This window comes from Marmota flaviventris, chromosome 10, assembly GCF_047511675.1.
Source record: "Marmota flaviventris isolate mMarFla1 chromosome 10, mMarFla1.hap1, whole genome shotgun sequence".
Taxonomy (NCBI): Eukaryota; Metazoa; Chordata; class Mammalia; order Rodentia; family Sciuridae; genus Marmota; species Marmota flaviventris.
This window is the reverse complement of record NC_092507.1, coordinates 1,218,181-1,322,500: the sequence shown is the minus strand read 5'-3', so window position 1 is coordinate 1,322,500 and position 104,320 is coordinate 1,218,181. Positions and strand designations below refer to the sequence as shown.

Genomic DNA, 104,320 nt, shown 5'->3' with positions numbered 1-104,320 from the left:
GAGGGTCACCCTTGTTTGTTCTGGTCAGACTTCAACTGACTGCACGTGGCCCGCCCATATTACAGAGACTGCTTTATTCAGTGCATGGATTCCAACATCCATCTCATCCATGAATGCCTGACAGAGTAACCTTTGAAAAAAAATGTCCACTACCCTGTGGTCCAGACAAGTGGACATAAAATCAACCCTCACATTAGCAAAAGGCATTCTGCAGATGGGTTACCAGAAGGATCTTGAGACAGACATCATTGTGGGCTATCTGGGTGAGCACAAGACCTCAAGAGAGGGAGGCAGGGAGGCCAGTGCGGGGAGGGAGCATGAGGAAGGAGGGGATGGGGGAGGGCGTGAGCAAGAATGCTGGGGAGTGGGGGAAGGGACCCCCAGCCCTGTCCACATAGGGTCTGGGATTCTGATGTCCAGAATTCCAGGGCTGCACATGGACTCTCAGAGGGCAAGCCCAGCCCAAAGAGGCTAGTGTCCCTCCTGCACTCCTGCCACCCCGTTCATGTGATCCTGTGAGACCAGGTCCAGGCCCACCCCCAGGCCCTGCGTGGTGGCCTTCGTGTGGCCACAGCCTCCACCCAGATCTTCCCTGATGCACGCTTGGGGAGGGAGCTGTGGCCAGCTCAAGGAAGGTCGGCGCATGGAGCATGGCCTCCCTCTGCTGGTGAATCTGCGTCATGACATGGAGGACCTGTGAGGCCAACCAGACCCAGAAGGCAACCCTCTGTCTGGCCTTGACCTCTACCTGGGTCTACAGAACGCTCACTGTGAACTGGACTGGCCCCAAGTGACCCTAGAGGGAGCCTAGCCCCACTCCCCACGCCTCAGGGGAGCCTCCATAGCCTCAGTTTATCACGAAGGACACCGAGGCATGGAGGACAGACGCTTCGGCAGGGAGTCTCAGCCCACGTGCCCACCTAGGGTGAGGAGACCACCTCTCAGTCCACCATGCTGGCCTCCTGTCCCCCTGGCCCCCAGCCCCTCATCCCCTGGTCCTGAAGCCCTGACTCTGTTCTCCAAGTACTGTGAGCCCCTGGGCTCCCAGCCCCCATTCTCTGGCCCTCTGACCCCCAGGCCTTCAGATCACTGGCCCCCCTGGGAAGTCCCCAGTCTACTACTCTCCCACCCCCAAGCTCCCTGGCCTGACATTTTGGCCCTGCCTTTGGGACATGGTCAGACAGGAGAAACTTTGGTGGCACTGGCCAGCCTCCTGTAACGCCTGGCTCAGCCTCCACTGCCCAGGGTCCCGCAGCCTGCAGCTCCTGCAACGCTGCAGAGGGAGGGGTCAGAAAAGTGACCCTGGCCACGCTGGTGCCGTAGAGTCGAGGTCAAGTCAGCAAGGAGACCACAGCAAGACAGCGAGCACACGAGACCAACATGGACAGCTTGGCCCAGCGCCTGGGACCCCAGGGACACCACTGGGGCTTGGGCTTGGCAAGGGAGCAGCCCCAGGGATAGGCCCCCGCGGGCTAGCAGACATTCACTAGTGTGTGCCATCGGGTCAGGATTCTTGGGGATCAGAATCTAGTCCTTTACATCATGAGATCGGGATCGATAATTCAGTTGCTCAATTTATTCAAAAAGGCAACCCAAGCAGAGCTGCCCGGGGCCCTCGGGGGCTCCCGACACGTGAACCATGAGGAGCAGCCACCCAGGAGTGTCGCGGAGCCGCTGGGCAAGATTCAGTCCTGCACAGCCCAAAGACTTTCCCAAGGAGGAGCTGGACTTGATGGTAGAGGGCTGGCCACTCAAACCCTCAGAGTCGCCCTCCAGAGGACGAAACCCAGGGAGACTGGCCAGCCAGAAATGTGCTCGACACCATGCGCGTTCAAGGCCGCCTGGGAGGGTCCCACATCAGTCTCTCTCCTCCCCCTGGAAACCGGAGGACACGCTCAGGGAGCCACATGCAGGCGCCCAGCCGCAGCCTGTCCTGTCCCAAGCAAGAGCAGGCCTGGCTGGCCATGGCGGCAGGCATTTGCTGTAGGTTGCTCTGAGCTGCCAGGGGTCGGGTGGTTTGTTATGCAGCTGTGGCTGACTGTGCCGAAAGGACCCCAAAAATAAAGGAATCAGACCCAAACACAGGCAGTGAAGAGAAACTGCCCCATTTTCTAAAGGACTGAGAGTCCAAACAGGCTTTCCCAGCTTCTCTTCTATCACGAAGGTTAAATCTTTTATTAACTTGGTATTAACTCATTTGACTATTAATGCCTTGTTTTAGAATAAACATGTGATGTTTACAGTTTCATGAAGACATTTTTGCTTGAGTCGTAGCATAGTTAAGCATGTTTACAGCTCAACTGTGGCAAATACCTAGTTTCCTTGTCATTTTAAATTTAAATCTTTAAAATGGCATGGAAGTCAGTGCTGCGTCTCCAGGGTCACCACTGCCACAGCCTGGTGGCATTCAACTGCAGAGGAGTCCCAGGTCAGCACCCACCTGGTCCCAGGCCCTGGCCCTCCCCCTGCCCAGCCGCATGGAGGCCCAGCCCTAACCAGAGGGGACCCTTTCCTACTGCCTCTGCCAGTGGGTCGAGGACGGGCAGGGGAGGGCCAGCACAGTCTGCAGTCCAGGGAGCCAGGCAGCCCCGCATCCTTGGCCCAGCCTGCTCCCAGAGTCCCCACTGCCACCACCTGGGGACTCAGCTCTCATAAGGGAAAGACCCAGTTCTTCCTTTAGCTGCTGAGCAACATGCGGAAATCTTACCATCCTTTTTTTTTTTTTTAATTTTAAAATTGCAACCATTGTTTTCTAAGGGCGTGGAGGGCAATGGCTTTCGTTTAAACATTTTTGGTCTTTATAAACTGTATTTCAATTTTCTCCCTCTGACTGGCAACTGCTGCTTCCAGGCTGTCTGTGTCCCTAGAGGAGACAGCCACAGACTGGAATGCTGTGGCATGAGAGTGCCCATGTGTGACTGTCCACTGTGGTCCCTGGTCCCTGTCTGTGTCGTGTCTTTGCGTCCCCTACACATGTGTGTTGAGTGCCTGCGCGTGCGTCTTCTCCCCCAGTTCTCAGCTGCTCGGAGGCAACCTTGACTCAGACTCCCCGCTCCTGGACACAGAGCACCCTCGGGCTCTGCCGCTGTTCCTCAGACCTACCATCTGGGAGTGAGGAACGGGAGCTTTGGGGAATGACTTTTAAAAAGAGACGATTTCTACGACTGCACTACTGTGCGCTGTGCGCTGATTAAACGTGTATTTAATTGTGAAAATAAATAAATAAACGGTATTTCCTCTTTAAGTGCTTTCTTTGTCTCAGAGACAAAGCCACCCACGGCTAGTCAAAGAAGTCTCCTCGTTCTAACGCAGGACAGTGACAAATTCAGAGAGACCTTCACGTTCCCTTTGGAGCCACACGGTCCACGCCCTTGGTGACGTTGTCTTGCAGTCACTGCTGAGCAGTTTCAGAGGGGAATCGAGGCTGATCTGCCTACAACCCGGCACCACTTCCCTTAGGAACTTGCGATGCCAAATATAGAGACTGCAGGGGACAGCCAACGCGCGCCGTGCAGCTCTGCTGGGCCGTGCCGATTCTGGGCTCCCGTCCCATTCTCGGGGTGGGGGACAGGGACGGTCGCTCACCAGGGAAATGACAACTTGGGCCCAAGTGACCTTTCTCACGATCCTCATGGCTGAGCTTTTTATAGCTTTTTATGTAACGGGCTCCCCAACTAAAGGGCTGGTCTCACAGGCCCCACCGTGGGTTCAAGTCCTGTTGTCACTCAGTGCCCGGGGACATCCACCACCCTTGATACAAAGATGGCCTTGTTCCCTGGAACCAAACAGATCCAGGGCAAGGCCAGCCCAGCCCAGCAGAGGTGCCACCACCACTGTCATCGCGGTCCAGAAACAAGCACAAGCCCCCTGAAGCCCTGGTCTTGTTCGTCACTACAGCAAACGTGACAGATGCAGCCTTTGTTGCTTCTCTGGACACATGAAGCAGCTGTCCTCTGGCTCCACAGTCCCCCAAAGGCCAGCATGACACCCAGCTGACTCCGCCTGCCCCCCTGGCTTTATGTCATACAAACAGCTCTGCCAGAAGCTCGGGACTGACCAGGAGTCGCTAAGCAGTGGCCTCCCAAAGCTGAGCATCTCCCCACCCACCCAGTCCCTGCAGCTGCCGGGAGGTTCCTGGGGTGAGGAGACCTCCTGGGTGAAGTGTCGGGGAGGAGCCCTGGTCCAGGGTCATGTTCAGAGACAGCACACCAGTCTGCGGAAGGCTCTGAGAAGCCTGCGATGAGGAAATGCACTTAGTCACATTTGGGGCCTTCCCAGGCATGCTACACAGCAGTGACCCCCGTTTCAAGTAACCCCCGCTGAAGCTCATGGGACTGGCTCCGGGATCTGCTTCCTCCCAGCCCTCCCCACGCCTTCCTGTGGCCATGGCTTCCCACCCGACTGGTTTGGGGCCTGGACATATCCCTCACCTCAGCTGATGGACTCAGATGCTGTATGTTGTCAGCCACACTATGTGGGGGGCTGGCACCACGCTTCTCTGCCCTCCACCCACAGTGGGCAACCACAGCCTTCCAGGGGTGAGACCGAGAAATAAACTGTTGTGAGCAAATGAGATACTGGGCCTGTTTGTTACTGCAGCAGGAGCTGACTGATACAGAGAAACGCATCGGTCAGAAGTGGGGTGGCGCCAGAGCACAAGAGTGCTGTGACTCTGGCTTTGGGGGGAAGACTCACAGAAAGCCAGGAGAGTGGAGCTCCAGGTGGCGGGAGGCCAAGTATCCCACAGGCAGATGCCTGGGGAACTGAGAGGGCAGAACCTTCCAAAGAGCTGGAGGCCCTGGGGGAGGAGGTTCTGAGAAGTCCTGGGGAGCGGGTCAGCTTTACTCTCTGCATTCACCGTCAGACACTGCAGGAGGGAGACCGCTCGGGCATGCCACTCTGCCCACCCCAGGAGAAAAGGAAGGTGCCCAGAAACCCTGGGCTACAGGTTGAAAGACGCTGCTCATTCCCACGAGTGGCCAGTAGCTTTCTCACGTAAGATACACCTTTGGTTTCCACCCCCAAGGCAGGAGTGGGCTTCACGCCCTTGGTCAGGCCTCTGGTGGGGTCAGGCTCTTGGCAAGCGCCTGTAATGCATCTAGAGAACCAGGTCTGCACACAAGCTAGAGTGTGGCTTCTGGACCATGGAGCTGACCACAACCAAAGAGATGATTTTTAAAGATTCAAAGATGGCGGTATTGACCAGAGCTCCGTGCTGGGCGACAGCTTGGATCAACAAAGATGGTGACCACTGAGCACCCTGCTGTGTCAGTCAGCCTCCATAGCCATGACAACTACCTGAGAAAACTGACTTAGAGGGGGGGACACTATTTTGGCTCCTGTTGCAGAAGTCCCAGCTCATGGTCAGTCGGTTCCACTGCTTGGGCCTGAGGCAGAACACCATGGTGGCAGGGCATGGTGACGGAAAGCTGCTCGGCTCAAGGAGGTCAGGGAGCAGAGAGAGTGGAAGAGGCGGGGGACAAGATAGAGTCCCCAAGGGCTCTCCCCCAAGGCCCCACTCCCTCCAACTAGGTCCCCCTCCTCCTCCTAATGATCTCCGCCACCTCCTAATGATCCACTCGGGTCATGACTCCATCAAGGGGATGATCCACGTGAGAGCAGAGCCCTCACGGTCCGGTCACTTCCCACGCCCTCCTGAACATGGCTACAATTGGGACCATGTGAGCCCTGAGACGCATAGCTCCCCAGCCACGAGGCCAGGACCCCCAAGTCCTGCAGACGTGACCAGGACACTGAGAAGGATGGACAGGCCGTGGGGGCGCATGCCCAGGAGAAGAGCCAGGGCCTCTTTACCCAGTATCCCACCCAGCATGGGGACGTGGCCACGACACACCCAGTGGAACAAGCCTGAGGGGGTGCGGCCCATAGGAGCCAGGGAGCCACACGTGTGCAGGATGCCCCCACCCATCAGTCCCCCATGGTGCTGTCACAAAGCAGCAGAGGTCACTACCGTCCCAGAGGTCAGAGGAAAAGTGGCCCCTCCCAGCTAAGGTGTGGCAGGGCGGCCTCCTGGAGGCCCCAGGGAGACCCGTGTCTGCAGCGTTCCTTGGCCTAGCGTCCCTCCTCCATCCTCACGGCCCCCGCAGCGTCCCCTCCCTGACCGCTGTGGCCACTTCTCTGACTCTGACCACCTGCCTCCATCTCGTGCCCACCTGGGATCACACTGCTCCACGTGACTGAGACAGTCCCCCTCCCATGACCCCTCACAAGTCACGGGGCTGTGTGTCCCCAGGCTCCGCAGACCTAATCACACCGTGATGAGCCATCAGGACAGGTGGAGGCCTGGCATCTCAAGGGAAGGGGGAGCCGTGGAGGCTGCCTGCCAGTCCCCGCACCCTGCATTGGGTGCCAAGGGAAGATGAGCTGTCCCAGGCCCTGTTCCTAAGGAGCCCATGGCCCTTGGGGTCCACGGTGGGCTTCAGAAGATGCGGTCATTTTGCCCTGCAGAAGGGTGACCTGTTCCAAACACAAACAAAGGTGGCCACATCCTAAAGCGATCGGCTCTGCCAGAGACCAGGCTGCCCCTCCATGGCCTCCTGGAGTTGTAAGGCCCCCCTGCCCCAGCAGACCTGAGCACCCTGGAGCCAGGGCCCAGTCCTCCTGCCCAGTCGGGTCCCAAAGGGCCCTGGTGCCAGGGAGGCTGCAGTGGCGGAGGCACTGCTCACAGCCGATCACACAGGTGGCTCGTCACCGGCTGTGGCAGGGCATCGGGGGCCTGGCAGACCCAGTGGCTGTCCTCAAAACAAGAAGCCAGCCCCCCTGGATGGGGGCCAGGGGCAGAGTGATCAGGAAGGGGCCTCTCTGGCCAGGCAAGGTCTGAACCCATGGGGCGGCCAGGGTGAGGGGAAGAGGCATCAGACCCCACGGGGGGCAGGAGAGAGCCGCTGAACCCAGGAGCTAACGCCCATGGCCACCACAGCACCCCAGGCTTTGCTGGAGTTCAGGCCCTGGGCGAGTCGGGCATGTTTGCTGACACCAGCTGCCCAGAGCTGGGAACAGCGGGGACAGAGCTGGGGACGGTGCTACAGCTCCCCAGGCCCAGGACATGAGGCGCAGGGCCCCGGGGGGGGGGGGGGGGGGGCTAGGAGGGCTGAGGTTCTGGCCGGGCCTAGAGGAGGTGTGGGCTGGGAAGGAGGTTCTGGGAAAGGCTGGCGGGGGAGCCGCGTGCAGGGACCCTGAGCCTGAGGCCCACCTGTTCCGTCCGGGATTCCTGTGGTCTCTGTGGTCCACTCTGGCCCTTCACAGCTGGGCTCCCTGAGTGTTCTTGCTCACAGAGGCAGGGCACCCCAGGAGTGGGGCCCAGGAGGCGAGGGCCACATGGTAGAGTTTGGATGGGTGACCGTCCTGGGCAGGTCTTGGCCCCTGTCCCACTTCCCAACAAGCCTGCTGGTCCCTGGAGACAGGTGGCTTTGCTCCTGACTGCCCTCCCTTCTGTTCTGGATCCCCGCCCTGGACAAGGGCCCTTCCCCACACCCCGCCAGACACAGCCTGTACAGCTAACAGAGGAGTGGCCCCCAGCCTTTCTGCCACTGGTCCTGCTGCCCCCTTGGGCGGCCAACACAGGAGGGGCTGCACTGCCATCCCTGGGGCCCCAGGAAGGGAAGTTCCTGCAGCAGACCTCAGGCCCTCACGGCCAGGCGGGGAAGGGCAGGGCCACCTTGCCCCACTGCGAGCCAGCTGCGGGTGCTGGTTTCTGCTGGTTCTAGCACAGGAAAGGACTGAGGACTGTCCACTGCACATCCCCAAAAACCCTGCTGTTCCATCTGCGCCTGGAGGTGCAGGGACTGAGAAGGGAGCCTGCACTTCCAGGGGGAGGTCGGCCCTGTGCCCAGCTCCTGTTTGGAAGGTGCCATTCTGGGCCACCCCATTGTGCCTGCAGAGACGGGCACCTGGAGCTGCCCACAGCCCACTTCCTTGAGGCTTTGCTTAACAACACTTCCCGGCTCAGTCCCCAGCCTCCGGGCCAGACCCAGATATCACCAGGTTGTCCCCCAGTGTCCCCGATCTGCAGAACACCAAGCAGTGCCCAGTGCCCAGCCTCTTCGGAATAGCAGTGGAGGATGGGCCTTGTTCACTCAGCTCCTCCCGCCCAGGGGACGTCACTGCCTGCAGCAGCACCAACAGCCCCAGCAGGAGGTGGGACCTCGTGAAATCCCCACACCCACAGGGACCCTGGAAAGAGCGGGAGAGGCCCGAGGCCTCGGGTGGAGTGTGGAGGGGTCTGGAACAGAGGAAGGGGTCGTGCCCACCACTTGGTTTCAGGAAGTGGTGCTGGTGCCAAGGGGCAGGGCTCACCATTTGCTCCCCTGCCGTCTGGGGCCACCTGTGTTCTGCAGGGCAGAGCTGCGGTCCTCAGCAGAGCCCATCTGTCCTGCAGAGTGCAAACCGCACATCCGTCCTCCCAGGAACCATCACCACTCCCGCTGGGCTTGCCTGTGTGGGCTGCTGGATGTGCAGGGAGACAGAGGGCGGTGGAAATCGCCCTGCTCTCCAGGCCCGGGACTCCAGCCAGGGAGACTGAAGCCTGTGAGGCCACAGGGAAGGGAGAATGGGCAAGTTTGGGGTCTCTGAAGAGGAGAGGAACACCAGTGGTGGGGAGACATTGTGAAGGGGGCAGCAGGAGCAAAGGCCCTGAGGTGGGAACTACCCGGCAATCCGGGAGGAGCAGAGAGGCCCACACCAGGAGAGGCCTGGATCACCAGCAGTGGGGCTGCAGGCCTGAAGCGGCCCACTTTCTCCACCCCTCCCAGGGCGTCATGCCCAGAGGCATGGGGGGAGGCATGCACACAGCAATGCACGGTAACAGCACCTCCTGAGAGCAAAGAACCCGGCCTTTGGCCCAGGCGCTCCCTGTGCAGGAGAGAACCCAGGCTTCCTGATGATGAACTTGGGACAGGCCCCTCTGAGCCCTCCTGGGGCCCAAGCCCGCCTCGTCCACTTGCAGCAAGAACCCTGCCAGCTCCGTTTCATGTGTGAATGCCAGCCTGCCTCGCAAGCCGCTTAGCCAGAGTAGATGGCCCTGGACGTCCCCAACCACTCCTCAGCTGCGACCCCCATCATCCCAGCAGTCTGAGCAGAGCCCCATCCCTCTCCCCTCTCACCACCACCTTGAAAAACTCTCCCTGACCTTTCAACAGGGGTCAGATGGGTTTCCTGTACAGGGACGTGGCCTTCTGGGGCCCAGACAGCCCAAGCCAGCCTGGACTCTTCCCATCGAAACCGAGACCCAGTCTGGGCAGGGGACTGCACACAGCCTCCCCAGGGCTGGACAGCACCTGCTCGCAGTGCCCCACCACCGAGGCCCTGCCTGGGGGACACCCCACCCCACGCCCCTTGAGGGGCGGCCCTCCCGACTTCATTCATCTCAGGCTTGCTCAAGTGTCAAAGTGCATGCGATTTCTTGTAAAAATGATCTGGCTGCTAATTAGGCTGTTTATAACTTGTTTCCCTGGTCGCTAATGATAATTAACATGCAAATTAGCTTGGGGAGGGGAGGCTCTGGGGCCCCGGTTCATTACCACGTTAATTACTGTTTGCATACTTAAGAATCACAGATACAAATGGCGGCATTTAGCGTAATGGCAAGATGATAATTACACCGACGGCATTTTGAAAAGTCATTTCGCTGTGTTATTTTTCTGCGTGATTGATGATTCCGCGCTGCCTCCGGATAAACGCCCTTAGTTCGGAGCCATACGGGCTGGGCGCACGAGGGCCGGCGCCATCCATCTCCCCTGCCCCCTGGTGGACCAAGTTTCAGGGAAGAAAAGAAAGTCGGGCAGCCGTGGCGACAGCCGACTCGGGGAACTTCTCGGTCTGCGCCTGGCAACGACGGAGGCGCTGATTTGGGGGAACCGCAGCGAGGCACGTCGCCCCCCTCCACGCACATCGCCCCCCTCCACGCACGACGCCCCCTCCACGCACGACGCCCTCCTCCACACACGACGCCCTCCTCCACGCCCAACGCCCCCCTCCACGCATGACGCCCCCCTCCACTCACGACGCCCCCTCCACGCACGACGCCCTCCTCCACGCACGACGCCCTCCTCCACACATGACGCCCTCCTCCACGCCCAACGCCCTCCTCCACGCATGACGCCCCCCTCCACGCCCGACACCCTCCTCCACACATGACGCCCTCCTCCACGCCCAACGCCCCCCTCCACGCACGACGCCCTCCTCCACACATGACGCCCTCCTCCACGCCCAACGCCCTCCTCCACGCATGACGCCCCCCTCCACGCCCGACACCCTCCTCCACACATGACGCCCTCCTCCACGCCCAACGCCCCCCTCCACGCATGACGCCCTCCTCCACACATGACGCCCTCCTCCATGCCCAACGCCCCCCTCCACGCATGACGCCCCCCTCCACGCCCGACACCCTCCTCCACACATGACGCCCTCCTCCACACATGACGCCCTCCTCCACGCCCGACGCCCTCCTCCACGCACGACGCCCTCCTCCACGCACGACGCCCCCCTCCACGCATGACACCCTCCTCCACACATGACGCCCTCCTCCACGCCCAACGCCCCCCTCCACGCATGACGCCCTCCTCCACGCCCAACACCCTCCTCCACACATGACGCCCTCCTCCACGCCCAACGCCCCCCTCCACGCATGACGCCCCCCTCCACTCACGACGCCCCCTCCACGCACGACGCCCTCCTCCACACATGACGCCCTCCTCCACGCCCAACGCCCCCCTCCAGCATGACGCCCCCCTCCACGCACGACACCCTCCTCCACACATGACGCCCCCCCACGCATGACGCCCCCCTCCACGCATGACGCCCCCCTTCATGCACGATGCCCTCCTCCACGCCGCCCTCCTCGAGGGGCCAGGGTCTCCGGCACGTGGAGCCGAGATCTTAGAGGCTGCCCGCCACTCCTTCCTTCCTGCCTGCCCTACCTGCCAGACTCTGGCTGGGGGGCAGCCCAACCCTGCCCCTGAGCCAGCATCCCAAGGGGCTCCCATAAGTGGGCCGGTGCTGGGTGGCCCAGCCGGTGGCCTAGGATGTGAGGAAGGAGCCGGGGATGTGGGGCACAAGGACCAGCCGTGCGAAGGCCTGGGGCACAGGTTGTGGGGAACAGGGCAAGGTCCGGCACAGCAAGGGGACTGCGTGGCTGGGCTGAGAGCCTGGCGGAAGAGGGTGGGGCACGGGGCCCCCGCAGCAGAGGACACACATGGGCCTCGAGGACGGTGGAGGGGGAAGCCTCGCAGGTGGACACTGAGCAACAGGAAGTGCAGAAGCCACCGTGGAGGCGGCCCCTCACTCTGGCCGGCCCCTGTGGCAGGACACTGCAAGGCCGAATATCCCCTGAGGGTCCTCGGAAAAGCCGCCCCCACCTAGAGGACTGGTTCCCCACCGGACTGGTCCTGGAAGGCCACGGCCTCCCCTCCTGGAGCTGCCCCCTGAACTCTGCTGAACCCACAGCTGAGACATTAGCCTAGAGGAGCCCCAAAGCCCCTCTGTCCAGACCCACGCCCAGGACACAGCACTGCAGGCCTGCTCCCCTTCCCGGGGCCTCCCTCACCCCAGAGGCCACCTGGCTCTGGAACACCACCAACAGAGACTGAATGTGCGGGAAGCAGCAGGTGGGTGGGGGACAGGGAAACAGAGGGACACTCCTCTCCCTGCATTATTGATGGAGGGATGGAACAGGAGCCCCAGGGACAGGAGGAGACAGCTCCCTGGCAGGCACCACTCCCAGCCCTCTGCGAGAAGCGGAGCCCATGATCCAGGCCAGCAAGGAGGCCAGGCACCAAGAGACTGCTCAACCCACAGCTCTGCTCGGAAGCCTGAGTCCCCTAGGTGGTGGCAGGCTCAGAGGTGGCAGGAGGGAGGTGCTGAAACTTCCTGAACCCAAGGTGTCCTGGCACCTGAGCGCTCCCCCAGGTAAACCCCCAGGGGTCTAGGTAGCTCCCTGGGCGAGGGTGCTCAAAGCCTTTCAGGGGGTGTCCTGGGCCCCGGGAGACCCCTGGTAAGCTCACACAGCCTCACAGTGCACCTGGCATGTGTGACAGAGGTGGCTATGAAGGGCTGGATGACATCGAGCCAGGGCTGCACCTGTCTCCTGGGTTGGTGGGAAGGGACAAAGCCCAAGGTGGCCGGCTGGGGTTTGGGGTGCAGTCATGGACACGCCTCTCTTGGATTAGGCTGACTTTGGTGTGTCTGCCCTGGGGTGAGTACCTGCGGGGGGCGGCTGGGTAGACAGGATGGTGCCTGGAGAAGCCATCATGGAGGGACACTCAGGCCTCCCAGGAGCCTGAGCAGGCCTTGGTGGGCCTGCTCTCTTCTCCTGTGTGCCATAAGTGAGAGTAGACAGGGCCAGCTCACTCCAGGGCAGCTCTCGGTATCAGGAGGGGCCCAGACTGCCCCCTGGCAGGAGGAGCAGTCCCAGAGGCCGGTCCTCAGGGGGCTGCCCTGGGGCTGCAGGCAGGGGCTGGCGAGCACAGGACCGGCTCAGAACCACCTCCCAGATCTGCGGCTGGCACTGCTTGACTTTCAGGGCACCAAGGTATCTGGAAGCCAGGGTGTGGGCAAGGACAGCCACTGGCCACCAGTTGAGTGAGCTGTGCCATTTCTGAAAGATGGTGTTCACTGGGTCTCTCCAGGGCTCTCAAGGGCCAGGAGAAGGGACTGTAAAGAGTCCCTGGGGAGCAGTCCCCCATGCTCTCTCTGGAGATGACAGAAGAGCCCCCAAGAAGCCACAGAGGGCCTCCACTGAGCCCCCAGCTGCCCAGTACCCCACCAGCAGCAAAAACAAGAAGGTCAAAAGGCCAGCCCGGGTCACGGCCAGCCTCTACCTCCACAGACGGCCTCACTGCCGACTCCCACTTGCACCTAAGGGAATCCTGGTCATGGGATTCCCAGAGGCAGGACTGGACTGGGACGGCCCTCCCCAGGTGTCTTGCTGACCAGGATGGGCCCTCCCCAGGTGTCTCGCAGGGACCACGGCAGCTCTTTTCTCTGGGACAGTCTGGGTACAGGAAGTTTTTACTGAGCTCAGGGTGCTTGCCCTCCCTTCACTGGGCCAGGCCTGACTGTATAGAAGGACCAGCAGAGCAGAGGAATGGCCTGGGCCAGAAGCACCCCCAGAGTCACTGTTCGCACTGGACCTTGGGGACAGAGTTGGCCTTACTCAGTTCTAGCACAGCAGGAGTTCAGCAGCAGTGTATTCAGCCAGTGCCTAATGAATGTTTCCCAGCAGTGAACTCCTGCTTCCCCTGAGGCTTTGGGTGAGCTGTGACCGCTCCATGCTGTCCCAGCCCAGCTGTGGCAGACACAGGACACGAAGGGCAAATTCTCAGCCATCTGCAGCTGGACTCAAGGCAGAATTGGTGGCGGGTGCTTCAGTCCAAAGGGACTAACTCCACGTGGATTGCCACGGCCATGCCTCATCCTGAGCCAGGACCCTGACACTCCACGGCCACGGCCCCCTGCCCCCTGCCCCCTCCAGCCCCAGCAGAATCAGAGATCAGATCACAGTGTGGCAGACAGCACAGAGCAGGCACCTTGGGCTCTGAGTGGGGGCACCCGGCCAGGAGGCCAGTCCATGCGGCCAGGGCCTGTGAGTCCTCACCCAGCCAGCAGAGACGCAGGGACATATCAAGGCTAGCGTGCCTGCAGTTGTCATGTAGACTGCCACCTCTGCGCCCCAGGCCTTCCTGCAGCCCCCTCTGACAGCCAGCTCCATTACTGTGCTTGCCTAATTAGGGTAATTAAATGAAATAACAAAAGCAAAGTAATGGGAAATCTCTTCATGAACGGTCACCTCCCTGTGGAGTGCCTCCATCAATGTCAAGAACCAGAGAACAGGACAGGCCAGACAGGCAGATCTCCGTGCTGACCACACCTGCCTGCACGCTCGGACCTCCACCAGCCTCTGCCTTTGCCACTCGCCACAGAGGCACTGGTCCAGTGGGCCACATCTCAGGAGGGTTGGCTGCTGAGAAGGACATCAGAAGCCAGCACCTGGCCGGGCCCCCATCCCCCAGAAAACCCTCCAGTGCACTGGCCTGGCATCTGGGCACCTGGGCATCCTGAACTGGACACAAAACTAGTCCATCTCCCTTCCTGCTCCCGAAGGGGGTCCTTGAAATAGCACCCACACTGCACCCCGTCCTCAACTCTAGTCCCAGTGTCTGGGCCTCACCAGGAAAAAGGTCAGGCAGCTCAGCAGGGCTGCCAGGGCCAGGAGGAAAATGGAAGGGAAACAGGCTGTGCACGGGAAGGCTGTGGGCAGGAAGGCTGTGCAGAAAGGCTGGTGCAGGAAGGCTGTGCACGGGAAAGCTGTGCAGGAAGGCTGTGCGCGGGAAGGCTGTGCGTGGGGACGCTTGCGCGGGGAGGCTGTGTGCAGAGAGGCTGTGCAGGGAGGGTGTGCGCGGGAAGGCTGTGCAGGAAGGCTGTGTGCGGGAAGGCTGTGCAGGAAGGCTGTGTGCGGGAAGGCTGTGCTGGAAGGCTGTGTGCGGGAAGGCTGTGCGGGAAGGCTGTGCGGGAAGGCTGTGTGCGGGAAGGCTGTGTGCGGGAAGGCTGTGCAGGAAGGCTGTGTGCGGGAAGGCTGTGCGGGAAGGCTGTGCGGGAAGGCTGTGCGGGAAGGCTGTGTGCGGGAAGGCTGTGTGCAGGAAGGCTGTGCAGGAAGGCTGTGTGCAGGAAGGCTGTGCAGGAAGGCTGTGCAGGAAGGCTGTGCAGGAAGGCTGTGTGCAGGAAGGCTGTGCAGGAAGGCTGTGCAGGAAGGCTGTGCAGGAAGGCTGTGAGAAGGCTGTGCAGGAAGGCTGTGCAGGAAGGCTGTGTGCAGGAAGGCTGTACAGGAAGGCTGTGCAGGAAGGCTGTGTGCAGGAAGGCTGTGTGCAGGAAGGCTGTGTGCAGGAAGGCTGTGCAGGAAGGCTGTGCGCGGGAAGGCTGTGTGCGGGAAGGCTGTGCAGGAAGGCTGTGTGCAGGAAGGCTGTGTGCAGGAAGGCTGTGTGCAGGAAGGCTGTGTGCAGGAAGGCTGTGCAGGAAGGCTGTACAGGAAGGCTGTGCAGGAAGGCTGTACAGGAAGGCTGTGCAGGAAGGCTGTGCAGGAAGGCTGTACAGGAAGGCTGTACAGGAAGGCTGTGCAGGAAGGCTGTGCAGGAAGGCTGTACAGGAAGGCTGTGTGCGGGAAGGCTGTGTGCAGGAAGGCTGTGCAGGAAGGCTGTGGGCAGGAAGGCTGTGTGCGGGAAGGCTGTGTGCGGGAAGGCTGTGTGCGGGAAGGCTGTGTGCAGGAAGGCTGTACAGGAAGGCTGTGAGAAGGCTGTGTGCAGGAAGGCTGTGTGCAGGAAGGCTGTGTGCGGGAAGGCTGTGCAGGAAGGCTGTGTGCAGGAAGGCTGTGTGCGGGAAGGCTGTGCAGGAAGGCTGTGTGCAGGAAGGCTGTGTGCGGGAAGGCTGTGCAGGAAGGCTGGGTGCATGAAGGCTGGGTGCAGGGAGCTGGCTATGTGCCGGCCCAGAGTGAAGACCCTCAGCACCCTGGCCATGTGCCCTGCAGGCAGTGGGTGGGTGGGTAGCAAAGGCCTTGGTGGCAGGGCAGAGTCTTAAGGTGCAAGTACAGACCTGAGTGTTGGGTGGGGTTCACCCTGGGTAGCGTTTCACCCCTTCGTGGGGGCGACTTCCCGTCACCCCAAGACCCCCCACCCTCTGAGCCCAAGAGTCCTTTCTCTGCCCTAAGATGACCAGGGATAAGGGCCTGAGGCAGGGCACAGAGGGGCCCTGCCTGAGCGGGGCTGGGCCGCCAGGCCGGGAGGGAGGGTGTTGACGCTCTCCAGGGCAACAGGAGGCTCTGCCTGGGCCCAGCCTCTGGGCAGTGTCCACTGGAGGCTCTGCAGAACCCAGCAACCAGGCTGCTGTGGAGCCACCCAAGCCCTCTACCCAGCCAGGAGGAGTGGGGTTGCCCGGGCCGCGGCCCCCCAGCACAGGGCCGGCTCCGCCTGGGGCGCAGGGACCTGAGTGAGTCTGTGAGTGTGCACACCTGTGTCTCCGTGTGCCAGGGAGGGTTCGAGGGATCCTTGTTTGTGGTCCCTGGGGACTAAGAGGGTCCAGGCCCTGAGTCCTTCAGCTCAGCAGTGGGGAGGGAGGGGCTGGCCGGGGCCTGGAACCCCCAGAGCCAAGCCCCATGGCGTGGGCCAGCATTGCCCCCATCCCCACCCCAGAGCCAGGCAGGTCCCCACGGTGCCCAACCAGGTCACCCAGGTGTGAGCAGGGCGCAGGCCCTGGTGGGGGCTGCCAAGGCTGCACGGCCTTCCTGAGGCCCTGCTGGGAGGGGCAGGGGTACAGCTGGGCGTCCCCTCAGACCACCCAACTCCCCCCAGTGGGCCTCAGGGGCAGGTGCTTTCAGAGAGACCCGAGCAGGCAGGGTCGGCCCCCTCGGTGCAGGAGGGACCCCTGGTGGACCCCAGCCCCGAGAACCACCTGCTGAGGGGGCGCTGCAGTGCACTGACCCTGAGGTCTCAGTGAGGCCAGTCAGGGGAGGCTGCCTGAGGCTGGTCTTGGGTGGCCAAAGGGCCAGTGGATGTCCACCACCTGGACCCTAACCCCAGCCCCCTCCAACAGGCACCCGTGAGGATGGACATGGGCCAGGGGGGCCCCCAGGTGTGATGTCAGCCCAGGAGCTCGTGGCCGGCCTCTGCCGGAAGGGGGACCAGCACCTGGCCCTGGGGGACCCCCTCCTGGCCACGGCCTTCTACCTGGCTGCCTTCAGCTGCCACGCCCCCTCAGCCGTGCAGAGGCTACAAGGGGCACTGGCCGAGGCTCGGGGAGCACCTGTGGTGGCCACCCTGGAGGCCTGGTGCTGTGGGGACAGCCGAATCCCCACCATCCTCTGGGACGGCATGGCAGTGGTCTCCCTGACGGGGGCTCTGGCCTCTGCCTTTCTCGGTGCCCTCTGCCCTGACCACCCGGCGGCTGTCCTGCACTCACTGGCCGGGCTGCTGGCTCATGGGCGCCACAGGGAAGTGGCCCAGCGCTGCACTGCCCTGCTGGACGCTCACTCCCAGCAGGCCCTGGAGCTGCAGCTGACCCGCGCCCTGGCCCGGGTCCTGTCTGGGGAGCAGGCAGGCGCCGGCGTGGCCGACTATCTCCAGGCCTTCGCCTCGAGCGCAGCCCGGACCGCGGCCTTCGTCCACACCCACCAGCGTCCCTACCTCCCCACGCTGCTCAGCACCCTCCGGGACCATGTCTCAGCACAGCCGCGGGCCACGGTCAGCGACGGCCAGCAAGAGGCTGACTGCCGGGGCCTCCTGGCTGCCCTGGACCCCGAGGGCACCTGGAGTGAGGTCCTGTCACCAGAAGCGCTGCTCCACGGTGGCAGGTATGAGGACTGCCTGGCCGCCTGCAGCAGGGCCCTGCAGTTGGACCCCGCGAGGGACAGACCCCAAGGTAGGGAGTCCTGGTCCCCGCGAGGATGCTGCCCCCTGGGTTAAGTCGGCCTGGGGCGGTGGGGGGGGTTGTGCCAGGGCTGGGCCTCCACAGGGACAAGACAGGCAGGACCTGGCCTTCCAGAGCACCCAGAAAAGGAACCAAATGGAGCGTGCAGGTCCACTCCAGGCAGTGGTCAGGGCAGGCTTCCTGCGGGAGGGGCCTCGGAGCTGAGAGGGGCTCCAGGCAGCAGAAGCGAGGCATGAGGCGGCCCTGGGGAAGAGAGCGCTTGCACCTCAGCACAAGGGGCCAGCGTGGCCGTCGGGGACGGGGAGCACGCAGACGGCAGCCATGGCCGAGCCCGCACTCTGAAGGACTGGTTTCACCCTCAGAGCCACCCAAGGGTGTCCAACGTAGAGTGAGAGGAGTCGCACGTTTAGCTTCTTTGGAGGTCGTGTGGGGTGTGCCATAGGAGCTAAGGGGAGTGAAGAACCTGCAGGGAGACTGGGAGGCTGGTCCAGGCAGGGAGGCTGGGAGGTCGGAGACTGGGAGGCTGGTCCAGGCAGAGAGGCTGGGAGGTCGGAGACTGGGAGGCTGGTCCAGGCAGAGAGGCTGGGAGGTAGGAGAATGGGAGGCTGGTCCAGGCAGAGAGGCTGGGAGGTAGGAGAATGGGAGGCTGGTCCAGGCAGAGAGGCTGGGAGGTAGGAGAATGGGAGGCTGGTCCAGGCTGGGAGGCTGGGAGGTAGGAGACTGGGAGGCTGGTCCAGGCAGAGAGGCTGGGAGGTCGGAGAATGGGAGGCTGGTCCAGGCAGAGAGGCTGGGAGGTAGTAGAATGGGAGGCTGGTCCAGGCAGGGAGGCTGGGAGGTCGGAGAATGGGAGGCAGTGACAGTCATCCCCAGGCTCTCGGGCAAGAGATGATGGATCTCAGGTCAGGGAGAAAGGTTGCAGCAAAGTGGTGGGTCTGAGAATCACTGACTTAGAAACAAGACTATGGACAGATTTAATGGTGGAGAGAGAGGAGTGGAGCAGGAGAGCCAAGGATCATTTAAGAGTCGGTTGAAAACTGGACCAGGGAGAGGAGGGGAGGAGCAGGTAGGAAAAGGGGTGTCATAAGTGCTAGACATTCTCAGTGTATTAGCCAGCTTTCTGTTACTATCACTAAACAGCTGAGATAATGCACCTACAAAGAGAAATGGTTCCTTGTGGCTCATCATTTGAGGTTTGTTTGTGACTGATTGGCCTTGCAAACAAGGACATTTTCAAGACCGAGGGTGCACAGTGCCAAGGCTACTGGTGACCTCCACAAGGAGCGTGAGGAAGAACCAGGTGGAAAGAACAGAAAAGTGAAAGAAAAGTTATTTCTGGAAATAACTTTTCTGAAATCCTCCACTGTAAGTTATCAGAAAATACTCAGTAAAGAGTCCTGGGCCTCTGGGAGAGTAGGGCCCTCGGCACCCAGAGCACAGCTCGCAGTGGCTGATGAATGAATGGGGGCATCAGCCACCCCAGGATGGAGGGGGCTCCCACCTGGGCCGTCGTACATGGACAGGCACAGGATGGTAGCTACAGCCTCTGGAATGTGTGTGCAGGAAACACCCAGCCCCGCCCAGGGCAGGCTTCCAAGAGCAGGGCCATGTCTGCCAGGGGGCTCCCAGGAACCGCGGGCCAGTCGGCCCAAGTCACCCAGGGCAAGGGGGTCGGCCTCTCCAACACAGACACGCCTCAGGGGCAGAGAGGGAGCTCTCTCAGCTGCTTCCAATTGGGCCCCATTTCTTAAAGGTTCTGCCACCTTCCAGAGTGCCACAGGGTGGGGACACTTGGGCCTAAGAGGGGACAGAGGATCAGCCCATAGGCATGTGAGAAAGGCCCACTTAGACCCTCCCACTCAGTCCTGACAACAGATGGATATAGTCATGTGAGTGACCCCAGGTAAGACCAACAGAAGAACTGCCCACATCAGCAGCTCAGCTCAAATTTAAAAAGAACCATGTGCCAATAAAAACAGCTGTTGTTTTCAGCCAAGTGCAGTAGCTAGGCCTATAATTCCAGAAACTCAGGAGCCTGAGGCAGGAGGATCACAAGTTCAAGGCCAACCTGGGCAACCTAGCAAGGCCCTGTCTTGAAATAAAAGAAAATTTTAAAGGATGGGGGATGTAGCTCGGTGGTAAAATGCTCAGGTTCCACCCCAGTACAACCAGGGGGAAATCTGCTTATTGTTTTGAGCTGCCAAGTTTGGGGGTCGCTAGGTAATAGTGCTTAAAACTGATAAAACTTCTGAGTCAAAGCCTTTCCTTTGGACAGCGTAATTGTCCAAGTTTATGAGGTTTTGGGTGTTTTGACACAAGTGCACAAGTGTTCTGACCCAATCAGGGTGACTAGCCTTGTCCTGTGCAAAAAAGTGAACTCTAGGTGGATCATATCAATAGCTAAATCTCAGTTTCTAAAAGAAAATGTCAGAGGATATAAACAAGAGCTCTGTGAACAGCTGGGTTTCTTTGGACACAAAAAGCGGAAATGGTAAAGAAAAATCAGACATATTTCATTAAATTAAAAACTGGAAACTTTTGTTTTGAAAATGGAAGGACAAGCCACAGAGAGGCTTGTGGCTTTCCAAGCAGACGATGGGCAAAGGTTCGGCACGCAGAGGATGTGGAGGACGCCTACCTATCCATCAGAAAGGCCCAACAAGAGCTGCACAGGCCTTCCCCGAAGAGAGAACACAGATGGCTGATAATCCATGCAGAGCAGGCACCTCACAGTAATGAGAGCGAAGCAAACGGGAACAGCGAGAAGCAGGCCTCCTGCCTCCAGATCGGGGGGATTAATTAGTGAGTCTCACGAGTAATCAGGAAAATGAAAATTAAAACAACAACAGACAGATCATAAAAACTGTTCAGTACAGCAGAATCTGCTTCCAATAACATGGAATAGCTTCAGTGCACACGTGCCTCACAGATGACCATGACAGAACATCAAAGGCAACCATTCGAAGGTGCAGCCGGGAGCCAGCTGACCCTGGAGGACGAGGGTGAGCCGGGAGACGCACACACTGAGGCTTTCTGCTTCGGGGCTCCTCGGCCCATGCATCCCGGCACAACAGCAAGCTGCAGTTTGATTGGTCTGAGATGACAAGGGACAGAGTTCAGAGCTGGGAAAAGGGGACTGGAGGAAACTCCCGAGACGGAGCCACAGAAGCAGGCAAGATCCAAAATGTGTCCATTCAATCCACTTAAGTCCTCGGCTGACCATTGACGTGCCATTCATGGGGAAGATGAGGTCGTCTGAAAAAGCAGCAGATGGAAGTGGAGATGTCAGGTCAGAGAGGAGGAGGTACAATTTGAAGTCTGAACCCAACCTGTTGCTAAAAACAAAATGCAACCCCTTCAGAAGAACATAACTAAATCTAGCATCTCTATAACACCTTAATGAGATAACTAGCGTACAATTTAAAAAATACCAGATGGGGCTGGGGATGTAGGTCAGTGGTAGTATGTGTCTAGTCCCAGCCACTAAGGAGGCTGAAGTAGGAGAATAGCCTGAGTCTGGGAGTTTGAGGCCAGCCTGGGCAACATAATGAGATCCTGGCTCAAACAACAGGAGAGGAGAGGAGGCGAAAAGAGAAAAGAGGAGAAGAGAGAAATAGAAATTCTAGAATTGAAAAATGCCATAACTGAAAAGAAAAATCATAGCGTAATGGAATAGAAGGGTCAGCACAATCCAAGACAGACTCTAAAACAGAAGGAAAATGAGCAGAGCCTCAGTGACCTACAAGGTGGTATACAGAAGGCTGCTGTGTATAACTGGAGCCTTGGAGGGGAGAGGCACGCTACCATGTGGGTAAGCAACAACTACTCTCCTCAGCCCCCAGGGCTCCCTCCAGCCGCAACGTCCTAGGGTCCATGAACTATTGCAGAAATCAGGGCTAGAGTTGCTTTAGTTCAAGCATCAGTGACCAACAGGAAAGGCCCCATTTCCTTTGCTTTGGCACCAGAACTGGACAGGGTGACCCCGCTGTTGGTTAGCCAGTCTTGGGGTGCAAGACGCTTTTTTCTTGGTTATGCTAACCCTGAGTTAAACCTCAGCCCTGTGAGTACGGACGGTAGCGATCCCCATCTGGACACAGGGATGGATTATGGGCCATATCATCTGTTATGGGCTGGATCTGAATGTCCCCAAAAGCTCAGTGTGTCAAAGGCTTGGTCCCCAGTGCAGTGAGGTCCAGAGCTGGGCTTTGGGGTTGGATGGTGGGCTCCGACCTCAACAGGGCGTCATCCCTTGAGAGCTGAACGGACTACTGGGAGGAGGTAGCAGTGGAAGGCAGGAGGGACATGGCTGGAGGGTGTTGGTCACTGGGGGCGTGCCCTGTGGCTTCACCTGCCCCACCATGATGTGCCCCCCTGCCTCAGGCCACAGCAATGGGGTCGACAGATCATGGGACTGAAACCTCCAAAACTGGAGCTGGAATGAGTCTGTCCTCCCTGAAGTTATTTTTCTCAAGTATTTTGGTCACAGTGATGGAAAGTGACCCAGAGATGAGCCCCACCTAATAGTGCAGGGAAGGAACCTGAGACCTGGCCAGAGTCAGTCAGTGGCCCCAGTCTGCCTGCTTGGGGCCTCTGGGTGCCATTGCCTCTCTCCTGCACCTGGGGGAGATGGGCTTCATACAGGGAGTATCCAGTCCCAAGAGGCCCGAGAAGGCAGGACACCAAGACGTGTGTGCAACAGTGGCCACCGTGGTCAGAGCCTGAACGCCAGTGCTCACCTGGCAGGTGAGGAGGTCGCCAGTCCCTAAAGAGGACATTCAGTCCTAACTCCTTCACTCAGATCTCAGGGGAGGCCAGGCACCGTGGCCACACGTCGAGTCCCAGGGACTGGGGTGGCTGAGGCAGGAGGATCCTAAGTTCAAGGCCGGCCTCAGCAACTTGGCCAGATTCTGTCTCAGAAACTAAAGGGACTGGGAATGGAGTTGTGGCCGAGCACCCCAGGGCTCATTCTGGGTATGACCTTCCTGGCTGTGGCTTGGTTCCGAGCCTGCTGGTTGCTGTGGCACTTGGGCGCCTCCTGCCGGGCTGGTCTGGCAGTGCCACGCCCTGGGCTCCTGGGAGCCTGCAGGGAGACGCCCGAAGCAGAAAAGTGCTTGGAGCGAGGGTCCAACGCTGCGCGGTAAGGGGCTGCGGCGGCGGGAGCTCCTCCAAACAGGGGCGCTTCTGTTTCTCTCCAGATGAGCGCGGGGCAGCCCTGCTGGTCACACGCGCAGCGGCGGCCTTCTTCCTGGGTGGCCGAACCCACGACGTGCTGCAGGACCTGCACCAGGCCTTCCGCGAGAGCCCGTCCGCGGCGCGGAGGCAACTCCAGGCGGTGCTGTCAGCCGCAGACCAAGAACGCATCCGAGTCCAGGCTCAGGAGACCGCGGACGCGGGCTTCGCCCACTTCCAGGAGGCTGTCCGGAGTCGTCCCCAGCTCCGCGAGGACGCGGGACGTGAGCTGCTGGTCCCGGTCACCCACGCGCTCCGCCTCCTGCTTCGCTTGGAGCCCGCAGGGCAGCGAACTGTGCTGGGCACCCGCCTGGCGGAGTGCCTGCTGCTGGCTGGGGACGTGGCAGGAGCTCGGGCTCTGTGCGAGCGCCTCCTGAGGCCCAGGCACCCCGGAGAGCTTGCTGGGGACAGTGCGCCCCTGAGGGCGCTGCGTGGCTTCTGCGCGCTGCACGTGGGCGACACCCACGGCGCCAAGGAGGACTTCCAGGCGGTGGTGGAGCAGGGGGCGCCGCATCCCGGCGGCTGTGTTCGGGCGCTGTGCGGCCGTGGGCTGCTGCGGGTGCTGGCCGGCAGCGCCTTCCTGGGCGCGCTGGATTATGTCACTGCGTGCCGGCTGCAGCCCGAGGAGGCGCTGATGGCCGCCAAGGCCTACGTGCCCTGGAACCAGCGCGGACTGCTGCTGACCGTGCTGCGGGAGGAAGGCCGCAGGATGCTGCTGCGCGGGTGTGGCCCCGGCCCTGCGGACGTGCCCTCCTGCAGGAGCAGAGCTGCTGAGATGGACGGCCCTGTGGTACAGGAAGGGTGAGAGCTGGCCCCGCCCAAAAGGGGGCTGCCGCTCCATTCGGGTCTCCTGGGAGGTAGAGGGTTTTGTTCCTGTTTACAGGTGAGTAAAGCCAGGCAGCATGTCTGGGTGGTTTCCCTGAGCATCCGGGACGATTCAGCCCCAGATTTGAGCTTAGGGTCTCAGTCTGTGAGCATCCTGCACTGTGGGCTTCCTGTCCCTAGGAAATCAGAGACTCAGACATGGAAAGGAAACAGTAAAACTCAACGTGTCAGCCCGCTGCGGCATTTCTGTCTAGAGGTTTCTTTTTGTGCATATACAACACATCTGTGCGATGTATGTAGTTTGTAGTCTACTTTCTTGCTCCAATAGATCATGAAAGTCCTTTGTTGGTAAACACGCCTCCAGGCAGCAGTGTGGGGTCCTGAGGCTGCTGGCCAGTACTCCTTCCTTCAGCCCCAGGTCCTTTGCTCTCGGTCGTAAGGCATGGTGGGAACATCCTGTGTCCACCACGTCTCCTCCTTCAGTGGAGAGTGGAGCTCCTGATGGAGAGCAGCCCCAGGGCAGGGTCCTGGACCTCTGAGCTCCCTGCCCTGCCCACCCGGCACAGCCCCCACCCCTGCCCTGGGGCTTCCTGCACAATCCTTGCTAACCGAGCAGACACCAGCCTCTAGCTGCTCCAGTGTGCACTCTGGTGGGTCGCTGGGAGGTGGGAGAAGGCAGCGAAGTGAACAGCCTCCAGACAGGGGCCTCCAGACAGGGGCCTCGGCCCATCACTGCAGCCACCCGATGCCGGCCTCTACTCTAGGCCTCATTTGACGTGTGCTTGCACTTGCTGGTGGGGAGGAAGGGTTACCAGCAGTTGACTTTGGCTGTGCCGATGAAGAAAGGACCTGGAACTTACCACAGCTGAGCTTCTCCCCGAGGGTCCACTCAAGTCCCAGGCTCCGGCCTCTTCTGGAGTGGAAGTTCAGGACGTTCCCATGTGGACACCAGGAACATCCCAAGTGCATCCTGCCTGCCAACAGCTCACCCTTGAGCCCAGCAGGGCCAAATTGTTAACCCACATTTTTGCAGAAAAGGAAATCCTGAGGTCTACTCAGGGTCAGTGCTACTACTGACCGTTACGTGAACTCACCCTTCCTGTGCCACAGTGCCTACCCGTGGGGTGATGGGAAGACCCGGCGGGAGGGTGAGGGCTGAGGGGCCATGCTGGAAACAGCAGCATGGACTTAGGTACATTGTGGTGTGAGGGTCATTCCTCAGCTCCGCCCTGCCCTGGCCACACAGCAGACAGTGGGCTGCGAGCTGGCCCAACCTGCTGAGCAGCTGGGCAGGGCATAGGGAAGGGGCTGGCCCACCCTGAGCCACTCTTTCCACAGGGATGCCCGTGGCGTGTACCAGCTGGCCACGATGCTGATGGAGCTGGACGTGGAGGACGAGAACTCACAACTCCTGGCAGCCGATGCCCTTTACCGCCTGGGCCGCCTGGACGATGCCCACAAATCTCTGCTGGTGGCCCTCTCCCGGAGACCCCAGGCAACCCCCGTGCTGGCACGGCTGGCCCTGCTACAGCTGCGTAGGGGCTTCTCTTACGATGCCAACCAGGTGAGAAGGCTCAGGTGCACTACTGCAGGGCAGGTGGAAATGGGCACAGCTCTGCGGAGGGCAGCAGGCCTCCTGTGGGCCCCGCTCAGCACCTACAGCCTGAAAACCTTGTTCAGCCCCAGCTCTGCTTCCTGCAGCCCCTCTTACCTCTCTGACATCAGTCTGTTCATCTATGCCCTAGTCCTGCAGGTTGTCTTGGTAATTAGCTGGAACAGGTACCCTAAGGCCTGGCAGGTTGGCTTTGGCTGTGGTTATGAAGAAAGGACCTAGAACTTATCACAGCTGAGCTTCTCCCCGAGGGTCCCACACAGGCTAAGCTTGGACATGGTCCTGTTGAGGTGGAGGGGCAGGGAAGGGACCCAGGCCTTCAGCCCCGCCTGCCTTCCTGCCTCCAAGACCCCTCTGCTCCTGGGGTGGCAGAGCCTCTCCTGCCTCCCTGTTGTGGAGGCTCCTGCTTGGGCCAGAGGCAGCTGGTGATGTTGAGGAGGGCTTCAAACTCTGGAGTCCAGGAGGAGGCACCAGCCAGCCGCTTTCTGCTCCTGTGCTGGTTTGGAATCCTGACCCCCTTGCCCTGGGCAGAGAGTAGGAGGGAGGGACACCCTGGAACTTGCTATCCTTCCACCCTGCCCTGGGGCCAGTGTCTGCACCAGAGGCCAGAAGGGGGCAGTATTGGGTCTCCTGGGGCAGAGCCCCGGAGGGAGAGGTTGTGTCTGCCTGGGGTTTTGCACTGCCCAGAGCACAGCTGACCCTGCCTGGCCCGCCCTGGATTCTTCTCCACACCTTTGGAGTGGCTCCCTGAGCCTCTGATGGCTCGAAACCCCTTCCTGGTCAGGCCTCCTCCAGGAGGCTCATAGAGGTGGGCTCTCCCCCCATGGTCAGAGGAGGTCCAGGCTCAGGCACGTGAGGGCTCCACCCTGCCCTGGCCACACGGCCGACAGGGGGCTGCGAGTGCAGCTGGAGCCCCCTCGTTCCTGTGGTCCACTGGGGACCAGACCCTGCGTCGGGGAGCCCCGCCCCTTCCAGATGGGGAGACAGGCAGAGAGGCCCCTGGGCTGGAGGAGACGGGGCCTGGTGGGCAGGGCGTGCTGGCCATGGGGCAGTGAGCAGGAGCAGAGGCAGGCGGTGGTGGCAGCGACTCTCTCGGGCCCCAGCAGCTGGTGAAGAAGGTGGTCCACTCTGGGGACACAGCCTGCCTGCAGCCCACCCTGGACGTCTTTCGTCACGAGGACCGGCTGCTGCTGCAAAGCCACTGCCACACACGGGCCCTGAGCATCCTGCGAGCGAAGCCGAGCGGGGTGGACAGGGAGGCCCACACCAGGGAGGCCATCGCCTACCTCTCTCTGGCCATCTTCGCTGCGGGTAGGAGAACCCTTCCTGCCCAGGGGTCCAATCCTGTGCCAGCTACACGGGAGACATGGGGCTGAGGACAGCTGGCTTCCCAGGTCCATGGGCCCTGGGAGCCCCTGTGGGATGGACAGTGGGGCCGCTCACTGAGAACATGCCACGGCCCAGGAAGGGTCTGGGCCAGCTGGGGCCTGAGCTGTGCCCTGCCTGGCTCCTGGGCTGCTGTCCATGCTGTCTCGGCCCCGGGGTGAACAGACCCTTTCCCAGCTCCTCCTCTCTCTCCAGTGAGGGGACCCGAGATGCTGGCTCCCCTGAGACCTCCCAGAAATAGTACCTGAGGCTTCAGGTGCCCACACAGTCTCCAAGAGGCCAAGCTGCCCACCCGGGGGCTAGGCACGGGGATGCTGCTGCCCTGCATTGGCCCCAGGTATAGGCAGGCCCTGTGCGTCTTAGAGTGGGGTGTTCGGTGCTGTGTGGGGCACGAGGCTCAGAGGAGGGAGGGTCTCTCTCAGGCTCACGGCAGGCTCCTGGGTGCACGGCGCTGGTACAGACCCAGGTCAGACTGCAGGGGCTTCCGCCTGCCCTCGAGCAGGTGCCAGCAAGCCTGCGTGAGGCGCCTGTGACGGCGGGGAAGGGACAGGCTGAGAGCAGCCTCAGGCCCAAGTCGCTCTCCCCTGCATCTGGCGCTGGACAGACACCCAGAAGTGGGTGGTGGTGGTTCCTCTCTGGGGAGGGCCTCCTCCTCCTGGCGGGTGCAGGATCCTCCTCGCTGCCGCCCAGAGCCTCACACCCTCCCCAGCCACCCCGGGAATCCCCGTCCCCCTCGCCTGGCCTCACTTCAGAGACAGGGCAGTGCCCCTGCCTCTTCAAGGTCCCTCAGTGTCCACCAGTCCTCCCAGATGCCGCCCTCCTAGAGGGCTCCCTCCCCCTGCTGCCCAGTGGAGTGTGAGCTCCCCACAGTGGACCCCCCAGTCTGGGCACCAGGAGGGACACTGGACAAGTGGCCAGTCACAGCCATGTCCTAACCATGCCCACTTCCTACAGGGACGGAGGCCAGTGAGTCCCTACTCGTCCGAGCCCGCTGCTATGGGCTCCTCGGCCAGAAGAAGACCGCTGTGTTTGACTTCAACTCCGTGCTGCGGGCCAGGCCGGGGAATGTGCAGGCTCTGTGTGGACGGGCCCTCGTGTACCTGGCCCTGGACCAGCTGCAGGTGCCAGGCCACTCTCCCCTCTGGGGCCAGGCAGGTGGGGCAGGGAGGCCAGGGCAGTGCCTTCTTCCTGCACCCAAGGAGTGCCAGCAGGGCCAGGTGTCATGAGCCGTGACGTGCCATCAGAACTCCCTCCTCCTCACCTGCACTGCAGGCCGCAGGAGCCGCACCCCACAGGGCCACCTCCAGGGAGCCCCACTCTTCCACGACTCCTGCACAGACACGTGTGCAAGCCCTAAGGGGTGGTGGAGCCTCCCCAGCTTAAAATAGTTCCATAACGGCTGCAGGTGTCCCTCTACAGGGGCGTAGGCCACGAGGGGTCCCCTCCACTGCACAGTCTGATGCACAGAGCCCCGTGTTAGAAAGGATTTACAGGACGGGTGCAGAAGGAGTAAGTCCTGTCTGCCGTGGGTGCAGCCAGCAGAGCCCTTGGAACTTTGATCTGACCTAAATTACCTGCTTTTTAGGAGAGAAATGATATACTTAAGACCTTCTGCAGTAACTGCTCCAATTCAGGATAAAATGTTGGGAGCCAGGCGGACAGGAGGAGAGGTCTGGCTCACACCAGCAGCCGTGTGCTGGAAGACAGTTTCTGCTTGTTGCTTTGTGGACACTCCTTGTTTGCACACTCCCTGTGTGTGCGGAAGGGCACCCTCTGGGGTCTGCTTCTGGGCAGGGGTGTTGGGTCCAGGGTCGGATAGGCAGCCTCAGGCCGATCGCTCTGCCTCTCGCGCCCAGTCTGCCCTCTGTAGAAGTGGGGAGCTAAGGAATCACCAGGGGCTCAGGAAGCACTCGGGGATGGATGGAGATGAAATCACAGTGCACCAGACACACGGGACAACGCAGGCAGGACCAAGGGACGTTCACGGCCACAGCCTGCACATTACAAGACAAAGATCCCAAGTCACCAATCCTACGATTTAGGGAACACTGAACCCAAAGCAGGCAGAAAGAAAGAAAGGAGGAAGGTTAGAGATAAAGTTAAGACTAGAAAAACAATAAAATTGATGAAACCCAAAGTCGATTCCTCGGAAAAGTCAAAGCGGACAAACCATTAGGTGGATGGACTTAAAAAGAGAAGAGACTGTAGTCCCAGCGACTCAGGAGGGTGGCAAGTTCAGGGCCAGGCTCAGCAGCTTAGCAAGGCCCTGTCTCAAATAAAAATAAAAAATTTTAAAGGGCTGGGGATTCGGCTCAGGGGTAAGAGCCCTTGGGTTCAATCCCTGGTACGAGAGAGAACTCGGATCTCAGCCCAGCACTGAGGTGGGTCATGAGCACCAGTCCTACAGGAGAGAGGGACACAGGAGGGAGCCAGGAGGAGCTGCTCGGCAGGACAGCCGACAAGCAGGTGGACAGAGCAAGAGGGTCAGGAAGAAACGGAAAAGCCTAGGGACACCCAGGGATACTGACGAGGCTGGGCCAGTCGCCGGACGAGTGTGCAAGGCCCCCGGGCCTGTGCGGCCCCCCGGGGAGTCTCTGAACAGTCAGAGACTCAACACCAACTCTTCTCAACTTTTCAAAAAAAACAAAGAAGAAGAGGGAGAAGTTCCTAAGTCACCCAGAGGCCAGCGACACCCAACCCCAAGACCAGGCCCACAGTACGTGAAAACCCGAGGAGTGCCCTGACAGACACCAGTGTCAGCGTCCTCAGTAGAACAGCAGAAAGTCAGCCGTGTGCCAGGAGGTCACACACGACCGGGGAGATGTGTCCTCGGCATGTGAGGAGGTCCCACATGCAGTCCCCCCCAGGGTCCCCGCATTAGCAGAACACAGGAAGCAGGAGGTGACCCACGGAGCAGGAGCAGTACAGGACGGAATCCAGCCGCTTGTGTTGAAAACTGCCAGCAGAGCAAGGTGGAAGGAAGGACCTCGGCGTGACCAGAGCCCGTGTGTGAGCCCACAGCGGACGTCTCACCAGACGGAGGGCTTTCCTCAAGGGGAGCGGCAGCAAGGCCACCTCCACCCCGCCCAGCGCTGACACTCAGGTCAGCTGCCGAGAGGGAGGAGTCCCCCAGAATCTACCAGCAGTCACAGGATTCAGGAAAACGGCAGGCCACCAGGTGGACCCACGGACCCCAGAGTGATTCACACTCACGGCACAACCTGAGAGGACATTCAGAAACCGTCTCAATGACAAGAGCATCCGATGACGAAATATTTAGGTCAACCCCTCAGGAAGTCAAGGATGCATAGGGTGGCAACTAGGACACATGGCCAAAAGAAAGTGACAGATCAGAGTGTTTCACGTTGTCACCGAGTCTGTGTCACCCTGTAGGCAGGAGCGCTCAGTGCAGACTCGGTGCAGTCCCTACCAAAATCCCCATGAGGGACTTGGGCGGGGCTCCGTGGTGGAGCGCTTGCCTAGCTCAGTGAGGCACTGGGTTCAATTCTCTGCACCACAAAAAAAAAAAAAAAAAAAAAAGATACATAAAGATATTATGTTGCCAGGTGCGGTGACCACGCCTATTATCCCAGCAGCTCAGGAGGCTGAGACAGGAGGACTGCGAGTCCAAAGCCAGCCTCGGCAAAAGCAAGGCACTAAGCAACTCAGTAAGACCCTGTCTCTAAATAAATGCAGTACAAAGTAGGGCTGGGGACATGGCTCAGTTGTTTACTGCCCCTGAGTTCAATCCCCGGGACTAAAAAAAAAAAAAAAAAAAAAAGATCGTGTCCATCTACAACTAAATTGTGTATTTAAAAAAAATGTTTTTTTATGGAAATAGAAAAACTCCCCCCAGAACTCACATGGAGCCTCAAGGGACTCCAAATATGCAAAACAGTTTAGAAAAAGAACAAAGCTGGGGCCTTAGCCCCTGCTCTCTCAGTCACGGTGAGCATCGCAGTGTGCTGCTGGCATGAGCCCCTGTGTCTGCAGGGCCAATGGAACGAGAGCCCAGAAATAACCCTCCACCCGTGTGGGCAGGCGACTTTTGGCAAGCCAAGACCAGCGGGGGAAGAAAACTATTCTCAATACACGATGCTGGGGAAACTGCATCCACATAAAATGCATCTGGACCCTCATCTCACACCATACGCAAAAAGTAACTCAAAATGGATAAAAAGTCCAAATGTAGTCATGCCTATCACCCCAGCAATTCAGGAGGCCGAGGCAGGAGGACGGCAAGTTTGAGGCCAGCCTCAGCAATTTAGCAAGACCCTGTCTCAAAAAATTAAGTAAATAAAAAGGGCTGAGGCTGCAGCTCAGTGATAAAGTGCCCCTGGGTTCAATCCCAGGATGGAAAAAAAAAAAAAAAAACAATTAACCATAAGACCTCAAACTTCAGAACTGTTAGACGGACACATGGGAAAAGCTTCACGACTTTAGATTTGGCCAGTTTCTTAGATGGACACCAAACCAGGCAACAAAAGAAAAAGTAGACCAATGAGACTTCAGGAATCCTGAGCACCGTCGTGCATCAAGGCACTGAGCCTACGAGCAGGTCACCAGGCAACCCCCGGCCAGGCCTGCCACCGACGCACCAAGCAGCCCAGTTCACAGGGGCCAAGGGCTTGAACGGAACTGCCCATAGGGCCAAGAAGCCCAGGGAAAGACGTCGAGCGGCACCGTCCTCAGGGAAACGCTCAGTAAGCTAAGGGATGCCACCATGCACCCGTCAGGAGGGTAACAGTCACGATTCTGAAGTGACCGGTGTGGTTGGGGAAACTAGCCTTGTGGAACTGTTGGCAGGAGTGCTCCATGGCTGGGCCACCAGGAAGAAGACCATTGGTGCTGACGCTGGAGCATCACGCCTCACGGAGAGCCCTGGTGGCCACTGATGGAGGAACGGAAAAGCAGAACAGTCCACCACTTGGGGGAATATTAGTCAGCCCCCAAAAAAGGAAGGGGATTCTGACACTCACTGCAGCAGATGAGGCTTGAGGACGGGGCACTCGGTGCAGGAAGCCAGCCAGAGACGGGGCCCTGAGGGAGGCACCCCCGGGAGTCCCTTCAGTAGGCATAGTCATGGGGACAGAAGCAAGAGGAAGGACTGAGCAGGGGCCGGGCCAGGAGTCCTCCTCAGTCTGCTGGGACGCTGCGCGAGGCCTGCACTGCACATGCCCAGAGCACGGCAGAAGCAGAGGTCACCTGCGCTGGGCCCACAGCTGAGCCGTGGCCAGGGCCAGGCAGGGCTGGGGATGCTGGAGTCAGCCTGCTCTACCCAAGAGCAAAGCCACACCTGGCCAGACCAGAATGGCCCCTCCCCGGTGACGGAAATGTCCACCAGAACAGAACCAGCACCGCCCAGCCCCAGAGCACAGGTCAAGAGCACGGGCCGCAGAGACCCAGGAAAGTGTGACGCCACCAGCAAAGCGCTGCTCAGCAGAAACAGGCCCCGGGCGGCTCCAGGCTTGGAAGGCACGGCAGGCGCCCAGCGCAGGGCCGCGAGCACGGGAAGGGGTGAGCCGGAGCCCAAGGCCCCAGCCTGGCTTAAGGGCAGTGGGAGGCCTCCAAAGAAGGGCCTGTGAGGAGGGCCCCTGAGGCCCAGCGGGGAGGCCGTGTCTAGAAGGAGTGTTCCAGGGGCCCTGAGGCCACGACCAAGCCGGCTCCACCCTGGACTCCCAGAGGAGCGGAGAGAGAGGGGCGGACACGCTCCCAAGGAGCAGGGACAGGGACCTCGAGACAGAGAGCCCGCGAGGCCCGCGAGGTCCTTTCCGAAGGCAAAGGAAGAGGCAGCAGCTCAGGAGCGGCCGCGGGGAAAGCAGCCCCAGTTGGTGGCGTCCAGCCTCTGAGGAGGCGAATCCCGCGGGAGCCAGAGCCCTGGGAACCACCCCTGAGTCACGCAGCTGCCCACTGCAGGAGGAGGCGCCCGCGGGGCCCGGTCCTCATTGGTACCCTCGACAAGCAGATGAATGGGATCCTCTGACTGTGATGGCTCAGGAAGATGGCGCCAAAGAGCTCCAAGCCCCAGCAGGGAAGGGCCTTGGTCTGGCGCGGGGCGGAGCCTGGTCTCCACCACAGCAGGGGACCTCCTCCCAGATACGGCACTGCTGAGTGCCACCTGCTGGAGTGCTGGGCCAGGAGCTGGGGGTGCTGCTGGCAGAGAATCCGCTGTGTCCCCACACCCCGGCTCTGGCAGGTCTTGCGCACCCATCCGTGGGGTGGGTGGGCCATCCCGACGGGTGACAGCCCCGCAGGGAAGAGGCACTGTTGCAGCCACTGCCAGGATTGCAGGGCTCCAACCCGGTACCCACCAGGCCGTGGGGTACCCCACCGCCTACGGGCCGAGGGGCATGACAGGCCCGCTTCCTGGTATGAGGCCTTCCGTGGGCCCCCAGTGGGGAGTCTCCCTGCACGAGGGACCCCGAGGGGCATGCCCCCTCCAGGAACGCCGCCCAGGTACAGGGACCACCCCCCCGGGAACGTGCCCACCAAGGCCCTGGACTCATGGTGACCTCCTCCGCTCCCTGCCTGATTCCTGAAAGGCTGAACGTAGCCCTTCCATTCCCTTGTGGCCTGAGACGCGTTTGTGACCAACTCTCCAGAGCATCGTAAGGAAAAGAAAAAGAAACAGCCCTCGGGGTGCAGAAGGGGACACCATCCCTGAAGCCTGTCCCAGGAGCGTCAGAAGCCACCACCAAGAGCTCCTACACACGTGGACACGCCGTGCGGGAGGTCAGCAGCGTGGCAGGGGAGGGAACTCGCCTTCGTGGCCCGCTGCCTGTGGAGCACCTTGAGGACGTGGGATCCGCGGAGCGAATGCCGACAACAGGACAAAGGGCACAGCCCCGAGGTCAACAGAGGGACAAAAATGGGATACTGAAAATACTCAGTTAACCCCACAGATCAGGAGGGGAGACAGAGGCCCCAGGACAGGGCAACTAGGGAAAGACGGAGGAAGATGGCCCCAGGCCCCGTGCCGGCCAGGACAGGAGCAGGTGGCTTACCATCTACTCATCAAGGCCCTCCCACAAGGCCTGGCCTCCGCCTGGCCTCTTGGCCTCCGGCCCTGGGCAGGGAGGCCTACATCTCAACAGCAAGCCCAACCCCCCCGCTTTCCTCCCTGTGTCTTGCTGCCCCTGGGGCACCAGCCAAGCCCACCTCTGTCCCACGCCCTCGGGGGGAGCCTTTCTGTGCCCCACACCAAGCCTCCCTTCCCAGAACCCCGGGGCACTTGCCAAACTGGGCTTCTGCCCCTGGGGTGCCATGGCCCAGGCTCTGAGGAGCATATGCCCGAAACCTGCCAACTCCAGAATCACCCGCTGGGAGGGAGCTACCCAAAGAGGGTGCCACGCACCTCGGGCAGGTCAGGGGACTGAACTTGGAGGACTGATGGGCAGGTGCAGGGTCTGGCCTCAAAAGGGGGTCAGGGCTGGTAACTGTGGGGGATGAAAGCCAGTGAGCTGGGTCCTTCAGATGCCCAACCAAAACTGGGCTGGCGCATGAGGCTGCAGCCATGGACGGCAGGGAAGGGCAGTGAGCTGGCGGGCAGACCCTGTAGGACCCCGGGAGAGGACCCGAGGCCCAAGAACAGGGATGTCCCTCCCGGCTGGGATGACTCCTGAGCCAGGCTTGCAGGACGCCGTCGACTCTCCCCTTGCAGGACGCCGTCGACGACGTTATCTCTGCCCTGCGACTCGACCCAGGGACCGTGGTCCCCGAGATCCGCTCTCTGAGGCCGGAAGCTCGGGTGCCACTTACCCAGGGCCTCCACTCCCGCTGCCGGGCCCTCCTGAGCCAGACTCTGGACATGGGGGTCTCCCTTGGGGACGAGGACACCCAGGGCCTCCTGGCAGTGGGACAGGCGCTGACCAGAATCGATGCCACTCAGCCCAGCTGGCACCTCCTCCTCGTGGACACACTCCTGGTGCTGGGTACGTGTCGGCCAGGAGTGGGGGACACAGACGTCTGTCCCACACCCCTGACCTGCTCTGTTCTTCTCTGTGAAACAGAAGAGCCATGGACGGCACTGGTCCTGAGGCCCCTTCACCCCAACTCCACGGCCTCAGCGCCCTCTGGCCCAGTCTGTGGGCAGGGCTCCCTCTCACCTGACCCTCTGGGCCCATCTGTGGGCGGGGCTCCCTCTCACCTGACCCTCTGGGCCCATCTGTGGGCGGGGCTCCCTCTCACCTGACCCTCTGGGCCCTCTGTGGGCCTCTCACAAGGAACCCTCCTGCCCCACACACTCATGCTGCATGAAGCAGGGATCCACTGTGGTCCAGAGGAGGTCGGCCCCTTCCTGGCCCACGTGTGCCGACTCCACCTCACCCTGGTGCTCGCCCCTACCTGAAGGGTGCTCTTGGCGCCCGCCTTTGCCCTCCAAGGGCTTCAGGGGCTTCTCCCCACCTCCTGCTGCTCACACCCACGTGCTCTGCTCCCCTGGCCCAGCCTTGCCCGAGGGCCTCAGGAGAGAAGGCCGTCCCTGTGGTGACCTCCAGGAGGGCAGTCAGAGCCCTGCTGCCCCACCAGGGGTCATGCAGCGGGGGCAAGGGCGGGTCTGCAGGTGGGTCCATGCAGCCTGGATGTGCTCCCGGTGTGCAGCTCCCAGCTCTGTCCTCGGGGCCGAGTCTGTCCCTCAGCTGCCCCTGCCAGCATGGAGCAGGGAAGGCATGTCTCACAGCCTGTGCGCTCCTCGTCCCCAGCCTCAGCCCCCACTGTCCTTCCTGGATCCACAGGCAGCTATGAGGAGGCCAGTGCTCCCCTGCAGGAAGCCCTGTGCTCCACACGCCCACCGGAGGCGGCCCGGGCCCGGAGAGGCCTGCTCCAGCTCAAGAAGGGAGCTGTCCCCGCTGCCGTCCAGGACCTGCAGTGTCTGGCCGAGGCGGACGCCCAGGACCTGCGTTTCCTACTGCAGCTCCTGGCGGCCTCGGAGCGGCACAGCGTGGCCCAGGTGTGCACAGATCCCCGGCAGCCACACTGGCCCCTCCACACAGCACGGCTGAGACCCTGGGCCACCACAGGGCACTGTCCTCTCCCCACTGCTGGGTTGCTTCCAGCTGGATGGGGTGAGCTGTGAGTAGGAGGTGCCGGGTCTTGCCCTGAAGACGGGCCTCTGCCCACCTCGGCACCACCTTGCCCACGCACAACCCCATAGCCTCTGGGCTTCTCTGCCTGGGGTGCAAAAGTACAGGTGACGGGGTGGAAAGGGGAGGACCCTCCCAGAGTTGGGCTGAGTCAGCAAGGGGCCTCCTCCAGGCCAGAAGCCCATCCCAGAGGCCAGCCCGGTCAGGGTCAGGAGGGCACCACAGGTGGGGAGGCCAGGACCACAGGCTTTGAGCTTTGGAGTCAGAGACCAAGGTCACATCCCAGCACCTGAGTGTGCTTCCCAGAGCTTCCCGAAAGGCTGGCCTGCAGCGCACCTTACTCCCCAGGTCCAGGGGAGCCGCGGAAGGCCACTGGGCCAGCAGGTTCACTGTGAAGTGTCCTGTGATTTCTGTCCCTAGCTGACTGAAGAAGCAGGGTCAGTGGAGAGGAGGAGGCATGGGGCAGCTTCCCAGTGTGGTCCTCAGCTCAGAAACGAAACTGCCTGGGGGCGGCAGGCCTAGCCAGCAATGACCGCCAGTCTAGCAGTCCAGAAAGGAGGGTTAAGGTGGACATGCTCACTAGCTGGCCTCTGGCCCACCCAGGTGCCCCCAGGGCCAGGGATGAGTCCAGCACACGGCAAACCCAGTGCATGGACATCCAGGGGCCTGCACCACGCTAGAGCGAGCCACAGGGAGAGCCGAGGGAGGACAGGTTGGCAGCATGTTTGGTCCCCAACCTTGACTTTGGTGCAGGGACTGCAACAAGGGGGAGCCAGTTTGTGCACAGCTGGCCCTCCCCTCCTGACCTTGGGAGGAGCTGCACCCAGGGCCTGGGCTGGGCAGAGGGCAGCTCGGCTCCTGTCCTAAGGGTCCTGGCAGCTCAGCAGGTGGTGGGGGCAAGCAGCAGCCCCTGGAGGGCCCACAGAGGTGGTTCTGAAGATCACCAGAGGCCTGCCAGGAGGTGGGGCTGTAAGGCCCCCGAGGGAGGACAGGAGATGCCGGTGTCCCAGCAAGAGGGGCAGCTGAGGAGGACACTTACAGACACTGGCAGCCTGAGCTGGGCCGAGCCGATTCCAGGACAGGGAGTGGCAGGGAGGCCCTTTACCCAGGCGCTGGCCCCCTCCCAAGGCCAGCAGCCTCGGCAGGGCTGACCCTGTACTCCCTACGCCCCTGTGTGTCCTCTGCAGGCAGCAGCCCAGGAAGCCAGCACCCTCCTGGACACAGGGCACCCCAGGCGGGCGCTGGGCTACTGCTCGTTGGCTGTCCTGGCTGGCGGTGGCAGGACCTGCCACCTGCGTCTACGGGCTGCCTGCCTGGCTGAGCTGCGGGAAGTTGACCGGGCACTCCAGGACCTGGACCACGTGATCCGGGAGGGAGCCGGGGACGGGGACCTGGCAAGGCGAGCCGAGGACTTCAGCTCCCGGGGCCGCCTGCTGCTGAGCCTGGGCGACGAGGAGGGGGCCACGGGGGCCTTCGCCCAGGCCCTCGAGCTGTCACCGGCCCTGGCGCAGAGCCGCCTGTGGGCGCAGCCGGGCCAGGCCCCCAGGGCCAGCACGTTCCTGCGTCTGGGCCAGTGCTGCCTGGAGGAGCAGCGCTACGGGGAGGCCCTGACGGGCCCCCAGAGTGGCCTCTTGGTGACCCCCCACCACGGCGGCCTGAGGAGGCTGAAGGCTCTAACCCAGAGGGAGACAGCCTCCGGCTGCCGGCTGCTCTGACCAGCGCTGCCCTCTCCCAGGCCCCCTCCCTGGGCACCTGCCTTTCTCACTGGGAGCGTCCCCAGCTGCCTGGACCGGTGCCCTGCCACCTGCCCGGCCCTCAGGTGCCTCCCATCTTCACGGAGGTGGCAGCCTCCCACCGAGCTCGGGTCCCTTGGCAAACAGCTGGGGCTCTGGCCTCCACCGACCTCAGGTCTGGTCCTCCGCTTGGGATCTGCAGGTCTCCCTGCTCCACCTTCACTTCCTTCCTGATTTTCCAGGGTTTCCCACTGTGTCGCTCCCTGCCCAGCCATCCCCAGCCATCGGTCGGTCTGTCCATCTGTCCACTCACTGGCTCAACAAATATTTGCATCCCCAGCTGGGGTGGGCCAGGCTCAGGAGTTCTGGAAGCCCCAGGGGTGGCAGCAGGTACCTCTGCTCCCACTGCCCTCCCGACCTGGGGCCTCCTGCCCCATCTGTTCATTGAGGACATCTCCACGGAGTGTGCATGTACCTAAATCCAGGGGGACCCCTGCAGCCCACTCCTGCTGTCCCCCAGCCCCGCAGGCGTAGCCCCTACAGGCCCCGGTTCACCTCACAGGGGTCTCAGTCCGTCTTGCTTGCCTGGCACCTTGGTATGGCCTGAGTGTCCCCAGAGTTCATAAGCTGAGACCCTAAGCCCCACTGGGATGGCGCCAGGAGGTGGGTCCTGGGGGAGGTGGTGAGGTGCTGGGAACAGGGCCCTGGGGAATGGACTGATGCCCTCATTCAAACAAACACAGCCTGAAGGCCCCCACCCCTTCCCACATGAGGCCAGTGGGAAGGCAACTCTGTGAGCCAGGTCCTCCCCTGAATCTGCTGGCACCTTGACCTTGGACTCCCACCTCCAGAGCTGTGAGAAACACGTTTCACCAGTCGCTCAGCGGTAGGCTGTTTCTCATGCTGGCCTGAACATGCTGAGACACCCCCGCTCCTCTACCCACCTCCACCCTGAGAGCAGGCTGCTGGCCCCTGAGGACTAGGCCGAGTCTTGGTCCCTGTGGGGCCCCAGCCCAGGCTTTACGCGGGGAGGGGGCTGCTCCAGGCCTGAGCAGCCCACAGCCAATCTGAGACTTGGGCTGAGGACCAGGAAGCCAGCCTGTGTCCCCCAGGTCTGGGCCTGCTGCCTGGGGGCTTCTCCAGCATGTCAAGTCCACCCTCCTCCCCGGCGACCCCTGACCTGTCTCCCAGGTCCCCGGCCCCTCACTGCTCAGCTGGAGGCTGAGACAGGCCTGAATGTGCCCTCCCAGAGCCGCCCAGGTCAGCTCTTCCTCTACTCGGGACTTCTGCCCTCGCACATCACTGACTCTAGACCCCCAGGGAGTCCAGGTTTCACCCCCACCAGTGACCACAGCTGGTGCAGACGACTTGGAATCCCTGTGAGGACACCCACTCAGCAAAGCTGGTGCGTCCAGGTGGCCCGCTGCCCTTCGTCCCCAGGTCTCAGTGTGAGCCCTGGAGTCTGGCGAGTCCCTGGGTACTGAGCCTTTTCCTCCTGGGCCCACCATGGTTCTTTGCACACACCCAGGGGGGTGCCATGGCCTGACCCTCGTGTGGGTCCTGAGCTGCCGGGTGGTGGTGAAGGACTAGGCAGAGCCCAGGGGACCCCTCAGCCAGTGCAGTCACCATCGCTGCCATTAGCCAGTGCAGTCACCATCGCTGCCACCAGCCAGTGCAGCGGTGCTGGGCTCCCAGGCCCTGACCCGGCTGGCGCTTCACAACCAACACGGTGACAGCTCCAGCTGTGAGAAGCCCCAGCACCGCCCTCCTGGCTCCCAATTCCCACTGCAAGGAGCTCACCCTGCAGTCAGGCCCCGGGGCGGCAGGCTAATGCCACCAGACCTGAGGGCCCTGGGACAGCAGGTCGACACCACCCCTCCTGGAGGGCCCTGGGTCAGCAGGCCAACACCACCCCATCCTGGAGGGCCTTGGACAGCAGGATGACGCCACCATCCTGGAGGGCCCTGGGACAGCAGGCCAACACCACCCCATCCTGGAGATCCCCGGGTCAGCAGGCCAACGCCACCCCATCCTGGAGGGCCCTGGGACAGCAGGCCAACACCACCCCATCCTGGAGATCCCCGGGTCAGCAGGCTAACGCCACCCCATCCTGGAGGGCCCTGGACAGCAGGATGACGCCACCATCCTGGAGATCCCCGGGTCAGCAGGTCAACACCACCCATCCTGGAGGGCCCCAGGTCAGCAGGCCAATGTCACCCCATCCTGGAGGGCCCCAGGTCAGCAGGCCAACGCCACCCCATCCTGGAGGGCCCTGGGTCAGCAGGTCAATGCCACCATCCTGGAGGGCCCTGGGTCAGCAGGCCAATGCCACCATCCTGGAGGGCCCCTGGTCAGCGGGCCAACACCACCCCATTCTGGAGGGCCCCAGGTCAGCAGGTCAAAGTCACCTTCCTGGAGGTGCCTCAGGGCCACTCTGGCACCAGTGTTTGGATCAGCAGAGCCACGGGGAGGTGGAAAGCGTTGGTGGCTCCAGTAGCAGCGACTCACTGTGAAGGGCTGTTGGGTGGCTGTGGTCCTTGGCCTCGTGACTGGGGGAAATAAACACTGGGGATCAAGGAAGGAGTGACGGCCAAATTGAGAGACGGAGCCTGCCACTCAAACACGGCAGCCATGGCCCCCACTCCTGCTCAGGTGGCCGGGCCCCTCTCAGGTAGGCTGGACCACACCTTGTGTCTGGCGCCGGACACACGTTCTCTCCTGCACCTATGACACACTCACAAGCCCCTTCTCACAGGACATGGCCTGAGACCCTGGCTATGGAGGCTGGGCCAGTGGTTCCATGAGGGGGACCCCAGGCAGTGCAAGACCACCAAGGATCCTATCCCAGCACCCTGAGTGCCGAGACCCAAAGGACACGCCTGTGGAAGCTGGGCTGTGCCAGGGTACAGGACCTGCCCGTCTAAGAACCCGGAGACCAGGAGGGTGGGGCCAAGGTGGCCCCCACAGCGGTGGAAAGGCCTATTCTCTAGACATGGGCTGGTCCCAGGACTAAAGTGGGGAGGGGCGGCACCTCTGCAGAGGGTCCCTGCTTTGCCCTGACCTCCTCTAAGAGAAAGGGTTGGGCCCCATCCTGCAGGGCTGTGCGGCTGGGGGTGGCGTGCTCTGGCAGGACCTCCTGGCATCCGGGTTCAAATGGAGGCTCCCCGCTGGGGCTGATCTGCAGCCCCTTGGCTTGTGGTAGCCAGCTTCTCCTGGCTACCAGGTGCCCAGATAGGACGGGGCCTCGTGAGCACCTCCAGTCTGGGGAGAACCAGGAACCAGGGCACCCCCAGAGATGATTGGGCCTTTGAGCCCCAGGTCTCCAGGTGGCCTCCGGCAAGGGGCAAGGGCTGCCCTGAGTAGACTGTGGTGACCAGCCTGGGCGTGAGGAAGGGAGTGTGCAGAGCCCGCCCTGGGGGCCCGGGAGGCCGTGCTGAGAGGGGGGACGCAGCCTTTCTCGTCCTCTGAGGTTCTTCAGCTTGGGGACGAGAGGCTCCATGGCCTTCCAAAAGGGCCTGCTATTGTCAGGGTGTGGGGACCGTCTCCACAGGACGCTGGTACCCCAAGGTGGTTGCATCTGGGAGGGGGTCCAGCCAGCCTGGATAGATCCTGGCCCTTCCCAGTCCCCCACTAGGCTGACCGTGACCTGTTCCCATCTAGGCCAGCAGACCAGGTGGCCGCAAGGCTGACTGCAGCTCCTGACTCTGGGCTGGTTTCTGCCTGGGGCAGGGGGCTTCAGAGACAGCCAGGGAGCTGAGTTGGAGCCCCTCCCGAGCGTCAGGGAGGTGGGGGTGGGGTCTGAACCCAGCCCAGTCTGCAGCTGGAGGTGGCCCTCCTCCCAGCGCATGGCTCTCAAGGGCCATCTGAATGTGAACCGGAAGCTCCAACTGCACCCAGCGTGGGCATTCTGGTAAAGCGTAGCCTTGAGGGACTGTCTGCTCAGGACCCTGGCTATGTGACCTGGCCCTTACAGAGGCCAAGGGCTCATGGGATTCTGAAATGGAAGCTGGTCACCAGTGGGGGCCTGGAGAAGGGAAAGCCTGGGTCCCCACTGGGGCCTCTGTGCTCAGAGACCCCCCCCCCCCGCCCCATCAACAAGCAGAGCTGGGTCCCTGGTCCATGCTTTGAAGCCGTGAAAGACCGCCACAGGCCTGTTTTGAAGCCCTCTGGCCCAGGGAGGGCCTCCTTGACCCTGGGTTGGATCTGAACCTGACAGTCCCCAGCGGGCAGTCAGAACCCACCACCCTGTTAGAGACTGAAGGGAAAGGACACCGGGGAGGTGGCTGCAAAGCCCTCACCAGCCGCTGGGGACAGAAACCCTGGCCAGCATCTTTGGCACAGGCAGGAGGAGAGGGCAGAGGGCCTGGCCTTCCTGCCAAACAACTCAGTGGACTGAAGGGTCAAGAGATGGGAGCGAGGAAAGAGAGGGACTTGGGAGGCCAGGGCCAGAGGAGCCAGAGGCCCTGGGCAGCCATGCCCCTCAGCAAGGGACCCAGCAGCCCGGGCTGCATTGGCCCCTCCCCCACCCCAGACCCCCTGGAACTCCCCACCTCGGAACTGCTTCAGGGGCCACCCTGCATCACAAAGGACCCCAGGAAGTTGCTCAGTGTGACCTCCCAACGTGGCCCCACCTGACCTGCCTTCCTCCACCTGAGCCCACCTGCTTGGCCTGACTCACCCCAGCCCTGGGTGTCCCTGTGTCACTCCGAGTAGAAAGGTGAGGTGCTGTGCGTGTGCCCCTGTGGCTGGCTTCCTGGGCAGCACCTTGAAGGCCCCTCCCTGTGCCAGCCCAGTTCATGCAGGACAGGCGGGCACTTCCTGTAGGGCTCCACCTGGGCAGCGGCCCCTCTGGCACAGACAGACAGCCTTGCCAGAGGCCCCGTGCCCCCCCATGTGCAGTGGAGGGCCTGGAGCAGGCCATGTGTGGTGGGAGTGAGAGCAGGTCAGACTGCAGGACGGAGGCCAGGATGGGGCTGGGCAGGGCACCGTGTGGCTTCCGCAGCAGAGGACAGGCTGGTTTGGAGGCAGCAGAGACCTCAGAGGAACTCCAGAGGGCATGGGGCACATCAGCACCAAGGTTCCGGTTCAGCCCAGGGGAGGCGCCAGGCAGCCCTGGATTTGGGACCCCTGTGGATCGGGGGAGGCTCAGGTGGAACCCAGAGCCAGGAGACTGAGGGGTGCCAGATAAGCTGGCCGTGCAGCCCTCCTGGGGACTGACCTGCATTTCTAGGCCACCCCCCGTTGGGCCATTCAGCAGGTGATGCTCAGGTAGGACACATGTGAGCCCCCCAGTGAGTCAGGACGGGGACTCGGGCACAGCCCATGAGTGTCCTGAGTGAGAATGCTGAACCCAAGCCCTGGTCAGTCTCACTGGCTCCCACGACTGGGCACATCTTCCTCATCTGTCCCGAAGGCCCCCGCCTTCCTGTGGGGTCAGGCTGGGGCACCAGCACGTGGGGTGTGGTCCTACTTAACGGCTGTGGCCTGAAGCACAGGAAGGCAGCCACTGCTCCCAGGGACCCCAGCAGGGGCAGCCAGGGATGCGCTCACCCCCACTCCCCACTCACACCCAGGCACAGCCATGCAAACACACACGTGCACTCACACCTGCACACACACACATGCCCACAGGAGCACAGACAGACCTGGAAGCCCTCAGAGTACTGTCCCTGTCCCTGCTTGCCAGCCCTCTGTCCTGCCCACAGCAGCAACCTGTCCCCAGTTCTGTCTGTCCTCACTGCTGCCCGCTATCTGCCTGGCTCAAGAAGGTGTGCCCTCTGTACTGACGAGATGGGGGACACGACCAGAGTGGCACCCAGCCAGGGGGCTGCTGGGGCTGGGCTTCAAGGCTGTCTGGCCCTGCTGGTCCTTCCCTGGCCTGTGTGGTCACCACTGGTGCTGATCATTTATGTCCTCTCCTCATGCTCCTGGGCTCCAACAGGAAACATGGACGGAAAGCCCAGTGGTGAGAGCCACCTCCCTGACCCAGCACCCAGGATCGGAGTACCAGGGTGCCCCGAGCACAAACAGCCCCGCAGGCTCTGTGGCAGAGGCCCCTCAAGAATGCAGGAGCTGAGCCCCCAGTCTGGAGTGCAGATCCCAAGCTGTGAACAGCAAGGGTCCAGCCCCTGCCCGCCAGAGGGGCCCAGAGAGAAGCTGACCTTGAGAGGAAGCTGCCACCATGGCCAGCTGGTGGGACCTTCCCTACCACAGGTGCCCCCTACCCTGGGCACTCCGAGGCTGCAGTCTTTGGCTAGTGCAAGAGCCCAGAGACCCAGAAACAGGAACTGACCCTCCCCCAGCCAGCAGAGGACAGGGCTTTGGAGCTGCCCTTGGCCACCTCTACCTGCCCTTGGCCGGGGGTGCTCAGCTGTGCGCTCTCCCGTCCAGAACTTTGCTGATGGGGAAGTCGGAAAGCCCAGTGGGGATGGAGAGAGCCAGCCCACCCGCGCAGAAGCGCAGAGGCTTCCTAGAGTGGGCGCTGCTGCTGCTGGTGACAGCAGCCCTGGTGGTCCTGGGCATCCTCTACAGCAGAGGTGAGTGAGGACGCTGCACCCCACCACCCACCCCGCCCCACAGGCCTGCTTGCCCCCAGTGGGGCCTGAGGGGCGGCCCAGGTCCCAGAGGCCCTCAGAGTCCTACCGCCGGCAACAGAGAGGGTCCCAGGGGGATGCTGCCCTGTGGGGAGCCAGTAGCCCCTTTCAGAAAGCTCTGCGTCACAGCTGCTCCTCCAGGCTCTGCGGGCTCTGCCTCCGCCCCCTCTGCCTCTGCAGGACTTCTGGATGCCAAAGGCAGGCCCCTGCCCCATCCCGCAGACCCCCTCCCAGGCCTTGGCCGAGCAGCCCTCAGAGCACAGCTGCAGTTCCCGGCCAGCCCAGCAGGAGGAGCCCGGGCTCCTGAGCTGGGTCCCACCCCTGCGAGGCTCTGCTCACCTGGCCGCCTTCCTCAGTGCCATGCAGTTCAGGTGAAGGTGCCAGCATCCACCCCTGCCCTGCCAGAGGCCCCAGCTGTAGTCCCTGGGGCCCAGTGGCTTCTGAGACAGAGTCTGCTAATTGCAAGACGGTGGGAGGGGCCATTCTGGGTACCCACGGAGATGGAGGTGTGGCCAGGACTGCCCTCAGGGACCCTGGGCTGCCCTGGTGCCCCTTCTCCTTTGCTCTCCCCCACAAAGACCCACGTGGAGGAACCAGAATGCTCCTCTTCAGGTGGAGTGGGGTGAACGCCCAGGCACCGGGCAGCCCTGGTCAACGTGAGCTGCCACCCGGCCCCTGGCCAGCCCCCATCCTCCCTGAGCCTCGGGTTCCTGCGCACATGGCCGGTGGAGCTCACACACCAGCGCTGACTGCTGTCCTGCTGTGGGCGGGCACAGGACACGGACATGCAGGTGAAGGGCTTGCCTGGCCTGGTTCTAGGAACAGAGCATTGTGGCCATGTCACTCAATGTCCCTCAGGAGCCACCCATCCATTGTTGGCAGCTGTTCCTGCAGAACAGAAGTGGGTGCTGCCCGAGGACAGGGTGGGCATCCACAGGCCAGGCTGCCTGCAGGAGCCTTGTGGAGTGGGGCAGCTGCCCAGCAGTCACTGTGGTCTCTGGCCCCCCAGGGCCTCCTGCAGGGTCAGAGGGGCCCTTCCAGCTCCAGGGGCAGGAAGCTCACCTGGAGGGTCCAGGAAGCTCACCTTTGTTCAGGGCTCTCAAAACACCTGGCTTTGAGGCTTACAGGGAACAGGGAACCCAGCTTCAGCGTGCAAGGGGCCCCGCTCCTGCCTCTGCGGGAGCCCACCCTGCAAGAGAAGAGGCCCTCACTCCCCCTTGCAGTGTGTGGGTCCTGGGTGAGGTCTCTGCCTCCTCCTGCCTTCACACCTCTGCCCCATTTCTTGCCTACCTCTCCCTCCCCTCCTGCATACTGAGCTCTTGGACAATTGGGCTCTCCCTGGCCCTCCGGGGCCTGCAGCCTGGGGCTCCTCGGCTGTGACCCCCCAGGAATGACCCAGGCTAACCTTGGCCTCAGTCCCCGAGATGAGGGGGCAGGAGCTTCTACATGCAGCCTGCTCATTGTTCGTTTCCAAGTGTGCTTTCTCATTTCCATGTTCTCTCTTGATGTGTGAGTGATTTAGATTTACTTCTTTAATTTCTAGATTTAAATTATTGCCGGTTTCTGGCTTACTTGTGCTGTTGCCAGAAGCCCCGGTTCGAGCTGTTCTTGGTGAGGTTCTCTGGTGCTTGCTGGGGCTGGCCGGAGGGCTGACTCTGGCTCCGTCCCCACAGTGCAGGTGACCTGGTGGGACACGCAGCCCTGATGCTGCCGGAAGTGCTCCTCCGTGGCCGCGAGGTCCGCAACTCCTGCAGGCCTTGTCTTCTTCATTCTCTTGATCTTCAGTTATCGAGGGGTGTGCGTGTGTGTGCGCGCGCACGCGTGTGTACGCAAACAGTGGTGTCAGTTTCTTGTATCCGTTTATCCATCTTAGATGTTTAGGGCTGTACTATCACATGGGCACATACTTAGATAAAACGAAAGCTTGGCTTTATAAGTATGAGGCCGGTTTCACTTCTAGATATACACAGAGAATCCTCTATCTTCCACGAATACCCTGAGTCTCCGTCCTCCTGCCTTGTGAACACGCAGTGCTCAGTGGAATTGCTCAGTGGAATCGCTTGGTCTATCCTTTCCATTCTTTTCCCTTGAAACTTCATGGGCTTTGCCTCCCAGGTGCCCCTGGCGCAGCGGTGGGTGGTGGGTTTGGTCTTTGTCTTCTCGGTGTCTGCGTTCACACTCAGCACCACAGCGCCCCCTGTCTGCGGTTCCCAGTCAGCACCACAGCGCCCCCTCTCGGGGGTGTTCTCCTGCCTGGCTTTGCTCTTCTCCCACCTTCTTCTGGATTGCTCTATCACCATTCACTCCATGTTCCCTCAACTCGGAACTTTTATATTTCTGTCCTTTGGATGGTTATCTTCGATTCGTTCATTTAATTATTGGCTATTGAAGGTCACAAATAAACCTTTTTATAACAAAGTCACATGACAGTCCTGTGCCCCAACCCCTGACCATCCTGGATTCTGCTCCACAGAAGCAGTCCTGCTCTTCCCCTAGTGCCACGGCCCCCGGCCTGCTTTTGTAGATACAGGTCTGTTGGACACAACAGCACCCACTCACACAGCATGGCCTGTGGCTGCTCTCTGCTGGCCGGCAATGTGAGTAGAGAGGTGGTGACCATGCATGGCCACAGAATCTCTGGCCTGTACAGAAACAGCGTCAGCCCCTGGACCAGGGCGCCTCCTCATGCATCTGGAGCTCACTGTCCACCCTCGGCCCTTTGCTACATGGTGTAGACCGTGAGTGGGCACCATGTGGCTGTGGCTAACACCCAGACTTCAAGTGGACAGCCCCGCTGGCCACCCCACTCTCCAAATCCAGATGCATGTGCTCGGGTGGTTTCCATAACTCTGTGCCTCGGTTTCCTACTGTGAACGCACGTTAGGAGCACTGGCATGGGAGCCTCGCTGGAGGGTTTATGACTTCATACACCAGTGACAATTAGAAAACTGTCCGTCGTGCGGTTGGAGGTCAGGTGCAATCCTCAAATGTCAGATTCTGCCATTGGCCCATCAATATTGCTCCTGACATCTTGTTGGAAGGCACCCAGATCTCCACTTCCCAACACAGGCATAACTATGGCTTCCCATTAAACCCACACTCAGCATTTACCACTTTTTTGGGGGGTGGGGGGTGCCAGGGATAGAACTCAGGGGCACCCAACCACTGAGCCACATCACCAGCCTTATTTTGTATTTCATTTAGAGACAGCGTCTCACTGAGTTGCTTAGGACCTTGCTAAGTTGCTGAGGCTGGCTTTGGACTTGCGATCCTCCTGTCTTGGCCTCCCGAGCTCTGGGATTACAGGCGTGCACCACAGCGCCCAGCTCATTCACCACTTTTTATGGTGTGTTTTCAGAGCTGAACCATAGAGGATAACGGATTGCAGTTCCTGTATTCATTCCTACTTTGTTTCCTCATCATTACTAACTTGTTTGAAGAGTCATCCTTTTTTTCTGCCAAATTATTCTTATTTCAAGGCCTGTCCTGACCCATCTCAAATAACAAAACCATGTGCTTTTTAAAGCAGATTTCAGCTGTGGGACGCTGCCACACGCAGCCAGAGCCTAAATCGACGGTAACATGCTAGTCACTCGGGATGTAACTCAACTCAAGGTGGCATTTTTAAATTTTAAAATTCTTCTCCTAACCTTTCTGATCTCTGCTCCAAAAACATTTTTTAAAACAGCAAGCGGCTTTTAGTTTTGCACAAGTAGTTATCATTCGCTGTCTCTCTTATCTGCAAAAGGTCACAAGCTTGAATAAAAAGGGGTGGGGGTGGGGGAGTTCCTGACAGTTTCTGACCTGAACAGCACTTTCTCCTTTGTTGCCGAGACCCTGGGCAAATTTTAATGGGCGGCCTCGGGCTGCCTCCCGGGGTCCCTCACCTCTCACAGGGAGTCTCCAGGTCTTCAGAGGGTGAGTCTTGCCCACGTCGCCGTGTCTGCTGGGCACTGCCCCAGGTGGCATCATTTGCATCTACAACACAAGGTGCCAGTTCTCTTCCAGAACCCCACGAGTCCCACATCCGGGCGACACACCAGTCCTTCTTGCTTTCTAGCCATCCCCCACGTTCCGTCCTGTGGCTCCTAGACTGCAGGCGAGCCGCACGTTACCTCCCCACTTTGTTGTCTGGAGGGTCTTCATTCGCACCCGTTCTGAGAGACCCTCGCTCTGGGCACAGACTCGTGGCGGGGCTCTCGGGTCTTTTCCATGAGGGTCACTCCATCGCCGCCGCCTCGCACCGTCTCCTGAGGAGTCTGTGTGCTCCACCTTCACCCCCTGGTCTCTAAGTGGCTCCCTTTCCTGGAGCCTGGATGAGCTTCTCCCGGGTCCCCAGCAGCGAGGCTGTGGGGTGTCTCTGTGGGCTCTGGGCTGAGTGTGAAGATCTTGGCACCTGTTCTGTGGGGTTCTCTGCAGTATTGTGGTTCACAGTTCTCTGTCTTTCACTCATTTTGGAAAATACACGTCACCTTTTCAGGTATTTCTTTGGCCCCTTCTCGCTCACCCTCTTCCTTTCCTCCCCTTTTCTTTTCTCATAAGAGAGCAGGACAGGTCCTTCCCCGCTCTGTCTTTCCCTCTAGAAATACTTGCACCACGGGCCATCTGCCAGGAGTCCTCCCAGGGCCAATCTGATGGGCTGCTGCCTTTGGACTTTCACCTTCTAAAACTGTGGGCTAAATAAACAGATTTCAAAGGACCCGGCCCATGGTAATTTGTTGTAGCCACAAAAAATGGGCTGGCCCTCCACTCGTGGCGGACGGCTGTGCTGACCAGCAGTAGGCTCTTGGGGCAGGCAGGGGCATTCTGGTGCCGGCTGAGTCTCAGCCCTAGGCAGGCCTGCGTGCCCTGCCCCGTGCCCACATCAGCTAGACTCGGCCCCATGCCTGAGCACCCTGCCCACTAGTGGCAGCAGACCTCTGCTGGAGGTCACTCTAGGCTCCTGGGCCCAGAGGGTCTCCGTCCTTCTCCGTGGGCTAAAGGTGTGTGTCGCCACCTTCGTGGAGAGCTGTGGGATTTTGCCTCTGGGGATGGCAGGGCTCACCTGCCCCCCAGTGGTTTAGATCTCTTACTCCCAAAGAAAGGGTCCTGGCAAGTGGAAGTGGTTTTGTGCCTGTATCACTGCCAGAGTGGGCCCTGCGTCTCAGTGCCCCGAGGGAGGCTCCCTCCAGTCTTCCAAGACCCGAGCCATCTTTCTCATGCACCTGGCAAGAGCCTCAGGAGGAACTTGTGGGTTCATGGACACTCACAGATGTCAGGGGCTCTCCGCTGTTCTGAACTGATGGGCTCGGCCATGCTTCTGGATAAAGGGGCAGCTGACTTCGCCCTGACTCCTTCTGTGGAACCTCTCTTACTTCCAGACCCTGCCAGACGCGAAGCTACCCACGACCCAACTTATCCAAAACTCCAAGATTCTGTGTCCCAGGTATCCTGGGACCGTGGGTCTTTCCTGAATGGGATCCAGGAAAGTGGTGGTTTTTGTGGACCATCTGGCTTTTCTTATGGTTGGGAAGGAAATGATATTTTTGTCATGGCTTTTGACGTTCCTAGGAAGAAGGTAGAACTACTCTGGCTGAAATTTTAGGTGTATATTAAACTTAGTAAAATACTAAGCAAGTTAATATCTCCACTGTTTCTTCCAAACAACGTGAGCATTAACTAACTCTTCTATGCACACCCCGGCCCTGTGCCCCTGCTGCTGCTGTTAAGGACAAGCCAGGAACCCGCAGCAGACGTGCCTGTGTTGACACCATGCCCAGGTGACTCATCTGCACGCTGGAGCTTGGGAAGCCTTGGTTTGGGACAGAGTTCACCGAGCGAGCCTGATAACTGGAATGCCCAGGGAAACTGTTGAGCAGTTGCCTATCAGTCTGAGCCTATCTCAGTCTGCGGGGCCTCAGGGAGTGCCGAGGGCTGGGTGGCTTCAGGACCAGAACCGCTGCTTCTCACAGTTCTGAACACTGGAAGTCCAAGACCCAGGTGCCAGCCAGCTGGGTCTCGGTGAGGGTTCTGTCTGTGGCTCACAGATGGCTTCCTCTCACTGCATTCTCCTCTGGGGGCCCAGCGAGCTCTGGTGTCCCTCACTTTTCTGTAGGGATACCCTTCCTACCCAATTAGGGCCCCACCCTTGACCTTTATCTCCCATCAAAGGCCCAACCTCCAAATATAGTCCCGGGGCTCACGGCTTCAGCACAGGTCCCTGGGCAGATACAAGGAAGCGTGCGTTCATCCCAGGCCTCAACCTGGAGAGCCCAGGAGGCTTCTAAAGTGAGTCCTCCAAATCAGTGCCTCCAGCACCCCGGGGCCTTCTGAGACCCGACACGCGGGGAAGCCCTGCTCTAAAATAATAAATCTCCAGTGGTCTGGACTTCTGGTGACTGGGAATTAGCCTAGCATTCATCTTTCGGGCATGGTTTAGCTGGTCATCAAACCAGGGCCCAACCCTCTCTCTCAGGGTCTCGGGTGGTTTGCTGCCTTCTGACGGCCACAACTGCTTTCAGAAAAGTGCCGCAGCTCGGACGGTGCCTCGCCTGTAGGCAGAGCCGCTTTCCCTCGGCCCTGGCTGGTCTGCGTGCTGACGGGGAGAGATCTGGCCACAGAGTCCTTGGTGTTTGTTCCACTTTGGGTTTGTTGTGATCCCTGTAGTGAAGCCTTGTTTTGGAGACCTTCACCACCATCTGTTTGGACATCACCTCTCACATCCTCTGTCCTCTCCTCCTAAGGTCAGGCTCCACACGAGCTCATTGGGCTCACTGTCCCTGCAGCTCTCCACTCGGTCATTTTTCCCATCTCTTTTTGACTTTGTCCCTCGTTCCAGGTAGACTCTTTAGAACCTCATGCCGACCCACTAAGTCTCTCTTCAGCTCAACTCATCCGGTTTGGGTTTGTGGCTGTTTATAAACCTCGACAACTACAAGGTCTTAGGTCCAGAATTTTCAACTGATTATTTTCCAAATTTTATTTTTTAAATATTTCTTGTCTTTATTTGGGGGGGGGGAGCAGGAGGGTACTGGGGATTGAACTTGGGGACCCTCGATCCCTGAGCCACATCCCCAGCCCTATTCTGAATTTTATTTAGAAAAAGGGTCCCACTGAGTTGCTTAGCGCCTCACCGTTGCTGAGGCTGGCTTTGAATCTGCAATCCTCCTGCCTCGGCCTCCCGAGCCGCTGGGATTACAGGCATGTGCCACTGCACCCCGCCTTGTCTTTATTCTTGATCTTTTTATTTCCTCTGTTTCAAACATACTTGTTTTCCACATCCTCTGGCTATTGAAGCTTTAAAAAAAACCCACCCCATACTCACTGGCAGAGAGCAATGATGTAACAGGATTCACCCACCTTTTGGTGAGGGCCAGCCGGTCGGGTCAGGTTCAATTGGGGTAGCTCTGTTCCTTGGGAATTTCATCCACCCCAAGGACCTGGGCATGTTCCTCCCCTGGAAGTGACAGAAATTCACCAGGACAGGAAAGCTCACCAGACCCTGGGGGCCCAGAGCTGGAGCACTGCCATCCCACCCGATCCATTGACTGGAGGGAGCCCCGCGGTCACCCACGGTCGGGGGACCAGTATCCCCTGCCCATCAGTGGGGGCCATGGCAGTCTGTGGCCGAGGCACAGGTGCAGAGGTGAGGGTTGGGGGTGCCCTTCTCTGGATCAAAGAGTTCAAACCGCAAACATCGGGCTCTACTTCTGCTGTGTCTGTTCTCACTGGGGAGATTTTCTTTCCATAAACATGAATCACATCCAAACTGGCTTTGTCTCCGGGACTCTGTCTCCTGGGAACTGAGGCAGTTTCCCTCTGGGGGCACGTTGTCTCCATGGGGACCTTGGGACGCTGCCAGCCTGGGACTGCTGCTTGCTGAGTCTCAGCCGCGTGTCCCCAGGCGCTGGCTCCCCAGGCCTGCGTGGCCACCAGCGTGGTTGGACCTTCTCAGGGGAGTCTCCATCAAGCTCTTGTGTAGACCAGGGAGGGAAAGAGACCGACGGGGAGAGGGGAGACTAAAGGTCTTAATTCAAGGACCTTGGATTATAAGAGGGAATAGCACAATATTTAAAAAACAACTGGTTTTTCAACTACTGTGTCTGTGAGATGACTGGCATTTAAGCCAATGTAGAAGGACAAAGAGAAGATATGTCCCTGGACATTAGGGAAGGCTGTCGTCCCTGGGGGGCCTCCCTGGCTGTGGGGCTTGCTCACCGTCCTTCCTGGTGGCCGCACTTCAGCAGCAGAGGAAAGCTGACGTCTCTGCAACCTTCACATCCAGGGGTCGCACTTCTTTGATTGTCCTCCTACTTGGAAGGACAGAGATTTTGAATGACAGGTCGGGGCCTGGCCGTCCAAGCTCAGCCACCCACCGGGGACGTGAGCCTGGTGTATCTCCCCAGCTCCGTCCATTTTTCCCAAGTGAGAAGTGGCTCCATGATAACCAGTGAGAAGCTCTTCCTTACAGGTGACGCGGGAAAACGTGCCTCTCCTAACTCCACTCGGGAAGGGTGGCCTCGGGAGGGCAGTGCGTCCTCAGGCCACTCGAGAGCTGCAGTGCCTGGAACCCCCAGCCCTTCCCTCCACGGGACCCTGGCAGCCATGCGGGGACTTCCCCCTTCGGCTCCAGCTCTGGTCACCTGACCCGACTGGGGCACACTGGCCAGCGCTGGCCTGGCTCCCGGAACCCCTCACCGCTGGCCTTACCTGCATGGAGCCGGCCGCTCCTGCCCGCCGTGCGGGGCGCTGCTGCGCGCGTGCCTTTCAGCGGGAGGCAGGGCGCACCTGTCTCGGGGAGCAGACACAGACTCCCTCGGGTTTTGTCCGAAGTGTGTCTGTCTCACTCTCCACCGGGCCTGGGGGTCCAGGCCGAGTTGGCTCTTTTCCTCTTAAGCACTGACGGCCTCTTCCCTTGCCCCCTGATGACAACCCGGCCTTCATTCCCCTCTCTGACGTCATGAACTCGGTCTAGATGGATGGACGCTGTGGGTCCCTTTGGCTGATGGCCTTCTTTCACTTAGTCACATAACATGCATGTGCTTCCTGTGACTTAATAGCTTATTCATTGTCACTGCTGAGTAATCACCCATTGTATGCAGGTGATGATTTGTTTATTCACCTACTGAAGGTCGTCTAGGTGGCTTCTGGCTCATGTCAATTATAAATTTCACGAGCAGGATTCTTGGTGGCGACATGTTTTTGAATCCGTGGGGTAAACACCTAAGAGTGTGGTAGCTGGATCATCTTCTCCGACTGAATTGAGTTTGTCTGTCTTCCAAGATGAGTGGGCCTGGCTCCCACCCGCCCCCGGCACGAGTCCCGCGGCCCTGCAGCCCTGCCAGCGGTCGGCATCGCCAGGCCTGCTTTTAACTTAGCCATTCCAACAGGCGCCTGGGACCTCCTTGTGGTTGGAGTCCGCAGCTCCCTGATGGAAAATTAAGGGCGGCATCTTGCCATGTTCCTTTCCACCCGCCGGGCACCTCCTGTGGTGAGGGTCTTGTCAGATCTTTCTTCCGGTTTTCAGTCGGTGTTGTTTTCTTATGCTCAAGTTTGAAGCGTTCTTTGTCCATTTTGGATAAAAGCGTTTTGTCTGATGCATGTTTTTTTTCTGACTGCGTCTTACCTTTTTATTCTCTTAACAGATCTTTTACAGAACAGAGGTTTTAAACTTAGTAACATCGGATTACATTTTGACTTTTTTGGATCATGCTGTTTATGTCACATCTTTGAAGTCTTCACCAAGCCCGAAGCCCCACACCTCTTCTTCAGTGTTTTCTCCAGACATTGGATAGCTCTGTGTTGAACTGGTCTTGTGGTCTGTCCTGAGCTAGTTCTTCAGCCGGTGGCCTTGGTCCCGCGGGCCCTCTCTCGGGGGCATGGCTCTGCCCCTTTCCCGTGTCCTGTGGGTCTATCTGTGGGCTCTCTGTTCTGCCCCGCTGACCTGTTTCTTGCCATGTGTCTCTTCTTTGGCCCGTGTGCTGCTGGCTGGTAGCACGCAGGTCATGGTGAGTTGTGGGGTCAAGTGCCGTGCTCCTTCCCACTTGGCTCTTCTTCACCATTGTGTCCCCAGGCTAGTCCCTTGCCCCTCCACGCCAGCCTGAGCAGAGTCTGTACGTGTGACAAATGGCTGGCTGAGCCTTGGATGGGAGTGAGCTAGACCCACAGGCCAAGCTGGGGAGAATGAATTCTTAGTGGTACTAATCCTCCACCCACGGGCACAGGCTCCCTCCTGTTCATTCAGATGTGTGACTTTTTAAGCCGTGTTTGATAGCCCCACATAAAGGTCCCATGCACATTTTGTTAGACTCCGACCTGACTTTACCAATCTCAGTGCCATTATAAATGGCATCACGCCCCAACTTGGAATGCCAATTGCTCTTCGGGGGCAGAGGCAAGCCATGGGCCCTGGGTGTCAATCTTGGCTCCCCGAGCGGGCTAGTTTCTGGTTGTGGGAGCCTTTTGGCAGTTCTTTGGGACTTTCTCCCTAGAGGATCACGGCATGTGAAAACAGAGCTTTCTGGCTTCCACCTGTTTCGTTTCCCTGCCTTACTGAACCAGCAGGGCCTGCAGCAGGAGGCCGGGCAGCACCGGTGATGGAGGACGTCCCTGCCCACTCCGCACCTGTGACGTCCCCTCCAGGTTTCTGTTTCCCTCTCTCCCGTGTGACTCTTTCCCTTGGTGCTTGGTTCGCACGACCCACACAGACCTCCACATGCTCCTGTGGGTTCTGAGCCTGTCACAGCGGTGACCAGTTCTCCACTCTGGGAGGGAAACCGAGGCCCCGCCTCCACGCACTCTTTCTGCCACCCGCCCATGTCCATCCGGGCTCCGCCTCTCTTACATGACCCTGTCGCTTAGGCGATGCAGCCTGACAAAGGCTTGCTGTGCGACAGCTGTCACGCAGGAGTCCGCTTCTTTTCACCATTTTGAGTTTTCTGCTTGATCATGGGCCACATTTGCCACCTCCTCACATGGGGGACTTCTCTGCCGGCTGCAGGCCCCCCGTGAACCCTGTGACGGCCTATATGAAGGCACTGCTGTGGGCGGGGTCTCCTAGGACCCCCACCCCACACCCAGAGACACGGCTGTGAGCAGCCTGGGGCCGGGGGCAGCCAGAGTCTCTCCTGGCCTGGGAAGGGCTCGCACTTTCTAGAATCTGGTTCCCTCAGCCCCCACTGCTGCCTGGTGGGTTTCTAAAACTCTCGCGTGGTAGCAGGACTTGTTCACCTTGGTGGGGTGGGAGTCACAGTCTGCAAAGCCCCTTCTCCTCCTTGTCACCTCGTTGCTGCTGTGACTAGGGGATCTGACCAGAACGATTATAGAGGGGGACAGGTTTATTTGGCTCCATTCCTTGGGGCTGGGGGTGAGGCTGAGCATCACGGTGGGAGAGTGTGGTGGAGGGAAGCAGCTCACCAGGTGATCAGGAAGCAGGGACAGGCTCCAGCTCCAGACACAAATATAGACCCCACGGCCCCAGTCCCAATCCCATCCCCTCCAGCCACACCCCTCTGGCCTCCAGTCACACCCCTCTGGCCTCCAGTACCCTCAGTCAGTCCCACCAGGGAGTCAGTCGCTGGCTGGGTTAAGGTGTCGCCCTGTCATCTCTCCTCCAGACCTTTCTGGCATGTCTCACCCGTGAGCCTGGGGCGACACCACAGCCACACCCTAACCCTGGAGGTCACATGTCCTTCAGTCCACTCTTTCACAGGGGGTGTGGCCTCCTGAGGTCCAGAGTCTCCCCCAGGCTCGGGTTCCTGAGATCAGCAAGCACCTGTGAAGCGGCCACAGCTCCTTTTCTGGCCTCTTCCCTCCAAGCTCGGGTTTGCATTTGAATGGTCACTTCCTCTGCTGCTGGGGCTTGCAGAGCCTTCTCCTGTGGCCACCAGAGGGACACCCTAGTGCAGCCCTCCGAGTTGGATCACTGGCCCCTGAATGGTGGGACCAGGAGCACCGGACGAGTTCCCAGCCCCAGCACCTTGTGTGCCATCTCTGTGCTCAGGCTGAGCAGAGCAGTCCCTGTTCCCCCCCCCCCCAGGTCTGCTGCCTCTTGGGTGGGGAAACGGAACCACAAGCCAGATCTGAGAGGCCAGGCCTGACTCACCCTCTCCCCAAACCTGGGGTTCCACCTTCTGTCCCCCACACTCCCCTCCAGACAATTGACAGTCCTCTCAGAAGACCCCGTGCTGACCCCTGCATGTACTGGAGAGGAGGGGAGGGTGGCCTTGAACCTTCAGCAGAGGGGGTGCAAGAGGGTGCAGGGGCCAGAGAGGAGGCTTCCAGGGTAGGGGTCACCTCCCTAGGAAGGGTCTAGGGTGCCTCCCTGGTGGGACTCCAGGAGCTGCCCAATAGATGGAGCCTGTTGGGTGGAACAGGCCAGGGTGGGGCTAGCAAGCCAGGGGTCTGCCTCCTGCTAAGGCCCAGCAGGAAGCAGACAGAGGAAGACAGTTCTGTCCTGTGCTGGCCACCCGGTTCCCTGGTGACCATCCTTCACTGTGGGGGGGGGGCTGCAGAACCGGCCCTGCAGGGACACTGGTGCTGTCCTTTGGAGGCCGAGGCTGGAGGCCAGCTGAGCGCATGTCTCTCCCCAGGGAAGCAGCTGCCCCCCTTTACTAGCCGGCCGTACTTCTCCCAGGAAGAGACGACCACCGTAAAACGAAAACCCCGAGGTAGCCTTTGCCTTCCCTGCCAGACAGCCCCAAGGAGGTGGGCTCGGCAACCGCGCCTGCCACGGGGTGGGGTCTCCCTGGAGGGCCGCGTGGGGGCAGGAGGGGTGTGGGGGAAGAGAGGACAGTCCAGGGACGCCAACCTTGAGCACCTGCTGGGTCACAGCTGGGTGCTGGGGAGCCACTGGGCACTGCCTATGAGGCGTCCAGCTGGGACAAGGGCAGGGTGGGGACAGCACAGGGGGCACCTGGAGGAGCAGGTCCCCGACAATGGAGGCAGGAAGGCATGGCCAGCGTCAGCCTCAGGGGCCTGGCCACTGCAGGGCCAGTGGGGGCAGGGGATGTAAAAGGGGCCCTGGGTCACTCACGGGTCATCCCAGCTGCCCTTGGGGAAGCCCTGGGCTGTGCTGCAGAAATGCCCTGAGGCTGAGGCTGGACCGGCTCTGGGGTGGAGACATGGTGAGGACGGGCCCCACCCGGCCTGACCACCCGTACTCCCGGGCACTCACACCACCCCTTGCTGGCAGCCATCAAAGAGTCCTCGCCTTCGGAGGTCTGCACCACCTCGGGCTGCGTGATGGCAGGTGAGGCGCAGCCCACCCAGGGCCCTCCTGGAGTGGGGGGCCGGGCTTGCTGGGGCTCCGTGCACCTCCTTCGTGCCCCTGCAGCTGCAGCCTGGTGGCTCTGAGGACCAGGGCTCTGCTCTGCACACGCTTGCCTCCTGTTGGGGTCAGAGGCCGCCATTTGCACAGGTGGGGTGGGGAAGGGACAGGAGAGACTCCAGCAGGCGCTTCTGCCAGAGTCGGTCCTGCAGCGCCAGGTGGTCTGTCTGCACGTCCCCAGCCTCCAAGGGAGCAGGATTCAAGGGGGGGCTCTGGGTGTCTGCAGGAAGGGGGTCCAGCTGAGAGCTCTCGGCAGGGAGCCTCAGCATCCCCTGGGCCCCACACAGGGACCCAGCCACCCCCAGCAGGAAACAAACCCCAGAGGGGGGCTAAGCACACCTGATGGCTGAGAGGCTCAGGTCCTGCCAGGAGCCAGGAGCTGGCGTCAGCTCAAGGGCAGGGCCAGCAGCCTGGAGCCAGGTTCATCTCCACCCAGGGCCTCTCGGGTCAGACTGCTGTGTCCCCAGAAGTGAGACTCAGGAAGCCACGAGGCTTCAAGGTCATGTAGTCGTTGAGCAGCAGCCCCAGACTGGAACCCACCTTTGATTCCAACCTTACGTGGCTCAGAGAGGGTGACTGACCCTCCCAGGGGCCCATGGCTGCAGCTGGTTGGGGAGGGAGACTCCCTGAGCAGAGAGTCAAGTCAGGCCATCTGCACCCCACCCTGGGACAAGCAGCTGCTAGGATCCTGCAGAACATGGACCCAACCAAGGAGCCCTGTGACGACTTCTACCAGTACGCCTGCGGAGGCTGGCTGCGGCGACACGTGATCCCCGAGACCAGCTCGCGGTACAGCGTCTTCGACATCCTGCGCGATGAGCTGGAGGTCATCCTCAAAGGTGGAGCAGCCACCACCTCGGGAGCAGCGTGTGGACAGCACTGAGCCAGGACAGGGGGCTGGCTGGGTCTCTCAGTGCAGCCCCCGGGGCCTCCTGGGTCTCCCCTTTATCAGGAGCTCCCAGGGCACAGGCCTGCTGACCTGGCCCCCAGCAGTCACCTCAGGCCTCTGTCCACATTCTCCTCTGCCCTCAGGTGTGCTGGAGAAGTCCACTGACAAGGACCGGCCAGCAGTGGAGAAGGCCAAGATGCTGTACCGCTCCTGCATGAACAAGAGTGAGTGGGCAACACTCTGTCTGCACGTCCCCGCCTCCCGGGGGGGCTCTGGGTGTCTGCAGGAAGGGGGTCCAGCTGAGAGCTCTCTGCAGGGAGCCTCAGCATCCCCTGGGCCCAGTACAGGGACTCAGCCACCCCCAGGGAAGGGCCCTGGTGAGACCTGCAGGTGGGCTGCTCCTGCCAGGGCCCAGGCGTGGGAGTGGACACTGCTCAGGGCTCAGGCCATAGGTCTGTGTGCTGTGCCCTCCACCTGGCCTGTGGGTCCATAAGCAGACCTGTTGTCAGCGGCCCTGTGATCTCGCTCACACCCAGGCCACTCTCTGTCCAGGCAGCAGGGGTCCTGCTGGGAGCCCAGGAGAAGCATGCATGTGTGGGTGTTGCGTGTGTGTGTGTGTGTGTGTGTGTGTGTGTGTAGTACACAACCATCGCAAGTGTCTCTGTGTTATACACACGTGTTTCTGTGATGTGTACACACATGTGCATTGTGTGCGTGTCTAGCAGGTGTGTGCTCTGTGCAGGTGCCCATGTGTGGGTGTGCGTGGGTGCCGTGGCCGTCCTCGGTCTCTGCCTTTTCTGCACGGCCTGCACTTACTTCCGGGCGGCTGCTCTCCTGAGCCTCCGCAGACCCGCTCTGACTGGAGGCGCCTGTCTTGGGTTCCAGCCATCATCTCTAGTCAAGCCCCCAGCACAGCCCCACCCCCGCTGGAACACCCAGGGCTGCCAGTCCTGGGGACCACCGTGGCAGTGCTGGTCAGGCTGGTCATTGCTTTCGTAGGCTCACTCACCTGCTGCCAGCTCCCAGGTCCCTGCCCTGTCCCGGGGCCGTGTGCTCGCCAGCCCCAGCTCCCTCCACGCTGCGCTAAGATGCTGATCCTGTGAAGGGGGCGTGGGCTGGGTGTGACCTGTCCCCTTGGGCCCGTGTCAGGCATGTGAGCCCCCCCTCTTCCCCTTCTTAGGCGTGATAGAGAAACGAGACTCTCGGCCCCTGTTGGACGTCCTAGAGACCGTGGGAGGGTGGCCAGTGATCATGGACAAATGGAATGAGACCAAAGGTGAGGCCAGGCCTGGAGAACAGACAAGTGGACATAGCCCCTGGGACACCTTGCGACCAGGCCCTCCAGGGGAGGCCACCCGTCTGTCTGGCTGCCAGCTCTCAGGAAGTCCCAAGAGGCCCATCTCTGCCAGCCCAACCTCAGGGCCCTGGGAGCAGGCTCAGGGTCCTAGCCAGAGAGCGAGTGCCATCTGTGACTGGGGCTTCCTAGAGCTGACCCCGAAGCTCTGCAGAGGGCACCCCTCCCGGACCCCTAGACTCCCAGTTCTGAGCGTGCTCCGGCACCCCTCCAACTCAGGGTCCGGAGTGACCACAGAGCAGTTAGCGGCCCAGTTGTCCCTGTGGCCTGTGTGGGGAGGAGTGACCCCTCCCTTGCGCTCCAGCCCTCCGGGCCCACAGTAAGCTCGTCACCCCCACCCGGGCAAGGGTCCCCTCCACCTGGAGCTCTGGGCTTAGGAGGCAGACGCGTTGCCTGGCGAGGGCTGGGCTGAGACCCCAGGCCCTGACGGTCTCCAGAGTGGACGTGACTCCCCAGGCCCCCAGTGGAAGCTGGAGCAGCAGCTGGCCCTGATGAACGCTCAGTTCAACAGGCGCGTCCTCATCGACCTCTTCATCTGGAATGACGACCAGAACTCCAGCCGCCACATCATCTACGTACGTGCCCCCGGGCCGGCCAGGCAGGGCCTCCGAGGACGGGGGGACACAGGCCCGGGCAGTGGGGCTGTGTGCTCAGGGCCTGGGCTCCCTGGGCCCTTTCCTGGCCCACATCTGAGCCTCTGGGGACGGACGTCATGGAGCAGGATTTCTGTGGTTCTCAGGGACAAGGAGGCCTTTGGCACCAGGGCAGGAAGCCTACTCCCAGGGCCCCAGGGAAACATGTGTGAGGCCACTCCGGGAGGACTGAGCACCGAGGGGCCCTGCAGGGCCTGGCCCTCCACCCTTCTCTGGCTCCCCGAGTCCTGCCCTCCAGGCCCTGCCCAGCCTCCCTGTCACTCAGAGCTAGTTTAGGCTCCTGGGGTGACACTCTCTAGCATCTACCCTCAGGGGTGCGAGTATCCCACTGGGCGCAGTCCTGGGAGGGGTGCTGCAGGCTGTGGACCCCGGGCTCTTGCCCAAGGTCATACCCTCTGTGTTTCCAGATAGACCAGCCCACCTTGGGCATGCCCTCCCGGGAGTACTACTTCAGCGAGGGTGACAGCAAGAAGGTGAGCTGGGGCCCTTCTGCCCATGCCGGGCCTGCCCCCTTCCACCCCAGGGCCTATTGGGGCCAGGGGCTCCATTGTCCACAGACCCTTGCAGCCCACAGCAAGCTTCTGTGGCAAGTTCCAGGGTCCAGCCTGGCACTGGATGCCAGGGACGCAGATGCAAGGGCTCACCTTCAACACCCTCTGCCAGGCTCAGGAGACCTCAGCCAGCAGGCAGCCTGTGGGCCACCTGCCAGCCCCAACCAGCCCTGCCATGCAGAGCAGGCCACACTGCCAGGGTCTGCACAGACATGCCCAGCATGAGCAGCTGGGCCCGAGCCCACACTCTGCTCCTGTAGCAAGGGGCTCAGTCAGGAGAGAGAGACAAGTGTCCAGAAAGGCCAGCCAGGGCAAGGGGGCTGGGGTCAGGGAAGAGTCAGAGAGCAGAGAGCAGGTAGGGGGTGGGGCACCCCAGGAGCAGAGCAGAAAGGCAGGAGGTGTGGGTGGCCCCGACGGAAGGGCGGGGAGCCCTGGGGGACCTCCTGGCAGAGGGGCAGTGAGCTGAGCTTTGAAGGATGGGTCAGGCCAGGAAGAAGGACGGCTGACGCCAAAGCATGGAGCCCAGGGGTCGGGAGAATCCTCAGACATCAGGAGCTGGAGTGTCCCGTCATGGGCCACCTCAATCAGACCTGCAGGGGGCACTGGCCCTCCTGGCGCAGAGCAGCGTACAGGGGTGGCCTCTGCCTGGCGCAGAGCAGCGTACAGGGGTGGCCTCTGCCTGGAGCAGAGCAGCGTACAGGGATGGCCTCTGCCTGGAGCAGAGCAGCGTACAGGGGTGGCCTCTGCCTGGCGCAGAGCAGCGTACAGGGGTGGCCTCTGCCTGGCGCAGAGCAGCGTACAGGGGTGGCCTCTGCCTGGCGCAGAGCAGCGTACAGGGGTGGCCTCTGCCTGGAGCAGAGCAGCGTACAGGGGAGGCCTCTGCCTGGAGCAGAGCAGAGTACAGGGGTGGCCTCTGCCTGGCGCAGAGCAGCGTACAGGGGTGGCCTCTGCCTGGAGCAGAGCAGCGTACAGGGGTGGCCTCTGCCTGGAGCAGAGCAGCGTACAGGGGTGGTCTCTACGGCTCCTTCGCCCTGAGGAAAGCCCTTCCCAGGATGGGAGGGGAAAGGGGGTCTCAGTCTGGCTAGGAGCCCCCACCCCAGGCTTCCTCCCACAACATGAGCCTCACAGGTGCCTGCAGGGCCAGCCCTTCAGAGCCCTCTGCCACAGAGGCTGGGGCATGGGTCACTTGGTCAGCAGGGATGGAGCTGGGTCAGGAATGGCCTAGTGTGAGCCGTCTGGTGTGACCCTGGTGTGGGGCCCGACACCACAGTTTGGGTGGACAGCAGGTCCACGGGGCACACAGCTGTTCTGGGAGTGTGATGGGGGCCACCGGGCTCTGAGCTGGGCAGGCACAGGGCACTGTGTGCTGCAGAGCCAGGGGGCTGAGGTTGGCCAGACGGGCTCCCTGGGGGCTGCTCCACGTCATCACCCACCCCACCCCACAGAGCGCTCCAGGGTGGCCGAGGCGGCCGAGGCGGCCGAGGCGGCCCAACTCCATCCACGGTCCTTTGGCCCAGGTGCGGGAAGCCTACCTGCAGTTCATGATATCGGTGGCCACCATGCTGCGGAAGGACAAGAAGCTCCCCAAGGACAACAAGCTAGTGCGGAAGGACATGACGCAGGTGCTGGAGCTGGAGACGCACCTGGCCAACGTGAGGCGGGGCCGGGGACCGGGCCAGGGGTCTTCGGCCAGGCTCCAGCCACCCACCCCACGTGACCCCAGCCTACATGCAGGCCACAGTGCCCCAGGAGGAGAGACACGACGTCACGGCCCTGTACCACAGGATGAACCTGAAAGACCTCCAGCACAAGTTTTCCCTGAAGGTGAGGCTGGCGTGCACCGGAGGCCAGTGCCAGCGCCGGCCCGGGCCTGACCTCACCCCCACTGTGCTTCAACCAAGCTCCCCCAGGCAGGGACCAACTCGCTGCACCCAAAGAGTAATATGCTGAGCACAACCAAGCATGGTGACCAATCCCAGAGGGACAGCAGTCACCACCTGTCATCAGGGACAGTCACCCTGTCTCACCATGAGGGTTGGGTGACCCCAGTTTATCAGGAAACAGGATGGGGAGGCTGCAGACTGTCCTAAGGTCTTCCCGGCCCAGGGGCTCTGCCCACCCTGACCGTGGGGCTCCCATGGCCCTTCCCTGCCTGGAGCTCAGAGCCTTGGGCTGGGGGCACCAGAGAAGCGACGTAGCCAAGGGCAGGGATCTGGCCCCCAGCCCGGCAGTGGCTCAGCCCACCCAGCCCTGCCCTGAGGGGCTGGCCAGCTCCAGGGGTATCCAGGAGGGGCAGAAGCAGTGCAGGTCCAGCCTCAGCAGCTGTGGCAAAGGAAGTCCGCGGGAGGAGAACGGACCCGGAGCTCCTCCTCCTGACCAGTCACATGAGCGTCACAGGCTCTCCCAAGGATAAGACTAGAACCCTGGAGAGAGCCCTGGACCCCGCTCATCACCCCTGGTGTCCTGGGAAGCCCAGTCCCTGTCCTGCACACTGGCCCCGAGAGATGGCCAGCTGCAACACCCCTCCCCCCAACCCAGCCCCTGGCTCCCTGTCCAGCAGACCTCTGCAGGGCCAGGACTGGGCTCCATCGGGGCACAGAACGAAGCCTGGCCCACCCAGGGAGGGACGGCAGGCGAGTGACCCGGAATGTGCAGGAAAGCAGAAAGCCACGCAGGGCCAGTGCTGGCCATGGGGAGAGGGGCCAGGGAGACTGCCCGGCTGTCGGGGCCACCAAGGGCCCAAGGCAGGGCTGCGAGGGGTCAGGGGGCTGAGCCAGTGGACTGCATCAGCCTGGGGACCATATAAAGGCCTGGACTCCTGTGAGAGGGCTTGGGGCCAGGCAGGGCAGGGCAGGCCGGGCAGTGGGCCTGGTGGAGGCTGTGCTTATCTTGAAGGAAGAGCCCTCAGGGCCAGAGGCAGGAGGCGGAGGAAGTCCTCAGGTGGCCTGGAGGTGCCTGGGGTGGCCTGGGAGTGGTGGGAGGCTTGTGAAGTGCCCAGTGACAGGACCCGGCCAAGGCCCCTGCTGCCCCTGCTGCCCCTGCCGCCCCTGCTGCCGTCTCCTCCCTGGGCACCTCGCCCTCACCCCCACACGAGGAGCAGGGATGTGGCGCCTGATATTGACCCCAGGCTCCTGTCCCACACCTCGAGGTGACCCCGCATGCCTGCATCTAGCACAGAGTGACAGCTGGTAACGCGGCAGCTGCACCCTGGCCCCCGACTGGGCTGGCGGGGCTGCGGCACCATCGTCTGCGGTGTGTGGGCAGTGCCAGGTGGGAGGGGCCGTTCAGTCGTGGGCGGCACGCGCCGGCCTTCCCCGCGGCTCACGGCCCACACGCCTCACCAGGGCTGGGTGGCGCCCACCTTTCTCCCCAACCCACCTTGGGCATGTGTGGCATTGCATCTGCGTCCAGCTGGGCTTCCTGAGGCCCACGAGGCTGGGTGCCGTTTCCGTCCACTGACCGCGGCTCCCTCCTCTGGGAGTGTCCGCTCAGTCCCTTGCCCTGGTCTTGCAGCTGTCTGCCTTTCCCCTGCTGCTGGTGGAGCTCTTGCCTGCTCCAGAAGCACCCCTTGGTGGCCAGGGTCCCCCAAGAGCAGCTCGCGTCCCCACTCCCGCGGCAGGCCCTTTCTTTCCGAGGAGTGTTTGAAACCGTCCAGTTTATCGACTTATCAAAGGCGTAGCAATCTTCTCTGCATGCTGATGCTCCAGTGTCTGTCTGGACTCTGCACCAGGCCTGCGGTCTGCCCTGAACTGGTTGGCAGCCACAGTGAGAGGGAGGGTTGTCTGGTCTCTTCCTTAGGAATCTCCCATGACCACTCCATCTGTTGATAAGATGACCCCCTGACCACTGGCAAGTGCCATCTTTGGTGTAAACCAAGTGTGTTTCTGTGTGTCTCTGGACACTCTTCTGTTCTGTTGGTCTCTGTCCATGTGCCAGCCACGGTCACCTTCACTACTGCAGCTTTCTGAGGACTCTTGATATCCAATCAGTTTGGCAACTTGGTCCTTCAAAAGACCATCTATATTGGTCAGGAATGGTGGCGCATGCCTGTAATCCCAGCAACTCTGGAGGCTGAGGCAGGAGGATCCAAGATCAAGGCCAGTCTCAGCAACTTAGCAAGACCCTGTCTCAAAATAAAAAATAAAAAGGGCTGGGGGTGGGGACTGGGCTTGTGGCTCAGTGGTAGAGCACTTGTCTAGCATGTGTGAGGACCTGGATGTGATTCTCAGCATCACGTATAAATAAATGAATAAAATAAAGGTCCATCAACGTCTTTTAAAAAAAATTTAAAGTACAAAAAAGAAGGTTGTCTAAACTCTTCTGGACCTTTTGCATTTTTTTTAAATATAGTTTATTTGTTGCTGAACCTTTATTTTATTCATTTATTTATACGTGGTGCTGAGAATCGAGCCCAGTGTCTCACACACGCCAGGCCAGCGCTCTGCCACTGAGCCCCACCCCAGCCCCTGTATTTTCATACAAAACCTTCAATCAGCACAGAGTGCTTGCTGGGATTCTGCTAGGAAGTGCTTTGAGGAAGACGGGCAGCTGTACTGCACTCTCCTTCCGCACTTCCCACCTCTGAGCCCGATAGAAGCCTCCATTCATTCATGACTTCCCATTTCTCCGAGTTCTGTGGAGCTGGTTCCCAGCTCTCTCGCAGCTCGCCCCAGGTTTATTCCCAGGGCCTCTGTGCGTGCCGGGGTGAGTGGCTCTGTGTAGTCAGTCCACCTCCTGGTTGGCCGCCCGCACACAGAGATCCCACCTTGGGAAACAGGGTGTTCCTCAGCTCCCCTGTTAGTCCTGATGATTCCTCTGCAGATTCTCAGGCTTCATACACAAGAAATCACCCATCTGGGGAAGCGCCACGCGGGAAGCGTCCCCCGCCAATCCTCGTTTGTCCCGCTTCACCCTGGGGGGACGCCGCCTGCCGTCCTGGTGGGAGACTCGGCCTGTCGCCCTGGGTCAGGCAGCGGGGCCGGGCCTCGCCAGTCTGGCCTGCCGGACAGTTTCCCCGTCGTGGCTGGAACTGTTTGTAGATTTCCCACATCAGGTCACAGAACTATTTTTAGCTTGCCAAGAGTCTTTATAGTGAGTGATGGTAAATTTTACTAAGTGCCCTTTCTGTATCTATCAGAATTATCATGTGACTCTCCTCGTTTATCCAGTTACCGTAGTGAATTCTACTGATGGGATTTTGAAATGTGACACCAAACTTGTACTCCTCAAATAGCTGGCCTGTGACGCACGCCAGTGACCCCTGGGATCAGCTGCATTCTATCTGCTAACATTTTGCTCAGAATTTTTGCATATACTATCATAACACTGGTTAGTGTTTTCTTATTATCTCCTTACCCTGGTCCTTAATAAGATCAACAGTCTGTTCTCCCTAAATGTCAGATGGAATGCACTGGAAAAAACAGACGGGCCTGGAAATTTGTGGGAATGTTTCAACTGAAAGAGTCAGTTTACTTAACCCGTGAGACCATTTATATTTTCTGCTTGTTGTTTCTACCGTTATTTCTCACAGGGATTTCATTAATTGCACTTAACTTTTCACAAACTCTCACCTGCCTCCGGGCCCCTGGACTCTGTGGACGGCCACCCAAGTGCTGTACTGCTCCCTGCTCCCCTCCCCTGGGTACTCCTTGGTGGGGCTGGCTTTCCTGGGTGCCCAGGAGCTGTCCATCTCTCCCTGCTCCCTCCTCCTGCAGGGATTCAACTGGACTCTGTTCATACAGTCCGTGCTGTCCTCGGTCAAGATCACGCTGCTGCCCAATGAGGAGGTGGTGGTCTATGGCGTTCCTTACCTGCAGAACCTCGAAGAGGTCATCCACATGTACCCTCCCAGGTGAGGCCCAGAGAAGGGCCCAAGGGCCACAGCTTGTGTGTCGCTGCCCCGTCCACACACACAGCTCCGCTCTCAGGAGAGGGCTGCATCAAGTAGGTGCCCTCAGGTCCGGGGACAAGGGAGGTCACACTTAGCAGCTGTGGAGCCTTAGGCTAGAAACCAGGGCCAGGCAGACTGACGCCTGGGTCACTCTGGCACCTGGAGCTCTGCGTGGGCAGGATGCGCTGGCCAAGCTGCATCCCACTCTCGGCCGAGCAGCTCACTTGTGCTGCCCCTGCCCTGCCTCCTGCCCCAGGACCATGCAGAACTACCTGGTCTGGCGCCTGGTGCTGGATCGCATCAGCACCCTGAGCCAGCGATTCAAGGACGCACGCGGGAGCTATCGCAAGGTGAGCCCTCCCTGCTGCAGGGCTCCAGGCTGCCCGGGGCCGGGCCCTGCTCTTTCACAGGTGACTGAGCATAAGCTGGGGGCCCCACAGGAGGCCACGGGGCAAAGCATGGGCTGTGCAGGCCCAGCACCTGCCCCCTGGGGCAGTCAACAACCAGCAGTCAGCAAAGCAGAAATCTCCTGTCCAAAGCAAGTGTGACTGAAGGGAGGGGACAGGAACAGAGCAAGCTGCCACATGGAGGTGACTTTGACCTTAAGGGCAGTAAAGAGACCAGGGGAGAGTTGCAGGGAGCAGAGAGCCAGGGCAGAGGCCCAGAGGCAGGAACAGGCAGCCCAGGAGGCCAGACCCAGCAAAGGGGCAAGCCAGCTTCCCAAAGGCAGGCAATCCCGCAGCCAGGAGGGGCAGCAGGGCACCGGGCAGGGCACTCGCTGGCCGGATCACATTTCCATGCCTTCCCCTTCCACCCCTGGGGACACACGGGCATGCGGTCTCATCACCACTTCAGTGGTAGGGAAACAGGGCCCAGGGGGCTGGGGCTAGTGGCCAGGGTGGACACAGTCCCCAGAGCTTGCTCTAGGGTCAACACTAGCCCTGTGTCTTGGAGGCAGATAACCAGGGCGGAGGGAGGACCGGCCCAGCAGATCACCCCACCTCTCCCAGAGTAGCGGCCCAGCACCTGGCCTGGGTGGGTGGGAGCCCCGCAGCTGTCCAGCTCCCACACCCACAGCCAGCACTTGGAAGCAAGTCTGAGACATCCCATGTCCCACATCCCACTTTGGCCGGTGGCACCCCAAGACCAGGGACAGGGTGGGTCTGCTGGCCTCACAGACCCAGGGCCCCACGCGGGACCTGAGGGTGCACCGTGAGGGCAGGCGCAGTGAGGCAGAGCCCGATGCCAGGCGCTGTACGGCACCACGGTGGAGGAGGTGCGCTGGCAGGAGTGCGTGGGCTACGTGAACAGCAACATGGAGAGCGCCGTGGGCTCCCTCTACGTCAAGAAGGCCTTCTCCAAGGACAGCAAGAACATGGTGGGTGCTGCTTCCTGCCATGGGAAGGCGGGCCCTCCACACGGGGCACACCCAGGCCAGGCCCCTGTGCATCTCGCTCAGGGACATCCAGAGGGCACGTGTTTGTCCCAGAGGCCCCAGAGGGAGGCCAGGGAACCTTGCCACCCAGTGCCTCTGACCCCCAGATCCCTGCTGCCCCCAGCCCTGGGCCCTGCAGACCACCTGAGCCAGGCACAAGATCTACACACAGTGAGCCCAGGGCCAGCAGGCCTTCTGCGCACCTGCAAGGACTTGAGCCCCAGGGCAGGGACCCTGAATGGAGGTGGTCACCCCCATACCAACACCACACGTCACCCAGGAAGCCCCCAGCTGGGGCAGCCCGGGGACACCTCCAGAGGTGTCTTAGATCAGTAACCCGAAAGTCCCTGAAGGTGGGTCACACGGCCCCCTGATGAGTCCAGGACGCAGGCCATGTGCCCCAGGTCAAAGAACTCATCAACAAGGTGCGGGCTGTGTTTGTGGAGACCCTGGATGAGCTGAACTGGATGGACGAGGAGTCTAAGAAGAAGGCCCAGGAGAAGGTGGGGCAAGCCACTCAGAGGCCCCCAGTAGCCCTGAGGTCAGGACCTCCACCCACAGGGGCGGCCCCAGGGGGGGAATCAGGAATGGGAAATCCCCGCCACTCCAGGAACAGGCTGTGGGCAGGGGCCGTGGCCAGGGAGTGGGGGTCTGCACCTGTGGGACAAATAGGCGACTCCCCAGGCCCTGGCTGGCTACACAGTTCTTGGGGCTTTGGCCCTTAGTCCCAGGCAGGGGGCAGAACTGGCAGGTGGCCTCCTACGGGGAGCCGGGGCACAACCAGTCCTCTCCCCCTCAGGCCATGGGCATCCAGGAGCAGATCGGCTACCCAGACTACATCCTGGAGGGGAACAAGCGCTTGGACGAGGAGTATTCCAGCGTGCGCCCCGACCCCCAGGGCCCCTCAGGACCTCTGCCTGCCTTGCCCACCGCCCAGCCCCTGCCTCCAAACCACCACGGGGACACGGGGCTCTGGGCCAGGCACCCTCCCACAGCCTGGGGTGGCTTTAGCATCATCTCAGCTTGCAGACGGGGGACTCGGGTCCGGGGGTGGTTCAGAGTCACATAGGTAGATGTTGAGGGCCAGGGCCCCACTCATCCCCCCACCCCACCGTCTGCACCCAGAGCAGGGGCCATGGCTGGCTACTGGCGAGTCTCGAGGCCCTTCCCTGACCACCCTGGACCCCTCGCCCATCCCTCCGAGGACCAGCCTGAGCACCGCCGTGGCCGCCCCTCTCTCATAGCTGAACTTCTCAGAGGACCTGTACTTTGAGAATGGGCTACAGAACCTCAAGGCCAAGGCCCACAGGAGCCTCAAGAAGCTTCGGGAACAGGTGGACCAGAATCTGTGAGTGGCGTGGCCAGTGTGGCCTTCAGGAGCTACCTGCTGGTAGGGGTGGCCCTGTGCCTGGCTGAGGCTGGGGAGGGACACTGGGCCCGTCTCAGACTCCCCGCCACCCCGTTTGGGGGAGGTGCAGAGAGTACCTGGATCTTGACGACCAGGCATGGCACATGCTGTGGCACGGCCACTGTGACAGGACAGGCGTTAGCCAGCCAGGGCAGGGAGGCGCCGAGGGAAGGTCCCAGCAGACGGGGGCCCAGGTGACGGTGTGTTCACCACAGCTGGATCATCGGGGCTGCCGTGGTCAACGCATTCTACTCTCCAAACCGAAACCAGATTGGTATGCCCGCCGCCTCGCTGCCCACCCCGCCCCCAGAGTCCTGGGGCAGCCCCCCCAGCGGTTGCCAGAAGGGGAGTGCACTCTCCCACCTCACTGTCACCCGTCAGGGCTGCGCAGCTGCAGGAGTCAGGGGGACGCAGGGGGCAGTCCCTGAAGGCACACGGTGGCCAAGAGGCCAGAGGGTCCCAGATCTAGCCCCACCCTCTCGGCCTCTCAGCCTGTTTCCTGAGCTGTACATCGGGGAGGAGGAGTCCATCTCCCAGCCACGGGAGTGGATGGTGGGACCCTGGAGGTGACACCTGAGCCTGGCACACAGATGTGCCCACTCGGTTTATTCTTTGTCCCCCTTGGGGACAGTTTTCCCTGCTGGGATCCTCCAGCCACCCTTCTTCAGCAAGGAACAGCCGCAGGCCCTGAACTTCGGGGGCATCGGGATGGTGATTGGGCACGAGATCACACATGGCTTTGATGACAACGGTAAGGGGCTGCCGGGGTCTCCAGACCAGATTTGCACCTGCCAGCCACACACCTGCCTCCAGGAGCTCCTGGGGCCTCCAAAGAGGTCTTGGGGGGGGGGGGGGGGGACACAGGCCAGGGCATGGGAACATGTGCTGGACTCGAGGGAGCTGGGCCAGATTAGGTCTTGAATGCCACCCAGGGCCCCATCCAGAGAAACCACCAGGGGTACAGCAAGGTCCTGATTCCCCTTCATGGCTGGTCACTTCCCCAAGATGGTCGTGGGGATCCCCCCAAGGGCACCCCTGTGCTCCTGGGGGCCCTGTTCCCTCACCTGGGGTTTAGAAAGTTAGCACGTCCAGAGGAAGCCATACACCCAGTGTCCCTAGGACCCCGGGACCCAGTAACAGCAGGCCCTAATGTCAGGGTGTGGGGGGCCACGGAAGCCCTCCCTCTCTGGGGCTGAAGCCCTGCAGCACACCCGTCCCCTCTGAGCGTGTCCGGCTCTGCAGGGCTCGGGCTCTGCCCAGGAGTGTGAGCTCCAGCTCCTGCGGTCGGCTGGAGGCCAGCACAAGCAGCCTGACCGTGGACAGGCCTTGGCTGGGGGGAGGGCAAGTCCAGGCTGGGGCTGGGGGACAGCCAGCTCCGCACTGCCCTGCTCAGGCCGGAACTTCGACAAGAACGGCAACATGCTGGACTGGTGGAGCAACTTCTCGGCCTGGCACTTCCGGAAGCAGTCGGAGTGCATGGTCTACCAGTACAGCAACTACACCTGGGACCTGGCTGACAAGCAGAACGTGAGCGCCTGCCACCGCGCCCACCCACACTCGGCCCTGGTGCTGCGGGAAAGGGGGGCCGGGGCCGGGGCCAGGGCCGGGCCCGCGCCCACCTGTCTTCTGTGCACAGGTGAACGGATACAGCACCCTGGGGGAGAACATCGCGGACAACGGAGGAGTGCGGCAGGCGTACAAGGTGGGTCCGAGCAGGAGCCTCAAGCAGGGGACAGAGGGCCTTCAGCATGGGCTGAGACCGTGTCCTGGGGACTCTTCCTGACTGGGCAGGCAGCATTGCCCCAGAGCACCTCTTGGCCATGGGTAGGCCCTGGGCCTCAACCGGCCTGAGCTGGCCACTTACCATCTCCAAATGAGGCAGTGGACTAGTGACCACATGTCCACCCACCTCAGCATCCCTCACCTACAGCCAGGAATGGATGAGCCCTAGGTACCAGGTACCCATTCGGGTGGGCACCAGCTGGCAGGCCACCTGGCCAGACCCCAAGGAGCCCTGCTGGAGTAAGCATGCAGAGGCAGCTCGGGAATCAGGGGTGTGCCCGAGGGCCCTAAGCTGCAGAGCAGGGCCCCCGTCCACAGGTCCTGGAGCCAACCTCCATTCTGCATGGAGATCAAAGGGCTCAGAAGGCCTGGCTGCACTGGCCAGGCCCAGCACCCATTTGGGCCTGCAGGCTTACTTAAAGTGGACCAAGGAGGGCGGCAAGGACCAGCAGCTACCAGGACTGAAGCTGACCTGCAATCAGCTCTTCTTCGTCAACTACGCCCAGGTGCAGCTCCTGTCCCACCCGCCCCCAGCCTCCCCACCACACCTTGGAGGGCCCACTTCTCAGCCTGGCACTTTGGAGGGCCCACTATAGGGCCTCGAGGGACACTGTGAGCTGGCCAGACCACAGAACCAGAACCAGTGGTCCTGGAAGGCTTTTTGGAGGAAGAGGCTGGCAGGGGAGGGAGCTAGGAAGAGCCAGTGTTCAGGGAGGAGAGCACCTGCTGGCTTCCTCCCCCACCCGAGGGGCGGCCTGGGCCGTGGGGACTGCTGCGGCCCCTGCCACAACCAGGGGCACCCTTCCAGCCCCACAGCCTTGTAGCCACGCCCTTGGTGCACCCGCAGGTGTGGTGCGGGTCCTACCGGCCTGAGTTTGCCATCCAGTCCATCAAGACTGACGTCCACAGTCCCCTGAAGTACAGGCAAGTGCCCCCTGCCCACTCCCGTGCCCCCGAACACACCCAGGCTCCTGTCTCAGGCTGTTCTGTCCACCCGCTCGTCTGCAGGGTGCTGGGCTCATTGCAGAACCTGGCTGCCTTCGCTGACACCTTCCACTGCACCCAGGGGTCCCGCATGCACCCCAAGAAGCGATGCCGCGTCTGGTAGCCAAGGCTGAAGCACACTGTGCGGTCCACACCCACCCGCTGCCCAGAGGCTCCTACAGCACAACAGTGCAGCCAGCAGGGACCTGGCAGGCACCCCGCCAGGTGGCCATGGTGCCGGCCCGACCTCCGTGCCAGCCTGAAACACAGCCACCGCCTGACACCGGTCACTTGACACCTCCGCATCCACCTTCGGGGGTCAGAGCCCCATGCAGCCCCGTAGACACCATCCACCATCTTCCACCCGCTCTGAAAGCTCGCTGCTGCCCGACGTCTATGAGCTTCAGACACGAGCCGAATAAAGGCTTGAAAGAAGGCTACGCCTCGTGTGTGCAGGACGGGCTGGTGGGGGTCGGGGCAGTGGCCAGGGCAAACGAGGTCAGGCGGCAAACACCCCAGTGAGCTGCCAGGGAAATGGTCTCTGAACAAGCGTCCAGCATCCTAGTGGGGACCTGGCAGTGGCCAGGATGTGCCAGACAGCCACCTCCAGGGGCCACTGACTCAAGGGTCTGAGGTCGGGAGGGCGGTGGCCCAGGGGGTCTGCGGAGCTTCAGCCTGGCACTGAGATCTTAGTTTTGTGTCACTTGAAGCCAGAGGAGTTATCAGGCTGCCAAGGGCCGCATCGCCTGCCCTGTTTTTGCAAAATGACCACTGGTGTGTGGGTGGGGGACAAGGCCATGCAGGAGGACACTGTGGTCCCCAAGCTTGAACTAGGGAGACAGAGGAGGTGCTGATGTGGTCATCAGAAGCCATGTGGATAAGGGAGCCCTTGAGAGGAGAGAAATGAGGTGGGAGGGGTGTTGGAGTTCTGCTGCAGACCTGGTGGACCCTGGAGGGATGGCGGCTCCCAGGCCAGCAGCCCTAGCAGGGTGGCCATGATGAAATTCCAGTCAGAGAGCCTCTGCCCAACACCAGCTCCGAGTCTGACTACCATCTCCACCCTGAAAACCCAGCTATCCACAGGAGACCCTCAGATACAAGCACTGCTTGGGGCCAGAGCCTGGCCAAACCCTCCTCTCCCCACCCTTGGCCTTCTTCCATCCTTAGTCAGAGATGGGTCAGAGCATGAGACCGCCTGGGGAGGAAACGATAGGACAGCAAGGGCTGTCCTCAGGGCCACGTGTGCCAGGGGCCTGAAGTCTGCAGACTGCAGGATGTGTCCCCTCCACAGGGCAACCACTTGCATGGTGGGAAGATGATACCCTGGCTCCTGGAGGACTGCCTCTCCAGTCCAGAGGGAGGTGGGGCCACAGAGGACACAGGTGCAGAGCCAGTGGAGGACCGTGCTGACCTAGGAGCTGCAGTTTTAATGGCTTGTTTTTGCCCGAGGAGCAGAACAGTCCAGCACCCTGATCCAGCAGCTCTGTGACGATTCTTCTGGTTTGGTTCCCAGCACACCCCAGGCAGCAGACGCCTCCCAGGTCAGAGGAGCTCAGGGTTATCACCTCCTACACGCCTCCTCATCACACTGCAAGGACAGCAGGGGTCCTGTCAGGCCAGCCACATTCCCCGGGTGCCAAGAACAGTGGGGCTCACCCACCCACATACAGAAAGGGGCATACTTAAGGCAGGAGGCCACCCACCTGAACAGCACTCACTCCCCTCCACCTGGGGCACAGGAAGCTGGCCACCAAGACCACATTATGACCAACAGAGGAGCCTTGGGAAAACCCAAGCCCTCCCCAGCCTCCAAGGCTCAAAAAAGAGCCCTTTCTCTGCCCTAGAGCCACCACCCATAGGGGTGGGTCCAGATATGCCTGTCCACCTAGTCATACTGCCCCTCAGTCCCTTACACTCTGATCCCTTCTGCAAGTGGGGTCACAATGACATAAATCCTGGGATACCATGAGCAGGAAAAAACATAAATCCCCAGAGGCTGCAGCTCAGCACTTGGCCGTGCCAGTGCTGGCCCAGGGGAGGGGTGTGCCGTGTGCAGCAGGCAGGCCTCGGCTCACCTGAGGGGGTTCGCTGGTGAAGGTCTCTGCAGAGATGCCCAGAGCCTGCAGGATGCTCTCCTGGGGGACATAATCACCTGGGGACTTCTGGACAAAATGCAGCAGAACTTTGTCACCACCTATAAAAGCAGATCGATGGTCAGGGCACACTGGGAGGCCACCTGAACCTTGCACTCATGTGACAGGAGACCAGCTGACCCTGGCAACCCTGGCCAGTCACAACCTCCACCTAGTTAGAGAGACAAGAAAGCTGTTCTGCCCACAGCCCACCCTGCCAAGCCAACACTGAGGGCCAGAACATACCACGGGGAGGAACTGGGGCAGACGGAAAGCCAAAAACAGCCACCCAGTTCCCCAGGCCTTCCCACTGAGAACGTGCCCTGGAGCCCCCCGAGCCCACCTTTGCTGACTACCAGCAGCCCTCCACTCTGCAGCAGGTCTCCAGACAGGTTCCCCTGGATGCCAACAGCCTTGGCCTGGAGGGAAAAGAACAGGCTGAAGTCAGTCCTAGAGGGAGGAACTGCCCCTACTCCTGCTGACCTTGGCCATCACAGTACCTTGGCAGCAACATCCCGCACAGGCTTCCCCAGAGCAGCTGGAAGGATGCTCAAGCTATTGTACCTGCAAACACACAGCCTGCTAGCCCAGACTCTGGTGGAGCCCGAGCCCCAGAGCCCACCCTCCGGTCCTCCAGCAGATGCACAGACCAGCTCTGGCTCAAGCTCTGCCCTGCCCACTCATCTCACCAGAGGCTCAGAGATGGCACAAGGCAATCAGATCAGCAACCACCCCAGCCAGGAGCAGCTACTGGAGCCCTAGGACACTCAGCCTGGGGACAGTTGGCCTGGAGCCCCACCAAGGGTGTGAAGCGTGGGGACCAGGCCCCAAGCTGAGCATGCCCAACAATCTGCTCAGCTGGCCCTGCCAGTCAGGGCAGGCAGGCAGCCTGTGGCACCAGAAGGCTGGGATGGCCCCTGATGGAGGCACTGGACTCCAAAACCCTCTTTGGCAGTCTGGACACTGCAGCCTGCTAAAGGCAGGCCTAGGTGAGAAGCCTGTCACAGAACAAGTAACACCCCAGAAACAGGCTGACGGAGGAGCTGGCTGGAGCTGCGAGTGCTAACAGAGCCAGCCTACTGAGGGCAGAGCCAGTAGAGGGCAGCAGGAATAAGGGGGCAATGCACACCCTGGACCCCAACATACTTACCGCTTAAAGCCCAGCTCCTTGTAGAACTGCTTGCTCTCATCCAGGTAAAGCTCTGGAAAGGAAAGCACAGGTGTGTGTACCAGGCCCCATGCTGGCCCCACTCAGGTTCACCCTCCTACATCCTGTCCTGTCTCCTGACCGATTACCGTGCCCAGCTCATCCATCCTGGGTCAGGAGGGACAAGGTAAGGTGAGTTCCCCATTGTTGAGAAGAGGGACTGAGATAAAGAAGTGACCGGTGGAATTGGAAGGCCAGGAATGCAAGGGCACAACAGGGGGACCAGGATGCCGCAGGAGTACGAGGACTCCGACACGAGAGCACCTCCAGGCCAGGGCTGGGCAGAGCGACAGCCAAACACCCAGAGTTGGGGAAGGGTCGCACCTCCGGAAAAGTAACCACCATCCAGGAACTCCTGTAGGCCCAGGGTCTCCGGCCCGACGCCCAGCAGGCGCACGCCATGCTGGTCCAAGACACCCTGGAGGTTGCTGAGGTCCCGGGCGATCCAGCGGCACACCATGCAGCCGAAGCGCCGCAGCCCGGCCACCACGCACGCCTGCTCCTGCCACAGGCTCCGCAGCTCCACGGCCTGCGGGGCCGTAAGGTCAAGAAGCGCCGGACCGACGCCCACACCCACGCCCCGCCAGCCCTGCCAGCGCCCCCCAAAGACCCCCACCCGCAGCCTCGAGCGCTGCCAGGGCGCGCAGCAGGAACCGGGGATCCGCGGCAGGATCCGACGCCCACTGCCCGGCGCTCACCTCCCCAGTCACTGCATGTTTCAGGACACAGGCGCCCACGCGGGAAAGGTCCACAGGACTCATGGCCACGGCCGAGCTCCGAAGCGCCAGGTCCTGGCGCCGCGATCCTCTCCCACTGCGGCTGCGCCTAGGGTAGAGCGCCGGGTCCCGGTACCGCCTCCGCCCTGCGACCCGGTTCCGCCCGGACCGCCCCTAGCACCGCCCCTAGCACCGTCCCTGGTTCCGGGCCCAAAGCCGAAGCCTGGTCGGGACGGGATCACTTCGTTTACATATGCATAAGCCCGCTGACCAATGGCGACCAATGGCGGAGCTTGTCAGTCTGCCACACACGGTGCGCCTGCGCAGAGAGCTGCAGCGCGGCCCTGTGGGGGCGGGGATGGGGTGGGACCGCGGGGAGAAGGGCGGGGAGGCGGAGCCAAGGGCCGGGAGGTGGAGGGCGGGGCGGGGAGGCGGAGAGGAGGGCGGTGGAGGGCGGGGCGGGGAGGCGGAGCCAAGGGCCGGGAGGTGGAGGGCGGGGCGGGGAGGCGGAGAGGAGGGCGGGGGAGGGGCGGGGGAGGGGCGGGGCAGAGCGGGGCCGGGGCGGAGGACGGGGAGCGGAGCAGATGAGTGGACTTGGAGCCTGGGCACAGGAATCCTCCCAAGGAAATAAAGAACACAAAGAAGCAGTTAGAAGCCGGTCTTCTTCACTCCGCTGGACAAAGAATAGGAAGTTGGGAAGAGGTTAACTAAATTGAGGGTAGGGAGAAGGTCAGAGGGTTTGCTTGTTTTTGAGACAGGGTCTGGCTAAGTTTCTTAGGGCCTCGATAAATTGCTGAATGAGGCTGGCACGAACTTGCGATCCTCTTGCCTCAGCCTCCTGAGCTGGGATTACAGGCCAGAAAGTAGTTGTTTTAACAAAGCCAGTGCAGAATTCTTGCGATGGCTGCAGCTTCTCATTGAATGAAGATAAGGATGTTGCTTTTACTTCCAGTGGGCGGGGGAGGGAGGAACTTCACGTAGTAAACTCTCCATCTGTTTGGTTTCTTGTTGTTTTCCTTTTTAGGTGAGCGCCAGGACCTGGCGCTTGGGAGTCGGGACTGGTGCATGCAAAGCAAGTGCTCTGCCACTGAGCCACAGCCCTAGTCTCATTTTCTGCTTTTCTTGCGATGGCTGCAGCTTCTCATTGAATGAAGATAAGGATGTTGCTTTTACTTCCAGTGGGCGGGGGAGGGAGGAACTTCACGTAGTAAACTCTCCATCTGTTTGGTTTCTTGTTGTTTTCCTTTTTAGGTGAAACAGAAAGGGGGTCAGAACAGTCTTCTGCGTATGCTGGAGGGCCATGTCCTGAACTCCATTCTTATGTGGCACAAAACTGGAGGTAAACATACAGATGCATTTGCCTTTATCTGAGTAGGGCAGACATCATCAGAGGACAGCTCCTACCGTCTGTTTATAGACTCCGTCCATCCACAGCTCGCTGGTCAGCTTTGCTGGGTTTGCTGCAGGTACAAATGAGCCCCAAGCCCCAGCCGATCAGCTGTGTTTGACCCCTGCTTATGTGTCCTGTTGGCACAGTGTGGCTGTGCTCTTCACACCACCCTCATTCTGGGACCCAGGCTGAGTCAGCTGTGGCCATCTGGAACACGCCAATCTCCAGACAGGCAGGTGAGGGCAGGAGACAGAGGTCACGTCATGGCTCTTACAGCCACACAGATCTGCGGCAGGTCACTTCTGCTCATGGGCTGCTAGCCAGAGCTCGTTGTGTGTCTTGGAGGGTGTCAGGGGCACCTCCACAGGGCACTGTCAGGTCTAAGAATAAGCTGGCCTGCTGTGGCACAGATGCTGGCAGGAGACCCACGACTCCTGGGTCAGAGACAGAGGACTCGACCCCTCACGGCAGTGCAGATCACATGGGCCATTGTGTGTCGCCCCACGTTCCAGGGCCTGGTGGGGCTGCGCACACGGTGGGCATCCTTGCTGCTGGGGGGCCCTGAGCTGGGGGAGTCCAGTGTCCCTGGAACTGCGTTGAGCTTGCTGCTCTTCCCCTCAAGGGTTTTCAGGACAAACTCAACGCTGAGCAGCTGCTGGGTGGACAGTGTGGAGGGCTTTCCATTACTGACACCCTCAGCAGTGTGTGGGGACCCAAGAGGGCCCTCAGACAAGTGACCCTTCAGGATGAGCTCACACTGGAATGACAGCCCAGTCTGCCCGCTGTCGGATGTTTGACAAGAGTGGTCTCAGGTGGCCAGCCCTGAGCCCGTTCCTGCCGCTCACCCTGAGTATATTTGGGGTGCCTTATAAGCAACAGACACTTTTCTCCTCAGTTCTGGAGGCTGCAAGATTTAAGGACAAGGTGCCAGCAGATTTGGTGTCTGGTGAGGGCCTGTGTCTGGTTCACAGATGGCCCCTCACAGGGTGGACAGAGGGAGAAGAGTCTCTCAGGGGCTCTGAAGTAAAGACAGTGATCCCATTCGTTCCAAAGGCCCCTCCTAACACCATCACACTGGAGGGGGGACAAATAGTGGTAATTGGGTACAGTTACAGCATGGGGGCCAGCAGTGCCATGGTTGGCATCTTGCTCCGTTGGGAACTGGGTTGCCATTATGTCACAACGATGCTGTCTCATCTCCTCCTCTTCTTCTTCCTTATTCTGAGAAGCCATAAATAAACAAATGAATACGTTGGGTCCCAGTGCAACAGGAAGTCCTCATCTGCTTTTCTGTGAACAGGGTGAGCTATCTTCCCATGTTTGCCTCACACTGTGGTTTGGCTTCCTTTTCTTTGATTGCTGTACGTGGCTTCCTGCCTCCCCAAATGTCACCTCTCTGCTCTTGCTCCAAGTTCTGCAAACACTGGAAAAGTTCTGCCCAGGACACAGATGCGTATATGTGCCTGAGGAAGGGTCATTGATGTGGTGGGGATCTCTGGACCCAAGACAGGTCCTGCTGAGTCACATTGGATGGGCCCCCTGTACCTGAGTCTCAGACCCTGATGTCCACCTTTGCTGACCACACAGTATGTCCTCAGCCTCTGGGAGCATGCTCTCCACATCCTGGGAAGCGGGGACCCCAGTTTACCTGTGGGCTGGAAGATGCTGAGGCCTGCAGCTCCGTCCCAAGTGGACCCTGCACATGCCATCCTGCCTGACCCTTCCAGCAAGGCCTGAGATGTGCACCAGGAGAAGCGAGCCTCAGGCAATGACTGCAGAGCCCCTGGTAAAGGACAGCTGACTTTGCCCAGTCCTGCAGTACACACACTGCCCGTGAGCTTGGGGGTACCGGTGGCTCAGGGGTAGAACACTTGCTTGGCATCCTGTGCACAAAGCCCTGGGTTTAATCCCTAACACGCGGACCCCATTGCTTCCAGGGCAGACTGCCAGCCCTGACCCAGTGTGCCTCATTCCCTCCAGAGCAGCTCAGCACTCACCCTGCCTGGGGGCTGCCCCCCAGCACTGCTGCAGGACTGACCCTCTTGGGTCAGACTCTCTGAAAGCAGAATGGGGTCGGGGGCTCGCAGGTCACTCAAACTGCGCCAAATGAATATCAAAAACTGAATCCACATCCAGTGCACTGTCCACACGCAGACCTTCAGACATCTCAACCTCACAGCAGCACCACCTGTCCCCTGCAGAGCCGGTCCTTTGCCACAGCACTCGGGGGTGGACCTGCTGTGACGGTGCATCCCACACAAGCGTGGAGATCCACAATGTCCCCCTGAGGGCCCTGCTCCTCAAATGGCGGGTGGACCCACAGGGTCCTGCCTGTATTTTTCCAAAGGGCACTGTGCCCTCTTCACCTCTGGGAAGAGGAGGTTAAAAATCAAATGTACCGCAAGCATCTGGGGACTCTCCATACCTTCTGCTCAATTTTACTCTAAACCAAAGTACTCTAAAAAATAAAGTCCAAATACATCTGGGTTGTCATCAGCCTGTCACAAGCAGGGGGGCAAAGCCCAGGCTCTGCCAAAGAATAGGTGTTGTGCCAAGGTGGCCCCTGCAGCAGGACAAGGACCATGCCTGCTGCTTCCCTGCATGGGCAAGAAGCCCCTCAGTGGCCGTGATGGCCAGGGCCCCTGAGCTGAGGCTCAGTTTCCCACCAGGAAGCGGTCACTAGTTCAGCGGGAATGTTGGACCCCACAACGCCCGTGAGAGCTTACAAGCTCTGCGGCGTCTGGGTACCAAGTGCACAGCTCCACAGCTGTGCGTCTGGGATCCTTCAACCCGGTCTTCGCCTCTTTATCTCTTCACTGCCCATTTTTGCCCAAACTCTCTCAACCTAATAACAATCAGGGAAGGATTTTCCAAAGAATAATAACACGTATCTGGGATTAATGGAGCGTTGCAACAGGAACTCGAATGTCACAATGAGCTCCAGCCTGTTCAGAAGACTGAGGCAAGGGGACACTTTTGAAGGCAAAATGTGGAGGGTGACTTAAGAAACGTTGAAACAATAATCCTCAGCCACCAGCATGAGTAACCAGGGTGAGGCTGACCAGGGACTGGATGGGCAGTTGCCAGGGAAGACTGCCCCACAGAAGACAGCGGCGGGGCCTCTAAGCGACGGGCCCTCTCTGTAGGGCCACTTAGGCAGAGCCTACGCCAGGGGACGGGTTTCTGTATGAGGGACACACAAGGGGCCCGCCCGCCCGGCAAGGCTGTAGGTGGTGGCAGTCTGGTAATCCTGCTGAGATCTGCTCCTGACAGTCTCCCAGCTTTACTTATTTCTGGCTCGAGTTCACCCTGAGAACCCACCAGGAATAGGAGCAGAGGGCTAGGAACAGTGGACTCCCCCAGCTCAGGGTCTCCGCGGCAAAGACTCCTGCTGTGTGCAGTCCGCATGGTGCCAGCATGGCCCAGGAACCCCGAGAGGGTACCGGGGCTCCTTGGTCCGTGTGTGTATGTTGGCAGGTGAGCTGAGACCTCCTTCCCCACAGCTGGAGAGGAGACTGGTCAGGGCCATGCTTCAGGGATACAGTGGGATGGAGGCAATGAGGGGAAGGGCCCTAACCCACAGCCCCACCCTGGAGGTCCCACCTTCCAGCCATGCCCCCAGCCATCTTTCCCTGGTGGACTCCTGGCCCTAAGAGCCCACCCTGCGCCCCCAGGGCTGCCCCCAGCAGGGCAGAGCTAGGGCCACCTGCTTCTTCCTCTGACTCCACACTGGCCTCTCAGCATTTTTCCTGTCTGGCCAGTTCCTGTTGGTGCCTGTGTCCTCTCTGCATGCTTCCCTAGCCCAGTGTCCTGTGGGCTCGGCCCTGGTGGATGGAGGGTAAAGTGACTGGCATGGTGCTCAGGGGGGCGCAGGTGGGAGGGTCTGCTGCAGAGGGGTCCAGGTGGACAGGCGCCTCTGACCTGAAAGAGTGGATTCCTGATCACTCCATGCTCAGCCATGTTCCCTCCCAGGGCTGACCCTTAGCTACCTGGAGCAGCTGCTGTCCAGTGACTGGCGGAGGAGGGTCAAGGTGACTCAGCTGAGGCTTTCGGGAGGCCACATGGCAGGGTGGCACCTTCCTCTTCCCCATCCAGCACCCCTCCCCCCCCCCAGTCTCCACCTCTTCGGGGCACCAGAACCTGGCACTGAGGTCCCACCAGGCCCTGTCCCTCCAAGGGCCCTCCCTGATTAGACACCCCACTTCTGTCTAGTGGCCTCTTTTCCACGGCACAGTTTACCAGCAGATTGTAGCAAGGCCAGCAGATTGAAACCCCCCTCCCCTCCACCACTGAGAAGCTGGCTGGTTTCAGGTCCCTGGAGGAGGGAGTGACCCGTGCCACAAAGGGCCACGTGGGGAAGCACCGGGGTCTGTAGGAGGCAGAGGATACGAGGGGCTGCTTGGGCAAGAGCCTTCGCTGTGGTTTCTGTGGTAAAGGCCAGGCGAGGCAGGGTGAGTGGGCTGAGGAACAACAGTGTGAGACATTTCAGTGGACTCTGGGGGCAGGACCTGCCTCTCCTGGGAAGGGCAGTCTCCCCAGGGTGAAGAAGCTGTCTGAAATCCAAAGAGCAGAATAAAACCACCTTCTTTAGACAGGCGTCCTGCCACCGTGCTGTTCCCACAGACCCTCACACAGCCCAGGTAGGTGTGGCCCTTGAGGAGACATCTCTGGGCACCCCTGGGAAAGGCCAGGGGGCTCCCGGATGCACCTCCACGAAGCCCTCCAGCATGCTCAGGTGCTGTGGCCAGCTGCTGGGGAGCATCGTCCCCCACGGCTCGCCACATCTCAGCCCACAGCGATGCTCTTAGACCCAGCTCCGGCTCCTGGATCGAGCTCCTTGGGCCCTGGAAAGAGCATGTTCTGCTCCTGTGTCAGGGATAAGTCCACCTCTGTGCTTGAGGTCTTTGGCCTGCTCCTTCTGCCAACCTGAGGGCCGTGGGTGGGGTGCCCTTCTGTTCCATCATGTGGTGCTGCTCAGTTAATCTGGAGCTTTGCCGTTGGGTGATAATCCAGAACGGCCAGTCCAGAAGGACCCTCCCGTGCCCCAGGGCCGGGGGACCCAACAGAGGCAGACAGTCTGCTCTGTGCTGAATGAGATTTACTGGGGACTTAGGGACAAAGTAGCCTGGCAGCAGAAGAAGGGTCTGTCCCATGATTGGGTCAGAAGGAGGGGGTGTCACACAGCCAAAGGCTTATCTCAAGCCCACGGGCAGGTCGGCAGGCCCCCCTCTGGACCACAGCTGCACGACAGCCCACGTCCCACTCCCATGGCCTGCCCTTTAGAGCTTGCTGGGAAATCATCTGGGGAATGCAGGCCAGGTGCTCAGAGGCCACAGTGGCCAAGACACTTAGGGCGGCAGCCCGAGGTCAAGCGGGGTCCCCACAGTGGATGTGGCTTTCTGGTGGACTGAGCCCCCCATGGTAGCGGAAGTCCCTCCTGGTGCCTGTGGACTCCTGGTGGTGGTGTCTCTGTGGTAATGTGGTCTCCCTCACGCCTGCCCAATCTACCCACAGCAGATATTTAGGATGGGATTCTCGCTGATGGCATATTCTTCCACAATCTGCCACTCTCTGCCTGTCTGTCACTGACAGAGCCACTGTCACTGCCTGGGCCACTGACATTAACATTTAAGTCTTTATTAATGTCCCACAGATTTAAAAAAATGGGTAGACAGATACAGAGAGAATCAACAAGAATAGGGTATAAATTCTGCAAAACAGAATTGAAACTCAAATAATGAAGGAAATTATATTTCACATGAAAAAAAAAATGACCACACCAAAAAAAATAAAAGGGAGAGGAAATAAAAAGCAGCCCACATCCCTCTGTGCACACCTGGGCTGAACATGGAGCTAAAGAAAGGAGGCCACGGAGCTCCCTGAGCCTGTGGGCAGGCAGCAGCTCTGAGCCTGGGTCGCCCTGCAAGGGGCTCGGGATGGAGGAGCCAGCTGTCCATCAGCAGGCGCTGCACAGGCAGAGGGGCCGGCCAAGTCGCAAGCTGCCGCAGTCCGGCTGCAGCAAAATAACCGGGGGGTGACGAGCAACTTGTGTACATGATTCAGCAGGAGTGGGAGCCATTTATTGTAGGACAGGAGGGGTAGATAGACATTCCACACAGCTGATCTTAATTAACATGAACTAGATACAGCAGTCAGCCAATCAGGAATCTCCACACTTCATGGCTCGCTGGCGTTACTTCACAAAGCACTCCCCCTGGCAAAATGCCAGGTGCCATCTTGGCTTGCTTACAGACCCTAACAGCAAGCAGAGCCAGAGACCCGTGTGGACCTCGGCTTACACCTCTCAGTGCACCCACACGCACACACCCGCACACCTGGCTCCTGGTGGCGAGTCTGCATGCACACATCAGTATCTGCCACACACGTGCAGGGGAGTGATCCTAGGTCTGTCCCCCTGACACCCTGGTAGCTGGCTGGCCCGTCACTGTGGCTCCTGGGGTTGGTCTGACACTCCGTTCTTCAGGAAGCAACCAGGGCTCTTTGGAGACGTGACTGATCCAGGACCCAGGCAGGGAAAGAGCAAGAAAAGCCCGAGCACGCTGCTGGACAGGAACTTAGGGACGTTCTCACTGAGGGGTGGGGATGCGGCAAAGGAATGGTGTGAGGCGAGCCACGGACTTGAGCCCTGGGGGGCAGAACTAGAGACTGTATGTCAAGGGGCAGGTGAGCAGTGTCAGTGCAGAGGGGAAGAGACACCCTGCCATCCCTCCTGCCACTCCCTGAGGGAAGAGCAGGATGCTGGGACAGTGGCACTGTGCTGCCGTGACGAGGTGCTGCTGCCACTGCGTGCGGCAGGGGAGTCCAGTGGTCAGCGAGATGCACCCAGTGGCTCGGCATCTAACCAGAATATGTACTTTATGACAAAAGCGAGAGGACAGAAACCACTTACAAAATCATCCCAAACTGGAATAGTCACCTAATGCCACACTCCTGGCAGTCCCAGCCCCGTGAGGTAGCGTCCACAGACACACCCTCCAAATGAGCAGCGTGAGGTTCCGGAGGGCTGGCTGGGAGGGCTGGAGCCAGAGGCAGCCTCGCTGTGTCCTCATGGTGCTGGGCCTCTGCAGGAAGCTGCGCCAGGGCTGCTGGGGGGGCTCTGGACCCCCTTTGACGGATGGGGACAGCTGTGACATCCCTGAGTGCCCTGAGCCAGAGCCCTGTCTTTCCTGCTGCTGCAGCTGGACCTAGCCGAGGGCAGGTGCCGCACTCAGGCCAGGTATGCGTCTGCTTCCGGTAGGTTGAGTCACCTGGTTCCCAACCCTGTGGCTCATCGATGGGGGCCCACTGCCCTCAACACGGGTGCTGTCTCCTCCTCCGCCACCGTGGTGACTTTTGGAGCCTGGGTGACTGCAGACTCACCGGCTTCCTCCTCTACTTGCCGCTGCAAGGGATGAGGCAGGGTGAAGGCCTGCCTTCAGGGCCCCACCCCCAGCCTCCTGGTTCCCAGGGGCACCCAAGTCCATTCAAGAGATCAGCATGGCTGCAAGGTAAGGACCCAGGGCCACTGACCAGCTGGGAGACCCCTCCCACCCACCACCGGCCTAGAACACCAGCCCCAGGGGTCGGGTGAGCCTTGATACCTGCAGCACAACCGTCTCACTGCGCTCAGAGCCTGTAATACAAAGACAGCGTCAGGAGGGGCCAGAGTCCCCCACCAGGGCCCACAGGCCCACAGCAACGGGGTGGCAGCCAGATCTTGGGCCTCTGGCTCTGTGGCCTTTCCCCAGAGAATGACCTTTTCTGAGACAAGGTGAGATGGTCCAGGGACGTAGCTCCTTACCAGGCCTCATTCCCGGGGTCCAACATAGGAAAAACAGGCCCTGGCCTGATGCTATGGCTTAGACGGGAGGTCGCCCCCAAAGCCCATACGGGAGACCATTCAGGAGTGTTCGGAGGTGAGACGGGTGATGGACGCTGATCAGAGCATCGGTTCAGGGGTAAGGGTTCACTGCAGGAGGGGTGGGCAGGGGTGCTGTTCCTGGTGAGCTTGGTTCTGCTCCCTGGTTCCAGGTCCGGAGCTGCTCCCCTCCCCCACACTTTCTGCCTTCATGTTCTGGCTCACTTTGGGCCCAGAGCTGTGGAGTCAGCCACCTGTGTTCTGAGACCTCTGAAACCATGAGCCCCAAATAAGCTTTTCTCCCTCAAAAATAGTTCTTGTGAGATCTTTGGGTCACAGCAGAGAAAAAGCTGCCTACCCCGCCTGGCACACCCCAGGCCACGGCCCGCTGCAGCCCCACCACCACCCTGACAGCAGGGACAGCACTTCACAGAGGAGGCCCCGTTCCCAGGAGCAGAGGCCCTGGGTTGGGCTGAGAAGGGGGACCGGCCACTCCTGGCCTGCCTCAGTGCCTGAGGCTCCCATATGGCCCTGCACCTGGGAGACCCAGGGGTGAGACACAGATGTCTGACCCGAAGCCCGAGCGTGTGGCCCACCTGGCCCCTTGGCTTTCTGTGGGGTGCCTGCTCCCCTGGACTGTGCGCAGGGCGGCACACTCTGCGCTGAGCCTGGCACAGATGAGGAGGAGAGTGGAACGCTGGCCCAGGGCTTGTGAGTAGGTGGACAACGCCTGGGCTGCCCAGCGGGGACACAACCTTGTCTTCGGTGGCCAGCCACCGACCCCCAGCCCCAGGCTCTCCCTCCCCACAGGCCCCACAGGCAGGTGGGGGCCAGGGCCCCTGCTCCAGTGGGCAGCAGATAGGACCCTCGGGTCCCCACAGGGAAGCCGCCTGACACCTGGGCCCTGGGCAAAGCAGGAAACCCAGCCCCCACCGCTAACGCTGCCTCGGAGAAGAGCCAAGAATCCCGGGGATGTCCTGGTGGCTGCCACCCAGGGCTTGTGGGGACACAGTTGTGGCGCCCCTGAGCAGCCCCTGCTGGGGCCCTAACCCTGACAGAAAGAGCAACACTGCTTACCACATGGTCTTTTTCTCCTCACCCACGCCATCAGGACGATCACCACGGAGAGGGGGAGGACGGACACAAAGACATAGAACCACCGGGACAGGGAGCAGGAGACGTCCCTGCTGCTGGTCCCCGGCTCGGCTTCCATGGCAAAAAGTCCCCTGCACCTAGGGGACAGCAGTATGTCAGCCGAGGCCCTCAGACCCCAGGAGGGTCCTGCTCTGGGTGGCTCAGTGCAGCTCTGTGGGTGGCGGCTCTAGACTGTGACCTCAGGCTTGCCCCACACGCCCAAGCCCTTTGGGGAAGATAGAGGGAGAGGGACCAGGGAGGGAGCCTGAGCTGGAAAAGAAAGGAAAGTCCTGGGGAGTGGACGAGAGTCAGATGGGCAGGGCCTGCACCCTCCCTGGGGCAGTCACACCTCCACCACAGGGACCCCGAGGACCAAGGTCGGTACTAGGGCCTGGGACTTGGCTCAGGAGCAGTGGGGTCCTCACTTTGAGAACTGCTCCTTCCAGAAGTGCAGGTAGCCCCCAGACCTGGACACCCGAGAGCCAGGCCCACAGAGGTGGATGGTGAGCAGCATCTCTGCTGGACCCACCTGCACCTGCAGGAGCTACAAGGGCTGTTCCAAGGCTGCGTTCCAGGCTAACGTGGCCTGTTTGTGGGGTGCAGGCCCCTAGCTGCTCTGCTGGTGACAGAGGTTCCACCCAGTGTGGGACATGAGGCACTGCCTGCGGGGACAGGGCCCTCGTTTCCCAGGGGAGTTGGAGGAGCCCCTTCTCCCTAGGGCAAAGACGAGACCCCTGGGATCACCTACGAGGTCCAGGGAAGACATTGGTCCAGGGTCCCGTTGGGAGAGAAGGTCCCCAGTGGGCAGTTGGCACACACTGTGTCCTGGCTATCTGTACCTGCGGGTGGAGAGGGACGGGCAGAGGGGCCATGGGCTCCAGGCCAGGAGGGAACTGGGCTTCCCTGGGGCGGGGCCTGGGGTCTGTCTCTTCTGGGACTTCCATTTCCTGAAGGACTGGGTTATAGTGGGGGTGGTGTTTGGAACTGTCCTGGACACCCAGAGCAGGGAATCAGATCCCAGGGTCCCCTGGGCCTTCCTTCCATAAGTGATGTGGGTGGTGCCCTGGTCAGACACCAGGCGGGACCTGGGGGTCACACTTCACACTCAGGGAGAAGAGTGCACTGACCACAGGCCACCCCATCCACCTGGGCTCCCCGCCTGGTGTGTGAGAGAAGTGGGAGGACTCAGGGCCTGACCACGAGGTGAAACCACCAGGGCCCACTTCCCCCTCTGCTCTCCCCTGCTGCAGGGCTTCCCTCCTTTCTTGCTGCCAGGACAGGGCTGGGAGGGTGGGGCCTGGTCTGGCCAAGATTTCTGTCCCTTTAAAGACCTCCAAGCTGGTCATGATGTCCAGGGCATCAGGGACTCAGGCAGCAGGGTCGCTGGGAATGAAGGTGAGTTTGCGGTAGACACCTCCGGCTGGCTCACCTCTCCTCTGTACCCTCTGGCCAGGGTGGCAGATGGTGTGGGGCAAGCACATGATGCAGTGCTCCCTGTCCTCGGCCTCGCAGAAGTAGCCTTGGCGACAGCCGCACACCGTGTCCTGCATGCTGGAGCACTTCTGCCTGGTGTCCAAGCCCAAGGCTGGAACCCAAGAGAGCCTCTGAGAGCGAGGAAGCTGCCAGGGCCAAGGAGTGTCCCTTCCAATGGGAGGGTGGAACTGGACAGCTCCGGTGGGCTAGGGGCTCGGCCCCAGGCCCGGGGAGGGCTGGGGATAGGGAGCACTCGGGGCCCCAACTCTGCCTCAGCCCAGAAAGCTGCCAGTATCTGAGGTGCTGGACACAGAAGGCCAAGGAGGGAGAGAGACCACAGGGCGCATGGCTGTGCAGATGGGACCCCAGGGATGAGGAGTTGGGACATGCGACCCTGAGAACCTCCTCACTGATGGAGGCACGCTGGCTTGTGGCTAGGTGGGGACTTGCCCCCGGCTGGTGGTGCCCTCATGAAGGGCCAGAGCCTGAGCTCAGGGAGGCCCAGGTGGCATGACAAGGGGGACACGGGCCCAAGGGTCCCTTGCAGGCAGCTCCTGCAGGGAGAACCCATGGAGGTGGGTGTGCTGGGGCAGGCAGCTGCTCGGCTCCTACCTGGGTCACAGACTCGGCAAGGCAGACACTGGCTCAGGCCGTTGGGGTGGGCGGTGTGGGTCTCGGGGGGGCAGGGTATGCACACTGTGCCTGACAGCTCACTGCAGGCTTGCTTCACGTGGTAACCTGCAGCCCAGGGTGTCCACAGCTTCTCAGCCACAGGGGGCCAGGCGGGAGCCCACCCCTCACACCCGCCTGAGCCCCAAGCAGGTGTGACACCAACCATAAGGACCCTAGGACACTGTGCTGCTCCCCAGCTCTTCCAAGGCTGGGCCTGCGTTGGAGCAGGTTGCAAGTTCTGGCAGAACATGGGGCCTCCTGGGACCTCACCTGGCTGTGGTCCTGTCCCCCTCTAAGCCTCAGCCCGCAGCCATCCAGGCCAGCTCTGTCCCCCAGGACCACACTTGGGTAGCAGAGCAGCGAGAAGCCCACGGTTTGAGGAGCCAGGCTGCAGAGGACTGCCCCGACTGTCTATGCCCCTGGGCCAGGGGTTTCATGCCACCCTCAGTGTGGCAGAGGACAGAGGCTCCGGGAGCTGGGCTCAGGGCTGCTCCTACCTGGGCTGCACTTGGGGCAGCATTCGGTGCCCACAGGGTACTCCTCCTCTCTGCACAGGAACTGGGCAAGGGCACACGGGGGGGATCCCAGGAGGAGGAGGAGACACAGGGCCTGCAGGAAGGGGACGGGCATTGGAGAGGAGCTGCCCCGCTGCCATGCTGCCCCATGGGCTCCGCCAGGCTGTGCATGTCCTCGATACTCCTCGGTAGAGTGGGGAACAGCACTCTAGGGCTGGGTGGCCCTGGTAGGGCTCAGGGAATGACCTGAGAGACCCTATACAGCCTCGAGTGGAGTGGGATTGAACACTCTTCCAGCCTCCATTCCCCTGCCTGACCATGTGGGACCCCAAGAGCCCCATACCTCCCTCAGGAGCCACGGGTCCCACTGGACAGACACCCTGCCAGCCTCCCTGCTGGGCTGGGCTAGACCTGCTGCCCCTGGGGAGGTCACACCCTGGGGTGGGCAGACAGGCTGCTCAGGTTCCGGGAGAGGGTGGCCCTGCTAGGACCTTGGGCTTACCCATCTGAGCAGGCAAGAAAGCCACCCTGACCGGAAGCCAGTCCCCGCCTAGCCTTGGGCTCTATCTGCCCAGCCAGTCCCCGCCCAGCCCTTGGGCTCTATCTATCTGCCCTGAACACACGTGGTGCTTATCAGCAGAAGAGCTGCGGGGGAGATCAGCTCCACTTGCTCCAGGGCCCACACAAAGACACGGCTCACTCCACTGCCAAGAGCCCCGGGAAGTACCCATCCCCTTGGGGCTCACCCCTGCCCCCAACCCCAGAACAAGGGCAGTGCCCAGAGACCTGGGTCAGCTCCAGGAAGCTGAACATCTGGGACACAAAGGCCCGTGTGAGCTTGGGACCCAGACATGGCCAAGTGCAGAGGCCAGGGGAGGGGACACAGCTGGGGGCGACTTTGGGGCAGGAGGGGTTGGGAAGGCCTGGGGACAGAGAAGAGCTTGGGGACTCACCAGCTTCAGGGCATTGGCTGTAGGCTCCTGGCGCCACCAGGGAAGCCCCCAGCCTGGCAGAGGCTCCATGTCCCTGGTCAGGGCTCCTCAGGCCCCGGAGCCCCACCCGCAGGACTAGGCTCAGGGCTAGGACTCGCGGCCTTCCTCATAACCCCCAACATCTGAAAGAGAAAGAGAAACTAACGCCGTCAAGTGCGAGCTCCAGTCCCCGCCAGAGCCCTCTGCCCACTGCGCCCTGATGCAGGAGTGACTGGTTGGAGGGGCCAGGGTAGCTTCCTGCAGAGAAGGGAGGGTCTTAGCCCACGGAGAGGACCAAGCTGAGGTCCCATTAAGCTCAGGGTGGGCCTGCGGGAGGCAGAAGTGGCCAGGCAAAGCAGAGGGTGTGGGCACTGCTAGGAAGGAGCCGTCAGGCAACCCGTGGGACAGGAGCCTCAGAGCCACTGAACCAGCCTCGGGGGTGCCCAGAAAGTCCTCTCCTGCCCCGTGCCCAGCCCCCTCTGGGTGTCCTCCGGAAGCGCCCCCCAGAGAGCGCCTACCTTTCCAGGCCCACCGTAGCTCCCAGCGACTTGCGGTGACAGTGACATGAGCTTGAGGATTTCCTGCTGCTGGCCTAGTGCTGTGAGTGTGCTCCCTCCAACAGGCCACTCCCCACCACAGGCTCCTCCCCGCACTTCCTGCCTGCTCCTTCCCAGCACAGCTCTGGAAGGGGTGACTCTCCATCAGCACCTGGGAGCAGGGTCCAGCCTGACCCCCTTGCCATCCTTGAGCGGGCCCCCACTCGTCCCCTGGGAGGCAAGCAGACTGGGCAGTTTGGGCTGGGTTGGGGGCACGGAGCATGACAGAGCCTTGCTCAGGACTCCCATGTGGAAACTCCACCAGACCCCGACCTCCTCCCCACTGGGCTGCACTCCCCCACTGCCACCCTCCAAGCGAGGGGCTCATGAGAGGCAGCCCAGCAACCCCTCAAGGTCCCTCACCCCATCACATTCATGCCTCCCTGATGGGCCCTAGCACCCCTCTGCTGACCTCATGAGGTCAGTCAAAGGTGGCTCTCCACCTAACAAGACGAGAGGCCACTCAATGAGCCAGTCTGCAGGACCCTCGGCCCTGGGCTGACCTAGAGCCCTTCCAGGTCCTGAGTGGTCCAAGGTCCTTCTCCAGGGTCCAGCCCCAGGCCCTTCTGTCCCCAGAGGCACTATCTCCCACATACCCCTTTGTGCCTCCAGTCTGCAGGAGGACATTCCATAAGTGCCTAGGCATAGAGAGTTGAAGCAGAGCCCTGGGGACAGGGACACTGCACTAGGAAGCTCCCAGCATCACTGGCTGTGGGCACTGGGGTCAGCTGGGGTGTCCAGATGTCCCAAGGAGGACTTTCCCCTAACAGAGGACACACTGGCTGGCAGGGCCACAGCCACCGATGTCCTCCTGGTCACTACCTAACTGCACCTGGTGGGTGAGGAAAGCCGGGACTGAGGAGGGACAGGCTTGCAGGGTGGGTGGAGCAGAGCAGACCAAGGGGCAAAGCTCTCCAACTGCCTCGAGGCTGAGTGGGGGCAGACAGCAGGGTGAGACACTCCCAGCTCCCACACCCATCTCACAGCTGGGCCTGGGCCAACTGTTTCCCAGGCGCTTGGGCTCTGCCACAGCACATGTGGGGGTTTCCAGTGAAGGGGAAGGGGCACCCCCTGCTCTTCCAACCCTAGTGAGCCCTGGAGAGTACACAGTGGGTTCTGGGCTGCAGGGACATCCCCAGGCCCCCAGGGACACTCTTCAATGAGGCCAAAGGATTCCTCTGAGGGAGATAAGGGCCTATACCTGGTCCAGCCCCCAGGGCCCCCACCCAGGCCCTCAGTCCACCACACCCAGCAAGTACACCCTCAGAGACCATCTCATCTGCCATCTCCCCCGGCAAGCGGGGAAACTGAGGCACGGTGAGGGCCAGGACCTGCACCCAGCATGCAGGCTGGAGGAGCCACCGGAGCTCCTTGGCCGGCCCAGCACCCATGCCGTCTGTGCTCGGATCTTTGCTGCCGTGCCACCTCCCCAAGGCCTTCTCTGATTGCTGTTTGAACCCTGTGCCTCTGTGGGAGGCTGTGCCTGCCGCCCCTCCCCACTTGGGGGCAAAGTCCGGCAGGGCACGAAGTGGAAGTGCAGGCCCTGGGCCAGCTCAGTCCCTGGCTCAGTCCTTCAGCATCACCATCATGCTCAGGGCTCTGGGGAACAGACTGGACCCAGCTCTTCCCTACCCAAGGTGGCCCACAGCCCTAGCTGTCACCTGCTGGGACTCCCCACCCCCTTCCACCCTGGCCCACAGGAATCAGCAGGGAGAGGTGGGACTTGGGGCTCCCTGGGGCTTCTTGGGTTTCATGTTCCTTGTGGGTGGCCCAGGAGTCCACTCCCTGGGCCCTCCTTCCTGTGTCTACAGGAGGCCTGCTGGCCACCCACCTCAGCACACCCTCAGGGCTGGGGTGAGGCAGGTGGTCACAGACACAGGACACAGGTCTCCCACCAAGACCAGGCCGAGCTACTCCCCACCCCAGCTCGGTGGCAGCAGCAGGAGTCCAAGAGGGCAGCCTCCCAGAGCTGAGCCCCCACTGCCCAGTGCCCTCTGCGACCCAAGTCTCCAGGGTGCTACTGTCTCAGGTGTGTCATCCCCAGATCGAGCTTCCCCACAAGAGAGTCCAGCAGCCTGTCTGGAAGTCCCCTGTGACATTTCCCCTTTCTTCTTGTAGGGAGTATCCGGGGAAATGTGGGTGTTTGGAACCCACGTGGTTGAACGGGGTCCTGGAGGGTGTGAGGATGGGGTCCTGAGGCACCCAGGCCCCTCCCCTCCTCTGCCTCCAGGACAGCCTCCACCTCCCTTGCTCTGTGCAGCCCAGGACGCCTGCCCAGTGGGGCTGAGAGACAGGCCTGGCTCCTCCCTCCTGGCCCGGTCCAGTGAAGGAGCGCAGTCTAAAGGTCAACTTCTGGTGCTGCGGGCTCTGGTATGTGCAGCTAATGCCACCTGGGGCTCTGGAGGGGAGATAGGTGCTTCAAGGTGGGAGGGCAGGGGTGGAGCAGACAAAGGTACTGGGGTCCACCCTGAGGAGGCACGACTAGTCCTCGACCCTAAGAGGGGTGCTTGGTGCCCATGGGGGCCAGAGCACCAACCCCCTCTGTGCTGGAGAGACTTGGTCCAGCTTGGAGGCTGTAGAGGAGGATGGACCAGGGTGGACCTGGCAGAGGAGTCCGGCCACCCAGGTGGGAACTGCTGAGAGACAAGGCAGCACGCGGAGGGCAGCTCCAGGATGTCCATAGCGGACCGTCCAGCTCCCACAGCAGAGGGTAGAGGTAGACAGAGAAGCTGACTCTGCAGAGGGACGGGGGTGCAAGACACATGGTCAGGAGGCTCTGAGAGCTGGGGCAGCCTGGGACTTCCCAGCGGTCAGGCGACTGCTGGAAACCCAGCCTGTTCCTCACGGCGGAACGCGGTGACGCAGGCCGGTTCCCAGCTGGGGAACCCAAGCTCCAGGTCAGGACGTCTGCCAGCTCGGACATCTCAGCCGCGTCTCAAGCTCACCTTTCCGGAGACCCTTGGTCCTCCTCTCCCTGCTTGTGCCTTGGCAGGAACTGGGAGCCAGGGACCAGCCCCCCCACCTGCCACCTCTGGGCTCCAGGATCCCACCTGCAGGACATTCCCCAACCCCCTGACCCCAGGGCAGCCCTCCACCGGCCCTGGCCCCACCGCTGCTGCTCTACTCTCTGGAGTCCCAGCAGTCGGCTGTGACTCCAGCCACACGCTGCCCTCTCCCTGACCTCAGGGGCCTCTAGGGAGCTCCTGTCCCTGGCCCCTGGGCTCTCCTCTGCTCAGGCCCCACTGCCACGCCCGCTGCAGGGCCTGCACACTCCCCTTTGGTGAACACCCATGCTCCCGCAACCCAGGTCGGGACACAGCCGTGACCCTAGGTGCCAGACACGACCTCCTCACATGGAGGCCCAGGCCTTCCTGCCCAGGGGGACCTGAGAAGAGGTTCCAGAGCCAAGCAGCTGCTCCACACCACCCCAGGCTCACCCAAGGAGGCAGCTCTGGGCGCAGGTGGAGGCGCTGGAAGGGACCCCAGGTCAGGCTCCTCCTGCCTCCTTACTAGACGTGTGGACTCCTGAGCTGTGGACAGGACCTGGGCACAGGGGAGAGCCACAGATCGCTGCAGCAAGGAAGACTTTTTGGGCTTCGGGGCCCCTGGACTCCGAGTTGGGCAAGCACAGCCAGCTGCCCTGTGCCCAGGGGGATGGTGTCCCTGTGGACAGAGGAAGAGAAAGCCACAGGAGGAGGGCCAGGACAGCACAGAGGGGAGCGTCCCCGACCAGTTGCACAGCAGGGACCCACCTGAGGCGGACTGTGGCCTGGGACTCCCCGCACGCTGTCAGGGTACTGCCCACTGGGCAGTGATTTGGAGGTAAGTAGGGAAGGTTTATAAATCGTGGCACAGTCCGGTCCAGGAAGATTCATGGGAGCCAAGGGGTGTGTGCAGGAATGCCCACTACTGCCCAGGGCAGCACAGGACCCTGGAGACAGCCCAAGTTGTTCTCGGAAGAGGAACTGGTTCCTTTCGCTCCAGCTGTGCTGGGGTTGCAGCCTGGGGTTACCCTCCTGCCTCAAAAGCTAGAAACAGAAAATGTATGAATCAACTGTTTTCAGAAATTGAGCAACGTGGGCACGTGGCCTTGGGAGGAGCATCCAGAGTCAAGGGAGCTCTGGACTGCACCACCTTGGCCCAGAGCAGCCAGGGGAAGTCGTGCGGGGTCCAGGTGCTCGGGACTGCTTAAGCAGCATTCCAGAAAGGAGGGGACCCCAGAGACCAGAGGGTCCTCTAGTCCCAGAGTCTCCCAACTGCTAGGCCCCGCGGGCGAAGGATGAGCCACAGAGCTGCCCGTCCCCAGGAACTCAGGGCAGCTCCAGCCCCAGCAGCCACTGTGGGAGGCCGTGGGGACCACTCAGGTGGTCAGTAGAGACCCCGCAGTGGCCAGTCCTTGGAGAGCAGCCAAACTGTCCCTAGAGCAAAGTCACTGGAGATCTGCTCTAACAAACTTATTTTTTTTTTTTTAAATCCACAAAAGATCAAGGTGAGCCGCTAACTGATGTCATCTTTTAAATGGAACTCCACCCTGGGGCCAGGTTAACAGAACAAGAAAACAGCGTTCGCCACAGAAGCCACCCACAGACTAGAACCCAGGGAAATGTAACCAAATGTCAGCAGAAATAGGCCCCGAAATGACAGCGATGATAGAACTGCCAGACAAGGACCCTGAAAGAACAATTAAAACAGACTTTGAAGAAAAAGGTCAACAGGATGAGAGAAATGGGAGTTATTAAAAAAGAACTCAGCGAAACTTCCTAAAACCTGAAATGAAAGTTATGCTGAGCCGGGTGGTCACACCTGCCATCCCAGTAACTCGGGAGGCCGAGGCAGGAGTATGGCAAGTTCCGGGCCAGCCTGGGCAACTTAGCAAGACCCTGTCTCAAAATGCAGAATGAAAGGGGCTGGGAGTGTGGCTCCGTGGTGGAGCACCCTGGATTCCATCCTCAGTAACCAAAAAAAAAAGACAGGTAAACATGCATAAATTAGTGTCTTCGTGCCGAGTGTGTTTTTGATGGCTGCTGTAACAAAAGCCCCCAGGGGGGTGGCTTGGAGAGCGCTGTTTATCATCTTGTGGTTCTGGAGGCAGGAGGTCCAGGATGAGGCTCATGAAGCAGGGCTGAGCATCCTGCTGTTACTGCCTGCTGTCTGCGTACCACCCCCCCCCCGCCCCCCCCCCCCGCCCCCCAGCTTTGTCTGACCTTCCTCCTCTCCAGGACCAGTCCTCATGGCCCCAGGGAGCATGTGACCTGTGACCTTCATCACCTCTCTCAAGCCCCCGCCTCTTAGGACAGCCTTCCCTCTGCCCTGTTCAGGCCTCCACCTGCCAACACCAGGTGGACATCCAGGAGGACATGGGCCAGTGTGGAGGAATAGAACCGTCCAAAATGAACTTCAAATAGAAGGAAGAAGAAGCGGCCCGTCCTCGAGGAGCCCCTGGGCAAGGTGGGGCGTGGAACACCAGTGGACCTGGAGTCCTCCGCCGCCCCCCCAGGAAGGGAGGGAGACCACCTGAAACAACAGCAGCAGTGATTTTTCTAAAACCAAAGAAACCCACCACCCACCAGCCAAGGACAAACACAGGAATGCACAGCCAGACAGGCGACAGGCAAGCGCTGAGCACAGCACTCAGGCCACTTGCACACCCAGAGCCGAGATGAGATGAGGCTGCAGGGACTTCCCCACACGGTGCACCCGATGGTCAAGGATGGAGTTAGAGGAAGACACATGACTTGGACTTCACGACTTAAGCGCAGAAGCTGCCGCGTCACCTGCAGACTTTCATTGCAAGTAAATAGACTTTCCTCAAACACAAGTGAGTTGCCACAAAAACACTGCTAAGCTGGGCTTCTGGGCTTCAAAGTATGATGTTAAAGAAATGAAAGGCAAACCACACGCTGCGGGGGAATGCAGTTCATAAATCTTGTATCCAAAAAAATATACATTTAACAAACTCTTACAGCTCAATGAGAAGAGATGTTAGTCAGCTTTCATTACTCTAAGACGATACCTGAGATAACCATCTTAAAAAGAGGAAAGTTTTCTTCTGGCTGGAAGCTTCGGTTCATGGCCGATTGACCCTGTTGCTTTGGGTCTGTGGTGAGAGTCCCTCATGGGATGACCACGTGGCAGGGGAAGCTTCTCAGCTCAGGGCAGCTGGGAAGCAAAGAGAGAGCGGAAAGGCTGGGGTCTCCATACCCTTCCACAGCACATGTCCATGACCCAACCCTCTCCTAGAGGGTCCCAGCTCCTAAAGGTCCACCACCTCCCTTTGGCACCACCCTGAGGACCAAGCCTTGAGCATGTGGCCTTTGGGGGCCATTCCAGATCCAAACAGACCATTTTTTTAAATAGGCAAAAGGTTGAAGAAGACACAGAGAGAGCTCAGGACACTGGCTCCACATGGTGGGTGAGGAGGGAAATAGGAATCAAAGCCACCGCGACACACCCACGTATGTGTCACAAGGGTGTGGCGCTCGGGGGAGACTTCAGGTGCTGCTGGTGGAATGTAAAGAGGTGCAGCGGCTTTTAACAATGTTCTGGCAAATTCTCACAGACCCGCCTTTGTCTGAGCCAGCGATTTGCGGCATCCTGATTCCTAACTACCGAGAACTGGAAACTTGCCCAGAGCCAGCCGCAGAGAACAGGTTAACCACTGACCCTTTGCTCAGCAGTAAGGGAAGAGCGAGCTATGGGCATGCTCAGTACCCCGCAAGAATCTGGATGCGGAGCCGAGTGAGGACGCCACACGCCAGGCAGCCGGGCTGTGCTTATGTGAGACCAGAGAGCACAGCCAACAGAGCACGGTCCATGCCCGGGCTGGGCACTGGCTGGGAGGGCTGAGCGGACAGCACGACAGACGGGACAGCTGCACCAGACCTTATGCCCACAGCCCTGGCAGCTGCAGGTGTGCAGGGCCGGTTCTCCGGAGGCCCCTCCTTGCCCGCCCAGGACACATTTCACAGACCCCGGTGCTCCCATGTGTCCTCGCTTCATTTAAGGGCGCCCACGGCCCCAACAGCCTCTCTCCACCTCAGCCCTCCTCACAGGCCCCACCTCCAGGCACCTGGGGTGAAGGACACTTCAGTCCACGCTGTCTCCGGTCAGACGTAAGTTCCCTGAGGACAGGGCTTGGACACGGGGGTCCCTCCAGCAGAGTGCCTCCAGACACCCAAGCGCACGTTCTCCTGCTGACATGGGTGCAGCTTTGGTGAGGTGGTTGGCTAAGGGGCTCGCACACTCATGCACACGGGAATCCACCGTCAAACACACATGCAACCCACGCAGGAGATGGCAGGTTCCGTTTGATGTCTGTGAGAAGCAGCCTGTGCTTGAACATGTGCCTCTGAGTCCTCAGAGTGCTGGTGAGCTTCCAGGCAGGTCGAGGGAAGTCCGCCGGCTGTCTACTTTCAATTCCACATCTTTTGAATATGGTGCCTTCTCAAGAAATAGGCCAGCAAACATGGCCCTGAAGGCCTGGCCACCAGGCAGCCCCAGGGGACACACAACTTCCCCGTCAGGGGCTCAGGTTGGCTGCACAGCCCATTCCCACCCCTCAGCCACAGACTAGGTATTCAGTCCAGCCCTGTGCCCAGCGGCCACCTCCCAGGCTTGTGCCCACCGGTTCAGCAACACAGTATCTGCCCACATGTGGCACATGTGGCACGTCCCCACAGGAGTGACACCACATGTAACTGTGCTGTACAACCCCACTCCCAGGGGGCCCTGGACAGGAGGCCCACAGACACACAGGGCAGACAGAGGTCAGGGAGGCTGGTGGGGCTGTAGCCGGGCTGAGGAGGAAGTTCTGGAGATGGACGGTGCGGTGGCCACACTCTCCAGTGGGCTTCAGAATGTCCAGATAGGAGGTGCCAGACAGCTGGTCATCTCCTCTGTGGGCTGAGTGGACGGAGTCTGGCAGGGGGTGCCTTGGCGATACTCTGGCCCCTCCCTTCTTGTTCCAGTGAGTTGACCTGCTGGCCACTCACCTGGGCCTGCCAACTCTGCCCAGCCTACCCCATGAGCATGTCCAGTGCTTCCAGAACAAGGACCAGACCCCCACACTGGGGGTGTCTGAGCATAGGGGTGCTATGAGACTTCAGAAGAGCCGTCTGAGTCCTGGGCAGTGGGGACATCCCGCAGAGAGGCTGTTCCGCTCATCCCCAGGCCTGAATCCTGGGTTCCCAGCAAGGTCCTCAAGCACCAGTGCTCAGAATGCCCCTGAACAAGATACGTGGTCAAACTGGGCATGGTGACCACCCCAATGACCCCAGTGACTCAAGAGGCTCGAAAGTTTGAGGCCAGCCTCAGCAACTTAGCAAGACTCTGTCTCAAAATAAAAAGGGCTGAGGCTGTAGGTTGCATAAGCAAGGCTGGGTTCAATCCTCAGTACCGTTAAAAAAAAAAAATCTGTCATCAGGAACCCCAGTACTGCTTGCTGGGGCAGATGAGCTTCCTGGGGCCACTGGCCTTCTGTATGACCAACCGCCCTATTGACCAGGAAAGCAGAGAGCTCAAGAAGCCACAGCTGAACCTGGCAATCCCTCCCTGGCCCTGACCAGAGGCCCCAAGTGGAGCTGGGTTGGGGAGGAGCTGCTCTGTGAAATGTCTGCCCCCACCCCCACCTCAAGGGGAAACGGAAGGCCCCCAACCAGCTGGGCCTCACCTTAAGTCCAGGGCTCCCCGGGCTCCAGGAATCGTGCTCTATCAAGCCCACATGTATGGGGCACCTCCTATATGCTGGATAAGGAGCACAGGATGCCTGCCAGGCCGCCCTGCCCTCGGAGGAGACACGCTACTGGGTGAAGGTGATGCACCCTTAACTAAGAAGGTACAGCTCCGACCCTGCGGGCTGGAGCCCACCTGGCATGAAGGCACAGGGACGTCAACAGACAGCCACAGACAGCTCGGGTGGTCACCCACTGCTGCCCCTGCCTAGCCTCAAGCCTCAGCCGGGCACAACCTGTACGGGGCGCTCCACTGGACCTGGGGCTTTCCCAGACAGATGACTTCCCCGTCTGGGTCTCTGCCTCCCAGACCAACTTCCCAGAATCTGCGGAAATACCCGCCCAGACCTGGGTTTCCTGCTATCCCCTCCGCCACCCTCAGCCAGGTGCCAGAGTGTGACCCCTGGTGGCTGCTGAGAACTGTGCAGCTGGGATGGACCCAGACCCCTAGGACAGTCCACCTACAGCTTCTATGTGAGACTCCAGACCTCCAGTCCTACCTGCTGTGGAGGCTGCAGGACCAGGCCAGGAGCCACCAGGGGGCAGCAAAACCCAGCCCTGGCTCCCCAGCTGTCAGTCTGGGAGTTCCTTGGGTGGGGCTTCCAGTGTTGGGGATGGGATGGGCCCCACTCTCTGGGTATCTTTAAGGACATCCGACTCCCCCCAATGCACCCAGGGGGAAGTGCAAGGGCTACCCTGGGTCCTGATAGTCAACAGTGACACTGGGCAAGGCCAGGAAGTTGAAGAAGGCAGTGCTTACACAGGGAATAAGGAAGAGACGGTGTCGGGCTTGTGTGGGGTAAAGTAAGTCTCCTCCAACACACCTGGGGAGAGATAGAATGGTCCCCAGCTCAGAGCCTCCCTGAGGGTCTTCCTGGTCATTAGGATCCAGGGATGGTGTGGGGCCTTCACTACAGGACCCAGGAAGAGGCCAGCAGGGGAGGGGTCCAGCCCAGGAAGTCCTTGGCACAGGGCCACTAGGGTATGGACAGGGTTCCCCACCTCAGAGGTTGCAGGCAGCTTCAGTGAGGGCCAGAGATTCAGGCAGAGGCTGCAGATCAGCATCTTTATTCAAACTCCGTGGTGCTACAACTCTGAGACACACACCATGCCCACAGCCCTCAATACCCAGCAGACAGCCTCTGCAGGCCCCCGGCATAGCATCTCCCACCCAGCCCCGCTTTAACATAAAGCACAGAACCTTTGACCAGCCCGGAAGGAGCAGGATCCAGCCCCTGGCCTGGCTGAGAAGGCTGTGCCGGGGCCTCCCCAGACACCTGTCCCTCCCGGAGGGCCTGGCCCAGCTCCCCTGCAGGCACAAGAGACAGTATGCAGCCTTCCGAGCACACAAAACCCGGCCCCAGGACCCCTTCCTTCAGCATGAAGTCTATCGCCCTTTTGAGAACTGCTGTGCGCCTGTACACAGGATGCACTGCTCGAGCCCTGCCCTGAAGCTGGGCACGGAACAGGTGGGGAGCAAAATCGCTGCTGTGAGAGAAGCCATGTCCCAGGCCCTCTCCTCTGGTTCCAGGACCCTGGCGCTGTGGTTCACCAGCCGGCCGCTGGGTTCCCTGCGGCAGAGGCTGCTCCGGCGCGCTATCAGGGCGTGCCAGGTCTCTTGGGCAAGCCGCTCCTCGGTTTCCTGTGCACTCCGTGCAAGGAGAGGGTTAGAAGGCCTCGCCGCTGCGGCGGTCAGCTACAGAGGGAAGGGGGCCGAGCAGCGGACTAGAGGAGCAGGAGGCCCGCAGGCGCGCACCCTGCCCAGTCAGGGCAAAGCCCTGACCACCACCCTCGGCCAGTCTGGGCGCGAAGGTCACCTGGGACGCTGCTCCTCTGCCAGATCAAGCTGTGATGGTGCCCGGAGGGGCAGCAGGCGGGCAAGGAGTGCCCGCGGACCCCGAGCTGCCGCGGCACTGGACCACACGGGAGGTCGCTGTCGGGTTCTGAGGGCTGCGCTAGCGGGCGGTGGCCAGAGGTAAGGCGCCTTTATAGACCCGGAGGCCACGAGGAGGCTGGGGGCGTGCCTGGACGCTTTCTCACGCCCAACAGCCAATCGGTGGCCAGGGAAAGACAACGCCCCCTCCCCCCGCTGAGCTGGAACCATAGTGCGCCCCGCCCCCATCAGGTGCGGGAATGGGTGAGCCGGCCGGGGACACGTGGGTCACAGTCTGCGAGGCTCCCTGCCAGGAGTCCAGCCCGCCAGCACCCGGCAGGGGGTCCCCGTGGCCCAGCCAGGCGCCAGAACAGGGGAAGTGGTAATCCCCTGGGCCTGCTTCCAGAGCAGCTCCTGGCCCGCCCTTAGCGTCCCGCCCGCCGCTATCTGGCCATCTGACCTCTCCTTTGGGGTCTCTTCACCTCTGACTGGTCTTCCCAGCCGCCCCACAGAGGCGGTCAGGCTACAGAGTGACAGGACAGTCCCAGAAATGTCTGGGATGGGACGTTTACACCAGACCCTTCAAGGAGAGGCTAGAACTGTGGCTCCCAGAGATTCCCACCCACCTCCTACACCTCTGATAGTGCAGGCCCCAGCAGCCACCTCCTCCAGGGAGCCCCCTCTGCCTTCCTCCTCCAGGCTGGTGGTGGTGGTGGTGGTGGTTGTTTTGTGCTGGAGTTTGAACCCAGGACCTTGCACACGCTAGGCAACGGGCCCTACCACTGAGCTTCACCCACAGCTCTTTTTATTTCCAGACAGACTCTCACTAAAATGCTAAAGTGAACCGGAATTTGTGATCCTCCTGCCTCAGCCTCCAGAGTAGCTAGGATTGCAGGTGCACAACACCCCCAGCTTTGCTCCTCATATTCTAAGGTTGTCATTGTAGATGCTCCAAATTCCTGGGAGCAGGGACCCCAGAGCCCTCCACTCCAGCCCCTCCCATGACCTGGTGATTTAAACAGCTGGCCTCAGAGAGCCTCTTCCACTGGCCCCAAAAGGGGCAGTGCTGTCCCACATCTCAAGTGAGGAAGCTGAGATGAGGGAGGAGGTCTTCCCCAGGTCTCAGCCTCATCATGTCCCTCTCTGTCCCTCACACTGAGGGGCAGGGTGGGGGGCGGGGTGGGTAGGAGTGGAAGTGAGTGGCAGACGTGACAGGCGAGGCTTGGGAGCGAGGAGGTGCGCCAGCAGTGAGACACGCAGGCCAGGAGGCGCCGCCGCACTGTCCACTGAGTCTGGCTTGGGGGTGGCCAGGTAGCCTGTGGCTGCTGCTCTGCTGGCCCCGCCCACCTGGAGACCCTGAATGGCCAGGCGCCTTTTGTGGGAGAGCAGCTGGCGCCGGCCCTTTATGTGGGGCTGTGGGAAAGTCCCCTAGCCAGCCTCTCACAGCCTCTCAAAGCTGGGATTATCTCTGGGCCTGCAGGACACCCTCTCAAGGACCGCCGCCCAGCGAGGATGGGGGCAGAGGCACCCCACAGAGGCCCTGTCCGCCAGGCTCTGGCCCCAGAAGTCCCTTGGCCACCCTGCTCCCTGCTCCACCACCCCACTTGCCAGACTCAGAAAGGCCCACCAGGGCAGGCAGGACTGCACAGAAGCCCGGGCTGCCTGGCTCTCCAGGCCGGGCCCTGGGGTGGGGGGCATTCAGCAGAAAGGCTTACTGGGAGCGCTCTTCCACCCCACCCCCAATGCCATATGTCCACAGCCAGGAAGACCCCAGGCAGGTCCTGGGCTGTGGTCAGACACGAGGTGCTCAGGGCTAGAGGCCTGGCAGGGAACTGCAAACTTATTTAGCACCTACTGCATACAAGCTGAACAGGACGTACATCTCTCAGCCCAGAGTCTTGAGTGGGGCAGGACCACACTGCACTGCCTCCCTGAAATCACTCTGGCCTTGCCCTGACCCCTTGGTCAGACTCCAGGCAGTCCCGAACGTGGACCTGCCAGGAAATGGAAGGCAGAGGGAGGCAGAGGCAGAGCGTTGGCAGCGCCTGGCTGGGGCTCCAGAGCCCTGGCCACTGGGCGCCCAGTCTACCCTGAATCCTCTGTGTACCCTTGGTACAGCCCCATTTCACAGCTGCAGACACTGAGCCCCAGAGAGCCACGGCCCTGTGCCCGCAGCCCTCCCCACCAGGCCCTGCTGTGGCAGGGATGGGGCGGAAGGCAGGTGTCCCTTTAGCACTCCTCTCACACCTAGCCATGCCAGGGCCAGCGAGAGGGGACAGCGGGGCTGTGGGAACAGGAAGGCACTGGAGGGCCAGATGTGCAGCCCCCAGTGCGGTTGCCCGGGAGCTGCTTCCCGGGGCCTGAAAGGCCGCCTAGGGGAGCCCCCACCCCGCCCACTGGGACGACTGCTCCCCAGATGGCCTCTGGGGCCCCCGAGCTCGGCACACAAAGCCCAGGCAGCCCCATGGCGAAGGAGTTTGTTGCCGCACACGCGCCTTTTGTGCAAGATGAATGTCCTTGGCAGGGGGCGGGGTGTGGGAACCCACCCTGAGCAGGCCTCCCGCCCAAATTCCCCTCTGGAAGGGGGGCGGGCCTGCGGCGGCTGCCTGGAAAGCTTGAGGAGCCAGCACTGGGCGCGCTGCCCTGGCAGCCTGCAGCTCTGCCCGGCACTCTGGGCCCTATGTGTGGCTTCAGACTGACCAGGCTCCATGGCCATGGACATCTCGGAGGCCCCCTCCTCTCCCTCACACAGAGAAACAGGACCCAAGGCCGGCTGAGGGCTGCCACTCTCCTCTAGGTGGGGTGGGCTGCCCAGGGCGTGGGAGTGCTGGACACTGCCCAGGGTTCCTGGGGGAGCAGGACCTTCTGGATCTGCGGGGAGACCTTCAGGGCCTCTTCCCCTGCTTGAGGCCAGACC

The 104,320-nt window shown here is 60.9% G+C and overlaps 4 protein-coding genes and 2 long non-coding RNA genes across 12 annotated transcripts; 3 read left to right on the top strand and 3 right to left on the bottom strand.

Annotated features, from left to right (window-relative positions):
* The first annotated feature begins 16,640 nt into the window (after positions 1-16,640).
* On the top strand, positions 16,641-37,274 carry Ttc34 (tetratricopeptide repeat domain 34). Its single transcript, XM_027947444.2, has 8 exons — positions 16,641-17,421; positions 22,623-23,457; positions 24,820-25,045; positions 26,200-26,404; positions 27,434-27,600; positions 34,140-34,410; positions 35,212-35,426; positions 36,747-37,274. Exons 1-8 carry the CDS (start codon positions 16,641-16,643, stop codon positions 37,272-37,274), a joined length of 3,228 nt encoding a protein of 1,075 aa, XP_027803245.2.
* A 6,418-nt stretch (positions 37,275-43,692) lies between these two features.
* On the top strand, positions 43,693-72,261 carry Mmel1 (membrane metalloendopeptidase like 1). Its single transcript, XM_027947415.2, has 23 exons — positions 43,693-43,828; positions 56,455-56,532; positions 57,057-57,113; positions 57,869-58,030; positions 58,224-58,304; positions 59,261-59,356; positions 59,891-60,009; positions 60,495-60,560; positions 62,156-62,290; positions 62,373-62,462; positions 66,353-66,489; positions 66,785-66,878; positions 67,778-67,906; positions 68,368-68,466; positions 68,763-68,843; positions 69,208-69,311; positions 69,587-69,645; positions 70,003-70,122; positions 70,765-70,898; positions 71,008-71,073; positions 71,564-71,659; positions 72,001-72,077; positions 72,162-72,261. Exons 1-23 carry the CDS (start codon positions 43,693-43,695, stop codon positions 72,259-72,261), a joined length of 2,316 nt encoding a protein of 771 aa, XP_027803216.2.
* Positions 72,262-73,531: 1,270 nt separating this feature from the next.
* On the bottom strand, positions 73,532-76,435 carry Prxl2b (peroxiredoxin like 2B). Its single transcript, XM_027947417.2, has 7 exons — positions 76,175-76,435; positions 75,801-76,005; positions 75,420-75,471; positions 74,770-74,833; positions 74,613-74,688; positions 74,213-74,331; positions 73,532-73,725 (listed from the first exon to the last, which is right to left on the bottom strand). The coding sequence occupies exons 1-7, from the start codon at positions 76,235-76,237 to the stop codon at positions 73,699-73,701; spliced, it is 606 nt and encodes a 201-aa protein (XP_027803218.1). The 5' UTR covers positions 76,238-76,435; the 3' UTR covers positions 73,532-73,698.
* Positions 76,436-76,760: 325 nt separating this feature from the next.
* Positions 76,761-80,063, top strand: LOC114102155 (uncharacterized). Of its 5 annotated transcripts, none has more exons than XR_011708713.1 (4): positions 76,761-76,910; positions 77,444-77,531; positions 77,610-78,883; positions 79,170-80,063. It is a non-coding gene; the product is annotated as an uncharacterized lncRNA (long non-coding RNA). The 5 variants fall into 5 exon arrangements; XR_011708712.1 differs by having other exon boundaries at positions 77,444-77,818; positions 78,812-78,883; XR_011708711.1 differs by having other exon boundaries at positions 77,444-78,883.
* Positions 80,064-83,640: 3,577 nt separating this feature from the next.
* On the bottom strand, positions 83,641-90,833 carry Tnfrsf14 (TNF receptor superfamily member 14). Of its 3 annotated transcripts, XR_003584450.3 has the most exons (10): positions 90,724-90,833; positions 90,188-90,348; positions 89,217-89,328; positions 88,660-88,785; positions 88,004-88,159; positions 87,323-87,413; positions 86,518-86,672; positions 85,384-85,710; positions 85,184-85,215; positions 84,928-84,984 (listed from the first exon to the last, which is right to left on the bottom strand). XR_003584450.3 is itself a non-coding variant. In XM_027947416.3 (9 exons), the coding sequence occupies exons 2-9, from the start codon at positions 90,254-90,256 to the stop codon at positions 84,871-84,873; spliced, it is 855 nt and encodes a 284-aa protein (XP_027803217.2). In that variant the 5' UTR covers positions 90,257-90,348; positions 90,724-90,832; the 3' UTR covers positions 83,641-84,870. The 3 variants fall into 3 exon arrangements, 1 of the variants encoding a protein (XP_027803217.2); XM_027947416.3 differs by lacking the exon at positions 85,384-85,710 and having other exon boundaries at positions 83,641-84,984; positions 90,724-90,832; XR_003584451.3 differs by lacking the exon at positions 88,660-88,785.
* Positions 90,834-100,582: 9,749 nt separating this feature from the next.
* LOC139707433 (uncharacterized) lies at positions 100,583-101,510 on the bottom strand. Its single transcript, XR_011709001.1, has 2 exons — positions 101,348-101,510; positions 100,583-101,226 (listed from the first exon to the last, which is right to left on the bottom strand). It is a non-coding gene; the product is annotated as an uncharacterized lncRNA (long non-coding RNA).
* Positions 101,511-104,320: the final 2,810 nt, after the last annotated feature.

Excerpts from the sequence above, each read along its gene's own strand:
- Ttc34 (XM_027947444.2), top strand. The coding sequence starts at position 16,641 with ATGTCAGCCCAGGAGCTCGTGGCCGGCCTCTGCCGGAAGGGGGACCAG. Across the intron at positions 23,458-24,819 it reads GGCCCTGTGGTACAGGAAGG|GGATGCCCGTGGCGTGTACC; the intron begins GTGAGAGCTGGC and ends CTCTTTCCACAG. Across the intron at positions 25,046-26,199 it reads TCTCTTACGATGCCAACCAG|CTGGTGAAGAAGGTGGTCCA; the intron begins GTGAGAAGGCTC and ends GGGCCCCAGCAG.
- Mmel1 (XM_027947415.2), top strand. The coding sequence starts at position 43,693 with ATGGGGAAGTCGGAAAGCCCAGTGGGGATGGAGAGAGCCAGCCCACCC. Across the intron at positions 43,829-56,454 it reads GGGCATCCTCTACAGCAGAG|GGAAGCAGCTGCCCCCCTTT; the intron begins GTGAGTGAGGAC and ends GTCTCTCCCCAG. Across the intron at positions 70,123-70,764 it reads ACATGGCTTTGATGACAACG|GCCGGAACTTCGACAAGAAC; the intron begins GTAAGGGGCTGC and ends TGCCCTGCTCAG.
- Prxl2b (XM_027947417.2), bottom strand. The coding sequence starts at position 76,237 with ATGAGTCCTGTGGACCTTTCCCGCGTGGGCGCCTGTGTCCTGAAACAT. Across the intron at positions 74,834-75,419 it reads AAGGAGCTGGGCTTTAAGCG|GTACAATAGCTTGAGCATCC; the intron begins GTAAGTATGTTG and ends GTGTGTTTGCAG. Across the intron at positions 74,689-74,769 it reads TGCGGGATGTTGCTGCCAAG|GCCAAGGCTGTTGGCATCCA; the intron begins GTACTGTGATGG and ends TTTTCCCTCCAG.
- Tnfrsf14 (XM_027947416.3), bottom strand. The coding sequence starts at position 90,256 with ATGGAGCCTCTGCCAGGCTGGGGGCTTCCCTGGTGGCGCCAGGAGCCT. Across the intron at positions 88,786-89,216 it reads CTGCCCCAAGTGCAGCCCAG|GTTACCACGTGAAGCAAGCC; the intron begins GTAGGAGCAGCC and ends CCTGGGCTGCAG. Across the intron at positions 87,414-88,003 it reads CCAGAGGGTACAGAGGAGAG|GTACAGATAGCCAGGACACA; the intron begins GTGAGCCAGCCG and ends CTCCACCCGCAG.